General features: G+C 39.9%; 3 protein-coding genes across 3 annotated transcripts in view; 1 reads left to right on the forward strand and 2 right to left on the reverse strand.

Moving 5' to 3' along the window:
- Window positions 1-42,491: 42,491 nt before the first annotated feature.
- GALNT5 (polypeptide N-acetylgalactosaminyltransferase 5) lies at window positions 42,492-93,690 on the forward strand. The gene is made up of 10 exons (XM_070731544.1): window positions 42,492-44,359; window positions 59,353-59,519; window positions 61,392-61,511; window positions 64,609-64,744; window positions 66,189-66,308; window positions 66,812-66,929; window positions 67,893-68,216; window positions 83,311-83,391; window positions 85,279-85,440; window positions 92,545-93,690. Exons 1-10 carry the CDS (start codon window positions 42,966-42,968, stop codon window positions 92,683-92,685), a joined length of 2,763 nt encoding a protein of 920 aa, XP_070587645.1. The 5' UTR covers window positions 42,492-42,965; the 3' UTR covers window positions 92,686-93,690.
- An 11,140-nt stretch (window positions 93,691-104,830) lies between these two features.
- ERMN (ermin) lies at window positions 104,831-111,629 on the reverse strand. The gene is made up of 3 exons (XM_070737149.1): window positions 111,218-111,629; window positions 110,626-110,706; window positions 104,831-105,560 (listed from the first exon to the last, which is right to left on the reverse strand). Exons 1-3 carry the CDS (start codon window positions 111,450-111,452, stop codon window positions 105,094-105,096), a joined length of 783 nt encoding a protein of 260 aa, XP_070593250.1. The 5' UTR covers window positions 111,453-111,629; the 3' UTR covers window positions 104,831-105,093.
- A 30,527-nt stretch (window positions 111,630-142,156) lies between these two features.
- CYTIP (cytohesin 1 interacting protein) overlaps window positions 142,157-144,179 on the reverse strand; it is a 17,302-nt gene continuing 15,279 nt past the window's right edge. The window contains exon 8 of the mRNA XM_070737162.1: window positions 142,157-143,281. Within this exon, the coding sequence (XP_070593263.1) occupies window positions 142,806-143,281 (476 nt within the window). The 3' untranslated portion in view covers window positions 142,157-142,805. The remainder of the gene's footprint in view (window positions 143,282-144,179) is intronic.

Consider the following 144,179-nt stretch of genomic DNA (forward strand, 5'->3'; position numbering starts at 1 on the left):
CATATGATAATCTTTTGCAATCTTTTGACAAGCAAAGTCAATGGGGAAGCCAGATTACCTTAACAACCATGTTAACAGTCTTAACAACTGCAGTGATCCACTTAACAACTCTTGCAAGAAAGGTCATAAAATGGGCCAAAAAATTCACTTAACAAATGCATCACTTAACAGGAATTGACAACCTCATCTGGGGTCGTACGTTGAGGACTACCTGGAATACTGTAATAGTTCTCTAGGCACATCAAAACATAAAACAACAAAACATTTTTTAAAAGTAATAATCAGGAATAACCGTTCAAATAAAACATGTACTGAAATTCTGTGATTACTAAAATTATTAAAATAGCTAGGACTTCATCTAATATTGAAAGGGTATTGGTGTATTCACCAAGTGAGTTTTGTTTAGGAGCAACCTTGTCACTTTAGATAGTGAGATGGTTGGCTTATAAATTTTTTAAATAATTTTTCTACAAATATGGGAGAGAAGTGGAAAAGAATTTATTTGCTTTATTAGAACAGAAGAGAATAGAATAGAATAGAATAGAATTTTTATTGGCCAAGTGTGATTGGTGCATATGCTCTCAGTGTACACTAGTGCTTCTCAATTATTTTCTGTTATATTCCTTCTAGGAAGAAGTAAACATTTCATGCGCCCCCTCCAACACTCCGACCTAGGCCATGGGGTCACATGCGCTCCCCTTGGCATTGTTCCGTGCCCCCGGGCAGTGGGCACTATTTGAAAAGCACTGGTGTTCACAAAAGAAAAGATAAGTTCGTCAAGAATCATAAGGTAAAACACTTAATGACAGTCCAGGTGCAAATAAGCAATCCAATCATATTAGGAACCAGTCAATATATTTGGTGGAGAAACGTTTCAGAAATGTAGACAATGTAGCTATAAATTAACCCATAATTGAGTCTGTGATTTAGAACAGCTGTTTTAGTCTTTTGTGGCAACAAAAATATCTAATCTTAAAGCGTTTAGGCTACAGTTCACGAGATGTTAATTAAGTAGACTTAAAAGTGCCACAGAATTCTTTGCTATGTAACAATCTCCCTTCAGCTTGGGGAGAGACATTCTAACTGGTATTTTCAGGAATAATATGATGACAGCACGCACTGGCAGATAAGATAGGGAAACACATATCAAGCAATGTAAATCACATAAGACTTTCCAGTTTTCTCAGTAAGGCAGTACTTTATTGACATTTAGAAAGGATAAATGTTCGATTTAAATTAATCCAGCAGAGCTAGGTCCAGTTTGCAGAAGGTTGTTTTGACAAAGCAGCATAACTCCTGCAAAAAGTCACGCTGACAAGGCTGGGTTGTATTCTCATCTTCCAATTGCACAGGTTTAACAAATGCTGGTTAGTTTATTTCCGTATCTTTTGCCAGGACTGGAGATCATCAGAATGGGGCGGGGAGAATCCCTATAAAATAACTTTCTGTAATCCCACACTTTCATCCTGTGTTTACTTAATCAAAAATCACAATCCTATGCAAGTTTCACAACAGACTGGCCCATTCAGGATAGAAAATTTAGCGACCGTGTTGGCCATTTCTTGTCCAGACATTTCTGATTAGATTTTGCTGCATCAGCAAAGAAAAAAAAATCATGTCATATTCTTTCTCCGTTTCTATAATTTCCTGTGGGCGGAAAGGTGGGCTAGATATTGGGGGCTTACATAGCATGTCTTAAATACAAATACAGTAGTACCTAGTGATACGAACCCCTTGTCATACAAACTTTTCGAGATACGAACCTGGGGTTCGGAATTTTTTTGCCTCTTCTTACGAACTTTTTTCACCTTATGAACTCACCACCACGAACGCCGAACCCGGAAGTTCGGCAAAAGTTCGGGTTTGGGTTTGGGAGGCCGCCGAGAAGCGCTTCCCCCCAGCTGTCACCTTCTGAAACAGCCAGGGGGCTTCTCGGCGTTCTCCCGAACACCAAACCCGGAAGTTTGGCAAAAGTCCGGGTTCGGTGTTCAGGTTCGGGAGGCTGCCGAGAAGCGCCACCACCCAGCTGTCACCTTGCCAGAAGAGCCGTGGAGCTGTCGGCCGGTCGGGAAGCTCAAACGGAGGTGGGGAATCCCAATAGGGAATTCCAGGGGTGGAGCTTTGACATCACAGAGACGTCCTTCCTGGCCGGCCGAAACGTGGACTCCAGACTACTAAATGTTTTGAAAGTAGGCACCAACTGACCATTTCTATATTGCAGCCACCACATTGTTGAGTCCATATATGACACAGAGTCCATCTTAACTGGAGGAAGTCTTGACTTTTGAATGAAATGGCCATGTGGAATTGTAAACATAGAAGATTCCACTCCATTCCCAACCAACTGCACATATAAATGGGTCCAACAAGAAGTGTTAGCAGTTGTAACTCCTCTGCCAGCAAAGCTTCATTAGATTTGGAACCGTACATCTTGCGGCAATAACATTTTCGTGGATTTTTTTTTTCACAGTCACTTTTCCTTGGGCAAAAAATAAGAAGAAAAGTGGATAAAGCCCAATTGCTCAATAGTGATAGAGATGACTGTGTGCTATAATATCACTCAATAATAGTTTGGTATTCACCATGTTTGAACTTCAAGCCAAAGGTAAAACCTTTTCAATCCTTTTGTGTCATCATCATTGTAATCTAGCCATTAAACATGGCAAATACTCACACAATCCTAATTTTGCTTTTGGCATTCAGAAAATTGGCCTTTTATTTTCAGACTTCACCTTGCTTGGAAATCCTTACAACTGACAAAATAATGACCTTAAAAACAAAAGTATTGTTTACGGTGGATAACGAACTCAGAAATAAGAAAATCACAGATAATCCTGTCAGCAAATACCCATCACTCTCAGGTTCATTTGTTCTTCCATCCTTCATTTGTTTTGCTTCCCCTACCCTGACTTTCATTTTTGCAGTAGGCTTCCTTTCTATCCAGGAGTTTGAGCTTTTCCAATAATAATGTGATTTCTCTTATAGGAGTATTTATACCTTCATTCTCCTCTCTAGTAAAAAATAATAATAATTCTGTAAAATTCCACAAAATCAGTCACGGTGTTGTATTATTATGTCTTGTATTTATAGAAGTGTCTCTATACTTCAGCTTAATATATAGAGTATAGGCAATCCTCTACTTACAACAGTTCCCTTAGTGACCATTCAAAGCTACCAGGGCACTGGAAAAAGTGATTTTTCCATTTTTCACCCCTATGATTGTTACAGCTTCCCCATGATCACATGATTTACATTTGGACGCTTAACAATTGACTCACATTTATGATTGTTATTGAAAAGTCCGGAGGCAGCGGGGTAAACTGACGGTTCCTTTATTTAGCTCTAGTGAAAGTGACTTCAGCTGGAACGCGTCTCTGTTACAGAGGAGAGACGCTCCTTTTATACATTTTAGGCTCCCACCAAAACTGAACTGTCAGCGTCTTAGCCAATCAGGCGCGACTTCTATTTTTAACCAATTTTACATGGAGACAACTATTTACATAGAGACTCAACAGTTATAGTGTCCTGGGATCACGTGATCATTTTTTGCAACCTTCTGACAAACAAAGTCAATGTGGAAGCCAGATTCACTTAACAACCATGTTACTAATTTAACAACTAATTTAAGGGATTCACTTAACAAATGTGACAAGAAAAGTCATAAAATGGGGCAAAATTCACTTAACAAATTTCTCACTTAGCAATAAAAATTTGGGGCTCAATTATGGTCCTATGTTGAGGATGAACTGAGCTTCCTAATTTTTTATTTCATCCCTCCACCCAGCCCCATCTTATTCATAACTGAACCTTTGGCTTCTCAATATATCTGCATAGTCTTTCCTAGCGTTGATGTTCTTCAAATAAGTGGAATAACAAATCTCATAATTCTCAGTCAGCATAACTTGTTTATTAAATCATGAGAGTTGCAGACTCAAAAAATAATAATTATTATTTCTGTTCCATAGCTTCTGTGTGTTTATGTTGCTTTGATACAATAAATGCTAAACTTTCAAAATGACAACTTTTGAATTTTGAAATTGTTTGTTTAGTGACTATTTAAAGATACGACAGCACTGGGGGTAAAATGACTTACAACCACTTCTCATAGTTACAACCATGGGTGGGCAGCAGGCAGGATGGGGTGGAATGCAGTTCCACCGGTGGAAATGAAGCTGCATGCACAGCTCCAGCTGACCGGCAGCAGTAACTTCCTGGATTACTGGTCTCAGCTCAGCTCTCCTTTTTTTCCCCTGTTGCTGCTGCTGTGCACTCTTTGCTTTTTTCCTCTTTCCTCCTTTCTGGCCTCAGATGAGCTTCCCTCTCTCCTGCCTGGCTCCCCTCCAGCCTCATGTGGCCACCTCCCAAAGCCAGGAGAGCCACGCCGCACCAAAGCAGTCTGGGCTGTGGTCTTTTTCCCCTTGCGAAGCCCTCACTCTGCCTACAGCTAAGGTGAAAAGGCATCTTGCAGCAATAACAGTTCACTTGAACGATGATGATCGTTCAAGCCACTCCCACCTGATCACATGGTCGGCAAGCCACTCCTACCCAGTCACATGACCATCAAGCCACACCCACAAAATAAGCCACACCCACAGTGTGGCAGTAAAATTTTTGGCTGCCCATTAAGTTTAAGTTTAAGTTTAATCAGATTTGTATGCCGCCCCTCTCCGCAGACTCGGGGCGGCTCACAGCAATAACAATACAATGTAAAACAAATCTTATATTTAAGTTAATTTAAAAAACACCACAAATTAAAACCAATCATACATACTAGCGTACCATGCATAAATTTTATATGCCTACTGGTTACAACTGTTGCAAAATCTATATGGTCATGTGATTCTGATTCAGGCGCTTGCCAACCGGCATGTATTTATAAGGTTTGCAAAATCCCAGGGTCACCAGTAGGCGGGGGTTGCTACTTACCACCGCTACCAGTGTGATGTGCACACAGCTTTGTGTTGCCGGCGAGCACACGTGCATGCACAGAAGCAAAATCTTGCTGGGACATGCACGATCACATGTCAGAGATAGGAGCTGTGCGCACAGGTCCATTTTCACTACCAGTGTGCAGTGTGACACATACCGGGTAGCAACCCAATAGTGGTCACAAGACTGCAATTTGTGACCTTCCCAGCTGGTTTCTGACAATCAAAATCAACAGGAATCCGACTGCACAGTTTGCAAATTGCTATCACATGATTTCTTGCTCAATGACTGCCACAAAAGGGATTGTAAAATCAGGTGCAAATTTAAAAACCTCTTAGCAATGAATTTTCTTGTCTTGACTGTGATCTTAAGCCGAGGATTACCTGTATCAAATAAATTAATTATCAGGATACCAAAAAACCCTATTATTTCAAAAAAAATTTAAAAAAAAATATAGAGTTACAACAGTGCAATTGATATAATACAGTTCAATTGATTGTTCTGCAACCTAATAAGACTGACACAAGACTTCAGAGGATAATCAGAACTGCAGAAAAAAAACAATTGCTGCCAACCTGCCTTCCATTGAGGACCTGTACACTGCACAAGTCAAAAAGAGGGCGGGGAAAATATTTATTGACTCCTCACATCCTGGACACAAACTGTTTCAACTCCTACCCTCAAAACGTTGCTACAGAGCACTGCACACCAAGGCAACTAGACATAAGAACAGTTTTTCCCCAAACACCATCACTCTACTAAACAAATAATTCCCTCAACACTGACAAACCTTTTACTAAATCTGCACTTCTATTTCTACTAGTTTTTTCTCATCCTTCCTATCACCCATTTCCTCCCACTTAGGACTGTATGACTGTAACTTGTTGCTTGTATCCTAAGATTTTTATTAATATTGATTGTTTCTTCGTTGCTTATTTGACCCTTATGATGATCATTAAGTATTGTACCACATGATTCTTGACAAATGTATCTTTTTCTTTTATGTACGCTGAGAGCATATGCACCAAGACAAATTCCTTGTGTGTCCAATCACACTTGGCCAATAAAATTCTATTCTATTCTATACAATTTTTCATTGGGCCTCCTATTAAACAGATAGGTATAAACAATTTTGGAATATTTTTCATTTATAACCTATGATTATGCATGTGCAGTTCTATTAATTGTAACTGTATAGAAACTAAATTCTCCATTAGTTCTCATGTTCCAGAATTTTCAGTACTGCTATACCCAAAGCACAAATTCACTTTTTTCCCCTCTACTCTGTCTGCAAAACCCAAAGTGTGATATTGTCAAGACTTTGGCATTCTTTGGTGTGAAAAGCCTAAATCCCTGTCAAATATGTTCTAGGCCTTCCTCCTGCTCTGCCTGAATAAGCCAGCTTCTTCTGGCAGAAGAGACAAAACAGAATCTGAGATTTTGGCTCAGGAGGTGAAATTTAATGACTACTTCTCATAAATCAAACAAACTAGATAACAATATAGCAGAAAATTCAGGGGAACTGAGCCCAACACTGAGGAGAAATAGCCAACCATTTATTTCAATGTTCTTTGGATTCCAGCTTAACAAGGTGCCAGGATCAGAAACCAATAGAAAAATAAAAGTTTTTGAACTCTAAGGAGGGAAGTTCTAGGCTTCTGCTTCCTTGTCAGAATCTTGGGGTCTTATAGGAAAAAATGGATAAATTTTATTGTGTATGAGGAGCCTTTTGATTGCTAAGGGAAATGGCACTTTTTAGAGGCAACAGCAGCACTGGAAATAGCTGATGGGTTTTGTTAACCAGCTGAAGAACATGAATGAGGTTGGAGGCAGTTACTTTCTTGGGATGTTCCTGTTAGGTCTTAGTCAGTTACACTGGGGTTGTCTCTTGGCTACATTCGACCATTTTCTTTCTGCATTTGTTAATGGTGAGCCATACTTCTTTTCAGCAAGGAAAGGATTATGGGCTTTGTAGTGGCAAGTATAGTTCCTTTGGGTCTGACAGGATTTTGTAAAGCAGGGGACTGAACCTGCTCCCTGTCATGGTGGCAAGTGTCCTGAAAAGTGTCCCAGCATCTTTGCTTTCAATGACCACTCATTTTTGTTTTTGATTAATACCTCTTGAATATAAGCAGGGCTGGGGTAGACAATTGTTGAAAAGGGCAGAAGAAGTTTCATTTAATAATTCTGTTCTATTCTATTCCACTAAAAAATCAAGCCAGGTTTCCAGGTTATGGTTAAGGCGCTAACAACCACAGTCTAATCAATGTCAGGATTTGCATTAACACATTAAGCCAAATCGCAACATGAATTATCATGTCATACGAATCAGGTTTATATTATCTATGTGTTTTGGTTCTGTTCTTAGAAACATAGAAGATTGATGGCAGAAAAAGACCTCATGGTCCATCTAGCCTGCCCTTATATTATTTCCTTTTATTTTATCTTAGGATGGATATATGTTTATCCCAGGCATGTTTAAATTAATTGACTATGGATTTACCAACCACGTCTGCTGGAAGTTTGTTCCAAGCATCTACTACTCTTTCAGTAAAATAATATTTTCGCACGTTGCTTCTGATTTTGCCCCCAACTAACCTCAGATTGTGCCCCCTTATTCCTGTGTTCACTTTCCTATTAAAAACACTTCCCTCCTGAATCTTATTTAACCCTTTAACATATTTAAATGTTTCGATCATGTCCCCCCTTTCCCTTCTGTCCTCCAGACCATACAGTTTGAGTTCATTAAGTCTTAGCTGATAAGTTTTATGCTTAAGACCTTCCACCATTTTTGTAGCCCATCTTTGGACCCATTCAATTTTATCAATATATTTTTGTAGGTGAGGTCTCCAGAACTGAACACAGTATTCCAAATGTGGTCTCACCAACACTCTATACAGCGGGATCACAATCTCCCTCTTCTTGCTTGTTATACCTCTAGCTATGCAACCAAGCATTCTACTCGCTTTCCCTATTGCCTGAGCGCACTGTTCACCCATTTTGAAACTGCCAGAAATTACTACCCCAAATCCTACTCTTCTGAAGTTTTTGCTAACAAAGAACTACCAATATAATACTCAGATTGAGGATTCCTTTTCCCCAAGTGCATTATTTTACATTTGGAAACATTAAACTGCATTTTCCATTGCTTTGACTACTTATCTAGTAAAGCTAAATAATTTGCCATATTACAAATGCCTTCTTCTTGTTATGCCATATCTGTCATCGGACGTTAGCAATCATGTTGGCAATCCTATAGCCTCATGAAAAAGTGTTGCTGAGTTTTATCCATGGGCCCCAAACAATGCATTCGTTAACTGATGGCACTTCTCCATAGACAGCCTCCTTCTGCTGGAACTAAGGGGTGAGTAGAGATGTCTGAATATCATCCTTGCTATCTTTACTATTGCAATGGTTAGAGTACCTTTTTTTGCTGATCAACAAATGTTATCAGAAGCATGTTCAAATAAGATGCTGGATTGCATTAGCCTAATTCATTACAATAACAAAAGTACAATTCCAAATATTCTATATGTTAATATTTCTGCCAATTATAATTGGGAACTTTATTTATGCAGATGGTTCTCTTTTTGTAACTCTTCTAAAGGTTCTGGGATAAAAATAAATTGCTGAGAACTAGTAATAAATGGTTGAAATATAAAAGGAAGAACTGCTTTTCTTATACTAGGTGTGTGAATCTATTTGATTCAGTCTGTCAGTAAAGTAAAAAGTGAGCATATACCTAAGAGTCCATTAAGTAACTTTTCAGAAACATTAAGGATTTGTTGCTCAAATCAATTCAATAGTTAGATTCATTTCAAAGAACTTATTTCAGCCAATTGAAACAAAAATAATAAATGGTGATGTATGCTGCCCAGAGTCACTTGTGGAAATGGGTGGTTAGAGAACTCAAATAAATAAAATTAAAATTAAAACTTCATGTATCCTTACTTCTTAACTAGACACTAGCGATAGCAGCCCAAAGTTCATTTTTCTCCTTGTCATGGATCTTTATATTTTTAATTGTACTTTTGCCCATATAATTTAGTGTCTTGTGTCACAAAGGAGATAGGTTTGGAGATAATTCACATAGATTGAGATACATAATTACATTAAAATGCAGAACTATAGCTGAAGTCTGTTTAGATACTACAATTTCCAGTATGAATAGAAAGATAGAGTGTAAATCAAATAAATAAATAGTGTAAATACTATCACACTAGCTTTGAGTTCACCCAAAGTGATAGAGCTTGCAGTTTAAGCCTTATCGGTTATACAGTGGATTCATTAAGCATGAATTTTTTTCTGATTCTGTGTGATATGCAACACTTTTTTAAAGCCACACAAAACATACTAAAGCATAAGCTGGAGTAATAGGATAAACTTGAGCTTTTCCCCTTGCCTTTCAGCCAGTTTATTCACACCAAATGTCAGGAAGATGTGACATCACAATCTATCATGATTTAAAAACAAATGGCCCTTTGGGCAAAAAAAGGAAGGCTGTTATCATTTTTAAAAAATAATTTAATTGTAGTAGAAATAAAAATGAGCCCACTCCAATGCATTTATATTACAAAACATATTAGGCAATATGTAAGGGATCTTTTCAACACCCATCAAAAATAATCATTCAGATCTTGACTCTGGACAGTACACACAAAAAAGACTATTAACAAAATCACATCTTGCTGACGTTTGCCTAGTTGAAAGGGCATCACCTAATCTGGGACTGCCTAGAGGTTTCACAATAAATGAAGACATCGCTCTAAGAACATGGACAGCATCTTGCTTACTATTGAGTAACCAAACAGACAGATTTCCAGATATTAGAATAATGGTACACCCACACGTACATACACATACTGCATCAAGATCCTAGAGTGAACTTCATGCTGAAAGAAAATCAGGCATAACTGGAAGTGAGGGACCAAGTAAGGAAAATTGTAGCAGATTAGCAGATGGTCATAGCTTTTGAGCAGTGATTCGAGTAGGCGTGCTTCTTTCGGCTAATTGTTTTACAAGTAAAGTAAGATTACAACCATCTTAATAGTAACCAAATCCTTGGATACAAATACTGAGAACTGAACAAGGAATTCAAGAGTTCCAATCACTTTCTCTGAAACAGAAAGCAGCAAGGATGACTTATAACAAGGCAAGGGTAACTTCTCCAACCATGAAAATCAAGATGAGTGTGGGCATTCAAAGATATTAATGGATGGACAGCATCTCTATTATTTTCCATATTAAAAATGGTTCTTTTGCCCAGAATGTTACCAACTTCACTAGATTTGAAATGAAAAAAAAAAAACCAAGTATGAATGTTTTTATATGATGGGATTTCTTTTTCCCCACTCAATCGTGTTCCATTCTCCAGTTTTCTTAGCATGGTTTTTAACAGGTGGTTTGCCCTTGTCTGCTCCTTCCTAGGGCTGAGAGAGAGTGACTGCCATAAATTACCCAGCTGGCTCTGAGCCTAAGGTGAGACTAGAATTCACAGTCTCCTGGTTTCTAGACTGATGCCCTATCTAAAGTGGCTCTCATATGGTGCGTAGCATAGATGACCAAGAAAACAAATGATACAAAGAACAAACCAATATCAAATTCTTACTCTGGGCATAAATGACCAGGCTCAAATCATTTTCTGGATATAGTATACAAAAATTCAGATCCCTTGAGAAATATATTATGCTGGGAAAGATGGAAGAAAAGTGACTGGACACCTCCAGGGGTGGGCTGCTGCCTGGACAGGGTGGGGGGATGCAGTGGGGTAGCGAAAATGGAGCTCCACCCCAGAGCACCCAATTTGCACTGAAAGATGTTGAAAGAAAATGCAGGGCATCCTGCATAAGCCACACCCACAGTGTGGTAGTAACAATTTTCGTAGCCCTTCAGTGGATACCTCTTATGGACTTTTTGCTGAAAACAGAGAAAAAATGTGCTTGTGTTTTATGGGTTTGAAGATTAGGAACATTAGATAATGGAAAGAAGGAAATTATGTTGTAACCTTAAAGAAAGAGTGTAAAATATAGATTTAATTGTAATTGCTATTGAAAAGACTAGAAGCTACTTCTTTGTAACCTTCCCTTCCCTTTCCTTTTTCTTGTCTCTTTTTCCATTTCATATCTCGCTTTCAACTTTATTACTCAATTTTTTAAATTTTAACTCATTCTCCATATTTAAACAAATTCTAACTACGCTTCCATTCATTGGCTAATAACATTACCAACTTTCCAATATACAATAATAAAGAAAAAAGAACCCCGAATTATCTAAAATCTCTACAAATAATATAATTTTATATAAAGACCTTCAAAATAATAATTATACAGATCTTATTACAATTTCAATAATTAGCTAAATCCTTTTCAACATTAAATCAATTTTTAAGTATACAAATCTTATATAATGACCAACCGTATAAAGAAAAGTAGTAATTATTCAAATTGTATAACCTTCCAACAATTGACCTACTATAGTTTAATTTAATTCCCTTCTTTTCTTTATTCTTTTTTCCCTTTCATCATAAAAATGTAATTCCCACCATCATGTACCAATGTAATATAGAATTATTCACTTATTAAAAATATTTTAACAAGATAATTATAGTAATTAAATATACACAACTTATACACAACTAATAGTGTTGACATGGTTGAATGAAAAATAATAATTCTAAAACATTCCACCAACAATCTTATATAAAAACTTTATACCCTACTCAATTATATACAATTATCTAACCCAGGGGTCCTCAAACATTTTAAACAGGGGGCCAATTCATGATCCCTCAGACTGGGGGTGGCTGGATAGGTCATTTGACTAGGTGGGTATGGCCAATATAAACAATGCTGTTTTGCTCTGGAGGGTGGTGTTTGCTTTCGTTTGCACGTTGCTTTTTTGGTTGACTTTTCTTTTTACTATATCATTTTTTTTCAGAAAACTTAGTTTTGCAGCAATAAGCTTCAGAAATCCCCCCCCTCTGTTTCTCTCTTTTTTTTCTCTCTCTTTCTGTCTCTCCCTTCTTCCCTCCCTCCCTCTCTTTCTCCCTCTCTTTCTCTCTCTCTTCATCTCCCCTCTATTTTCTAGAAGCGGAGGAGGTGAAAAACAGGCTGTTTTCACCCAGTTTTTTGGCCTCCTCAGGCATCTGTATGTCTCATTTTTCACCTCCCCTATCTCCAGAATGTTTCTGCAGGGCAAAATTGTTGGTCTTACCTTTCAGTTCCAGCCCACGGGACTTACAAATTTAGGTCCTGTGCTCAGCCAATGGGTGTGTGGGATGATGTGGGCAGGGCAGCCTTGTGGTCCTGTGTGGATTGGATTAATGGCTTCAGTGGGCCACATGTAGCCACGAGCTGTAGTTTAAGAACCCATGATCTCACCCCTCTTCATTTCTATTAACATTCCCCTTTTTATCCATTCTCTTTTGGTCTCTCAAAATTCTGCTTCTTGTAGGTTTTTCTTTCCAACCCCTTCTCTTAACTTTTTCTTTCTTTTATTTTTATGCCAATAATTTCTTTTTTTACAAATTCTTTTTCTTCCTTTTGACTATATTATTTGTGTAAGTCTGTTCTCAATTCCTCCTAGTCTCTTCTCCCTATTACCCCCTTATTTTTAATTGCTTCTTCTGATGCCAATGCTCCCCTCTTATTCTTTTCTTAGCACTGTAAATCCCAGTGTAATCATCAATCTGTTTTTTATTTTCAGTCCCTTTTTCATCTATGTAATCTCCTTATTCTTAATTTTCTTAATTTTCATTTTCCATCATTGTAGATTCTAAATGTTCTTATGATCCAGCTTAATTTCTATTTTCCTTTCACCTCTGATTTCCAAAAGGTACATTTTTATATCTTCATAAGTGTATTTTAACATTTCAGCCAATTCTTCATAGATACTTATTTCCATATTATCGAGTTTACAATTCACAAAATTTACATTTTTTTACTTACAGATTAAGTCCGTATATTCTCTTGTATTTCAGTCCAATCCAATTCAAAATCCTCTATCTTCTTTCACCAAAACAGTGCACCACCAGACACAATAACACAACAGACACTGCTTTCAAATCCTTTAAAACTCTTAGTTATCTGCTTATGAGCAAGGTCAGTCTCCAGTTTTCAGCTAATTCAAGCTTTGCAGTCTATTGCAATATTTTCTTTAACCAGCAGATGGCATTGCTAGTTTTCCAATATAACAAAACATCTTTTACAAAAGTCTTCAAAGTATTTTCAACCCCCTTAGCACTTATAAGATATTTCCTTCAAATTCTTTAGTCTTTTTCAGACTCTTTAGCTTCCACCAAATCCAATTATAAAGACATCCTCAAATTTGGGTTTTTTAACTTGCTCCTTTAATTCTCTCTATGGTGTTTCCAATTGCTAGATAGCTGCTCATTCCATTTTAGAGTCTCTTTTGTCTCCTTTTACATTTTAAATTTCTTCTTTTTATCATAAAATCAGCCAAACACTCATCCAGCTTCTCTTTCACCTCTCTCTAGCACAAACGTTTAGATCTTGTCACCCAGGCAATCCACAATCTCTCCATTTCAATCATTCCAATTGTGGTCATCTCAGCTAATGGCGACAGAGTCATCTTCCACAGCTGCCAGCTGAGAGGTTGGTGCCTGCTCTCTGGGGGGGGGGGGGGGGTTTGCATGCCCTCCCCCCCGACCACTGAATGGTGGTTCTCTTCTTCAATGACTGTCCAGGGCAAATCTGATCTAGTTCCAATCCAGTTCCAGATCTCCAAACATCTGGGATTTGGAGTTCCCCATGGAGACACCTGTAGCACTGTTATGTTGGCCACACACTCCTCTCCACCTCTTCTAAACATAAGGCAGAATTCGATTTGAAAAGTGATTTCATTTGAGCACCTGTCAGTCAGTGTTCCCTCTAATTTTTTGGGGGTGGGTGGATGGAAAAGTATAGTGTCTGAGCGGCAGTCCCTTCGGGACTGGGCGGCACAAAAATAATAAACAAACAAACAAACAAACAAACAAACAAACAAATAAAAAAACCACCCTGTTTTGCCTCAGAGAATTTCAAAATAAAATACTGTACTGTGTGTCTATAACAGTGAGCTCATAATAGGGCAACTCTATCAATATCAAAATGCCACTTAAATAGTTGAGCTAGTTTCAAACTAGATTTTGATTTTCTTTCTCTCTTCCTTACTCCCATTCTTTTTCTTTCTCTTTTCCTTCCTCTCTTTTTTCTATCTGTTTCTCTCTCTTCCTCTCTTCCTCTCTTCCTCTCTCTCTCCTTCCCTCTCACTCTTTCCCTCTCGGCTTCTGGACAGGTTTGGAAAACTCTGAGTTGATGATATTTTTTAAGTGAGTGATTGCTCACTGCTCAGCTTAGAGGGAACTATGCTGTCAATGCTTTCTTAAATCAAATATATATTTTCCTGGGATTATAGATCAATCACTCAATCCAAGAAGTCACATTTTAAGGAGTTGTTTATATAGACTACATATATGTGCTGCACATGCACGCATACACGTACACACACACACACCCAAACACACACACATAGCCCCCCCTTTTTTTGAGGGAGGACCCAAAGTGCTCAAAGTCAATAAAACCATCAACATTGAAGTAAGATTCACTGCTAGTCAGAACAACCTTTATCCATGGAACAAGGCAAGAGAGGAAGGAGGTAGCGACAATTCTCCTTCAGGCAAACAAGTGTTTTGAACCTGCCAGTTCCCAGGAAAGAGTTTCAACCAGAAATCAGGGGACACAACTGCAATTCAGCCCTTAGACACAGATCGTTCATTGCTTACATAAAACAATAGAGTTGTTTTCCATTAAAATGCCCATTAAAACTAGCTAGGGCCTGAGGAAAAAAGCAGCCCTATCAGGAGCGATATTCATGAGGAGCATGCAATATCCCAGACCATATTTCTTGACAAAAGAAACCAAGCTTTTCCCTAATAGAACACAACTCCCAAAGGAGCACCTTTCCACATTGAGCATGCCATTTGGAACACTGACCTCCGTGATCCCTTCTGAAGCCAACCAAATCTGAGCAGGATAAGAACTAATTTGCTCCATCGTCTCGTACTAATACTTCCTTCCAGAGAGCAAACACAGAAGTGTTTTCTGATGCCTTGACGCAAATGCGGCGTGTCATCTATACCCTTTTGTTGAACAACACTTCCTGGTTTTGATTGTGGCAACACTGGTTGTTTTGGGTTTTTGTTTTTTAGAGATTTTCATTTAAAGCATTTTATCCCTATTGATCACAAACACATATTATATTCCTGCAACAAAAGAGAAAGAAATGAGAAATATTTCTCACATGGCTTAATGTCTAATAGCAGTGGAAACGGCAATATATCTTGTGTTGGCTCGAATTTAAATCAGTTTATCTGAAATGCATATTTGTATTTGTATTTTGTATTTGTATTTATTAGATTTGTATGCCGCCCCTCTCCGAAGACTCGGGGTGGCTAACAATAATAAAAAAGACAATGTAAACAAATCTAATATTAAAAATAATCTTAAAACCCCCAATTTAAAGAACCAATCATACATACAAGCATACCATGTATAAATTATATAAGCCTAGGGGGAAGGGAAAATTTCAATTCCCCCATGCCTGATGACAGAGATGGGTTTTAAGGAGCTTGCGAAAGGCAAGGAGGGTGGGGGCAACTCTGATATCTGGGGGGAGCTGGTTCCAGAGGGTCGGGGCCGCCACAGAGAAGGCTCTTCACCTGGGTCCCGCCAAATGACATTGTTTAACTTTCTACTGATATAGTTCATTTACAGAATGCTTATAGATTTGTGAATTGTTGCCTTAGTTTAATTCTTCCCTTATGCTGCTCTAGTTGGTAAACAGAATATACTGTATAAGCAGAGGGGTGGGCTACTGTCTGGATGTGGGGGAACGCAGTGGGTTAGCGAAAATGGAGCTCCACCCCAGAGCACCCAATTTGCACTGAAAGATGTTGAAAGAAAATGCAGGGCATCCTGCATAAGCCATGCCCACAGTGTGGTAGTAAAAATTTTCGTAGCCCTTGACTGTGTATAAGGCATGAGTGTCAAACTAGTGGTGTCACATTGCTGTCATGTGATGTTTCGTGATGTTTTTCCCATTCGTGGAACTAGGGTGGATGTGGCCTGCGCATGATGCACCTGGTCTGTAGGCCACCAGTTTGACACTCCTGGTATAAGGTAATATACAATTATAACTGGATATGTTCCCGATGACTCAGAAGTATTTAAACTTAAAAATTAAAGTTACCTACACGCAAGCACAGTTTTTTGGGGTATTTTTGCTTCTGCTCATGCGCAGAAGTGAAAAAAAAACCGGAAATGGGCAAACAAGTAAGTGCCTGCTTGCTGCTGCCCGCCGCCATTTGTCCCCCCACCGCCTGCTTGCCATGTTTGTCTCTCGCTCTTGGGGTGAACGACGGCATCACGGGTGGTGGTGGGAGCTGGCGCCAGAGGTGAGCAAGGCGCGAATGGCGGGGGAAGGCAGCACTCGTGGCAGGGCAGGGCGGGCATAGGTCCGGGGAAGCACTGGTGGCACGTGCACACCCGGCATTGCTACTGGTGCTAGGTTACCTGCTACTTGGCCATCACCGGAACTGCATTCCCCACCATTGAGGCTGGGGCCCACCACTGGTGTAGATAAATGGTCACCTTATCAGACTAATATAAAATATCTTTATCTAGTTCAAATTATTCTGAAATCCTGGGCTGGATTAAAGAATGGATTTGTGGTATGCGGTATAGTTTCATTCTACAACGAGATTTATTACATTTCATTTCATTTGATAACTTTCCAGGAGTTTCAGAAAAGCGCTATTGTTTACTCTCCTTAGATAAACCTCTGGCTATCCATCTGTAGCAAATAGTATCTATCATGATCTTTACTTCAGTAAATTTATATTTGGGAAGAGCAGAACGGAAAATCATATGGCTATCTGTGTAATACTGCACTGCAGAGCCTCATTGACTACTCTTTCTACTGCCCAAACAGTGGGCAATGAATGCTGTCAACTGATAGTGCTTTGATTCGTGTTAACTCAGAAGAAGCCTATTTGGTTATTTATTTATACTGTGTGGGAATTCACACACACACACACACACACACACAATCTTTTATGTTAAGGCTTCATTACAAAGTTGCAGTGTTGCTCATTAGAGTAATGGAACATCACACATGTATTCAACGCTAAATATGTTTTTAAAATTAGGTATCTTCTCCCCTCTGTTATATACGGAGTTATATTTCTGAGAAAGAGAACAAGAGAGCAAAAGCCCCACCTTGTGGTCAACGAATGCCGCATTTCTCCATGCTGCAAGATTTCTCTCCCTCCCCAAAGTTACAGGAATCTTTAAAAAGGTGTAGGATTTTGCCCTATTCTGTCGATACAGAGGTACCTAATTTGTATACAGTCCTATGTGGAAAGTCTGGTGAACCCAGAGCACTGTCCCCTAAGGAGCAGGGATTGCTGAATTTTCCTGTAGCAGTACCAAAATCAATATTGGATATCACCCAGGTTTTGGGCAAAGCCAGGAAAAATAAGCCATCTCCACACACTCCAAAATCTAGTTTCTGCAGGATTTGACAACATCATCTCTATTTCCAACCCCCATGTGTTACAGTTGGATAAAGAATGGATCCAGATTTTTGCTAGAAGTACAGTGGTCCCTCGTTTATCGCGGGTGTTATATTCCAGGACCACCAGTAATAAAGGAAAATCCAAGGACGCTATATTTATTTAAGTATTTATACACTATTTTAAGGTTTTATAAACCCTCCCCCACACTTTTACGCGGCATAAACCTTTCCCATTCCCTTAATAACCATTCCCACACTGTTCTGTGCATGTATTGTACTTTTACACTTAGTGTAAAATGTTTTGAATTCCTAAACCTACGCAATGAAATGATGCTCCACATGAAATGGCCGAGTGTAGGAGCATACTCAGAGATGGGGAAGCTGCGCACAGACAAAAAGTAAACAACACGCTACTCTACTGAGCCAATCAGGCTCTGAGATACAAAGCAGCACTCTCTGGTTGGTCAGAAAACCTGCAAAGTAGCGAAAATCCGTGATATATTTTTTCCATTAATAACCTGTGATACACCGAGTCCGCGAAAGGTGAACCGCGAAGTGCCGAGGGATCACTGTTTAAAGTTGGTATCAATTTTCCTATTCCCTCTTCTTGAACATTCTGCTCCCTATGCAGAGATTAGACTGTTTTAAGTATAGAGTAGGGTAGGGTAAAGTAAGGTAAAGTAAGGTAAGGTGGAATTGGATAGAGTAGGGTAAGGAAAGGTAGGGTGGAATCCGTAGTGGGTTCCAACCAGTTCCTATGGTTGACGCATCGCACCGGTAGCAAAAATGGAGCTGTGCATGCAACCCTGTGTATACAGCGTACGTGCGCACATGGTTGAGCGAGATTTGCAAAACTAAGGGCTGAAAAACTGAAGCAAAATCTCACTCAGATGTGAGTGTGCATGCCGGAGATGTGGAGATGCGCCCGCAGTGCACTGGTAGCAGTGGGGGCAGCAACCCACACCTGGGTGGAATGGAATGGAATAGAGTAGAGAAAGGTAAAGTAAAGTAAGGTAGGTTAGAATGGAATGCAATGGAATAGGGCAGGGTAAGGTGAGATAAGGTAAGGTAGGGTGGAATGGAATCGGGTAAGGTAAGGCAAGGTATTATTCATTTATTTTATTTTATTTTATTTTATTTTATTTTATTTTATTTTATTTTATTTTATTTTATTTTATTTTATTTTATTTTATTTTATTTTATTTTATTTTATTTTATTTTATTTTATTTTATTTTATTATTTTATTTTATTTTATCTTATCTTATCATTTTATTTTATTTTATTTTATTTTATTTTATTTTATATTATTTTATTTTATTTTATTTTTTTCTATGCTGCCAAGGCCTGAAGGACTCTGGGTGGCTTACAACAGGATATAAAATACATTTTAAAACCTCATAAAAGATTAAGAAAAAACTATTTTTTAAAAAATCACATACTGAGCAAACTCCTCAACTCTACCCTGCAGGGACTCCTCCATTCCTCCTACTTTAAGGAGGGAATGAGTTACCCTAAATAGGGTGGCTGGGTGCAAATCAGCGGATGCAATTAGTGTGGAAAAATGTGAGCATTTTGTCACCCATATCGCCACTAAATAAATCCTAATAAAGGCTCTTAAAAGTGTTTGGTCAGACTCAGAGTTACTGGTCCTCCAGTGTTGCTCTAGATGTCTCTTCTGGCGCTTCATCTCTCAGAGCTCCTCTGTAAACCAAGCTTTCCTGGATCTATCACTGTGGAGAGATCAGAAAGGCACAATCTGGTCCAGTGCCCCCAATGACACTGTATTCCAGGCAGCCATCAGGGGCTCGGCCAGATTGTGAACAAGGGAGTCCGGTATCACCCCAAGCTCCTTCTGGAACTCTTCAGGGTCCATTAGGCATCTGGGCTGTCTAATGGACTTAATCTGCTCCACCTCCCTGCAGTGGGGGAGTAACATACTGAAGTCTAACCTCAGTAGGAAATGATCTGACCATGACAAGGGAAAAGAATCTATACTACTTAATTCCAGATTTCCTCTCCAATGCCCAGAGAGGAACACCAGGTCAAGTGTGTGTGTCCCCCCCCCCATGAGTCAGACCTTGAACTATTTGGGTCAGGTCCATGGCTGTCATGGAAGCCATGGACTCTTCAGCCACATCTGAGGGATTGCCAAGTGATGGCAAATTGAAGTCCCCCAGCACCATAAGCCTGGGGAACTCCACCACCAACCTGGCTACTACCCCTAGCAGTGCAGGCAGGGCTGTTGCAATGCAGCTGGGAGGCGGGTATATTAACAACAAGCCCAAATGAACCCCTGAGTCCAGCCTCAAGAGGAGAGACTCACACCTAACTACCTCCGGGACAAGGATCCTATGAGGACAAAGACTTTTCTGGACAATGACTACCACTCCATTACCCCTTCCCTGTAGTCACGGCTGATGTAAAACTTGAAACCCATTTGGGCAGATCTCTGAGAGGGAAACACCCCCGGTCTTGGCCCAGCCGGGTTTCAGTTATGCATACCAGGTCAGCCCCCACTTCCAGAATTAAATCCTGAATGAGGGTGGCTTTGTTGACAATAGATCTGGAATTAAGCAACAGCAGCCTGAGGACAGGGTCCTAACATCCCAACTCACCAGGGATATGAGAGGGGCCGGAACAAGTAATCGGCAGATACTTTCCTCCCAGTTATCAAACCAAGTTCTTGTGACTCCCACGTTGTCTTCCCATCAAGACAGGGGAGAGGGCTCTTTCTTTCCAGCTTGTAAAAAAGCCAAGATGCCAGTTTAGGTGGTAGGGAAAGGTAAGGTAGGGTGGAATGGAATGGAATAGGATGGGATAGGTCAGCGTTCCAACTGATGCCCTAATTAAATCATGAGGCTTCAAAATAAATCCAGTCATTTATTTATTTATCCAGTTATTTACCAAATGAAGCCAACTCTGACCTCACTTAATTTACATCACAGCGCTGCCATGTTTCCCCCCCCCCCCAGGTGTATAATCAATCACAGTCACATTCTCCACTAAAGCAATTTCGCGGATTGTAGAGAGCACTCCTCTCCAGCCACAAAACGGAACAGAACAGAATAGCTTTATTTAGCCAAATGTGGTTATGTACACAAGAAACTTTTGTCTGGTATAGAAGCACTGAGCGTACTAATTAAATTAAATTAAATTAATTAAAATTCAAATTGTTTCAAGAGTTTGGGAAGTGAAGCTAGTGAGGGTGCTCAAGAGCATTCAAAAACTTTCAGCATGGACATTTTTGATTCCAGTAAATTAAAAGTTTCATTGTTGGAATCTACAGATAGTCGTCAACTTATAGTAGTACCTCTACCTAAGAACGCCTCTACTTATGAACTTTTCTAGATAAGAACCGGGTGTTCAAGATATTTTTGCCTCTTCTCAAGAACCATTTTCTACTTACAAACCCGAACCTCCGAAACTGTAACCGGAAAAGACAAGGAGAAGCCTCCGTGGGGCCTCTCTAGGAATCTCCTGGGAGGAAAGAGGGCCAGAAAAGGCAGGAAGAAGCCTCTGTGGGGCCTCTCTAGGAATCTCCTGGAAGGAAACAGGGCTGGAAAATGCGTGGAGAAGCCTCCATGGCAGTGGTTTTCAACCTAATGTCGTGACCCCGAAATAGAGTTCCCCATGTTGCATTTGTCTTGACCTATAAAGCCCTTCATGGCATCGGACCAGAATATCTCCGGGACCGCCTTCTACCGCATGAATCCCAGCGACCGATTAGGTCCCACAGAGTTGGCCTTCTCCAGGTCCCGTCGACTAAATAATGTCGTTTGGCAGGTCCCAGGGGAAGAGCCTTCTCTGTGGCGGCCCCGACCCTCTGGAACCAGCTCCCCCCTGAGATTAGAACTGCCCCCACCCTCCTTGCCTTCCGCAAACTCCTTAAAACCCACCTCTGCCATCAGGCATGGGGGAACTGAAATATCTTCCCCAGGGCTATACTGTTTATGTATGGTATATTGTGTGCATGTTTTTTTTTAAATTATGGGGTTTTAGCTTTCTAATTATTGAATTTGTATTATATATTGTTTTCTGTTGCTGTTGTGAGCCGCCCTGAGTCTGCGGAGAGGGGCGGCATACAAATTTAATAAATAAATAAATAAACAAATAAACAAACAAATAAATAAATAAATAAATAAATAAATAAATAAATAAATAAATCTCAGCTTATCAGACTATCTTTCAGGCTCACCCATGTATCAAGCATAGTTGATGAGAATTTTCATTCATTCATTCATTCATTCATTCATTCATTCATTCAGTTCCAGGTTGAATTTCTCCTTGGCCAGCTTCCATCCATCGCTCCTAATCTGGCCCTCTGATGTCCTGGAAAATAGTGTGACCCCCCCCCCCCACCTCCTCTCTGTGGCAGCCCCTCAAGTATCTGAAGACTGCTATCATGTCCCCCTTGGACTTCCTCTTCGCTAGACTATCCATGTTTTAATGATAATGATTTTTTTTCTAACAGGGATGATGGTTAGACCTTTCCTCTAGATAACATATAAATTCAGATGTGTGGGTTTCTACTCCAGTGTATATCTTGACTATGCATTTTGCTGATGTTGCTGACAAAATAGGACACCAAATAATTAGACCATACTTGACTTGCCAAAAAGTTCATCTCTACTGGTTCAAACGATATCCCTCTGTCAATGATAACTTTCACTCAAAAATATGCACACATGCATGCCATTCAATTTCAAAACATTCATTTCAGCAGTTGTGGCCTCCATATGCTGTGAAGTATGTGTTGTCAAATTACAATATTATCAAATTCACTTGCGGGATGCTGTTACATGCACATTACTATAAGCAGGGGAAATCATGCAGGGGAAATCATACACAGGCAGCTTTCTGTTAGCACTATGAACCGAACTGTAGCAATTAAACATAGAAACATAGAAAAATAGAAGACTGACGGCAGAAAAAGACTTCATGGTCCTGTATTTTCTCTTAGGATAGATATATGTTTATCCCAGGCATGTTTAAATTCAGTTACTGTGGATTTACCAACCACGTCTGCTAGAAGTTTGTTGCAAGGATCTACTACTCTTTCAGTAAAATAATATTTTCTCATGTTGCTTCAGATCTTTCCCCCAACTAACCTCAGATTGTGTCCCCTTGTTCTTGTGTTCACTTTCCTATTAAAAACACTTCCCTCCTGGACCTTATTTAATCCTTTAACATATTTAAATGTTTCGATCATGTCCCCCCTTTTCCTTCTGTCCTCCAGACTATACGGATTGAGTTCATTAAGTCTTTCCTGATACGTTTTATGCTTAAGACCTTCCACCGTTCTTGTAGCCCGTCTTTGGATCCGTTCAATTTTGTCAATATCTTTTTGTAGGTGAGGTCTCCAGAACTGAACAGTATTCCAAATGTGGCCTCACCAGCGCTCTGTATAGCGGGATCACAATTAAGATCAGCCTGGCTCCTAAAATGAGCTTGTAAAAGGGGCTATTGTATTCTTCCTCCAAAATTCTAGTACAGGAGCCGTCAAGAAATTATCTGTCTCCTTAAATAAAGAACTGGTATCCACTGGATCAGCTTACCATGTTTGTTGTGTACTGAAGGCCACAATTCTGTGAAGGTTTGTTTGTTTGTTTGTTTGTTTGTTTGCTTGCTTGCTTGATTGATTGTTTGCTTCCATCTCTGAGGTGTACTTCCTGCCATGCAATGAAAGAAGCCATTGCACATTAATGGAATACGGATCTTTCATTCAGCAGATCTCAATTAAAACTTCAGGATTGTGTATCACTCCATCTGCATTTTCTAATGTGACAATGCATTTTCTAATGTGATGTGATGTGTGTGTGTGTAATAAATACATTCACAAATTAAATTTAACCACCTACTTAATTCATTGAGGACATATATAAAGAAAAAAAATAAATTTACAAATTACATTTAGCCATCTACTTAATTCATTTGATTTGAATTTAATTACACATTTCATCAATTTAAGTTCTCACTTCCCCAGCCACTTCTTTTGGACTACAAACCAAATGTGACCCTTTTCGGTGGGGACGACGACTACTGCATATGTTGAAGATTATTCCGAGTTATATGGATTAATGACTTGATCTTGTATAAAACAGATTGCCACATTCAAGTTTCATCTTCCTTTGAATGCTGTTCAATCTCAGCTCTGGAACAATCTAGGACCTCCTTCCCAATCCCTCCAGTTCTCTGTCTCCCTTATATATTTATTTATTTATTTATTTATTTTATTCATTTGTCCAATACACAAATACATAGGAAGAGAAATAGACATGTAGTAATATATATAAGGGTAAAGTGAACTTAGAGGAGAGGATATATGAAAGACAACAGAGTGTTACCAACAACAGAGTATAACCAACGGCAGACATAGAAAAGTCCATCTCTGTCCTTCTGTATTTTCTTATGCAGCTCTAAAGCATAGGTTAATCACTATTTTCTTCACTGAAATTTGTTTGATTTTATTTATAAAGTTCAAGCTAAGCAATGTCAATGCATTTGTCAAAGCAAAGACGAGGAAGGAAAACAGATGTGCAAAGTTTCCCATATTTCTGTGATTCACATAACTGTTAAGTCTCTCACATGAATATTCATTTCTGTTTTGTAACTGATTCTTAGTTCTGCTTGCAACACTTGAGCCTCACATTCTGCCAAATAAGTTTCTCAGCAAGAACATTGGGGGAGTGAATCTACAAATGTTTCATGCATATATTTAAGCGTATAGGAAATTGGTTTTAAAGCCGTATAGTTTGCATGAAATGGGAGGCATTTGAAAATTCGGTCACACTTAAGTGAATCATGATTCTCATTTACTTCAAGAGGATTAAGGTATGATTATCTAGCCTGGATCCAAACCAAGGTGTTTTTGCAACATCCATTTTTCACTACAGCATAATATTGTATAGTATTCATGTATCACAAGGATTTTCACTGGCCTTTGGGTGTGTGTAATACATGTGGTTTATTTCAGAAATGGTATGACCTTATTGTTCAAACAGCTTTAAAAGAATATATCAAACCAATGTAAACTTGGGTTATATCTCATAAGCCTCCATTCCTTGGGATGCCTTATTGCCTGAGGTATGATCCCTCCTTTTCCTTCTAGCCTTCCAGGGCACACACTGTTGGCAGTAGTTGGTGGATTAACAGAAGATGCTGCAGCAATTGATCTTGCCTCTTGCTGCTTGTTTCTGTATTTAATGTTTTAATATTTCTACATTTATTTTATTTGTACATCATATAAAGTCACTTTGCAGGAGATAGGCAGCATATAAATTGAATACATAAATTTGTAATGGGAAATATTAAATATTATAAATTTTAAAACCATGAAACTAAATCCACGATATCTTTTAAGACTACATTCACAAAAGCATATGAAAATAGCTCACTCTTCACATGGCACCTAAATTCTTTTCCTATTTTTCTTATGAAATAAGGATTTCTCAGCATTTTATAGATGGGAAATAATAAGTAAACATAAATGGTTAACTGACCAAGGTATAGAAAAATTTTCTGATGGGGATTTTAAAGTGAAATCAAGAGAAACATAGAAACATAGAAGACTGACGGCAGAAAAAGACCTCATGGTCCATCTAGTCTGCCCTTATACTATTTCCTGTATTTTATCTTACAATGGATATATGTTTATCCCAGGCACGTTTAAATTCAGTTACTGTGGATTTACCAACCACATCTGCTGGAAGTTTGTTCCAAGGATCTACTACTCTTTCAGTGAAATAATATTTTCTCATGTTGCTTTTGATCTTTCCCCCAACTAACTTCAGATTGTGTCCCCTTGTTCTTGTGTTCACTTTCCTATTAAAACACTTCCCTCCTGAACCTTATTTAACCCTTTAACATATTTAAATGTTTCGATCATGTCATGAGAAAGTTTGATAACAGGATAATATTGTTAGAAATGTTTTTTTATTCACATTTAATAGAAAGGTTTAAAGTGGATAAAAGCTGTTATGATTTTGAATAAGATTGAATTTGAAATTGAATTATGTACTACTGATGAACATATTATTGCTAAGATGTATCAACTTTTATTGAAATATGAGACAGAAGAAAAAAAGTGAAATAATGTAACATAAAATAGACTAAAATGGCTGTTATAAAGACATGATTGAAAGGATTGAAATTTACATTATATTCCAGCCTTAAAGAGAATTTTTACAAAATGATATATCATTGATAAATGTCACCAGAAAAATTGTCCAGAAGGTATCATTGATATGTCACCAGAAAAATTATCTAGAATGTATTTTGAATCTTTGCTGGAAATGTGAACAACATGGATAAATTTTTTAATCATGTTTGATGGACAAGTAAAAAAGACAAAACATTTTGGATACAAATACATGCATTAATTCAGGAGATCTTAAAGGTTAAAGTACACCTAAAATGAGAGATTTTTCTTTTGGGTCTAGCAATGAGCAACTAAAAAAAATCACAAAATTTTGTTTTTACAGTTAGTCCTTGATTTATGATCACCATTGGGGTTAACTCCAGTCAAGACCACCAAGTGTTCCTTAAATAACTTCAGTAAAATAAATTCTTTGGCTTTCCAATAATTTTGTCATTGTAAAAATAACCATTGGAAAGTTTCCAATAGTTAGCCCAGCTGAAAGAGCTTTGAGTTAGCACGAAGAATGTATGCTTCTAAACTGCAGAGTATAAAACAATTCCCTTAAAATGACAGGTCAGGGAGTCTGACATGGAAGTGACTAATAAATGACAGAGACAGCCAATAATTTTAAAAGACATGATAGATTTACAGTATAATAGCCTGTGCTCTTTATTCTTCGTTAACTGCATCAAATACATTTGACATATTGACTCAAAACTTTCAATATCTGTTGGACCAAGGAGTCAGAAAATTGAATATGTTCATGACAAGCAAGAATGACTCTATCATGCAATTGTATGTTGTTGTTTCTAATATTACTTGGCTCCAATCTAATACTTCTTGTCTTCCTTTATTATCAACCTGGGCTTATTATCTTTCTCGCTATTTGGTCCCCCCAATATCTTCATTGTTTTCTGGACTGTAACATCAATGCCTCTTAGCCTAACAAAGGGCTCTAATGAGAATACTCCTCAAACTATTCTATCAGTATATTAGGATATATTGGAAAAGAGGGATAGGTGATGTCCCACAGGGTCAACATCACCTCAGAATAAGGCATCTTGGTAGATTGATGAAATAGCTGCAGCAAAAAAAAATAGTGACTGAGATATGAAATAAGTACTTTAAAATTATGCAGCATGGTACATACATTCAGTGAGTAGCTATCCTTATAAAAACTATACTATTATAACTATATCGAGGAGGTTTCAAATTAATGTTTTGATTCTTTCAAGCATTCGCTAAATGAAAGTATGGCAGTATGTTTCTGGGAATGCTAATAATATATGGAATTCTGCTATAGGTAAACATTTGGACTTATGGATATATATGGGAGAGAACATGACAAAATATGTATATATGCCCATATACATGTTAAATTTGTAATGTCATTTTTTGTACACAGATTCCTAGAATGGCACACAAAAAGAAGAAACCTAGAACTAAAAGTAGAAGATTCATGCAATACAATTCAAGAATAGTAGTAAAATAAATAAGTACTGGTGATAAGCCTTCAATTTTCCAGAAAGGTGTTGAGGATAATTCTCTCCCATGCAGAGGTAATGTTTGCTTCTCTTCACTTAGAGATTTATCAGAACATACAATTTGGCCAGAAAAGTGGAAGCTTGTGAATTTATTGATTGATTTATTGATTGATTTTGTCCAATACACAATGAGGGTTATAGTGGGTATACATATAGTAAACTACATAATGAAGATTATAGAGGATATACTCATAGTAAAATATATCTAAGAAAGAATAGAATAGAAGATATAGGAATAAAACATCAAATGAAATAATAGAAGAGATATAGGAATAGAAGAAAGGTATAGGAGATATAGGAGAGCAATGGGATAGGGGACGGAAGGTGCACTTGTACTCGCCCCTTACTGACCTCTTAAGAATCTGGATAGGTCAACCATAGATAATCTAAGGGTAAAGTGTTGGGGGTTTGGAGATGACACTATGGAGTCCGGTAATGAGTTCCATGCTTCTACAACTCGGTTACTGAAGTCATATTTTTTACAGTCAAGTTTGGAGAGGTTCGTATTAAGTTTGAATTTGTTGTGTGCTGTTGTGTTGTTGTGGTTGACGCTGAAGTAGTCGCCGACAGGCAGGACGTTGCAGCATATGATCTTGTGGGCAATACTTAGATCTTGTTTAAGGCGTCTTAGTTCTAAGCTTTCTAGGCCCAGGATTGAAAGTCTAGTCTCGTAGGGTATTCTATTTTGAGTGGAGGAGTGAAGGGCTCTTCTGGCGAAGTATCTTTGGACATTTTCAAGGGTGTTAATGTCTGAGATGCAATATGGGTTCCAAACAGATGAGCTGTATTTGAGGATGGGTGGGTGTGTTTCATTTACCTTTGCTCCCAGTTCGGGAATGGGAGCGCATGGGGAAAGGTGTGCACTTTGTATGTGCACAACACTTCTGCGCATGTGCAGAAGTTCAGTGATGATGTTCTGCTGGGTGGACAGAGCGCCTGCTGCCACTACTACCAGTTTACCTGAACAGGGCTAAACCGGTAGGAACCAACTATTGATGCAAATACATCATCAGCCTCACTCCTGTGTCATCTTTTTGATTATTTTACATTTTCTTTCACATGAGAATTGGCATCTAATTAAGATCCTGAGTTGAAAAAGGACAGATATTCACTGAATCATTTTCTAAAGGTGTACGGTATCTATGTATACAGTATCTATGTATAAAAATCCAGATGACCACTAGGAGGTAGCAAAAATTTGACTTTCTGTATTTTGGTGCTGATAGCAAGTGGTCATCCATACTTTTGCACTTCAAATATGATAGCCCTAGTCAATCCAAAAAGCAGCAGTCTAATATCTGATAAATGACTTCCAGAATTATATAGCAATAGCTATAGCACTTAGACTTACAGTATATCCATAGTTCTTTACAGGCTTCTCTGAGCTGTTTAAAATGTCAGCCTATTGGCCACAACCAATTGGGTCCTCATTTTACCGACCTCGGAAGGATGGAAGATTGAGTCAAGTTTGAGAGCCATTAGGATCAAACTGCAGCCTGTGGACAGTGTTTGCTTGCAATACAATTTGTTTATTTATTTGTTTGTTTGTTTGTTTTTTATATTTATTGATTGATTTGATTTGATTTGATTTGATTTGATTTGATTTGATTTGATTTGATTTGATTTGATTTGATTTGATTTGATTTGATTTGATTTGATTTGATTTGATTTGATTTGATTTGATTTGATTTGATTTGATTTGATTTGATTTGATTTGATTTGATTTGATTTGATTTGATTTGATTTGATTTGATTTGATTTGATTTGATTTGATTTGATTTGATTTGATTTTATTTTATTTTATTTTATTTTATTTTATTTTATTTTATTTTATTTTATTTTATTTTATTTTATTTTATTTTATTTTATTTTATTTTATTTTATTTTATTTTATTTTATTTTATTTTATTTTATTTTATTTTATTTTATTTTATTTTATTTTATTTTATTTTATTTTATTTTATTTTATTTTATTTTATTTGAATGCTTTCCCTCTCCGTAGACTCAGGGCGGCTCACAACACAACACAATAAAAACAAAAACTATGTTCTAACCACTGTACCACAAAGGCTCCAATGCCAGAAAGATTATGGACCTCTGCAGTTTGATGTTTTTAAATACTTAAATAAAAACAAAGAAAAGCTAATGGCAAAATTAATGAGTAAATCAATGAATATATACAACCGAATTTAACAGCTGTCTCCGAAAGCTGGAGTCCTCTGACATTTTCTAGGCTACTTCCCACTGGATCTTCTTTCTTATTATTTGTTATTCTCACTTACCAAGAAATACAGGCAAATATAAAAGTCAATATTATTTCTACTCTATAGTTAGTGTATTGATATGCATATAAGATAACAGTTAGCAGAAACACACATCATAAATTTCATTCCCAAGCACCCAGGTCTGCATTCTTAAACCATTAATCCAGTCAATGGGTAGAGGTATGAAATAAAACATTTAAATCATTCAACTGTGTTGTTGCATTATTTTGTAGATTTTACAAATCTCCGGCTCACTACTGTCAACTTCACAAATTTGGTTTAACTGTTTTGATGTAACAATATAATTAGGTAACAAGTTCAGCAGTGGATCATGTTTCATCAATTTCAACCATCTGCTTCAGCATTTGTTTGTTTGTGTACCAGATTTCCAGGCTTCCCTACTCTAATAGTAACTAATGGCAATGTTAATATGATACATGAATTATATGCAGCACTAATTCAACAAAGAATCATTTTATGAGACAGATTACTGTATATTTAGCAAGCATAGAAAATACCTCACGTTCTTCAACGTTGCTTTTTTCTAACTACTGTAGATGTTTTACTTTCCTCATAATGAAACCCCTAATTAATTTCACAAACACTTCGTGCATAATTTGTAATTTAAAAAGCATTTTCAGATCAGTTTTTACCGTTGTTTATTTAAACACATTGTCTGTCTTTAGAGGACACGTATTAGCCAAACACAACCCTTCTGCAAATCTGCAGTAGGCCTAATGTTCTCATTTTGAGTATTTGTGAATATATGAGGGTTATCCAGAAAGTAAGGTTACAGAGCACGTAGCTCTCGCGGGGAAAGTTCACAAGGGAAGTTGGTATTGCTATCATGTAACAGGAAGCCAGCGGAAGAGAACGAGCAGTGCCAGTGGTCAGTAGATCATCGTCTGTCATTGTGGTTAAGGTTAGAGATGAGCGTCCTCATTCCATTTCCCTCCAAGTGTGAAGTACGTGCTGTAATATGCTACCTGAATGCATAGTTCCCTCTAAGCTGAGCAGTGAGCAATCGCTCACTTAAAAATCATCATCAACTCAGAGTTTTCCAAACCTGCCCAGAAGCCGAGAGGGAAAGAGTGAGAGGGAAGAAGAGAGAGAGGAAGAGAGAGAAACAGATAAAAAAAAGAGAGGAAGGAAAAGAGAAAGAAAAAGAATGGGAATAAGGAAGAGAGAAAGAAAATCAAAATCTAGTTTGAAACTAGCTCAACTATTTAAGTGGCATTTTGATATTGATAGAGTTGCCCTATTATGAGCTCACTGTTATAGACACACAGTACAGTATTTTATTTTGAAATTCTCTGAGGCAAAACAGGGTGGGTTTTTTATTTGTTTGTTTGTTTGTTTGTTTGTTTGTTTGTTCGTTAATTCATTCATTCATTCATTCATTCATTTATTTATTTATTTATTTATTATTTCTGTGCCGCCCAGTCCCGAAGGCACTGCCGCTCAGACACTATACTTTTCCGCCCACCCCCCCAAAAAATTAGAGGGAACACTGCCTGAATGCCCCAGATGCTTACTGAATGCAAAAAGTGCCCAAGAATTTCTTGACCGTTTTGAGATTGAAGACGAGGCTTTTCTCAACTGTATAGTGACAGGAGATGAAACTTGGGCTTATCACCATACTCCAGAGAGCAAACGTCAATCAATGCAGTGGCGCCATATCCATTCGCCAAAAAATTCAAATCTCAGCAAATCATCGAGAAAAATCTTGGGCACCCATTGTGCACAAATCTTTGACCCACCCATCACAGCAGCGTTCATGCCCTTAGCAATTCAGGGATTGTTAAGTGGGCACAGTGGCCATTAAGCAGACACGGCATTTGTTAAGCAAAACTGTTTTATTTAATGGACTTTTTTTTTTTTTGCTAGAAACTTGAAGTAAATATCAGAAACTGGCAAAAAAAGTCAAAAATCGCTATCGCATGACCATAGAATGAAGCAAATGGCCATAAATGTGATCTGGATGGCAAGCATTAAAATGTGATCATGTGATCGCTGGGCAGGTGGCTATCGGAACTTCAGAACCAGATTTTAAGTAGCTCTAGGAAAGTCCATTGTAATGTTGACTGGCTAAGCAACCGCTTATTAAGCTAGGGTCCCTGTTTCTGTGAGTGCTAGTGCCAAATCTCAAATACTGTTGGCATTTATATTTTCACGCCTACTGTATATTATTTGTCCCTCCCAGTAACCTCTGGTATTTCATATGAATAGTACGTTTTTGCATCACACACACAAACACACACACAAACACAGTGATCAGGAAGTGTATTTCCTTTCTCTCTCCTGCCCTCTTTTTTTGCTTAAAACCCAGCTGTAAGAGAAAGCTTGGCTAGTTCTTGACGACCTTTTCATCTCTTATAATGAAGACATTATAAGAGGACAACTACTTTTGCGCTCTATTTTTTTCCCTACTCATTACTAGAAAAATGATTTTAAAAATTCGTAAGCATTAATCGAAGAGCCCACTGTTTCAGTACTCTAGTGGGATTTTGCAAGACCGGTCATATCATTAGACAGAATAAGGCAATGACCTCAGAAAGGCACCATGCAAAATGCAAAAATTATAGGCATGTAATGCGCCTTATAATAATTTCAACAATTTTGCTGGCCTTGGAGAGGTGCAGCAGAAGTTACTATCTTGTCACCAAAGCTGAAATAAAATTTCATGGTTAATTGAGTAGTCTGAGTTATCAATATCGTCTTGCAGGCAGTTCTTTGATGTGGTATTTAATAATATTTTCTGCCTGAAAGTAATACCGCCTGATAAAAGTACCTTTTTGTTGCCAATAAAGGAGGAACTACCAGAAGCAATCCTAAAATATTCTTATACGTGTGGAACAAATCCTTATTTTACTACTGTGCAGCAGCAGTTAAAAAATCAAATTCCATGCTTGGCATGATTAGGAAGGGAATTGAAAATAAGTCAGTAACTGTTGTATTGCCTCTGTACAAAGCGATGGTGAGACCACACTTGGAGTACTGTGTACAGTTCTGGCCACCGCACCTCAAGAAGGATATAATGGAACTGGATAAGTTGTGAAAAAGGGCAACAAGATCAAGAAAATGGAGCACCTTCCTTATGAAACCAAGTTGCAACACCTTGGTCTCTTCAGCCTTGAAAGACGGCGTTTAAGGGGTGACTTGATCGAAGTGTATAAAATCATGCATAGGATAGAAAAGGTGGATAGAGAAAATTCTTTTCTCTATCACACAATACTAGAACGAGGGGGCACTCCCTAAAGCTCATTGGTAAGAAAGTGAGGACAAATAAAGGGAAATATTTCTTCACCCAGAGGGTCATTGATTTATGGAATTCACTTCCAGAAGAGGTCATGACAACTTTCAGCCTTGATAGCTTCAAGGCAGGATTAGACAGATTCATGGATGCCAAGTGTATCGGTGGTTATTGAAACGGATGTCCATGTGCCAACTCTGTGTTGGTTGAGTACCATTTGTTGGGGGTTGAGGGAGGGTTTTGCCTTCTCTTTCTGCTCAAGATCCCCATGTTCAATTGGTGGGCCATTGTGTGACACAGAATGCTGGACTCTATGGGCTTTGGCCTGATTCAGCATGGCTCTTGTGTTCTTATGTTCCTTTGTACAGTTTTTCAGTGCTTATTTACTAATTAATTGTTTTAGGATGACTGTCTGAATGGAATTTTTTCCTAATAGTTTCCTAACTTACTATATTTAGTGAAAAAATATGGATATTTGTCCATCAGGCTGATATTGCCCTCCATCTGGATATCTTTCCAAATACCTTTCCTTCAATGTGTCTTTGGATGAGATAATCCAAATTGCTTCCAAGACTGGAATTTTAAAAGCTGCATAAATATTCAAGCTACCCAAAAACTGAACTATTGTTATTTGCTTTCCAAGGATTCCTCATCAGCAAGAAAGATGGAGCTTTTCTTATAATTAGCTGCTCTGTGTCACGGAACAAGTCTTTAGACATGCAAGAATGTGAACATCTAATTACCACTTATGTGATTGCTAACAAAACATTAGTAAAGTGGCAAATGTTGGCAAAGTGGTAAAGTGTGAAGTTGGAAAGTGACAAATTTTCCACATGACTAGTACACATCTAAGCTTCGAATTCAAAGTTCAATTAATAAATTGTGAGCATGAAATACTTAACAAAATTTGCACGGCTATTCAAAACAAACCTAATATTCATTGATGCATCAGTATATCCTTTGTCCAGAAGGCTTGTTTCTATAGCTTATTATCAAGGCAGTTATTTAATGACTCCAACAAGTGTAGCGTAAGAGGAAGACTACACTAGGAAAGAAAAACAATCTAAGGACTTGATATGGTAGCAGCTGAATTAATTTTAGAGTGGACTTAAGGCTCGGATGCTTTGGCTATTCCAAGGCATTTTTACCTGTAGATAAAGAAGGCTTAGCTCCTTTATAGTGTATAGTAGTAATCTGTAGAATGAAAAAAAAATATTTGCAAAGAATTATCCTCAAAAGTGATATGTATATAAATGTAAATCTGTAAGTAAAATAACAATCACATTCACTTATTTTACTTTAATTCATTTTATTACATTTCTATTCTAAATCTCAGGCCAAGTCGCAGAATTCCATAATCATATGAAGTTTTATTATTTCATTTTTCACTGGATTTCTGGGTAATTTTAAACAGGGGCAAAAGAAGATTGATATTCAGCATCTGTAGCCAAGGAATTCTGACTTCTACTACCTTAATGGAGTGAAGTTGCTTTTAGAAGAAAGGCTTCTAACATTGCCAGTTCTACACTTATTATATTTTTCTTCTTGCTGGTTGTAAGGTCTGAACAAGCAGTGATAAGCAGACTAGATGCCCACAATAGAAGATGACAATTTTTGGATTCACCATAAAATTCTGTGAAGCAAAATAATCCTGTGAGAAAACCTTTTCCTGGCCTCTGGATTCACATACACATATATTTAAATTGCTTTATGCTCATACATTAGTTCTTAGCTACAGGCACTTTTTATTTTGTAAAAAGTGAGAGTACAAATCAGTTGCATTGATCAAGTTTCTTTGCCAACTAGTACCAAAGTTGTACCTGAATCCACTTTTCTCTTCAACAAACCATAGGTGGGTTCCTCCCGGTTCACACCAGTTCACCCAAACCAGTAGCAAACAGCTGGTGATGTTACAATGACGTCACAGACCTGGTTTGGTTGGTGCCGGTCTGTGGAGACCGCCATCTTTAAAATATTTTTTTTTAAAAATCCACATTTTTGTTCTTCTGCACATGCGCAGAAGCTGAGTTTCCAGCACTGCATATGCATCGCCATCTTGTTTTTGGCTTTTTTTTGGAGGGGGGGATTTTTTTGGTTTTTGTCACTGAGCGTGCGCACATCTACAAAGTGACATGAGGAAGCGTACCAGTAGCAAGGTACGTTAGAACCCACCCGTGCAACAAACCTCTTTCTTTGTTCTTTCCTCCACTCACTTTTTAGATTCTTTTCTCCCCCTTCAACATTAATCAGTATTTGGTACTGGATTGTTTTATTTTAAAAAGGTTTTTAAAAGATCGCTTAAAGATGTATGTGCAAGGGCCATAAAGATATTAGTTGGGGTGTTATTCCAATGGACACAAAAGGCCTTCTTTCTTGATACCACAAGATGTCTTTGCTTACTCGAAGAGACCTGAAGCAAGCCAATTCTGTGGGTGTGCATATATAGTAGAAAGCAGGCTGGCTATAAAGGTAACAACTGGAATCTTAAATTAAAGCCTTGAAGCTAACTGGGTACCTCATACAGTCAGTTTGGTGTAGTGGTTAAGACACCAGGCTAGGAACCAGGAGAGTATGAATTCTAGTGCTGCCTTAGACATAAGGCAACATCGGTCAGAACGATCAACCAGTGGAACAATCTACCAGCGGACGTTGTGAACTCCAATACTCTGGACATTTTAAAGAGGAAATTGGACTGCCATTTGGCTGGGATGCTATAGGGTTCCTGCTCAGGCAGGGGGTTGGACTTGATGACCCGCATGGTCCCTTCCAACTCTAACAATAAATAAAATAAAAATAAAAAATAAAGCTACCTGGGTTTCTGTGGACAAGTCATTCTCCCTCAGCTGAGGAAGAAAGCAAGGGCAAATTTCTAAAAAATGTTGCCACAAACACTGCAGACACTTGTCCAGGCAATCGCCAGGAGTCAAGATGAGTCAAGCACAAGTGTGTGTGTGTGTGTGTGTGTGTGTGATATCTTCTGAGTGAGATGGTCAGAATATGCAGAGTCAATAAAGATAGGTCCTTGTTTAATCACCCCCACTGGGACTGGCAACCTGGTTATTAAGTGAAGCAATCATTAAGTTAAACCCTTACAGTGTTTATAATCTTATTTCAGTTTTCCTTTGCTTCACAGACCCATGAAAGCCATAAATATGAGGATTCTACTAATCTAAATGAAATGTTAACATATATTGCTAGTTGATGTAAGCTAAATAAATAAATACGAGGATTGGTCATAAAATTACCTTTTCATTACTGTCATAACTGTGAATATTTGCAGCATGAGATAATTGTTAAATGAGGACGACCTGTGCATAGTCACATGTAATCCCTGTCTAAGCAATGTATCAGAGGTGACATATTTCTCTGGCGATCAGATGCTGAAGCAGGCTGTTGCTGTCACATCCTGTCATAGGCCTCCTCAAGAGAAATGTTTTTTCTACTCTTAAAAACACAATAATAGATGATGGTGAATGGACCAATCCAGGAAGGATTTATCCTTTTTGCATAGTGCAATCAAAATGGTTAGAGATTTTCTAAATTGTATTCTAAATCATGATAAATCTAGAACATAACTTAGACAGATTAGATGAGATGTGCCACACTTTAAGAAGTTTTTACAGCCATGTTAGTTAGTTCTCTTACTTATATCTAATCACTGCCCAAAAATGTTCTACCAGTATCTGTTTCCTCTTTTATCTCAAAGGCATCTTCTTCTTCTCTCCAAACTATGACTGAGGCAGGTTTTAGTCACCATGATTCTGACATTAAACAAGGGAAACCTCTAGGTGCATGTAATCTGTCAGGCTATGTCACCCACTGTCTGGTAAGAGGGGGCAGTGACTGACAAAGACTGGGAACAGAGGCAATAAAAGGGGGACAGAGATCACAAAGGGGACAGCAAACTTCAAGCAGATTTAGTTTTCAGCTTGACTTCATCAATACAACTTAGGCTTGGCTTGGTTTTACAACTCTATAGAAATAAATGCTTCTCCAAGGGTTTTCTTTTTAAAAATCCAGTAAATATATATTTGTCCAAGTGCCAACGAAGCTTAATTTTCCTAACCACAGTTTTCAAGATTAACCAATACAATATCAGCTAGGTGCTATAAAACCAACATAGTAATTCCTAGGCTTCCTAGTCTGTTTAAAATTGTCTTGACTAGTCAGATTTTATAAAGCAGATTTTGAATGTTTTCTTAAATGTTACTAAATTTTATTCTGGCAACAATCTATGTAGTATTCTAGTTTACAGGAATACTGTTTGGGCGTAATTATATTGTTCAGATTACATACAGCTTCTGTGGAAACTTTACAAGAAAGCTTGTAGGTGATCTTTTATTCAAGTACATTGTATTTAAACTATTTTCTTTGTCTGGCTACGCTCTCCAATTTAATGTATGCTTCTTCAAAACGCATCTCCTTTAAAAAGAAAAAAAGTGGAATCCGTTGCTAGATTTTTAAAGAAAAAAAAAACCCACTATCATTTTTACTTTTGCGTTCATTAGGAAAGCATACTTCATGAATCCATGAAGATGTTTTTGCCCTTAACTTGACAGCTTTTAAAAAACAACCTATCACATCACCTAACTGCAGAGATCTCAGCATTTGTAACATATCAGTGCCTAGGGAAAAAAGCTACATCAGCTTTATTTAGATTATGAAAGCTCCCTTGCCTAATTATTGTCCTATTGCTCTATTATATTAGGGAACACCTTCAAAAGCTGCAGGAAGTTAGATAACCACTTTTTGATACTTCTTAAAGGGGTGAGCACAAAATTTTGTACCTAATTCTTTTTGCTTTAGGGGACGGGTTTTTGTTTAGAAGTAATATAGGCTTATCATAATTCCCTTGTGTAATACTTTATAAATTTGACAGTTTAGCAATAATTCTTACACAACATTTTGGCATTTGAACAATGAGGTGCAAATGGGGATTACAAACAATCAGAGACAAAGCTGTACAGTTTACCTTTGTTCTGTTTACAGTTTAATAAAAGTAAACCAAGATAGAAGATTGAATTAGCTCAGAAATTAAGTGTAATTGAAACAATGCTTCAATAACATTCATGGGGGGGGGGAAATCCACACCAAACACAAACTTCAGATATAACAAAAAAAGTTTCAAAAAAGGAATAGAAAGATTAAATTTTTAAAACTCCAGATGTACAATAAAACATTCACTTATAGTATGAAATCTTGATCAAGAATTGCAGGAGACTACTCATAATTATCCCTATTAGGACATACCTGTCTCCCAGGAATTAACATACGGTATGTACTGGAATAGTTTCTGATAGCAATTTATATATTACTTTTAAAAGATTCTTCAAAGAAACTAGCACATTAGAAATAAATAAAAAACCAGCAACATAAAATCAAATATTTAAGAACAATAAAAAATATATGACGCCGCCTCCCTGCTCCCTGACGCCGGCATGAGTTACCAGCCGCTGCCACGCTGCCCCCCACCCTGATGCCGGCATGAGCGATGGGAGCTGCCAGCTACGGTCATGCCATCTCCTGTCCCCTGATGCCGGCATGAGCAATGGCAGCTGCTGGCTCTCATCGGCCCGTCGCATTGCCAGCCACCGCCATGTCGCCCAGCCCCTGATGCCGGCACAAGCAGCCTGCCTGTTACACCATGCCACGGCTCTTCCCTTCGATCTCCTGGTCAATGAGCCATGGCGCTGGGAGCAGGCAGGGTGGCCCCGAACTCTGTGCTCTCCCATGTACACTGAGAGATGCCTGCGGCACAGGAGAGCAGAGAGCAGGTCACCTGGCTGGAGCTCGGGTGGGAGGCTGTTGTTTGTTGGTCCCAGGCTTGCTGCTCTAGGCGCCACAGCAAGATTTGCCTGCTGTGGCAGTGAGATTTGGGTAAAAATTGCAAAGAACTGGTAATTTTTACCGGAATCATGCCAGCTGTCCGTGCATGGCACGTGCACGCCCAGCGGCAAGAGAGCGGGCCTACATGCTCCGTTGCCGCTGCCGGAACAGGATTCCTGCCATTCCAGGTAGTAGCCCACCACTGCTCTAGGATGTTGAAGAATGAGAAAAAGTAGTTGCCGAGGGTCCCTGAGTTTTTTATATCCTCTGTTGGGGCTCCATCTCAGTTTCCTGTTCCTGTATAAGAAATGTACTCTGTTTGGTAGTCAGACTCCCAGGGGATGGGGGTCTTAGCTAACACTGTAGCCTTTTGTCTGTGTCCCAGGCTTGGCTGATGTAATCTTCGCAGGTGCCATTGCTGAGTTTCTGTTTGCTAGATGGATCTGCCTGAAGGGGTAGACCTTTGTTATGTAGAATATACTGGTCCAGGCTGTTAACCAAGGTGAGAGCTAATAAGAGTGAGTCTTTTTTCTGTCTAAAAGCACATTTCTCCATTTCTCAGCCAGGGATATTCTATATAATATTCTGCCTTTTTAATATTTCCTAAAATATTTTATTCCTCGAGGTGGGGGGGGGGGTGTAGGTGCTAATTTCCTACAGATCAGAGGAATCAAATCCCAGCTTTATTAGTAGTTCCTTCTCAGATTTAAAATGGTTAATAATTCCTTTAAAAAGTACCTTTAAGTATGTATTACCACTGCAATCTTCTTTGTGAAAGAAGGTGTTATACTCCAATATCCTGTAACACTATATCTTAAATATTTATTATAGATAGGTGAGGCCTGGCATGGTTTCTTCTACTAAGCACCAATCCCTGATCTCCATTTTTGAGTTTTGTGTATTTTTTCCAAAGAGAATGAAAAGAAGAAAAAACCTTTATTACATGTTCAATTTTCATGTCCATGTGAGGTTGACCCTCAATATTATTTTAATGTTAATGTTCTGGAGTAAATTAAAAGCTATTATCTTATGTTGAACAAGTCTATCCAAACAGAAACCACACATTTGTATTTGCTGAGTGGTAAAGCCACGTTGCAAAGTTTATGGTAGCACTATTTGATCATGCCATTTCCAGCTTTGAAATGTTTCATGATTCATAATGTACAAGCATAGTTTAAAAGTGAGGGCACACTCCTTCATTTATTTTCAATAATTCATTCACTGGGTGAAAGGGAGGAGAAACTGTTAAAAACACCCTATTTTATGATGTTCAACTATTCTTAGCATTTTTGGCTAGCTGATGGCATGAGAAGCTAATATTCAAATAGGGCATCACAGAGATGTTTGAACCCACAGCACGGCAGCTTTAAATTCATTTCCTTGTACCGTATCAAAGGAACAGCAACAATCTTTCATGTGGTCAGTTCTATGCTGGCTATATTCATATATACAGTACTGTCATGCCAAAAGGGCTTAACAGTATGTGTGAACAGTGTAACTGTAGGTCATACCATAAAGGCTGCTATCATTTACAGCAAGAGTAGGCAACCTACAGACCCTAATCCACTGTCTTGGATAGCTTCACTGAACCTTATGTTTTTATTTAATGTGCTGGAAAGAAGGCTCTTCCACATCTAAGATAACTGCTACATATGATTTTTCTACTTTTCTTTATCACTTTTTATACCACTTGAAACTTCTATGCTACGCAAAAAAGTTATTAACTTTTAAGACCAACAACATTTTTCTATACTTTGATATATGTTACGTGAATGAAACTACTTCCAAGCCAGATAAAATATACTGCTCAAAAAAATAAAGGGGACACTCAAATAACATATCCCAGATCTCAATAAATGAAATATTCTCACTGAATACTTTGTTCTGTACAAAGTCGAATGTGCACAACAGCATGTGAAATTGATTGTCAACCAGTGTTGCTTCCTAAGTGGACAGTTTGATTTCACAGAAGTTTGATTTATTTGGAGTTATATTGCGTTAAGTGTTCCCTTTATTTTCTTGAGCAGTGTAGATTCAGAATTGCAGCTTCAGATTACCTAAACCTGTGATGTAAGATTACAATGAAATCTTTCCTGAGCCATACCTCACTAACTACCAAGTATCTGCTTTCATGCACTTGGAGCCCATGTTGCATTCTTGTTTATGCACCATTCAGAGCATCCAAGTCAAATGAGTAAAAAAGAAGCAAAGGCCGCATCCAATAACTAGGCAGCTTTAAATTCAGTTCTACCAAGTAATGTTAGCTTTGGCTAACTTTTGGCTAGCTTGCAAGAACTTTTTATGATTTTCATTCACCTGTTTTCGCCATAGTGCCACGATATTGCTTTCATCACGCTGTAATCCATGACTGAGATATTTCCCCCCACTCCAATTTTCTGAATCTCTCCAAGAGCAGCTGAATTATGTTACAGTGACTTAGCAGAAGCAGGACTGGGGCCAGCAACAGACTGCAAATTCTATGCTGGTACGCTGTAATTTTTTGTAGCATAGACATAAGGAAGAACGCAGCACTTCAGCTGCGAGTAAGACCCATACAATCTCACTGGAAAAGGAACTTTTTCAGTGGGACATTATCTTTGCAGGACTCTATCAGGGGAGGGTCATTTGCACCTACCTTTAAAGATGGTCCCTCATGAGGGAATTGTATTTTAACTTTTAATTTCTAACCTATTTTATTATTGCACAAATACTTTTAGTCTAGTCCAGTGTTGGCAAATCTATGGCACGGGTACCACAGGTGGCACATGGAGCCATATCTGCTGTTGCCTTAACTCAGCTCCAACGTGCATGTGTGTGCCGGCCAGCTGATTTTTAGCTCGCACAGGGGCTCTGGGAGGATGCTTTGGACTTCCAGAGAGCCTCCAGGGGGATGGGGCAGGGTGTTTTTATCCTCCCTGGTTCTTTTGGAAGCCTTTGGAGCTTGTGGAGGGCAAAACACAAGCCTACTGGGCCCACCAGAAGTTGGGAAACAGGCCATTTCCAGCCTCCAGAGGACCTCCGGGGTGTGGGGGAAGCTGTTTTTGCCCATCCTAGACATTGAATTATGGGTATGGGCACTTGCACATGCATGATAGTGCATGCCCATGCTCTTTCGGCACCCAAGGAAAAAAAGGTTTGCCATCACTGATCTAGTCTCTCCTACGTCGAGATGGTTTGTTGTTAGTCTTCCCTACTTAAAAATAAACACAATTTGAAAACATTTTCATTGGTTGCTCCTATTCCAAATATCACAATGTAGGAAGAAACCGCTTTCATGCACTTTGTCCCCTTCCCTTCAACACCCCCCCTCGCCGCCTTTATCTCTTTGATCCATGGCCGCTAACCATTGGAGTAACATGCTGGGCTGAAATGCAGTCTGCTTACTCCTGGTTCAGCATGTTAGCTAAATCACCGAATTGTGATTGATGAACCTTGTGTGCCTTAGTGTAACCTCTGAACTGCTAGCTGTAGTTCAGCAGTTCAAATCCCACCACCAGCTCAAGGTTGACTCAGCCTTCCATCTTTCTGAGGTGGGTAAAATGAGAACCCGATTACTGGGGGCAATATGCTGATTGTGTAAACTGCTTAGAGAGGGCTATCAAAACACTATGAAGGGGTATATAAGTCTAAATGCTATTATCACGTATTCAATAAACTGCGATGAAACAAACCATGGCTTGCCAAAGAAGAGAAAGAAGGCGGGAGGTTAATGACTTTATACATAAGAACCATTCAAGAGCGTGTGAGGGATCTTCTTAAAAAGAGAATTTCCCCACGACTTCCCTCGTGAGCCACATACACACAAGACAGGGAGGCAGAAACCAGGCGCGATTTTCCAAAGTATCTGGGACCTCGAAAGCTGGTAGCAGAGGCCACGCCAAAGCCTTGGTAAGAAGTTTGCAGTTTGTTTTCTCTCCCAGGCGGTGTCGAATTACAGAGAAAGAAAACCAGCTTGGGTAGGGCCGGGGAGGGGGAGCGGCGCGGATGGCTGGGATCAGTTTCTCCAGCTGATCTGCAGCCGCCTGTTAATTTTTTTCCTTCCCCGGCAAGTAAGAATGGAGAAGAACCGCGCAGGCTGCCGAGAGCAAAAGGCAGGAGACTCCTCTTAAAAAAGAGGCTGCAATCTGCACCTCCGGCCGCGCGGGCCCTGATTGCAGGCTGACTGGCTGGCTGAGGACATGCGGCTGCAAAAGGCCCGCCACGCGAAGCTGAGGAGACGTGGATGCCGCGCTATAAATATGCCACGCAGGCAAAGCGCAACAGGCGACTTCTCCGAGCCGGAGATGCGGACGAACTCCGGGGCGACGGGGCTCCGCGTGGCGCTCCTGTTGCCGCCTCTGTAGATTAAAGGAGGCCCGGGGGGGCGGAGGGGGGGGCAGCCGGAGGAAAAGGCTTTTTTTTTTCCCCCTTTCAGAAGCGAGGCAAACTTTCTCCGAAAATGAATAAACTGCGGAAGGTTTGCCGAGGCAGCGGGCGAGCCCTGGCTTTGATCTTCGCAGCTTCGGTGGTTTGGCTGCTCTTTGACATGGCAGCCCTCAAGTTGTCCTTCGGCGAGAGCGGCACCAAAGAAGTGCTGCTGCGAGTGGAGACCGGCGGGAAGGAAAAAAGGGGGCCCGGGCGAGTTTGGCGCAACTCCGAGCGCGGCCCGGGGAGGTGGTCCCGAGAGGAGCCCGAAGCTTTTTCCCAACCGTTCCCGGGACAAGGCGGGCAGAAGCTTTCGAGGAACGGCGAAGAGGTCGGTCGGAGTCCCTCAGAAGAGGGAGGGCAGCGCTTATCAAAACCCGCCGCGACCCCCGCCAAAGCAGCGCCCGGGAAAAGACTCGGCCTGCGTGATATCTTCCCGCTCAAACGGCAGAGACCGCCCGCTCAAGCCTCGTCCCGTGCCCCGGAGAAGAAAACCAATGGGGCGGCTGCCACAAAGCCGGCTCTGGCCCGGCGGGAGCAGGAGCCCCGCTCGGTAGGGGCTGCAGGGCGAGCGCCTGTCAACCCAAACGGAGTCCCTCAGAAGAGCGCGGGAGCAACTGAGGTGTTAGTGCACGTGGGGTTGGCAGATAAAGGTGCTTTGGCAGGGTTCAAACGTGGGGTCCCCCCTGGAAGCATGCCTGAAGAATGGCAGGGCAATCCTGGTCATCTTCTGGAAGCCAATATGACTGGCGGGCTAGTAAAAAGGGTAGAGTTTCCTGAGGTCACGGGCAGGTGGGCTTTACCTGCGGGCAGGCTGAAGAATTCGACAGCAGAGAAGAAGGAAGTCTCCCTGAATAAAATAGCTTGGCAGGGAGACCTGCCAAGCTGGAAGAATGCAAAAATACCTCCTGCAGCCAAGGATACTCAACAGGCCTTCCTAACCAAGGAGCTGGTCCCTGTGGTTTCCCCAACAGTCCAGCATCTCCAAGCCAGCACCAAAGGATTGAAATGGATGGGAAGGTATGGACGGCTGCCAGGTGAGAAGAACCGCACTGAGGGCAAAGCCATCAACGCAAATCAGACAGATGGCCTCATTAAAGCCGTGTCCACGGAGGAGATCATCCTCACCAAAGGAGGAGCATTAGGGAAGGTTGGCAACGGCTACTTGGCGGGCAAAGAGCGGTTCCCCAAATCTAATTGGAGTCATGTGGATGTTGCAGGAAATACTAGGCTGCACAAAGTGTTAGCAATCGATCGGACACTGACCCCAAGGGATCCCAGAGCCCCTGGTCAATTTGGGCGCCCTGCGGAAGTCCCAGCTGAGAAGGAGGAAGAAGCCAAAATGAGATGGAATGAAGGGAATTTCAATGTCTACCTCAGCGACTTAATCCCAGTTGATCGTGCCATTGATGACACAAGGCCTGCTGGGTAAGCTTTAATGGCTTGTGCTGCACAGTACACATTTGGGCTAGTACAATTGCTGATTTAGAACAGGAATTCTTGGAGGCCTGAGGATAAATTTCATGGGGTCCATGAATTTGGATACATTATATAAATATTATTATACCATAGAGTTATTTTTTTTCAAACAGTATTTGATGACTGCATTGAGCATAATTGACTTGCTTTGTAATAACATTATATTTATTTATTTCTTATTTATTTATTTAGTCAAGATAACAAGTATAAATATAAACATGAATTTGAATACAGTAAATATGAGATACGAATAAATGGGGACAGTAGGGTAGGGATGGCAGAGCTGGTGCACTTATGCACACTCCTTATAGACTTCTTAGGAATTTATTTATTTATTGGATTAATATGCTGTCACTCTCTGAGGACTCTCTGAGAAATGGGGTGAGGTCCACAGTAGGCAGTCTAAGGTTGAAACTATGGGGGTTTCCTGAAGTAACAATGGAGTCAGGTAGAGCATTCCAGGCATTGACCGCTCTATTGTTGAAGTCATATTTTCTGCAATCGAGTTTGAAGCGGTTTGCCTTGAGTTTGTATCTATTATGTGCTCATGTATTATTTCAGTAGAAGTTGAAGTAGTCATTGACAGGTAGGATGTTCTAGCAGATAATTTTGTGCACTACGCTTAGGTCAGACCGTAGGTGGTATAGTTGTAGATTGTCCAAGCCCAAATTTCAAAGCCTGATGGCATAAGGTATTTTGTTGTGAGCAGAGGAGTGGGGTACACTTCTTGTGAAATACCTCTGGGTTTGCTCAATTGTATTAATGTCCAATGTACAGTGCGGATTCCAAGCAGACAAGCTCTATTCAAGAATTGGTCTAGCAAAGATTTTATATGCCCTGATTAGGAGTACAATATTACCAGAGAAGCTTTGGAAGATTAGGTTGACAACTCTTAATGCCCTTTTGGCAATGCTGTTACAGTGAGCTCTGGTGCTTAGATAGTTTGAGATGAGTACTCCAAGGTCCTTGACAGAGTGAGGGTTGTCTACAAGGTTGTATCCACCCAACTTGTATTTGGTATTCCGATTTTTTTTTTTGCTAGGGTGTAAGATAGAGAATTTATTGGTTGATATTTGGAGTTGCCAAATTTGTGTGTATGTGTATTTTAAATATGGAACATGCATTTAAGTATTACTTGCCACACAGTCATTTTGTGTGAGATGAGTGGAAAATACCCCTTTTTCCCCTCCGAAAAGATTTGTAGGCTTCATGGGACTCTCAAAGGAGTCTATGAAGCAAACAAACAAACAAATAAAAGCCACTTTGGTCGAGTGATTGTCAACAGATTAGAAACCAAAAATCTCTGGGTTCTAGTCCCTCCTGTTGGCTGGATGATTTGGGGCCACTCATTGTCTCTCAACCCAGCTCGCCTCACAGGGTGATTGTTGTGGGGAAAAGAGGAGGCGTATTAGGTATGTTCACAGCCTTGAATTATTTATAAAAAATAAAGACAGGATTAAAAACATCTAAAATAAAATAAAATAAAATAAAAGGGTAAAGTTCACTGGTTCAGATGTAGTCCTTCAGAAAGAGATACTATTTTAAATATATGATATTCACAAAAGTACTTAAACAATTGAATATATATTACTTAAACTTGTATCAGCAATTTGGTAAAAAGTATAATTAGCAATATATGGAGTCAAATTAACCTTTAAAGGTTTCCTCAGAGCCAACAAAAGCATTTATTTATCTATCTATCTATCTATCTATCTATCTATCTATCTATCTATCTATCTATCTATCTATTTATTAATTAATTAGATTTGTATGCCACCCCGCTCCGCAGACTCGCATGCTATTCGTGAGGGGGTGTAATATCCAAACAATGTGAGGCCACCTTATAGAAAAGGCCAATACTTTTTTTAATATATAGAATATCAGATACTAACCTTGAAGCAAGATCTCAAATTGTTTTAAGGACTTAGAGTCTACTATGAGTACTTTAAATTTGGTATTTTTTCATAGAAGTACATTGGACAAATAGAGTGCAATCCTTTCAAAGTTTGTTCAGAAATTAGCCGTAGGATATTTGCTTTGTCTAATTTCCTGATGAGTGTACATAATTTTGTGAAATGAGTGCATTTAAAATGATGTGTCACAGTTGAAACATAGCTATGGGTTTTTATATCTGGGATCTTGTTGGTGGAACTGTACAACTAGAATATTCATGCTGATACTCAGATGCGCATGGAAATTGGAAACTGTCCGATCAGATTAGGTATCATTACTCCCAAAAAAGTTAACACTGAGTGATGTACTGAATTGTGTAAACACACCCACACATACAAACTCTTTGTGTAGCCTTGAATATGGAACACAAGGATTTCCTTTCTGCTTATTTCAAAGAACAAAGTTGGCCCTTAGAGGAGCAATTTTCCTGCAAGAAGAACTTTGCTTTGGCAGCTATCACTTCAAACAGAAAACAGAATTTTGAAATCAGTCTCAGGAGTATCCATCACTGTCCCTGGTGCTAAACCGGTAAAAGGCCACAGACACCCAGTTACAGGAAATGCATAGTTTTCTGTAAACTGCCCAGAATCACTTTGAGTGAGACAGGCAGTATTTAAATTTTATTCGTTTTTGAGGGGTCCTTGATGCTCTCTAAACTTGATTGTTTTCTTGCAGATGTTTCATCACCCAAAATAGGTAACATCCTCAGTGCTAGTAAGGAGTGAAGTTTTCTGTCTGTTTATATTCTGGTGGCTTGCCAGTCTGTGTGGATGGGGACAGTCTTAGATATTTCTTAGATAGTCTTAGATAGTGATTTCTGACAGTCTCATAATGGAGTGAGCAGTGTGGTCGGGCGGTAGGAAAAGCAAGTAGGATGCTTGGCTGCATAGCTAGAGGTATAACAAGCAGGAAGAGGGAGATTGTGATCCCGCTATATAGAGTGCTGGTGAGACCACATTTGGAATACTGTGTTCAGTTCTGGAGACTTCACCTACAAAAAGATATTGACAAAATTGAACGGGTCCAAAGACGGGCTACAAGAATGGTGGAAGTCTTAAGTATAAAGCGTATCAGGAAAGACTTAATGAACTCAATCTGTATAGTCTGGAGGACAGAAGGAAAAATGGGGACATGATCGAAACATTTAAATATGTTAAAGGGTTAAATAGGGTTCAGGAGGGAAGTGTTTTTATAGGAAAGTGAACACAAGAACAAGGGGACACAATCTGAAGTTAGTTGGGGGAAAGATCAAAGGCAACATGAGAAAATATTATTTTACTGAAAGAGTAGTAGATCCTTGGAACAAACCTCCAGCAGACGTGGTTGGTAAATCCACAGTAACTGAATTTAAACATGCCTGGGATAAACATATATCCATTGTAAGATATTCTTTGGTTGGGCTGTTTACTGATGACTCTTTGGCAGTTTCTTGATTGGGTTTTTGTTTATTTGATTGTTGGTCTTAAGTTAACCTTAATTATCGGTAGTTTTCTCAAACTCTTGTTCCCAGACATGAATGCATTACATATTCGTCCAATCCTCATCCTGCTTCTGTATTTAGCATCCTTTCCCTTATTTAACACTCATTTTTCCCATTATAATTCTATTATTGTAAAAAAAAAAAAAGTACAATTAGGTTTTCTTATTCTGTTGTAGTGGGAAAGAGTTGTAATAATACTAAGCTGAAAGCTATACATTTACAAATCTTGGTGACTCAGTTCAGACAATATAAGCCACCACCCCCTCAAACCAGCATAACCGTAATACAGTATAGCTTCCTGCGATGTGTGAATTCAGCCACAGAATCAAATCAGTGGTGAACTGTCATTATTTCATTTTTAACACAGGCTTTCAGAGCCATGCAAAACAGTATTACCCATGCATGATAATCGGCTTATGGAGAGAAGTGCACTGATTTGGGAATTGCATATATTTAAAGCAGCATTTATGTGACTTAAATAGTTAGTTTCTGCTACCTAAGACAGAAAATATCCGGTGCTGTTTTAACCTATAAAGCACGCATGACTAAGTAACTGGTGAGTTGCAGAATCAATCTCCTTAAGAAGGCTGCTCACCCTACTTGAGTTTAAGGGGCTCTTGTAGACAGCATCTTCATTAGGGAACAATTGGGGCTCTGAGGTAGTGGTGGCCTTACTTGTGTTCATATGGCTATGGGAACCAATCTTTTCCATCAAGATTTTGGCCTGAACCTTTGGATTTGGCCTCCGGGAGCAATTTATTTGCATGGATCAGTGATGGGCTCCTACAAGTATGATCAGGTACACAGAACCAGTAGAAAAATTTTGGTCAGGTATGCAGAACTGGTGGGAAAATTTTGAATTTTTTTTTCTTTTTTTCCTTTCTGGGCTCTGGGTATGTTTTTTCCTATCACAGTAAATGACGTTGAATGTGTATTATTTTATAAGAGCTGTGCTTGCGTACGTATGTGTGTGTACATACACATACAGTTTGTATAGTAGTTAATGTATATTTTTGTGTGCCCGTGTGTAATATGTATGTACATATATGGCATATATACATAGTATATATGGTATATTTTAGATGTCAGTAATAGTAAACAGAAATTGTATCTCTTTCAGGCGGAAAGGCTAGGCATCCTAACGCTAATCCTAACCCTTGACATTAAGCCAGTCACATGACTATCAACCCACTCCCACCTGGTCACATGGCTTGCAAGCCCCACCCACAAAATAAGCCACGCCCACAGTGTGGTAGTAAAAAAAATTGCAGCCCTTCACTTGCATGGATGTTCACTTTTTAAAAACCGTAAAATGTTTGAACAGTACAAAAATATTGTGATAAATGCATGGATCCCCTCCATTAAAGCCATGCAAAACAGGTGAGTTTTCAGAGGCCTTTGAGGAAGGTAACTAGCCTTTCATTCTTGAGTTAAATTCTTCTACCTAAAAGCTGTTTCCCATTTCCCCTTTTGTCTGCTAGTCTAACTGAAAGTACTGGTAAGTAGGCCAACAAATGCTGTCTTTAACATCTGGAAGCACAGATAGACATTAATAAAAGCACCAGAGAGCCTTCAAATAATCTATCGTGGATGTTGCATAGATGTATCGCCTGCAGAAACTATAGTTTGGCATTCACTTTATAAATCAGTTTATTCATGCAATACACTGTTGCAGTATTGTGATTGGCACTTGATATCCTTGGGCTTGGGCAGAGGTAGTGGTGCATTATAGCAATATTTGGGCAGCCTCCAGGGGCACCTTAACAGAGTGAAGGCTCTCAAATGCAACAGGATTATCCGAATAAGACTACGCAACCCAGAATGGCAAAGGGCAGAGAATAATGTTTCCCGTAGACCAAGGTTCGACAAACCCAGGCGCCTGGTCGCCAGTGGCGCCTAGAAAATGTTGTCTGGCGCCTAGAAAATGTTGCCTGCTGTACTGTATGTCAGCGTTTCCCAACCGGTGTGCCGCCTGGGCAGGGCGCTGCGGTGCCTCTGACCTCTCCGCTCCTGCCCGATGCCGCGGTTTCTGGCGCTCTCCTGCTGGGTCCCAAAGAAGGCAGGCAGGAAGGAGAGCTCCATTCTTCGCGCCTTTTTCCCGCCTTCCTTCTTTGGGGCCCAGCAGGAGAGCGCCAGAAACCGCGGCATCGAGCAGGAACCGGGAGGTCGGAGGCACCGGCACGGCAGCGCCCGCCCAGCTGAAGGTTCCCTGTCGTCATCGGCAAGTGTCCTTTGGGGCCCGGCGGGAGGGCACTGGCGGTGGGAGCCGGGGGGGGGGGCGCGGCTGCAGCGGCACAGGCAGTCGCGGGGAGATGGCGGGGGGGAGCGGGGGGGGCGGCTAAAGCGGCCCCGGGCACCGTTCCCTGTACGCTTTTCCAGGGGCGCGCAGGGAGCCGCGGCCACCCGCCCGCCTACCGGATTTCCCTCCGCGCGGCTGGGGAGGTGGATTCGCCGCCCCCGCCAGCCCGATCTCCCTCCAGTGGCTGGTGACGTAGTTCTACCGCCCTCGCCAGCCTGATCTCCCTCCGTGGGGGGGTGGGGGGCGACGAACCGACGACCGGGGGCTGTCCGTCCGTGTTGGGTGGTGCAGGGCAGGCACAGGCAGCCCCAGGGGAGAACAAGGGAGGGAGAGAAAGGAAAGAGAGAGTAAGGGAGGGAGAGAAAATTGAATGAAGGAGGGAGAGAAAGAAAGAGTAAGAAGCAGAAAGGATAGAGAAAAAGGAAGAGAAAGGGAGGGGGAGAAAGGAAGAGGGAGGAAGGGGGGGGAGAGAAAATTGAATGCAGGAGGGAGAGAAAGAAAGAGTAAGAAGTAGAAAGGATAGAGATAAAGGAAGAGAAAGAGGGGGAGAAAGGAAAGAGGGAGGGAGGCGGGAGAGAAAATTGAATGAAGGAGGGAGAGAAAGAAAGAGTAAGAAGTAGAAAGGATAGAGAAAAAGGAAGAGAAAGGGAGGGAGAGAAAGGAAAGAGGGAGGAAGGGGGGGAGAGAAAATTGAATGAAGGAGGGAGAGAAAGAAAGAGTAAGAAGTAGAAAGGATAGAGAAAAAGGAAGAGAAAGGGAGGGAGAGAAAGGAAAGAGAGAGAAAGGGACGAGAAAGGGAGGGAGAGAAAATTGAATGAAGGAGGGAGAGAAAGAAAGAGTAAGAAGTAGAAAGGATAGAGAAAAAGGAAGAGAAAGGGAGGGGGAGAAAGGAAAGAGGGAGGAAGGGGGAGAGAAAGAAGATATGAAGGAGGAGAAAAAGAAAGAGAGATAGGAAGGAAAGAGGGAGAGAAAGGAATGAGAGAGAAAGGGAGGGAGAGAAAGGGAATGAAAGAGGGAGAAGGGGTGAGAGATAGAAAGGATAGACAGAAAGGGAGAGAAAGGAAAGAGAGAAAGGGAGGGAGAGGAAGGAAAGAGATGAGAGAGGAAGGAGGAGACAGAAAGAGAGGAAGGAAGGAAGAGAGAAAGAAAGAGGGATGGAGAGAGAAAGGAAGGAAGAGAGAGAAAGAGGGAGGGAGAGAGAAATAGAGCGAAAGGGAGGAAGAGAGATTTTTTTTGTCCAAACTTTTTTTAGCGCCCCCCCCCCCCCATGTTCCCCAGGATTTTGAAAATATGAAAAATGTGCCGCGGCTCCAAAAAGGTTGGGAAACACTGCTGTATGTGTATACAGTATATTTTTCCCGCCTTGTGTTTACGCCCAGAAATGGTACATCTTGGCTTCCGTAGCTCCGCCCATCAACCTCGCAGCGAGCTGCTTTCCCAGCGTCCCCTGCGCTTGCGTGCGTCTCTCCCTCCCCCCCTTGCCTCCATTCCGCCTCCTACTCGAACCCCTTCACTCCCCCCCACCGCACACAGACGCTCCGATCTTGGCCGCTCACCCGCCTTCGGAGAGAAGCGGAAGCCCCTCCCCTCCGGCGTGAGGTTTTGTTCATTCCTCCTCCGGCCGCGTGTGCGGTGACTTCCGACCAGTAACCCCTCCTCCCCCCTCCCCCCCCTCCCCCGCGTCCCCGGCCCGGTCTCCCTTTCCTTCTTCTCTGTTTCGGTTTCTGACTAACGGTCTCCCCTCGGATCCCGACGGGAGTACAGCCGAGCCGGCTCGGCGGAGCCAGGCCTGCGCCGGGGGGGAGGGGGTGAAAGCGATGTCAGGTGGAGACTCGGCAAAAAACCAAGTTTGCTTAAAAAAAATTCTGGCTCCTAAATTTTTTGGCTGGCTCCTAGATTCTGAACAACTTTGTCGACCCCTGCCGTAGACAGCTACTTGATCTGTGCTTTAATCAGATATGCCAGTCATTGAACTAAGAGCCTTGTCATGTAAAACAGGCATGCTGCCATTGAGCTACAATCCACTATTTTCCCAACAAAACAACCCAGAGCAACACATACAAAAAAGTTTTCTATCTAGGTTGGGAGGATAGGATCAACCACCCTATCAAACATTGGTGAAAAATGATCAGAGGAACGGATTCTCTGTGGGAGGAGTCCTTTGGTCGGTTGCCCTGGCCTTCTCAAGATCTGCTGGAAGATATATTAGCCTAAGGGGTAAAGATTCCCTTAAGGCATCCATCAAACCCTCCGCTGAATTGCAAATAGAAACCGAGAAAAATGCTTTCCCTTCAGCCTTTTGTTCATGCAGAGAAGACCTGACCAAAACCTTTGACTCTTCTTCTATTTTGCCCCCCCTAAACCAGCATGAGATGTAAAATGACAAATTCAATAAAATGAGAGAAATCTTTATCACCGGCTGCAGATCTACGGATTTTCTGCCATACTTCTTTGATAGGCTTAGTGGGTCACATTGAAACGTTGCTTGCTTTGAGGCTGTCAGTGTTGGCTGACTGTGTTGTGGGGGAGGGGGAAAGCTTTTATTTGGATAACATGACTGAAAAAAACAGTCTTGCAAGTAGATTCCCCCCTCCACCCTTCTTCTTATTTTTTTCTGAAGGGTGCCAATTCTCCAAACAATCAATTTAGTCTACTAAGCATATGCAAACAAAACACTTGTCTTGAACATCATGAACATTAGTAATACTGATACTCCTGGAAATTAAAGTCTTGTCTGGGTATAAGTGAATTTTGTTTTCTTTGACATTGCTGCATTTTATTTTGTTTTGCTATTTGAAGAGGGCATGGCATTGCCCTCTGGCATTTTTCTGGCATGGCATTGCCAGAAAAAACCTCAATATATATATATATATATATATATACACTGGAACACTTTAAATGCATTTTCCCAATGTTGAAAGCGTTTTTGGGAACAATGGTCTGACTCAGCATAAGGCAACTTGCTATGTTCCTTCACCTTTTTGCATGTATATATACATTTCAGGCAAGTCTACTCCCACCTCACTTCATCTGTGTTTATTCTTTAGAGACTGAGCACTTTAAAAAGACTGGCTCTAGGGATAGTAATGTGTTTACCACGGTTGTTTTTTATTTGTTGTATTTTTATAATGCATGGTTTAAATGTTTTTTCAATGTTTTTTATTGTGAGCAGCCTAGAATCTTTGGATACAAGATGGGCAGCCAATTAATATGAATGAATGAATGAATGAATGAATGAATGAATGAATGAATGAATGAATGAATGAATGAAGTGAATCATATCATTAAGCCAATCCATCTTCCACATTTGTTGGAAAGTAGGTAGGAAATTTACAAATCATTGTCATGTGATTTCTGGATGCTGCAATTGCTCATAAATGTGTACATAGCTGTGTATGTACACATATAGCATATGTACATAAAATTAAATAGTATATTCTGGATGTTCAGTAGTAGTAAATAGTCAGGGAAATTGTATCTCGTCAAGGCCTTTGAGGTGAGGAGAGGCCAGGTGCCCTAACGTTAACCCTTAACGTGAGTGATAGCAAGTTGGCCATGCCCACCCAGTCACACAACCACCCAACCAACCCCACCCAGTCACATGACTGCAAAGCTATTCCCACCTAGTCACATGACTGCCAAACTACACCCACCATCACATGACCATCAAGCCAATCCCACAAAATATGCCACACTCAGAGAGTGGCAGTAAAAAAAAATGGAACCCACCCCTGTAGGGTGGGATGGGATAGCCTTTACGGTGGGTAGGGTAGCCTTTTTACTAATGCTTTATATGAACATTGTGTCACATGACACTCAGATACTTACTGAGGCAGAATGTTTTAGGGGTTTGTCACTATTGCTAGAGCTTTATAAGTAAAACGTTATTGTTGTCTTCCTAACACACTTTCATACCATCTTCTGAGTAACAAAACTAATTAATTCTGAAATCTCACATTTCCAACCTGCAGCCACTAGAGTGCACTGGAAATCAAGTTTTTTCTCCCAGCTGGAATACTAAAACTAGGTTTGTTTGTATAAGAATTGTGTTAAGAATAAAAAACAATTTCCATAAACTCACATTGCAGTTTTATGCTAAGGAATTTTCAGTGATCAATGTATAGCAGTGTTGGCGATCCTTTTCAGCACCAAGTGCAGAAATGGGAACGCATGTGAGCATGTGGGGGAGCTCCAGAAACTGGAAGAGCAGCGCCCTGGCACACATGCGTGGGAATACCAGAAACAGGAAGAGCAGTTCCCGGCACATGTGTGCGCACCGGGAAGCTGAGCTTTCAATTTCTGCCGTGTGCATATGTGTTGGTCACCTGGTCTTCCGGATTTTGGTGTGCATGTGAAGACCAGCTGGCCAGCGTGCAAACACACAGTGGAAACCAGAAGCTTGGCTTCCTGGTGTGCGCATGAGCCGTTGCTCTCCCATGCTGTTGCGCCAGAATCCGGAAGAGCAGCAGCCAGTGGTTGGTGTGCTTGGAGAGATGGCTCTGTGGGTCACTTTCAGCGTGCATGCCACAGTTTTGCCTTCACTGATCTATAGTGTTAGGTAATTATAGTAGTAGTGGAGCACATTCATAGAGGGAGATTCCGGGATTTACTCTGCCCTTTACACTGAAGAGGCATTTCTTACTACAGCTTTTTCCAAGCTGATTCCCATTGTTGTAAAAAAAAATCCATATGGTTCAGTTCCAAGCCAGGAGAAAGGCACTGAAAATAAAATGGAGGCTGAAGACTGATTGGAAATAAAGATTCCTTTTATTGATGAAGCTGAATCGCCAACCACATGTGATTCAGGGACAGCTGAGAAAATGGAGTTGAGAGTGGATGGGATTTCATACCTTCTTTGGGCTTTGTATTTGAGCTTCCTGTTCCTGTGCAAGAACGTGTCCTTTAATATTCTATTGGCTGTTGTCAGATTCCTATGAAGGTCTTGACTAGGCAAAAGAGAAAATCCTAGGTACTTGACTGAGCTAATCCTCTAAACCAGCGGTTCTCAATCTGAGGGTCGCGACCCCTTTGGAGGTCGAACAACCCTTTCACAGGGATCGCCTAAGACATATTTCTGATAGTCTTAGGGACCAAGACACCACTCCTCTATCTGTCTCCAGGCGGGTCCATCCACATGCAAATAGACTATTGTATGTGTGTGTGTGTGTGTGTGATGATGATGGTGAATGTGATTTCACCGAAACGTCGCATAAACATGCAAAATATTACACAGGGCAAAACCCGAACTCAGAACAATCTACATATATATATATATATATTTATATATATATGTTTGTTTTCGTAGATTTTCACGGGTACAGGTATGATGGTCTTGGTATATTTGGGTTTCTTCCCGTGTATGATTTGGAAATTTCTGGCGACGTTTCGACGAGGTCCCACTCATCATCTTCAGGCTGCTCTTTCTGTCCTTGTTCTAGGGCGAACACAGCGAGACCTGAGCTGCCTTCCTTCTATAAATACTGGTGGCTCGGTGTGGTCAGCAATTGCCTGCTGTGTAGAAACTTACTGGTGAGTCAGTGGGGTAACACCTGGGGTCGTTGATGTAGCTGAGGTATGCTGATTAGTTAATGGTTGTAGATTAGGCATGATATCCTGAGTAGTTGGAGCTTGCAGGCTACTTGATTGTTTTGCAATGTGTGTTCTGAGTCTGGTTTCAGTTTCTATGGCTGGGATACGTTTGAGGGCTGGTTTCCAGATGTCTGGTAGGCGGGAGGTATCATCCCATTTGTTTATACTTTGGGGATGTTTTTCTATCTCGATGGCTTCCATGATTATTCTTTTGCTCTAGTGTTCATATATATATGTACCATGGGAACCTCTGAACATGCGCAGAAGCCAAAATTCCAGCACTGCACATGTGTCAGCATTTTGTTTTCGTCTTTCTTTCTTTTTTTGCATTTTTTTAAAAAAACCTGGCACTGTGCATGCGCCAATGAGGCATGGCCACACAGCACAGGAGGAAGCGAACTGGCAGCGAGGTAAGTTAGAACCCACCCCTGAGTTTCCTAATAATTTTATTATTTTATGGTTGGCGGTCACCACAACACAAGAAACTGTATTAAATGGTCATGGCATTAGTAAGGTTGAAAGCCACTGCTCTAAACCCTTTTGGGTTCCTGGTTGATTGTTTGGCGTTTCCTGTCTGACCCAGTCTTTCTGAATAGATTGCCAAATCTGCCTTTCTAAAAGCTGGCCTCCTCAGTTTCTGCTTGGGGATAGGGAACCTGATGCTGGTTTCTATTTCCCTTCAGATTTCCCCCCCATTTCTTCTTTAGGGGTAATATTCTATCCTGCCTTTTGAATATTTCTCAAAATATTTCATTCTTCTAAAAGAGGGGTAAGGACTTCTCACATCATGCTGGCTTGCCATTTTTGGAGTTGCAATGTGTTTCTCAATAAGTCCAAGTAAGACCCAATTCATAATATAGGTGGCCTTCAGGCTTTGGTTATTTCTTTGGTTATTTCTTTTTTCAATCAAAAGTTATTTTACTTTTGTTATGGCAACTTTGGGAAGGTTCAGCTTTGGTGCCAGCATGTTAGCATTTAGGCTCAAAAAAAATATATTGTATGTTCTTTTAAGCTTCTGGATTATATATTATGGAGTTTTCCGTAAAAACTTAACTGTACAATGATGCAGCTCTAGAACAGATGAGTGCAAGAAAAATTACATAAGCCATAGATGAACAAGTTACCTACCGTATATTTCTGAATAGAAGACACCGCCTAGATTTTAGAAGTGGGGAAAAAAGGAAAAAAGTATTCTGAACCAAATGGTGCAGTAATATATTATTTAATAAAATACCAGTGTAGCAGTATACTTTTTTTACAAACATGTATACTTTTTACAACTACAGTATGTACACTTGTGGACTTCAACTCTCAGAATTCCTCCTCCAGTCATGCTAGCTCAGGAATGGGAGTTGAAGTCCACAAGCCTTAAACTTGCCAAGTTTGAAGACCCTTGCATTCCTAAGCCCTAACCCATGGGTCTTCAATTTTGACAGCTTTAAGACTAGTGGACTTCAACTCCCAGAATTCCTCCTCCAATCATGCTACCTCAGAAATGGGAGTTGAAGTCCACAAGACTTAAACTTGCCAGGTTTGAAGACCCTTGCATTCCTAACCCCTAACCCAGAGGTCTTCAAATTTGACAGCTTTAAGACTAGTAGACTTCAACTCCCAGAATTCCTCCTCCAGTCATGTTAGATGAGATAATTAGAAGGCAAAACCACTTGTTTTTGCAAAAAATGGGCCATTTTTCACCCATTTTTTTTCACAAAAATTGGATGGGCAAAATGTCAGGGAAGCCTGCAGGGAGCTCCTGGTTGCTGGAGAATGGCAAAAAATGTCCCAGATTTTGCAAAAAATAGGCCATTTGTTGCCCATTTGTTTTTAAAAATTGGGGCATTTCTGCCTTTCCACATCCCCAGGAGCTCCCTGCAGGCTTCCCAGACCCTTTGCCCACCCCATTTTTGCAAAAAAAACAAACAACCCAGGCATAAATGGACCATTTTTCACAAAAACAGGGTCATTTGTGCCATCCTCCAGCACCCAGGAGCTCTCTGTAGGCTTCCCAGACCCTCTCTCCACTACATTTTTGCAAAAAATACAGGCCCTTTTTTTGCAAAAATGGGACATGGGGACTGAACTTTGGGATAGCAAAAAATGGCCGTATTTGGTGTATAAGACGCTCTGACATTTCCACCCTCTTTTGGGGGGTGGGGAAGGTGCATTTTATACTCCATAAAATATGATATTTTTCGGGCTTTTATAACTACAGTTAAATCAGGATTATAACTCGCAGGAGACCCGTGGCCATGTTGGCTGAGACTTCTGGAAGTTGTAATCTCTGGGCAGTTGGAAAACATTAGTCTAGGTATTAGCTGCTTCCAGTTTACACACTGTTTACATTTGCTTTACGTCTAGCTTCCTTGTATCACAAAATCCTCAGTGTTTGCTCTTCATAAATTATTTCATTTTTCTTGACTTGTGTTTCCTTATAACACATTGTGATTGCCAACCCTCGGGTATTTTTTAAACAAAGATTTTCCTCTGGAAAAATAATGTAGGTGCCTTTGGGATTTAAAGGCTATTTTGGCCACCCTGTTTGATCACAGGAGGCGGGTGCTATTTTAAACCAGAAACTGGCAAATAGAAATCCAGGCTGCAGCCTGGATCTTTTATTTTTATCATCCACCAGGGACTATTCTTTGCCAGCGACAAGGATGTATTAATACAAAGAGAAATTATATCAACAGTTAGTGCAACGTATGGGTTATTTCTCAATTAAATTTAACATAGAGTCTTTGTTGAATTTAACTCTTGTTCTGGAAAGCACTTAAGTTGGAAGTCCTTCACCATGATATTCATGGTCAAAGTAGTATTGAATGGCTGCATCAGCTTCTTTTCATTTACTCAATTGCTTTGGTTGACCTTGTCCAGCTTGGAATATTGTGACAAATTTATTTCCATACACATGTTTCTTCCTGCAATGTTAGGTGAGAAAAATGTTACATTTTATCTGGGTGTTAGGAAGAAATTTCCGGTTCGCAGCTGGCCTTTGTTGGCTAGATGAGTTTCACAAAGGGCCACAATACCAACACTAAATCAAGCAAGGTCTGCTTGGCTCTGCAGAAGAAGATATGATAGATATGTACCTGTCACCATCTGATCATGGAAGAAATAGTTTATGTTTGAAGTTGGAACAGTTTAACTTTAATTTTGAGATTTAAAAATTATCAGAAGAAAGAGTAAGAATCTTCAAATCCCCTAACTAGAGAGTACATGGACAACAAACTGAGCAGGCATAATAATTCACAATACTCCCCACTGTATTGAGATATATTATGGGATTATGTTATTACTATTTCTCAACTTCTATTAAACAGATGCCTAGCAATGCTTCACAGCTGATGTTGATAGCTTTATTGGATTCAGGTGCTCAAATGATAGCTTTCCTTTCTTCACATTCAGATTTCTTTCCCACAACTTTTAATTGAGGAAGTGTTTGCATTTTGAGAGGTATTGTTTAACTAGAATATATTTTTTAGTGCTCAACTCTTGTCCTCGGAAGAAAATATCCATAAAATAAGTTAATAATTAGAGAAGTTAATGTTCACTTCTGTCAAAAAGCTTGTACTAACTAGTGTTTGTTATATAATGCTATGCTGTCAATTTCTTTTACTCCAGATGTTCAGATCTTCTTGTCCACAATGACCTTCCCACCACTAGTATTATCATGTGCTTTGTTGATGAAGTATGGTCCACTCTCCTGCGTTCTGTCCATAGTATCCTCAACCGGTCCCCCTCTGAATTGATTAAAGAAGTTATTTTGGTGGATGACTTTAGCACAAGAGGTAAGTCAGTATCTTAACATCAACATGCCATTTGATAATTTGTTGTTTGAAAACAAAGCATATTTTTTCATCATGATATAAGTTGCTGAGGTTCCGCAATGCATCCCATACATTTCCCTGAAGTGTCAAAATGGCCTTAATTTGCTTCATGCGGGCCCCATATGTCAAGCATGAAAGATCATGTCCACCCACAAAGTTCCAATAAATTGATTTATGCAACTCATGCCTATGCATAGGGATCTCCTCAACTAATGATTGGCACTTGTTTAGATAAGAGTTAACAGCAGTTAGGTCTTTGGTGGCTACGTAGGGATTCTAGTCTGATCCCTCTTTTCACTCCACCTCCAGATTCTGCCATCCCGTTTCCTAAATTGTATCATATTTGCCCTACTCTTACAATTTAGAAACAAATGTACCATACATATACATTTTACTTAAAAGTGTGCAGAATATTTTGGAGTCATTGGATGCTTGTGTGCAAAGTATGGGAGTTCAGCTAAGTATACCCCTGAAGCCTGGTAGAAAGAATTCGCTTTTGGCCTATAGAGAGAAGAAAGTTGTGTAAACATGTTATGGCAAAAACACTTTTAAACTGTGAAATCCTTGTGTGTGTGGGGGGGGGGAGAGATTTGGCAGTACTTGGTCAGTTGTATATACTGCAAATAATTCTATTTTTCCTTTAATAATAATTTCCCAGAAAATACCATTGGGCCATTTTGTAAGGCAGAAGCAGCTGGTTGATGACAGGAACATTTTCATGACTGTTTCTAATGTTGGCAACCCAGGGTTTGTTTGTTTTTCTCTTCAGAAAAAGTGATTTTCTGTAGCCTCATAGGCCTCCTGATCCCAAAAGTGCTATTTTATTCCTTCCTTTTTGTGGGACATAAAGAATACTGCAAACCTGGCAATAGGTGTTAACCAAGTCCTTATTTCATTTAACAGTGGTTCTCAACCTGGGATTCGGGACCTCTTTGGGGGCCAAACGACCGTTTCACAGGGGTCGCCTAAGACCATGGGAAAAGACAAATTTCCCATGGCCTTAGGAACTAAAGCTTCTATTCTGGTGCCTTGGAACATATTTTTACAATCCAACCAATCAGACATTTACAGTGAGGGTGTCCCTCTGACCTTCCTGCCAATCTGCTTAAAGCTCTGTTGGGAGAATTGGTGCTAGAGTTAGGGTTGGGGGTCACCACACCATGAGAAAATGTATTAAGGGGTCACGGCGCTAGAAAGGTGGAGAAGCACTGATTTAGAGGATCCTTGGGTTTTATTATTTAAAACTATCAGCAATGACACTTTTAAGCAGCTTGACAGGTAGAAGGTGGTATGTTTATTTTTCCAGATTGCAAGAATATTGTAGTTCCAGAGGTGCTTTTCAAAGAGGCAACCGGACTATCTAGTTTTTCTTTGAAGACATTTTACTTCTAATCCAAGAAGTCTCTTTAACTCAAGAATATTGTAGATTTCTGGATAGACCAGTTGATATAAATAACAGGTTTTTTGTACATGTGCACCTTTGTGAACTGGATCAATTCTTCTTAGTAAGGGTGACATATAATATGTAATACCCTGCTTCCCCAAAATAAGACATCCCCTAATAATAAGCCCAGTTGGACTTTCGAGTGCATGGCAGTAAGGCCAAGTGCTTGTTTCAGGGTTCAAAAAAATATAAGAAAGGGTCTTATTTTTGGGGAGACATGGGTAGTAATAATACATTTTCTACCCCAATAACATACTTTTTGGTATTTTTCAATATCCTCTACAAGTATCAGAGACATTGTTTGGGGACTGATGACCCATTTTATTAGTTAAGTGGAAATAGATACAATCTGTAGTCCACATACTTGATTCTCCTTTGTTCTAATTTAGCTTATCTGAAGGACAAATTAGACAAATACATGGCACAGTTTCCAAAGGTCCGTATCCTTCATCTGAAAGAAAGGCATGGTTTAATACGAGCAAGACTAGCTGGAGCAGAGATTGCCAAAGGTAAGCAGAATGGCATTGATTGATTAATTTCGGTTACCCTACAAGGTACAAAAATAATTAGAACTATCTAATTTATTAAATGAAATTTGTTCATTTAAATTTCATTAGAAATAAGGGAACTAAGTAGTATGCTCCTTGCCTTGGTTAGCTGGCAGCAGGTGCTAACATGACCACATGTTAGCACCTGCTGCCAGCTAACCAAGGCAAGGAGCATACTACTTAGTTCCCTCAACTGAGTTCGCACCTTGTGTGAAGTCATAGCTTGTTTTATCCTCTCTCCTTATTCTAAGCAGTTTACAGTTTAAAAAAAAAACAAAATATAGGCAGTCTTCATTTAATGACAGTTGTGACAGTAGTAACCAAGTTGTACAAGCAAGTTGTAAATATATCTGAGTTGTACTTACAACTACAACTCGTACTTGCTTTTTATTTTATTTTTCCTATTTTGTGTTTTTACTGCTGGTAAGCAGTAAGTTGTTGTGAGCAGGTAGGTGACTTATAAATTTTCTAAAATAAATAAATAAATAAAATAAACTGGTCCTCAGAGTTCCATGTGACACAATTCCCCACGGTCACATGATTGTGATCTGAATGCTTAACAACTTGCCCGGATTGCCAGTTGTTGTCGTGTCTCACAGTCAGGTAGACATGATTTGCAGTCTTGGGTTCCCACAAGTAAAGTCAATGGGGAAGCTGATAGGAAATCAGAAGTTGCAATTATCTGAGGTCCTCGCTTAACAACCTGCACGGTCTTAGTTTAATGACAGTAACTGGGGACTGCCAGAAATACTATTGTTAAGTGGTGCAGTGACATGACATCACCACTTTCGGGTGCGGGTCCAGAACAGACATGTATTGATTCTGATAGACAATGTCATCACAAAAACGCATGTGAATCGGGAGGGTGGTACACACAGAGATAGAGGCTCTAGGCAGGTAGGTGGAGCTCAATGTTCTCTCAATGAGAGCAGAACATATCTCTAGGACAACAAACTTGCAGGCCGACTGGTTGAGCAAAACCACCTTCGATAAATCCAAGTGGCACCTGCGCCCGGACACATTTCAGAAAGTATGCAGGAGGTTCGGTACTCCACGGGTGGACCTCTTCACCCACCCATCCAATGCCCAAGATTATTTTCCACGTTCCCAGAACCAAGGGGGGGCAGAACAATCCCGCAGGGGCTTCTCTACGCCTCCCCTCCCTTTCATCCATATTTTTAAATATTTTTCTTGTTGATGTAGTATTTCAGGAATTTGATATTGCTTTATTTTCTATGCAGCACCTTGATGTTTTTAGCAGAAAGTGTTACACTTTCTAAAAAATGTTAAAACTTCCTGTCCACTAAATTTAGTAGCAAGGTAATATAACGGTTTTGCCAAGAACTGACCTTGAGGCCAGCTTTGCTCATATTCCAATGTGAAGATCTTATCTACTTTAATAGCTATTCCAACTATTTCCCTTAGCAATACTTCACCAATTTTCAGAATAATTATATATTTGGAATTGTTTTTCTTCTGAATGTTACTGTCATCAGCTCTGGGACATTTTATGAATAGGAATGGATAGGAAGATAAGCTTTTGCTTTGTTTTTTGGATTCAAAATAGTATTTTGAGATGTGTGATAGGAATACTTTCTGAACATTTCTTTTTTTTCTATTTTATATGAAAATAATAATCTGTGTTCCCCGAATTAAAGGATTACAGAGTCATAAAAAGGGTGCTCTATTTGGTATCCTTGTTGCATTTTTCTGTACATTCTATCACCGTATTTCCCTTCAGAATCCTGAATAATTTTGCCACACAAGCCTGGTCTATTGGAAATCGTATCATGAATAGGGTAATGTAAATAAATTAATAAAGTCTCCAAGTTTTGAAAGCTGATGACCATCAAAATGAAATGTGAATTAACCCAATGCTTCTTTAATGAGTTGGTTGGGTTAATTGTAGCCAGAGAAAATGAGGTAATTACATTACACAGTCAATAAGGTTTAATTATGCAGACTTGCTGAGGGAAAGTAAATTTTGAGAGAGGTGAATATATTCATAGGTAATACCAAAAATCATCAAAAGGAAGAGAAACTTTTTGACTTCCTTCTTTATCTTCCTTCCTTAAGATAATATATCTCAATTGGTTAGTGATTGATTTCCACATCTGGGAGTTCAGTAGCAATCCTTATATCTTTAAAAATAAATAAAAGTCTTGCAAATTTGTGGAGGCTAATCCTACCACTATGCACCCTAGTCATGTAACCACTAGACATATGTTTTATGACCATAAGGGGCTTATGTGCAAAGATCCCCTCCAGGCAAGAGAGAATCTATTACGCTGTAAAAGGCCTCAGTATTAGTATATTAGTATGCATATAACAACTCCATTTTGAGTTTGCCAGATATGCCGCAGTGATGGAGGCATTAGCGAGTGATAGGACCAGTTATTGCTCACATAGAGCTAATAAGCACCTTCAAGATTGTTCTGCATGAAATAAAATTTGTCCTTCCATAGGTATATTTTTTTTATTATTACACCACTGCCGTGTTTGCAAGTCTCTGTTAATAAAATGAAAAACTTTATTAACACGTTTTCAAACTCATATGTCATATATATTAATGAAGCTCTAAAGCACATCACAATTTCACTACTCTAGAGAAATTTCTAATTAGGTGAATATGGCGCTGACCAGCGAAGGCATTCTTATCAATTAGTGAAATGCCATAAAGGACATTTTTCCCAGTGGTATATAAAAATTGTGTGTTGGAAAGAATATATGGTACGATTAAGATACAGTTAAGAATTAGCATTTCCAAGTTACTTTTTAGTGCGGAATCTTTTTATGATTCTTGACAAAGTGAACAGTAAAAAAACAACATTATATCGTGGCAAGGTGGAAGTTTTTGAATAAATAATGAAGAGATATAATCTGAGAAAAAAATTGCTCAATGTCTCCTACGAACTTCCTTGTTATGTGTGGATTATACGTTAGATATCCATAATGGGAAACAAATATATATTTTTTTCAAGAGACCAACCAATACTGTAAAACTTTCCACGTTTTTACTGTCTCCTTATTATAATGGCAAATTTATTTGCTCCTCCAGGTGATGTCCTGACCTTCTTAGATTCTCATGTGGAATGCAACGTGGGGTGGTTGGAACCACTACTGGACAGAATTCATGTAAATAGAAAAAAAGTTGCATGCCCTGTCATTGAAGTGATCAGTGACAAAGATATGAGGTGAGTTTTATTCTTCCATGTTTCCCTTGAAGCTATGGGGAGGGGGCGGAAATCCATGACAGTAGTGGGTTCTAAAACCCTTTACTACTGTGCATGTGACACTTCTGCGCATGTGGGTGGGGCCTCTTACCGCCAACGCTACCAGTTCTTAGAACCGTGATCCACCCACTGCTGATCCATGGGCAGAGAGGAAATTTAACATGGCTTTTTCTAGGACTGTAGCCTGACAAGGTTTTCCAAGAGGAAACAAACCAATAACTGAATTGGTCTCACCTTCATGATCTTATGTACTCTGACCTCTGTCCTTTTGATATTCAGCTTTTTTATCTTGATGGGCATGATCCAGCAAGCTCTTCTAGGCATGTTCCTTCAAAACACTTTAAAAACATTTATAAAATATGAGTGACAATAGGAGAAGCCTTGGGACTCTAACACAGATTACTGCCCTCCTTTGGGTCAAACACAGTTCTAGCTCAATAGAACATCTTTCTTTGAGATCTTTTATTGTTTGTTAAAAAGTTTAATTTTAAAAAAGAAAGAAAACACAAACATATCATAACGTTAATCAGTTAATAATTTTGCAAGCTATTGTTTTAGTCTAGTTTTGTTAATCCTAAACCTCAAATATGTTTATTGTAGCTTCTGATTCAGTATATATAAAAAAACCCTAGACACACATACAGCCTGGGAGAAACCCCGCTTAGCAGTAGTGACTGCGAAAGAGGTCTTGGTGGATAATCAACTAAACATGAGCCAGCAATGTGCAGCAGCGGCCAAAAAAGCCAACACTACCCTAAGCTGCATCAACGGGGATACACTCCAAGACCAGGGAAGTATTAATACCACTCCACTACGGCCTGGTCAGACCACATCTGGAGTACTGCATCCAGTTCTGGTCACCACAATTCAAAAGAGATATTGAAACTCTGGAGAAGGTGCAGAAAAGAGCAACCGAAATGATTAGGGGACTTGAAACCAAGACTTACGAAGAGAGATTGCGGGAACTGGTCATGGATAGCCTAGAGAAAAGGAGGGCCAGAGGGGACATGATAGCTGTATATAGGTATATGAGGGGTTGCCACAGAGAGGAGGGGGCCACTCTATTCTCCAGAGCACCAGAGGGCCGGATAAGGAACAACGGCTGGAAGCTGACCAAGGAGAGATTCAACCTAGAAGTAAGGAAGAACTTCCTGACGGTCAGAGCGATCAACCAGTGGAACAACATGCCTGCGGAGGTTGTGAACTCCCCAACTCTGGACACTTTCAAGAGGAGATTGGACTGCCATTTGGCTGGGGTGCTTTAGGATTCCTGCTCAGGCAAGGGGTTGGACTTGATGACCTGCATGGTCCCTTTCAACTCTAACAATAAATAAATAAATAAAAATAAATAAATAAAAAAAATATGCTTGTTAAATTAATTCTTTGCATGTCGTCCATCATTTAGTTACATGACCGTGGATAGTTTTCAACGCGGTGTTTTTACATGGCCAATGAATTTTGGGTGGAAGCCAATTCCTTCAGATGTCATTAAAAAAAATAAGATTAAGGAAACGGATATAATTAGGTAAGTATATGAAGTTAAAGTATTGTGAACAGAATTGCTTTTTATGTAATAAATGTTTGACATGGTAGAATGATACATAGTTTATGATTTGCAAATTTCTTCTTTCTGTATGGAAACTAATAGGATGTTAAACATGACCTATTTATTCAACTAAAGATGTTACTTTAAAGCAGAGCAAAGAACTTGATTTTCTAGATATTACTAAATTATCTTTGCCCGTTCTGGTGCATGGAACTTATAACTTGGCAATAAGTAGCCACAAGTTCCCTGATTCTACTTTAAATTATTATCTAATATAAATCAAGAGAATTTAAAAGATTTGGGGGGAAAACAACCATTGAACTATTGCCAAACTAATTTTCCAGTGTTGTGAACTTTCAGCTATGTTTGCATTTAATATAACAATTGTCATTTGTGTGCAAAAGGACATGTCTCAAAATAGCAAAATCTTCATTTGCCCTCCCAAACTACAATCTGCATATAATGTCTGTTTCAATTATTAGGTGTCCTGTGATGGCAGGTGGGCTGTTTTCTATTGATAAGAAGTATTTTTTTGAGCTTGGGGCATATGATCCTGGCCTTGATGTTTGGGGAGGTGAAAATATGGAAATATCATTCAAGGTATGTTAAACATATTCTCATTTGTTTCCGATTCGTATTTGATTGTCAAATGAATGCTCTCTTGTCAGTAGCTAAATCATACATATTCATTCATTTCCAAATCTCTTAACTATGGATGATTAGAAATAACTGTATTAAAATAAACAGTATGTCATTATGATATGATTATTTGTATCTATGGAAGGGGATATCCCTAATACCCAATGTCTGGTAAATCAAAAGTATGTTATTATGGTTGCATAGATGATGCAAATCACTAAGCAAGATAGTCAGCAGACAAATGTAATAAAATAACATTTGTTATTTGTTTCTATTGAGTGCAAAGTCAGTGCACCAAAGCAAGAAAACTGAATTTCCCCTGCATATAGAGTATTATTTATAATTCTATGATATTATCTAATTATAGCTTACATTATAAAATCCTAAGCTTCCCTTTTAGCAAGACATAAAATTTCCAATAGTGACCAATCCCTCAATATCTACACTTCTATTTAAAAATTATTAGAATGCAATGATCAGTGAAGTTTTAATACATTTCAGCATGATGTTTCAGTCACTAAATGATAGACTGAAGCCTCACCACTGAATCTAACTAATTTTTTTTAAAGTGTGCAAACTAATATTTGTGCTCATTATAAGCGGTATAATGTCTGAATTGCTAAACAACCATTATGGCCATTGTTTTACTTCTGAAAGTTTCGACAAATTCTGAGTTGTAGAAATTAGAAAAGGTGTTCTATCAACCATGACTTATCCAAGAAATTGAAACCCCCAAGCCATTATTTGTGCTGTAAATACATGGTTGATGTAAATTATAATTTTACATATTCTCAACTTAGTTGATATGGAATTTATCATTAAAAAAAAAGACATATGCAGACATTAAGACATCTACACACTGCAGATTGTGGTATAAAATCTATAGAAATTGTATCTATTGTTGGCCTGATTTTATTTCATCAGGTTTGGATGTGTGGAGGAGAAATTGAGATTATCCCGTGTTCCCGAGTAGGTCATATTTTTAGGAATGATAACCCCTACTCCTTCCCTAAAGATCGCCTAACTACAGTAGAGCGGAATTTGGCCCGGGTGGCAGAGGTTTGGCTGGATGAATACACAGATCTTTTCTATGGACATGGTTATCACCTCATTCAAAAAAACTTGGACATTGGAGATTTGACTCAACAGAAGAAAATGAGGGAGCAGCTTCAATGCAAGAACTTCAAGTGGTATTTGGAAAATGTATATCCTGATTTGGAGGCCCCTCTCATTAAAGCTGATGGACTGGTATGTTCATTTTACCAATTTGGATATGTGCTATGTGCTTACATTAATTGTGGTTTTAGCTTAATTTCTTTTCTTCTTATGCACTATAAAAATAATGCGTTAGCAGCAGCAAAATGTATTGCGTTACATTAGATGAATTTTCCATCAAGTTCTAAAGAGGTGGGGTGGGTGAATTGGTTGCTTATTATGTCACCTTGTTCCATAACACAGTTTTATTCTTCATAGTAATTTAAAAACTTCATTATGGACTTCTGTATGTATAGTATACTGAATCACTATCTTGAGGCTAACACCCACAATATAAAAAACCAAAGACATTGCTACTGGGTTTTTCTTACTGTCAAATCCACAAATGTACTGTATCTTGAGATTCTAATGTCAGTATGCTTTATTTAAAGTAAAACATAGAAAAACATAAGAGTTCCTCATTAGCCTCTGAAGGCCCCAAGACTCTCAGATGACAAAGAGGTGCAGTTCTACTTTGTCATTTGTTGATATCACATAGTTGCCAACATACATACAGAGCACAGCTAGTCTGTGATAGTCTTTTCCATTGTTACAGCATTGGGTAAGCCACAGATATTGCTCTTGTTTTTTTGTTCAAGTTCGGCTTTTTTAAAAGCATAGCTGAAAAAAATTGGATTCAGTTGGTTTCAGGTAAAAGAAATCAACATTGAGAGTAAAATTATTGAAAGGATCTTGATGACCAGTTAATATTGAAGTGTTCCAGTGAGACCATTAGGATTAATAGAATTGTGAAATTTTACTTATTTATGAAATTTATATGTCACATCAATCCAACTGGACTCTAGAGAACTGGTTCTCAACCTGTGATCCACAGATCCCTGGGGGCCTATAGTGTCATCACAGGGAGTCTGTGAAGCCTTGAACAAATGTTTTGATTTAAATCTTGAGGTAAATCTTGTTGGTCTGAGGCCATGGTTCATGACCACAAAAGATATTTAAAGGGCAGGTTTTCCATGTTGAAGAAAAAGGTTGAGAATAGAATATAATTCTTTATTGGCCAAGTGTGATTGGACACACAAGAAATTTGTCTTTGGAGAGAATTAGTTTCACTGAAAACATCTGTGAGTGGTGGATATTTCTGGTATCTCCATGTTACAGATAAATTAATTGAATGCAATTCATTTGAAAGCATCCTGTATGAAAACTAATTTTGGAGAGATTGGGGATTACATAAAAGGTGGAATTGCAGCAATTTTCAACTTCAAATTAAGGATCTCTTTACTTCAGATTGTGATATTGAGTTATAGTGTTCCCCTGTGGATAGTTGCCCTGGGCTCCATAAATTCTTTGCATAGTCTTTTGCAGATGGATATTTTGAGATAGATTAATATAATGAATTAAGGCTGCTGATATTTGGAGTTGTTACCAAAACTCCGATTTGTATTCTGTTTACATAAAAAATAGTAACTTTCCTTTACCTTATCGGCTTTTCCTTTTTAAGAGTGACTGTGTAGCATACTCTGGTTCTCCGTACTGAAGGAGCGGGTCCAGCAGTCACATGGGTTGCTCATGTCCAATCCGGTGGAACTGAGCCTAGTATTAAAAAAGCTTGCCGGATCCGCCCCTTCCCCAGAATTCGCTCAGTTCGCATATCCTGCGGTTGTATTGTGATAGCTCGTTCAACATTCGTTCAACATTCTAACACCTTCCCTTCGATCTTTTCCTTCAAAAGTAGTAAGACTGTTTATCCTTATTTGTTTTACTTGCACTATTAGCGCCAGCCGTTTGAGGCTCGGCTTTTTTTTCTTGGGAGAAGTTGCGGTTTCGTTTTCCCCCGGCGGTTTTGCCGTTTACGATTCCCGCTGCCGCTTGTGGATTCCTTTAATCCCTTGGCCTGGAGGTCTTGGTGCAAGTATTGATTCATTGATAATATATAAAATCATTATTGTATTATTGTTAAAGGGCTTAAGAAATACCTCCTGCGGAGTGAGACGCTTGTTCTAGTCTCCTGGACTTAGTCGATCGCTTCCCCTTTAAGAATTCTATTCGGAGCGATTTTCGGCGCGAAGGCCTTCGCGCCCTTTTTAAAAGTTAGGCCTCTCGTGTTGGCCTCCTGCCAGCCGCGTAGGCCTCAGTCCACCGCGTGGATCCCGGAGTGGGCTTTGGGACGCTCAGGCTTAATTCTCCACCGGCTAAGCCTCCAACCAGAGTGCCTTGGTTTACTTTAATTTAAGTTTAGGGGGGCTGGCCACGCTGGATTTGGGGACACGAACTCTGGGTTTGCCCAGATTGCCCTCAAGTCTCAGCAGCTCCGAGGCCTCGGAGCAGGATCCATTCCTCTTGGGAAGGCTTTGAAATTCTTCTCCCTAATTATTCAGTTTTTTGGCTCAGCCTGGTCTTCTGTTAATTGTCAGACTATGGCTACTTTTCCCAAGAGAGGCACAACTAAAGGTCCCAGAGAGGCCAGGCCTACAGGCGATGAGATTACTAGTATCCCCCAGGCCTCGACCTCCTCTTCTTCTGGGGCCCGCCCCTCGACCAAGGTCACCAGGGCTGAGAAGAGAAGGGACCTAGCCCTACAAAGAATCCATGACAAATCAGCAAAGCGTTTGAAAGTACAGGCCCAAGTACTCAGTAGTCAAGACCCCCCAGAGGCTTCTAGTCTGCCTCCTTCTGGGGTCCCTGTGTTATCTCTGGATGAGCCAAACCTAGACAGACCCCAGCCTAACCTATGGGGAATAGGTCCAGAGGAACCAGATATTATTGAAGATTCCCCCCAGCCAGGATCCTCCCAGGCCTTCAGGGATTCTTCTGCCATTCCTGCTGATATTTCTAGTTTACCTCCTGAATTCCAATCTATTTTTTCTGTGTTGTCCAAGGCCATTGATGCTAAACTCTCCACCATCAATGAGCTTCCCGTACCTCCTCCTCCTCCTCGTCCCTCCCGCCCCTTGGGTTCTTCCCCAGCGGTTAGAGCTCCTATTCAGGATGATTCTGATTCCTCTCAGGACGAATATGAGGATATGGAGGAGGATGAGGATCCCTTTCAAGGCCTCTCAGATGATGAGGAATCCCAAATAAAGGTTCCTTCTCCAATTACTATTTTTCCTTCTCAATTGTTCAAATCTCTCCTTCTCAAAGCTAGAATTTCTACGGGATTGGCGGCCCAGGAGAAACAGGCCTCCACATCCACTGATCCCCCGGAGGAAAATTTACCTTACTTCACAGAGGAACAGGAGGATAACGAGGTAATTCCTATGCCTAAATTGTTTAAAGATGCCTTACTTAAGCAGTGGGATTTCCCAGCTTCTGGGCTTAATCCCTCAACCAAGGACAGAAAATTGTACAAACTTTCCTCTTCATATGAAGAGCTCCTATCCTTTCCTAAACCGGATGAACCTGTCAAGATCCTTCACTCGGCGGCTGCTGTGCCAGGCGAAGCAGAGGAAGTCCTCCGCCCAGAGGACAAGCGGATTGAACAAATGCTCAAAAGAGGATTCACCGCAGATTCCTGGGCCATTAAAAGCTCGGCAGCGGCTTCCTTCTTCTCCAGAGCCATGCTTCTGTGGCTTCGCCAACTGCAACAGCATATTCCCCCCGATGACTTGAGAGGTCAACAAGACTTCAATAAGGTCTTTGCAGCTGCCCAGTACGTGGCTGATGCCACTTTACAATCTACTAGATTTTCTGCTAAGTCTATTGCAGCCTCTACAACGGCAAGAAGACTCCTATGGATTCGCCCTTGGCAAGCGGGAGTACGCCAGAAGTGGCAGTTATCCCTGGGACCCTTAAAGCGCGACCTTCTTTTCGGTGATCTTCTGGATCCACTCCTCACGGAAACCACGGACAAGAAGAAAGTTTTGGGTCCAACCACCAAAAAGGCTGCCAAACCGCAGTCCTTTCGTCGCCCAGGGCGTCAGCAAGACCAAGCGGCGTCCTATCAGAGATCTCCAGGTCAGTATTCCCCCCGCTTTCGTTCCCAAGGTAGGAACTCCAGGGGCAGAGGTTTTCGCTTCCAAAGGGGAGCGTCCTCTAACAGGGCTTCAAAGAAACCTAGATGGTAATTTTTCCTCAATTCCCATAGGTGGTCGTCTAGCCCATTTCGCCTCTAATTGGCGTCTCACCTCCAAGGACCCCTGGGTCATTGACACTGTTCAAACAGGTCTTCTTTTAGAATTTATTTCTCCCCCCCCAAAACGTTTTATTTCCTGCCCTTCTCCCAGGTCCTCCTCAGATTGTAACCGTATGAAGGAGGCCATTTCTCACTTATTGTCCATCAGAGCCATTCAACCGGTTCCCTCCGGTCAGAAGGGTCTAGGGTTTTATTCCATCCTATTTATGGTTCCTAAATCCTCCGGAGGTTGGAGAGCTATTTTGGATTTAAAGAAGCTGAACCTATTCATCAAATATAGGAAGTTTAAGATGCACTCCTTATCCTCTATTTTGGCCGCCATGCACACAGGAGATTTCATGGTCTCTTTAGACCTCACTGAAGCCTACCTCCACATTCCTATAGCCAAATGCCACAGAAAATTTTTACGTTTCTCCTTTCAGGGCAGGCATTTCCAGTATAGGGCGATGCCATTTGGCCTTTCCTCGGCCCCTCGGGTCTTTACAAAGCTCTTGGGGTCCCTGGCGGCCTATATCCGGGCGTCCCCAATTCACATTTTATGTTATCTTGATGATATTTTGATTCATGGGAACTCCCTAGTGAAAGTGAAATCAGACCTTTCTATCACCATGTCAGTCCTTCAGGACCATGGATTTTCCATCAACTTTGATAAAAGTCATCTCCAACCTTCCACATCCATCCTTCACCTGGGTTCCATTATTAATGCAGAATCCTCCCAGGTTTTTCTCTCTCCTGAGAGAAAATTCAGTATAGGGGAGTTAATTTCTTCCATTTTATCTAAACCTTCAGTATCCATAGTATCCCTATCTTCCCTTTTGGGGAAGATGGTGTCATGCATAGGCATCATTCCCTGGGCTCGCCTTCATGCTAGGGAACTTCAGTGGCTCCTATTACCCTTTCAGAGATCGGGGCACAGCAACTCAAATCGTCGCATTGTCATCCCACCAAGGGTTCGCAGATCCTTCAAGTGGTGGAAGTCTCCGGCCATGGACAAAGGATCCCCGTTCAGGTGCCCGGATCAATTTGTCATCACCACAGACGCCAGTCTATCGGGATGGGGCGCCCACGCCCAGGGGATGATAGCCCAGGGCACGTGGTCCCCGGAGGAAGCTTCCAAGCCAATCAATTGGCTAGAGTTAAGAGCCGTCTCCCTGGCTCTGAAGCAATTCTCTCCTCGCATCCCCAACCGGCACGTTCTCATTCTCACCGACAACATTGCCACGAAAAGCCATATCTGCAGACAGGGGGGCACGAGATCCAAGGCCCTCATGAGGGAGGCCCTCAAGTTAGGCCTTTGGGCGGAAAAACATCTTCGGTCGCTCCTTGCCGACCACATCTCGGGGAGCCTCAACGTCCAGGCGGATTGGCTATCTCGAGCAACGATAGACCCAGGAGAGTGAAATCTCCATCAAGACCTGTTCCATCAAATCAGCCTCAGATTCGGCCTACCAATTCTGGATCTCTTCGTGACCAATGCGAACGCCCAGCTCCCTCGCTTCTTTTCCAGATTTCCATCCCTGGGAGCGGAAGCAATCAATGCCCTCCGGAGCCCATGGCCTCCAGGCCTACTTTACGCATTCCCTCCAATTCCAATTCTCCCGGACGTGATTCACAAGGTCCTCACCGAGAGGGCCCGGGTAATCTTAATCGCCCCCCATTGGCCCCGCCGGCCCTGGTTCGCGGATCTCCAACAGTTATCCGTCCAGGACCCCTGGCGACTCCCCGTTTCGGGGGATATGCTGCGACAGGGGGCCTCATTCCATCCAGACCCGGAGTGGTTCCACCTCACTGCCTGGCTGTTATCAGGAGAGACTTAGAACTGCGTGGTCACGACTCCGATACAGTGGAGGTCATTTTAAAGGCCAGAAGGGGTTCGACCAATCGAATCTACGACCACACGTGGTCCAAGTTTCACCAGTGGTGCCTACAGGAAGGCCTATCTCCCCTGTGCATTCCCATTCACAGAATCATTTCCTTCCTTATGCAAGGCTTCCACAAAGGTCTTTCCACCAGCACCCTCCGGCGTCATCTGGCTGCCATTTCATCTGTCCTAGGGGGCCCTCGCAGACAGCCTCTCCGATCCTTCCCAGAAGTTCAGGAATTCCTTAAGGGCATAGCCAACCTCAGACCTTCTAAGGTCCACAGGTATCCATCCTGGGATTTGCCACGGGTTCTCCATTCCCTCACGCAGGCACCATACGAACCCCTAAAATCGGCATCCCTCAGGTACCTATCCTTTAAGGTAGCATTCCTGGTGGCTATTACCTCTGCCCGACGCATTTCGGAGCTGGCTGCCCTCTCAATCAGGCAGGACCTTTGTCAATTTCATCAGGACAAGGTAGTCTTGCGACTGGACCCCACCTTCTTACCCAAGGTCAGTTCCATGTTCCACAGAACTCAGGATATTGTTCTACCTTCCTTCTGCCTCCAACGAGACCATCCCTTGGCAATTAGATGGCACACCCTGGATCTCATTAGAGCGCTGAGAATCTATATCCAACGCACGGGACCCTTTCGGAGGTCAGAAGCACTTTTTATAGCCTATCACCCCAGAGTCATGGGTGCCAAAGTGTCTTCTACAGTGATAGGCCGTTGGATCAGAGGGACTATATCAAAAGCCTATGAGTCGGCCTCCCTCTCAGTTCCAAGGAACATCACAGCGCATTCCACCAGGAGCGCAGCCACCTCGGCCGCTTGGGCGACTCAAGCCCCGTTGGAGGAGGTCTGCAAAGCAGCCACTTGGGCCTCGCCAAATTCCTTCATTAGGCACTACAAGATTGATTCTTACGCTTCAGTGGACGCTGCCTTCGGCAGAAGGGTACTCCAATCCGTTATCTCCCACGATAGCAATTTAATCCCACCCTAGGGACCATCTATTGGGTATGTCCCATGTGACTGCTGGACCCGCTCCTTCAGTACGGAGAATAGGCGTTGATTGCTTACCTGAACGCCTCTTCTCGTACGGTGAGCGGGTACAGCAGTCACTTCCCGCCCTTGTATGTGTCTTCTTTATCTTCCTATAACCTTTCTTTCTCTAACAATAAGAGTTGAACACTACAGAGCTTCACAGCTGAGCCTAGTCTATGGATTCGCGAATTCTGGGGAAGGGGCGGATCCGGCAAGCTTTTTTAATACTAGGCTCAGTTCCACCGGATTGGACATGAGCAACCCATGTGACTGCTGTACCCGCTCACCGTACGAGAAGAGGCGTTCAGGTAAGCAATCAACGCCTATTCTCCAACAATTAGCTTTTGAAGGTGTATTGCCTCAAAAGATAGAGGAAGTTAATTTAACTGTCAGGCCAAAGAGAAAAATCTTTCCTAGTTGAAGTTGACATCAATAAGGTAGAAGGTGGTCTAGGAAAAGATAAAGCGGAGCAAAGTTATTGGGAATGGTTTATCTATATAAATAATTGAATCTACACATTGTGCTATAGTCTAGTTTAATTAATTATAATTAAAAAATATATGAAAGCTTAGATTATCTAACTAAAACCTGAACATGCAATGGAGGTCAATATATGTAGGTCCATCTGGTGATAATTATGACAAAAAGATTAGAACTTGGAATGGAGATGGAGTAAATGGTAAAGACAAAGATTTTATAGAATATAATGGGCATGCTTGGAGTAAACATAAGTTTTGGTTAGCCTTGTAGCAGGTTGGCCAAAATGTGCCCAAAATGATTACCACTTTCTGTGCCATACCATTGGCATTAAATGCTTCTGGAACAGATATGACTAATGACTTAGTTAACTCAGTTAACCAAAGCCATAATAGATGATAAGAATAGGAGAGCCATGACATAGGGAAGATTAAATGCATAATGTAACAAAAAATATTAAACAGGAATTAATAAAAGTAATTTATTAATTGATAAAAGTAAGAATAAGTTGAAGGATATAATAAATCTGAATGATGGTAGTCTACATCTACAGTTCTGTGGAAAAGTGAAGGGATAATAACAAAAAGGTAAAATGTATGTAAGAAGATATTGTATGTGCATAAAATTAGGAATTCAAAATTGGCAATAATTAGAATACACTTTTCTAAGTTTGAATTGACTGATTGCTAATAAGGAAAGTTGGCAATATTGAAGTAAAATAAATAGAATGATTAGCCGCCCCGAGTCCGCGGAGAGGGGCGGCATACAAATCTAAATAATAAATAAATAAATAAATAAATAAATAAATAAATAAATAAATAAATAAATAAATAAATAAATAAATAAATGGTTCAGGACTAACCTAATGTGATATTTTCTGAGTTGTTTAATATATTTATGGATACATATCAAACTACTTATTAGAGGGGGGTTTTGGATGACAATTTAAATATGTGTGTATTCATGTCCTCATGATAACGGTTGAGTATCTGAATAATATTGAGTGAATGTATAATGATTGTAGGATGTAGAAAGGATATGACATATGAATAAAATTAATGTATCAAAGATCAAGCAATTATATTTGACTAAGAAAGTTGAATTAATAGTTGCAAGTTATACATGAATGATGAAGAGGTGTAACATGTAGATGAATTTTTCTATATTTGTAGAATATTTACTAAAAATAGAAACAAAGGTAGCAAAATTTCAAGACCTACAAAGGCTAGTAAAAGGGTAGAAGGTGATATGTTGTAAGGCTCAAAAGAAACAAAAATGTCTGTCTGCAAGTAGGTGTTTCTGTTCTCTGACATAATAATGGTGAATTCTAAAGAGAAATAAAAAAGTAAAATGCAGTGGGAATAAGTTCAGAAATCTGTATTAAGAGGAAGTGCAAGGGACAAGATCAAATGAATAAAGGTGGATTGAAAATGAAAGTGTGTGACCAGTTCAAAAAAGTATATTGCAATAGTTTGGTCATACAGTATAGAGAAAGTGAATGAGGATTGAATTTCAAAATACAATGATATTTCATCTTACGAACTTAATTGGTTCCGGGACGAGGTTTGTAAGGTGAAAAATTTGTAAGACGAAACAGTGTCTTCAGAGAGGGGCGGCATACAAATCTAATAAATTATTATTATTATTATTATAATGTTTCCCATAGGAATCAATGGAAAAGCGATTAATGCGTGCAAGCCCAAAACTCACCCATTTTGCCAGCCGAAGCGCCCGTTTTTTTGCTGCTGGGATTCCCCTGAGGCTGCCCTCCATGGGAAACCCCACCTCCAGACTTCCATGTTTTTGTGATGCTGCAGGGGAATCGGGTGCTTCGCTGGCAACGGAAGTCCGGAGGTGGGGTTTCCCAGCGAGGGGAGCCTCAGTGAAATTGCAGTATCGCAAAAACATGGAAGTCCTCGAAACCCCACCTCCGGACTTCCATTGCCAGCGAAGCGCCCGTTTTTGCGCTGCTGGGATTCCCCTGCAGCATCGCAAAAACACGGAAGTCCAGAGGTGGTGTTTCCCATGGAGGGAAGCCTCAGGGGAATCCTAGCAGCACAAAAACGGGCGCTTCGCTGGCAACAGAAGTCTGGAGGCAGGGCATTCCAGTGGTGGTGGGTTGGGTTTGTAAGGTGAAAATAGTTTGGAAGAAGAGGCAAAAAAAACCCTTAAACCCCAGGTTTGTATCTTAAAAAGTTTGTATGACAAGGGGTTTGTAAGACGAGGTATCACTGTAAATCTCTCTATAAAAAAACAATGTATTGACAGGACGGGAAAGTACCAAAAATTATATATGGATAGCATTTATGAGATCTTAGAAAGACGTAGCTGAGAAAAACAAACCCAATGAATGTATAAATAAATATGTGGATTTGATAGAAACATGGATTGTTTGCAAATATATAGTCTTCTGATAGTTTGCAAAATGTGGAAAGATATAGTGAATTGTGATCATATAAACTAGACATAATTGTTTTTTAAATCTCATTTCATGTGTATCCATTTTTAATGTCTTTTGTTTCTTGTTTCTTTATGGTTTAGATTAATGAGTGAACCTGACCTGTAGATATGTATTTGTGTTACACAATGTCTAGAAGCACGACCTATTGGTGATATGTTCCCTATACAAATTTAGCTGAAGTCTTGGAAGTAGATGCTGCAGAATTTATGCGTTTTTCTCCAAATCTATATTTTTTTAAGCATTGCTTTTTCTATTATTATTACTACTACTCCTGGATATTTATGTATTACAGTGCAACATTTCTGACTTGAAATCAGTTAACTGTACCGAAAGGATAGTAGTTTTGTCAATGGAAAGTTATGCATTACAAGCAGTACATTGGGATCCAGAAGAGACAAAAGCAGGATGTTTTATAATTTCTTTCCCCAGAATTATCTGGCAGAAGTTTATATAGGAAACTGATATAGATCTTAGAAAAATATTTATAAATTACAAAATGGGAAAATGTTTAAAATTCGTAAGCCCTAAACACTGATCCTCCTTCAATAAACATAAAGCTTTGCTATTCTTACCTTCCACAATCTATATAATTTGTTACCGTTTATTTATTTAACAAATGAGATGTGTTGATACCAAGCAGATGCTTCAGGCATTCAACCTAGTTGTAGAACTGTTCTCTTCAAAGCCTTAAGGATTTCACATTTTCAATTTGCCACCACTAGAGGGCACTAGAAATCCATTTTATTCCTTTCTGGAATAAAATAGGAATTGTTTCTGTAAGGTCCCAAAGCCAAGACCTCCTATAAAACTATATTATAGTGCATCTTAAGGAGCTTTTAATACCCATTCTCCAGTTCCAAAGATAATTTAGCAGCTGTAAATGATAGTCATTGTAACACAAAAAGTATTATGAGTTCCTCTGGAATAGCGTTCTCAGGAACTACAAAGTGGAGCCATAAAGCTTTTTATGAGCTATGGGAGATGAGAGGAAGTTGTTTGGCTTCCTTTTTTTTACGACTGCTTCTTCTGATAATTTTAACATACTTCTTATTTCTGCCGTTTTAACACCCTGAATCCTTGGAATAATAAGGCAACATACAGTTCTTGCAGGACATAAGGCATAAAATTTTAAAAAAATCAATATCAGCAATCCTGTATGTCAACCTGAAGGTACATTTCTCACGGCTCTTCTTCGTATTAAGAGCTGGGGTGGTGCAGTATTTAGAATGCAGCATTTCAGGCAAACTCTGCTCACTGCCAGGAGTTCAATTGTGACTGCTCAAAGTTGACTCGGCCTTCCATACTTCCAAGGTCCATAAAATGTTGATCCAGATTGTTGGGAACAATATGCTGACTCTGTAAACCACTTAGAAAAGTCTGTAAAGCATTATGAAGCAGTATATAAATCTAAGTGATATTGCTACTTGGAATGCTACTCAAGTGATTTGCCTGAAAGGAGCTCCTCTGTGGTATACAGATGGTCCTCACTCAGTGATTCCCCTCATTTAATAGCCAATCACAGTTAAGACAGCAATTAAAAATAACTTTGTAGCTAATGCTTACATCTAGGACCTTTACAGCGCCTTTCTGTATAATGTGTTCAGTATTACAGTCCATATATATTGGCCCATGTAATGTCCTAAGCCACAGATGCACTAAGGGTTTTTCACTTAGCAAACACATCACCAAGACCAAGTTATCAGACCCAAGTTACAAGGACTACCTCTAAAAGCACTCTATTTACCCTGGACTGCATTCACAACTCTGAATAGCTTGCAAAGTGTACGTATTGGGATTAAAGTCTTAGGACAAAGGAAGTACTGTAAATAACAATAAAACTGCTAAATCCCATGTTAGAAAAACAGAATTAATTATTATGATCAAATATAGCTCAACAAAGAGGATCATAGGCTACCTTGCCTTGCATGCTGAAAAACCTGCATCATGAAAGCACAAGACCAGGGCCTTGTGGAAACCCTATTTTTTTTCCCACCAGACCTTCTGTTGTACATATCCATTAACGTTTTCCTACTAGTCTCCGAGTCTTCGGAGAGGGGCGGCATACAATAATAATAATAATAATAATAATAATAATAATAATAATAATAATAATAATAATAATCCTTGCATATATTTCATGGTAAATTATAATGGTATGAAAAAAACTGATCTTGCTCTTGATAATGTTCATCTTGACAAATTTTGCAGAACAAGTTGAAATGCGACCTGATCAAACAATTTGGAGCTCTTGCATTATAATAGTTGTCTAAATAGCAATAGCACTTAGACTTATATATTGCTTCACAGTGCTTTACAGCCTTCCCTAAATGGTTTACATAGTCAGCATACTGCTCCCAACAATCTGGGTCCTCATTTTACTGATCTCTGAATGATGGAAGGCTGAGTCAACCTTGAGCCTGGTGAGAATCAAACTGCCAAACTGCTGGCAACAGAAGTAGCATTCTAACCACTGTACCACCTCAGCTCATAAAAAAGGGAATTCTGGGATAGTTGGTATAAGTACATTTACCGAGATTCCATTTTTCAACACAATTATTAATTCATATAGGAGCCCTTCTTCTTCTAAATCTCCTTATTCTAAGGGCAAGGGATGGGTTAGAGTCTGTCCTATTATCCATGAACTCAAGATCACAAAAAAATTGGATATTATGAAGTGGGGGAAGAATGGATTCTTGATATTATAAGCCTTATATCTCAGCACTGGGGGGAGGAAGTTATATATAACCAGTCATTCATCTTCCAAATGCATTAGCAAGCTGAGATCTTATAACAGCAGGAGGTCTTACCCACTTATTTATATTTATTTTTTTGACCTTTAAAATAACAAATTACAGCTCACTTCATTAATCTGGAAGAGTTTGTTTAAAACTATGAATTAGTCTTGGTTAGACCAACTAATTTTAAGATAGAAGATTGCTGTTTCAATGGGTTGGGCAACCAAATTAACTGCAAAAGGTCAGCTGTGGATAATTCCATTTTTACCTGTCCCTGCTTAGGTTGCTGATAGATGCAGCAACAAATAGAAATAACTCTTGGAGATTCCCTTCTGAAAAACTGAACAATAGCATCTGAAGTAGGAAAGTTAAGTTTGGACTGCCAAGGATTAAGGAGTGTTGACAAGAATCAGAAAGTGCATTCAGAAATTAAAGTGCTTTTGGTGTGTTCACCTAAAACTGGAGATAGGAATAAAGAGTCATGATGCAAACTGTGCCTTTTGTGCCAGTAGCACATAGCAAAACTTTTATAATATGAGCAGGGATGAGGGAAACGAAGCACAGGAAAAGATGCCTTGAGTGAGAGGTAGACAGTTGTAGAGGTGACTGAACACTGGTTAGGTTCAAGTCTATAAGGTGATGATTGAGATAGTGTCATTTTTGTATGTGTGTGCTTATCTCAGCTTTATATTTCCACATAGAAAGATTGCAGAATCATTTTTGCAAGAGTGGAGTTAGAGATTAATTGCATAATGTAATAAGACCTGATTATAGCAATAGCACTTAGACTTATACACTGCTTCACAGTGATTTACAGCCCTCTCTAAACAGTTTACAGAGTCGGCTTATTACTTCCAACAATCTGGGTCCCCATTTTACCCATCTTGGAAGGATGGAAGGTTGAGTCAACCCTGAGCCTAGCAAGATTTGAACGGCCAAATTGTAGACAGCTGGCAGGCAGCAGAAGTAGCTTGCAGTACTGCACTCTAACCATTGTGCCACCGCAGCTCATCATGTTTGAAGTAAAACTTGTGAGAAAACTTGGAATGCTTGGGGAATTCTTCAGCATTGAACATAGAATAAGGCAGGGTGTGAAACATTTCCATAGTTGTTTATTTGTGGGAAACATGTAACAAGTGCTTATGCTAGCATTGTGGTTTCTTGTCTAGGGACATAAGTGTTTTTGAGTGCTGGTGGTGCCATGTTATTGGCTGGGAACACAATATTTGAGGTGAATGTCAGGTAGATTGCAAGATGCAGTGTGGAACATGTAGGAGTTTATAGAAAATTGACATATATCATTTAATATATCAAAGATAAACCAATCTTTGCCATGTTTAATGGGGAAAATGGAATGAACCATTGCAAGTTGTAAATAAATTTTATAAAGAACTAGAGGAAATAAGTGAACAGCTCCAGAAAATGTTTCCCAGAGATGGAAAAGTGGATAGAGAATTTTAAAATGAACTGATTGCTGATAGAATGATCTCCTTTTGTGACCTTTTGACAAGTAGAGTCAATGGGGAAGCCAGATTCACTTAACCACAGTGTTGCAGAATAGAGTGGAGTGGAGTGGAGTGGAATGGAATGGAATGGAATGGAATGGAATAGAATAGAATAGAATAGAATTTTTAATTGGCCAAGTGTGATTGGACACACAAGGAATTTGTCTTGGTGCATATGCTCTCAAACTTATCTTGTTATAAAATATCACATGTTTTATAGGTAAGATTAGGCTGATTCACAGTGGTGAACAATAACAAGATATCTCAAAACATAAGTTTGTCAAGAATCATAAGGCACAACATTTAATAATTGTCCGGGTATAAATAAACAATCCAATCTTAGTAGAAATCAGTCAATATTAATTGTAAAGATACAAGCAACAAAGTTAAATTAGCAGTTGCAGTGATTCACTCAACAACTGTGGCAAGGCCATAAAATGGGGCAAAAAGTCACTTAACAAATTGCTCACTTGGCAACATAAATTTCAGGCTCAAATAGTGGTCATAAGTCAAGGACTACCCATATATACTATCAGCAATCAGTTTGTTTTGAAATTTTCCATCCACTTTTCTATATCTAGTGAACATTTTCTGGGGCTGTTCACTCATTTCTTCTAGTTCTTTTATAAACTTTATTTACGATCCTTTCAGATTTCTTTTCATTTCATCCTTCTGGTAATACTTTTTCTGTCCTGGGAGAATCAGGCATACAAATGCATTTCGCTGGTAATAAATTGGCATTTTTGGTGCATAATATTATTCTTCCACAAATAAAATACAATCAGATGCAGATTACAGATGCTAAATAGTGATTATAAATTGTAATTGCTTCAACATTTTCAGTCAACCATTGTCTTTTTTGATATAATTTTTTTTCTGAATATGTGTTTCAATCATTTATTTGTTCTAGATTATTAATGTAGCATTGGATAAGTGCATCACTGTGAAACATTCTAATGTTACCTTTGAAACATGTGATATTAATAACAAGGTAAGACTGGAATTATTTTTTATTATTCTTAGAGGCTAAGCCCTTTAAAATGTCTTCAAAATACTGGATATCTTTTAATCCTATATATGCTATTAAGTTCTCTGCCCAGCTGTGATGCTTGTATTATTTTTAGTTTTAAAGTATCTATAACTGCCCTGCAGTCAAAAGAAATACAGTCCTGTCTGGATAAACCAATTGTCATCTTATCCAAGCATAAGGTATAGAGCAGTGTTTGTCAACCCTGGCAACTTTAAGATATGTGGACTTCAATTCCCAGGATTGCTCAGCCAACCTGGCTAGGGAATTGTGGGAGTTGACGTCCATGTATCTTAAAATTGCCGAAGTTGAGAAACCTGGATATAAAGGGAAAGGCAGATGATCTTGATAGAGTGTCCTGCAAGAATCTTTACATAGGCAAAAGGGGCTGAAGCAATTTTTAAGTGCAAAACAAGGTAACATTTAGAAGCTACTCAGGCAGACATTCCGCTAATTCACTGAACTATAAAGAATAGGAGGAGGAAGTACATCACAATTAGACTTGGAAGATTCTGTTATTGCCAGTCCCAATTATAATATTCTTAGCCTTCCTGTGGAGTTGATTTCCTGGTCAGACCTACCCAGAAGGGGATTACAATGTGACAGTGATTCATCTGGCTTGCATGCCCAAAATGGAATGGTGGCCAGAATTCCTTCTTCAGGCAGGGGGCTGAAGATCGTATCTATGCTATAGGATCTTTTGATGGCCTCTTTGAACACTCTGGCCCTTTCCCTACAAGAAACAGAAGGGGTGCAACAGTGAGGCTGATCAGAGAAAACTGAGCACAGGCTTTCAGAGGAACTTTAATAGGAGTAAGGTGAGACTAGACAACAGCGCCCTGATCCTGGCTGTGTGGCCTTGCATCCAGACAAAGCAGGGTTGTGCCCGCTCTCAAGTTTTCTCATGCTTCCTAGCTTTCTTCATTCATCAAACAAAATGAATACCCTATTGGTTCTTCTAGGGATATAGACACGATGGCCCACAAGGGGGAAAAAAAGGGAAAAATTGAAGGTGGGGGGGATGTAGTTGCAATGTCACAGAGAAGAGTTTTAAGAAGCTTTTTTAAATGTATTTGCCCCAAGAAATTTTTGAAAATGGATTATGAATTATTTTCTAATGTTTTGTTAAAGGGGGAGTAGTTGCATATTGTCTCAGCATAGGCAAACGTCGAATAAAATTAAAAGATTAGAAATGCTGAGAACAGTAGTATCTCTCATGCAGAAAATAAATTGATCAGATCATTTTTCATGTAACAATATGTGTATTTTGAATCTTATTGTCCACTTTCAACATTTTCCCCTGAAAATGAATCTTCTTTATATCTGTTCTGAATATGCAACTTCCTTTGTGTTGGGTGAATTAACAGTTGCTTATGTTTTCAATAATAATTTTATTAAAGGAAGGGACAAATGAAGCAGCTTATTAAGTTCATCCATAGTAAAAAAATTAACATTTTAAAGTGAATTTTAAAAAATAAATGTGCACTTAGTTTGAATAACCTACATTTTCAATTTAATACACCAAACATAGTTTTAATGCATTTTTAAAGTAACAAAAAGGTAAGTACCGTATGTACAGAGGGGGAAGGGGACAATAAAAATGTCAGTCTAACAGGGTGCCTTTTATTTAATGGATTACAAGTTTTGAAAATATATCTCATGTGCGCCTTTAGCACTGGTCTAACTGAGAAAGGAAATTGTATTATTTATAGTGAACCTTTGGTCAGTATTTGAGTAACCCCTGGAAAGAGCATCTTAGAGTTATCCAGGGCATAGTCAAAGAGAATCAGCTCTGTAATTGAGAAAACCCTGATTGAATCTTTATCTTTGCCAATTCTTTTCTATGTGCAGAACCAAAAGTTCAACTACACTTGGCTGAGGCTAATCCAACATGAAGACTCCTGCCTGGCACTTACTGATGCTGAAGGGACCCTGGGTCTGCACCCTTGCGATAAAAGAAACAATAGCCAGAAATGGTTGCATAAATCACTGGTAGCTTTTCACCCAGAACTCGTAAGTGCAGCTGTTTAGCAAATAACAACCCCTCTCCACTGTGGCTAAAGTGGAACCTGTTCAAAACAGACAGCTTGCTACATCATTTCCCTTTGTATGCCAATGACAGACAGGCAGACATTTGTTATTCAAGTAAGGAAAGGACTTATGCAAGGTTTACTCTTAGCTTTTTTTTTTGTAGGTAGAGAAGTAACACCAGTGACTATTTAATCTATCAACAGCTACCTCCGAGTGGTTCAGTGCAGCACATATCATTCTCATTGCACTTAACTCTTTACAACATCCCTGATCTGAACTTTAGACTGAAAATGTCTATGGAGATTCTCAAAGATGTCCCAAAGAGGCTTTTTCAAAAAAAAAAAAAAAGGTGTCTCTTGAAAAAGCATATTTTGAAAAAAAGGATTAGACTGAAGATTATGTTTGTTCAGTGTCACCCAATAATTAGCTTAATGGTTTAGCCAGGATTTGAACATGGGTCACTTTATTGCTAGCTTCACACTTTATTTATTTATTTGTTTGCTTGTTTGCTTGTTTGTTTGTTTGTTTATTTATTTATTAATCTCTCCGCAGACTCGGGGCTGCTAACAACAATAAAAAGACAATGTAAACAAATCTAATATTAAAAATAATCTAAAAACCCCCAATTTAAAGAACCGATCATACATACAAACATACCATGTATAAATTCTATAAGCCTAGGGGGAAGGGAAAATTTAAATTTCCCCATGCCTGACAACAGAGGTGAGTTTTGAGGAGCTTACAAAAGGCAAGGAGGGTGGGGGCAGTTCTAATCTCCGGGGGGAGTTGGTTCCAGAGGGTCGGGGCCACCACAGAGAAGGCTCTTCCCCTGGGTCCCGCCAGACGAAATTGTTTAGTCGACGGGGCCCGGAGAAGGCCAACTCTGTGGGACCTAACTGGTCACTGGGATTTGTGCGGCAGAAGCTGTCCCGGACTCCAGTATTACAAGTAGAAAGTCTGATTAAAAGGACATCCAAGTGAGTACCAAATTTTGTAAAATCAAACCTCTGTCAAAAAAAAAAGGGGGGGGGTGTTGGAGCTACATCTGACATATTTTAAGTTCTAAATTTTATTATCTACCAGTCATGGAATTTCTCTCCATGCTCCATTTTTAAGTGAAAAGTATAGTAGCAAAAGTAAATTTGGGACCATTTAATGCTGTTTAATGATGTCACTTCACATTTATTCCAGCAGGGACAAGTTCCTTGGGATATCCAAATTGGATCATTGTCATTACAAAACAAAATTGCCGAACAAAGATTTACATTCCACAATCACTAAAAAAGCTAATAGGCAACTGTCAAATCTATACCCAAATCTAATGCAGAAATAACTCATAGGAGGTTCACACTAAATACAAATAAGAAAGACTTATGCATTTTGAAACACACACACACACCTTCTCCCAAGTAAGATTTCTTTCATAACTTGATGACTTTAAGGACAGCTTTCTTGTCAACAATAGGTAAACAATTTGTAATTTCCTTCTTTTTAAATTCCAAAGCTAGGTAGGGGATTGTGGGGTTTGGTGAGCGATAACAAGCTGCACCTTTTTCCCCCACATAAGTTATGAAGTTACAGACATCTACAAAAGGGGTGGAGCTTGTGTTTTGTGGAGCAACACTGCTTTCATCATTCTGAATGATTCATCCTTCTAATGAAAGCATTGGAACGGTGGGCACATTTGTCAAGTTCCTTGCAATTTTCTCAGTAACCTACACAGATTTTTTTTTTAACATTGGACAAATTTAGCTAGGACTTGCTATAAATTACTCTGTTTCTTTAAATAAATGAGACAAGGGTGTGGTGAAAAACACTGAAGCAGGAAGAAAAAAAACACACAAAATAATGTCTATAATATCCAAAATATGGATTGATACAAAGGGCACCAAAAGAGCAGCCTTACAAATTAATGTGAAACAATATTTGTTGCATTGGATATGTTCCAAAGTCAGAACTTGTAATTTTTTTTAAAAAATATCTCATGCTGTAACAAGATTTTTTTTAATTTTGTCCAATACACAATGAGGGTTTTAATGGGTATATATCTATACACATAGTAAAATACATGATGAAGGTTATAGAGGAGATACTCATAGTAAAATATATCTAAGAAATAATAGAAAAGAAGATATAGTAATAGAACATATCAATGAAAGAATAGAAGAAGAGATATAGGAATAGAAGAAAGGTATAGGAGATATAGGAGAGCAATAGGACAGGGGACAGAAGGCACTCTAGTGCACTTGTACTCGCCCCTTACTGACCTCTTAGGAATCTGGATAGGTCAAACGTAGATAATGTAAGGGTAAAGTGTTGGGGGTTTGGGGATGACACTATGGAGTCCGGTAATGAGTTCCACGCTTCGACAACTCGGTTACTGAAGTCATATTTTTTTACAGTCAAGTTTGGAGCGGTTAATATTAAGTTTAAATCTGTTGTGTGCTCTTGTGTTGTTGTGGTTGAAGCTGAAGTAGTCGCCGACAGGCAGGATGTTGCAGCATATGATATTGTGGGCAATACTTGGATCTTGTTTAAGGCGTCTTAGTTCTAAACTTTATAGTCCCAGGATTGAAAGTCTAGTCTCGTAGGGTATTCTGTTTCGAGTGGAGGAGTGAAGGGCTCTTCTGGTGAAGTATCTTTGGACATTTTCAAGGGTGTTAATGTCTGAGATGCGATATGGGTTCCAAACAGATGAGCTGTATTCGAGGATGGGTCTGGCAAAAGTTTTGTAAGCACTGGTAAGTAGTGTGAGATTGCCAGAGCAGAAGCTATTTAGGATTAGGTTTACAACTCTTGAAGCCTTCATGGCTATACTGTTGCAGTGGGCTTTAACCCAAGGTAATACCAAGGTCTTTAACCAAGTGGGGATTATCTGTGATAATCTCTATAAGATGGAGAAACTCTTCCCATTATGATAAAACAACATTGGTTAGATGAAACACAAAAATTGCTCCTTATACTATAGAGATAGATGTCAGTTTGCATAGAAGCTAAAGTAATGAGTTGAACAAGAAGAGCTGGGTGCCCATTCCCCACTTGATCATGGACCAATCACATGTTCTCAGTCCATCCCACCTCAAAGGACTGGTGTTGTGTGTGAGAGAAAGATTAGGGAGAACCTCATGTAATCTGCTTTCAGCTATTAATAGGAAATGCAGGATATAAATGTAAATGGGGGGAGGAAGAGTATAAAACAAGAGCAGTGTGAATAGCTTACTTGTTCCAGTTGAAATACATGCATCCAATTTTGTATTAGGCTGTGCTAGAAAGTATTTTAAAGAGTCAATGTTTTATTGACATTATCTCATTCAGTTTCCTGTTGCTTTGGTACAAATTTGTCAAAGCTACAGTTTCAAACTTTCAGATTTATTTACCTTAGATGACAGCATAAACTGCTCACTTAGGATCCAAAAATTGTCTTTACCAAGCTGTTCTGATCCGAAAAAATGAACATATTTAGAAAAAGAAAAAATAAATTCTATTTTACCCTCCTTAGCTATAGGACCTAGAAACTGATATTAATGCTAAGAAAATGCCAAAGTAAATTAGAATGATTTCTCTGCATCCAAAATTGAAATAGATTTCGAGTATGTCAGTAGAGTCCTTTGAATTTTTTAGTGGAGAAAGTCAATTACAGCAATTAAAATATCTCACCATTAATCATATACCCAGTCTTGGTTATAGAGATGCCTTCCATTTATTCTTCCATCACATAGAAGCAAAAGTTATTGTCTTGAGTTAAAAGGCTTCCTAAAAATTTAAGAAAAAAAATTCATCCATTTATGTTGTCTTCATATGGAAGATATGGATACTTGCATGGTTGTTTTTATTGTTTGCTTTTCCTGTTTATTTATGTATTTAGGTAGCTAGCTAGACCGTAAAAACTAATTGGACACAATTGGGCACATAATTTCACCCATACAATTAACATTAGACTGAGGCCTACACCTTTATCAGTTGAGGTAAAATATTAAATTAGCTTTAATGGGAATTTTGGATGTTAAAGGAACACAGTATAAGGCTTATGAGAGAAATGCTGCCTAAAGATATCTCTGTCACAGGAAACCAAAGTATGGATTTTTTTTTCATATACAAAAGTAATAGCTGTTATTTACAAGACCCTTTTATGATTGTTTCTGTTGAAAATGAAGAAAAATCAGTGAAGCAGACTGTTCTTTGGGGGTAGTCATGACAAAAATTTTCTTCATTTTTCTTTGTATGGAAGGACAAAGAGGAAGAATTTATTTATCAAATGTGCATTCTGCCCCTCTTGCCAAAGATAAGTCAGTAGGCAGCTTCCAGATATTAAAAAGATACCCGCTTCCATCTTTCTGGATGTAGTAGAGGGAGTCTTTTACTTAGAAACGTAATTGACATGAAAATTTCCAGCTGTCAAGTGTAGTTGTGCCCTATTTTATGACTTCTTTGCCGCAGTTGTTAAATGAATCACTGCCGTTGTTAAGCAAATCATGCATTTGTTAAATGAATCTGGCTTCCCCCATTGACTTTGCTTGTCAGAAGCCAGATAGGAAGGTTACAAATGGTGATCACATGACCCTGGGACTCTGAAGCTGTCATAAATACATGCCAGTTGCCCAGCATCTGGAATTGGATCATAAATGTGAAAACAAGTTACAAGTCACTTCTTTCAATGCCGTTATAGCTTCAAAGAGTCACTAAGCGAACCTCTAGTATCAATATTATGCCTACATCTATGGTCATACACATGCAACTTGACATAGAGAGGAACACTGCCGGACATCAAATCCAATGGGGGAGAGACAAGTGGGATGCAACAATGATTATTTCTTTATTTGTAAAATTTATTGACTGCCTGTCTTACCTCAGGGTAACTCTGGGTGATTTCTTTCCATGCTTTTACAGATTTAGTGTACAGGTAGACCTTGACGATTCACATAGTAACCATTCAAAGTTACAACATCACTGAAAAAGTGATTTGTGACTATTTTCATATGGCCTTCACAGCATTTCCATGCTCACACGATCAAAATTCAGACCCTTGGCAACTGATTCATATTTATGACAGTTGCCATGTGCCAGTGTCATGTGATTCTCCTTCTGATAAGCAAAGTTAATGGGAAATCTGGATTCCCTTAACAACCATGTTACTAATTTATCCACTGCAGTGATTTGCTGAATAACTGTGGCAAGGAAAGTCGTAAAATGGGGCAAAACTCACTTAACAAGTGTTTCACTTAGCAACAGAAATTTTGGGCTCAATTTTGATTATAAATTGAGGATCTGCAATTAGCAAGAAATGAGTGAAATGCTAATGATCTCTTTTTTTAATTGCTAATACTGTACCTTGTATGTTGAAAATCCCTTCTTTATAGTTTATAGTTTATTAGATTTGTATGCCGCCCCTCTCCGAAGACTCGGGGCGGCTCACAACATAATAGTGATACAATACATTACAAATCCAATAGTAGAAAGTTAAATCAATTTAAAAACATTAATACATAGTAAAATCCCTAACTATACAATCATACACATTCAACCTAATCCATCATACAATAAGGCCAAAAACATAATAAAAAGGGGGAGAAGATCGTAATTATCCCCACGCCTGGCGACAAAGGTGGGTCTTCAGCATTTTACGGAAGGCGAGGAGGGTGGGGCTGTTCGAATCTCTGGAGGGAGTTGATTCCAGAGGGCCGGGGCCGCCACAGAGAAGGCTCTTCCCCTGGGTCCCACCAGCCGACATTGTTTGGCCGATAGGACCCGGAGAAGGCCAACTCTGTGGGACCTAATTGGTCACTGGGATTCGTGCGGCATAAGGCGGTGTCAGAGATATTCTGGTCCGATGCCATGTAGGGCTTTATAGGTCATAACCAACGCTTTGAATTGTGACCGGAAACTGCAGCCAGTGCAGGCCACGGAGTGTTGGCAAAACGTGGGCAGATCTTGGAAGCCCCGTAATAGCTCTCGTGGCTACGTTTTGCACGATCTGAAGTTTCCAAACACTTTTCAAAGGAAGCCCCATGTAGAGAGGGTTGCAGTAGTCGAACCTCGAGGTGATGAGGGCATGAGTGACTGTGAGCAGTGACTCCCAGTCCAAATAGGGCCGCAACTGGTGCACCAGGCGAACCTGGGCAAACGCGCTCCTCGCCACAGCTGACCCTCACAGCCTCCAGGCACCAGCACATCACTTCCACTGCTTCACCAACTGGACATGGGGTGGAGATGTATAACTGGGTATCATCCACATACTGATGATACATCACCCCATGCCCTTGGATGATTTCACCCAGTGGTTTCATGTAGATATTAAATAGCAGGGGGGAGAGGACCAATCCCTGAGGCACCCTACAAGGGCGATGATGATCAGTGTTTAACTTACATTGTGAATCTCAAAATTTTGAATATTTTTAGCAGGGGTTTTTTTCATTTCCTTACCCTTTTCAGCTTTTCAATATCTATTTTTATCAAAGGTTCTTCAAACTCATTTTTTAAGTAAGCTGTTTGAGAATAGCTGTGTTACGTATTAGGAAGCCTACTTAGAGTTAGTTGAATCTGAGAATATGATTCTTGCTCATTCAAAACTTTTCAGGAATTTATAATTTGATTTTGACAATTAAAAAATTATTTATTTATTTATTTATTTATATTTATTTATTTATGATTTGATTTGATTTGATTTGTATGCCGCCCCTCTCCGTAGACTCGGGGCGGCTATCCGATCCTCTTTTCATTGTGATATGTCCCCTATTATATCAGCTGAGTAATATTGCAATCTGAAGGGCAGAATCCCCTGCCCTTAAATTACTCATTATTGCAAAGCCCATATGGTATAATTTCCTTTACATAACAATTGTCTTTTAATTTTCATAGAATTTGCAAGCTGTGCCACATAGAGACTCTATTCCAAGAACACTGAGTGACAACACAGTGTTGTACACTTCTTGTCTAGAAGAAATTTTGTATACTTCCTGTTCTCTTATAAATGATGTATGTCGGGAAACATGACAAGAGTTACTTTGCCAAGATTTTTTTCTGGCACAAAAGCAATGGCATACTTTTCAGCATACAACCCATTGTCGCCATCTTCTCTCTTCTCTTTAGATGGATCACATTGTTTTAGAACACCTATCAAGAGCCACATGTTTGGAAATTGATCAGTCGCAGAAAATCCTGAGGGCTAACATTTGTTTTTCAAGCAATATGCATCAGAAGTGGCAATTTGAAAATTACCATGCTGAGTGAAACAGCAGCCAAGCAAGCTATGTGTCGGAGCTGCTAAGTCCAAGAATGACAACTCTAGAAACGGGAAGTACAAAATCAGCAATGTTTCTCAAAAACCACAATTTAAAAGCAGTGTATGGGGAGACCAACAGATGAAGAAAGAGCACAGCTGGTTTTACTGGTGTCATTCCAACCAGGCCTGTTACCTCAAAGGAGGCTGGGTAGAAATCAGGCCAGGGCGGGGGAAAGTTCAACAAAAAGGAAGTACGATACTTTGAGTATCTTTTTCCATGACAAAAAGTAAACTTAACAACAGAATGTTATGCCATGTTATTATGGGAGCCGTTATGAATATTTCATTAGTGTTGTCTCCCTCTTTTTCTCTCCCCCATCCCTCCCTTTCTCTCTTACTCAGTAAACTCTTTGGCAAACTTTGTAGTCTTAAATTTCTAAAACCTTCATTTCAAAAACATGTTAAGAAGGTTAAAAATGTCTTCCAACTCTAGCAGAAAAAGTCTTTATTTGCTGACATCTCCAAGAAAATGTGGTACAATCTCAGGCTGAAATCACTTGGCGGTAGAGATCAGAAGTAATTTTTTTTGGACGACCCTTTCTCTTAGAATTACAGCCACTTCAACACCTTTCAGATCATCCAAGATGGGAAGGAGAAAAAAGAGTCTCGTAGCTATATTGGAAACGGGATCACAGCCCTTTAAAAAATGATATATCTTTGAAATTTCTTTTTGGATAACTTTATGCTTTGGCTGGATATTCTATGCGTGTTTGTCTCTTGTGACAAGAATTCGTATTTTTTGTTTTGGAAACTGGACATAATGATGTGATCCCTTCAGAGGGATGACAAGCAAGCATTCCGCAGGAGGAGAGGGCAAATGATAGAACTGATGAAGTAGAAATATTGTATAAATTGAAACAGGATTCCTTCAGAATGTAAAGCAGCGTCTTATATGTCAATGATGTGATTCATCTCACTAGGCACGGAAAATTAAAAGACCACATATATACACATTGGGTAGTTCCTCCAGCACTTTGTATTGCTATCATAAGGCACCCTTGGATCGAAGAATCAGCCAGGCATTTACTATTTGCTAGCCAATTTGGAACTTAAGTGTAACTATCCTGACAGCATGAAGAGCCAGATGCTTGTAGCATCCAAACACACAGGGATTCAAGCATTGCCACATGCATGCAACTCTTTGGGTCAGAGAAACATTTTTCAGAAGATTGCGTGTTTTGTACTTTGGAACTGGCTACCTCATAGGTTAATATTCTATTAGATTTTAGGAGTTTTCCCAATCTACAAGATCATAGGAGTGGGATGTTCCTGATGTAAAATTCAAAGTGAACATCTCTAAAAAAAAAAAGATGCTCCTTAAGAATGGACCTCATTGAATACTTCCACTTTCAGCTCAGTCCCCTCTAAAGCAGACAATTAGCATTTACGAAAAAATAATCTTGAATGTTTCCGAAAGCAAAGTCAAATTTTACACACACCACACTATCTTGAAATAGTTTGTTATCTTCTAAAAAGACACACTTGTGTTTTTCATACGTAACTTGGCCAATACGTGAACTTACATTTTTTGATATTGGGAGAAACACCATTGAGTTATCCACCTATTATCTGAAGTCATATTGCCCAATAGTATAATGAAATTATTTCTACACTGTGCAGTTGTACACTATAAATATATTTTTCCATGTACACTATTTAGCACATGTGGGCTTAGCACCATGTATTTAGCACAAGGGGACTATGCCAGAGGTGGGTTTTAGCAGGTTCTGCCCAGTTCTGAAGAACCGGTAGTGGAAACTTTGAGTAACTTTGAGAACTGGTAAATACCATCTCTGGTTGGCCCTGCCCCCATCTATTCTCTGCCTCCAAAATCCCAGCTGATCGGGAGGAAATGGGGATTTTGCAGTAACCTTCTTCTAGAGAGGGGAAGAAATGGAGATTTTAATTGTATCCTTCCACTGTCATGCCCACCAAGCCACACCACGGCCACCATGCCATGCCTATAGAACCAGTAGTAAAAAAAAAATCAATCCCACCACTGGACTATGCCCTGGTTTCCAACCACAACTATCCCTAGGTATTTGTATGTGAAAAGAAACTCCTAATTAAGGACCTACAGCCAGTTTGGTTTAGCAGTTAAGGAACAAAGTTAGAAAGCAGGAGACCGTGAGTTCAAGTCCTACCTTCGCCATGAAAGCCAATTGGGTGATTTGGGCCAGTCACTCCCTAGTAGATGGATGCCTGACATTACAGCACATTAAACATTATCAAAAATGTGTGTTTCTCAGGAATTGGGGGTCTTGAGTAATTCTGGTCCTGCTTCCCTACATTCTCTTGGGTGGTTGTGGCTTGAGAGTGGTGCCCATTGTTAAGTTAAGCTGTTATTTGACAGGACTAAAATATTTAACAGTAATCTTCAAGGTATGTTTAAGAATGATGTACACTGGTAACTCTGGAATTAATTTGCTGAAACAGCTCATCAGCATAAACATTCTTATGCTTGTGAATTGCTCTGGAACAAAAGACTTAAAATTCACATCTTGTGTCTCAGAACATTGTGCTGACATTATTGTAATACAAGCTTAGAAGCCATCCAGGCTTTCATCAGTCATCATATTTACATCCGGTTATGAGATTCTTTGGTTTCTTAAGAGACACCATATAATATCACATAATGCTGACAACGCTTGGCAAAGCAAAGTTGCCAAAATATTGATTTGTCTAAGAGACATCCCAGTTTCATTTCCAAGTGTCTTTCTGATTTCCTTTGCATATCATTTAGTATTGCTACCCTGCAGACACTATCAAAAGAATTACACAGATGATGTATGTGATCTCATGATTTATCAAAAACATTAATTTCATTACGTTTTGTGTGCTGATATTCTATCATTCTTCATTTAGCCAACATAAAGAGGCCATACATAACAGTCACGTTGTATTTCACATCAGTCCCAGTGCATTTTCACTCTTCGTTTTCCGAAATGTCCGTTTCAGTAATGGTTTTGCTTAGGCTTTAAAAATAATTTGGTATTCTCTTTGTAGCGTGGGGAACATAGCAACATTATATTCATTTTTGTTTCAGGAAAGAGTTATCTTGGGCTCAACATCCGAATAAAAATTTGAATGAGCACCTATGATATTCCCTTCACTCCAAAGCACAGTATCTGATAAAATTAATATTTACATTTTTAAAAAATATGGCACAAATATCCCTTTACAATCAATCGTGATTTTTATTTTCATTCTTTTAACAAGCAGTCACATTAACATATTTCCCCTACATTTTCCAACTGTATGTTGTCTTTTTTGCTTGCTGATGAAAATTACAAAAATTCATTCCAAAAACGAATCAGGCTCAGAAATTTGAGGCCATGTATTTGGAAAGGATGCCAAATCCAACAGCTGTCCCTGCCAATCAGTGTAGAAGAGGAGAGAAAGAACCTTTCCTGATTCTCCAATCCCAATTCCTGGATTGTTAATATGGAAATAAAAACGAATAATCCCCCATCCTTACTTTAGCTCTGAGTTGAGTTGGTATTTACTCTGCCTGATTGGCTCCTGTGTTCTGCAGCATTTTGTGTAATTGTTTTCAGAATCAAGCCAAGATATAAATGTTCTCTAGGATTTGGCTCAGCCAATGCTTTTAATCTACCTGCTTGGGTCTCTTGTGCAAAAAGATTCGAACATAGTTGACTTGTTTGCTGCTGTGTTGATATTTGTGTTAATATAGTTGACTATATTCTTTTTTACTGTTTGAACCTATCCAATCCAATCTCAGCTCTTTAAAAAAAATTGCATATGATGCAATTTTGATGTTTCTTAACCCCCCCCCCCCCTTACAAAATAGTTCAATGAACAAATACCAGACTCTGGGATCCAGCCATCCATCTGGTATGGCAAGTTGCCTCACATTCATCATATTTTAAAAACTTGGCACTGAACATCTAAAAATATCTATAGATGCCAATACATTGTTAATACATTGTGAATGCAGCCTGCCATCACATTTCCCTTTCTTTAAGAGCTCAAAGAAACTGAATTGTGTTTGTGATAATTTTGCATTTATAAATGTCATGCCCAATAAAATAGATAGAATTCTTTATTGGCCAAGTGTGATTGGACACACAAGGAATTGGTCTTGGTGCATATGCTCTCAGAAAGGTAGAAAACAGCAGAAAAAGAACTAGTGGTCCATCCAGTTTGCATGGATAACCCCTGTATTTGGCCCAGCATAACAACAGCAAACCCCTGATCTGTACAATATGTGACAAACTTGGGCATCTTTAATATCTCTCCAAGATAGGTGTCAACTCTGAAATATGAATAATCTCAAATTGCACCTATAAACCTACCCTTAAATTGAGCTTCACTGAAACTGCAGATTCTCTGCAGTTAATTTCCCTTGTTACCTACAGGTATAGACAGAGGCAGATATTTCTCTCTCAGCAAAATGAGTAAATATCAGCTGCAAACTCTGCATTGGCAAAGTAAGAGCATCCAGCCAGTAAACACTCCACTCCATTCAATTTCCCTGACAAGGGATTGCAGGCTCATTAAAGGATTTTTAAAAAATAATCTACAGGTTATTGCTCGATTTACAACAGGTCATTTAGCGACCCTTCAAAGTTACGACAGCACTGAAAAAGTGACTTAGGACCATTGTTCATACTTACCATCGTTGCAGTAATGGTCATGTGATTTACATTTAGATGCTTGACAACTGACTCATCTTTATGACAGTTGCAGGGTCCCAGAGTATTCTGATCCCCTTTTTGCAACCTACTAATAAGCAAAATCAATGGGGAAACTGTGTTACTAATTTAAGAATGCCGTGACTTATTTAACATATGGCGAGAAAATTCGTAAAATGGGGCAAAACTCATTTAACAAATTTCTCACTTAGCAATATAAATTTTGGCTCAGTTATGGTCTACTTTGAGGGCTAGCTCTACTTAAAGCACAATCTTGGTTTTACCTAAGAACAACAACAACAACAACAAAAATCCTAGTGCATGGAAAATTAGTTTATAGAGCTACCATCAATACCTGAACAGCATCTATTTGTGCAATAAGATAGCATGTTGCATTACTGAATTTTAATGTATTAGTGTATTACTAAGCCTCAGATCAAAAGGTCATTGAAAATATGAGCCATTCTGTTAAAGTTTATTACTCATGATAACAAAGGTACTGATACTGATGCAATTGTTCTCTTTTTCACTGATCCGAGGTACTCAAAATGAACCCTAATAACTTTTCAGGGAGCCTTCAATATTAATATGTTGGCTTCATACCTCACACTAATCTGAATAATATATTGTTTGTTTCATCTTCATATGTAGGTCTGTATGCACCTAGCAATTGTTACTTCTTTAGTAAAATGTTTTAAACAGACTTCCGTGTTTTGTTTAACAGATCTTTGTCTGAAAAGCAGAAAGTTATCATCTCAATGTATGGGATTAATACATTGTGATCAATGTATGAACTCTGTCATTATTTTTGAATGAAATATAATTTGTTCTGGTTGTATATTATGCTCTTGGTGTTAATATTGTTTTGGTTAATAGATGCTCCTTGTTTGTTCTGTTTTGTTTTAGCTGAATTCCAAAGAAGAGATATTTTTTTCCTTTGGTGAATTTGGATACAAATTTGTACACATAACTATGACTAGTACAATGGGGCTTTTCATCACTGGGTGTGCCTTAAATTCCATTCAGGACATCCTCTGAAGTAGTTTTGAATGGTGTGTTGATGGATACAACTATTCTGCTAGCCAGGCTCCTCCCATCCTAGTTTCATTACTGGATTTGATTCTTAATCGTGCTTAGGTAGATTTATTCAAATCAATAGGATTTGTAAATCCTTGTAAATAAATCAGTGATTTATATATCTGAACTAACAAGATGTGCCTTAATGTGCAGTCCCCTATGACTTACATTGGAATAAATTTCACTAACCCCCTCCCCCAAAAAATTATTGTGGAATACAGTAGATACATATAAGAGATTAAATTTTCAAACTTGAGCACATATCATTTATATAAAACATTCCTTCCTTGATGGAGTTTGTTGATAATGTTTGACATGAAGTTTTAATTTTGAAAACTAGTATTAAATACAAAAATTGTTGCAATATAAAAATGGTTTGTGTGTTTTAATAAATTCTTACTGTCTCCCCATCTTAATTTTGCAGCACCCTGGATATTTAGTTGTTTCTCAGTTGTAACTCAGCATCTGAACTGCAGTATTTTTCTCACGAGTGATTTATTTTATTTTATTTTGTCAAGCGCATATAAAATTACAGAAAAAGTATAAGCATGATTGTGAATACATAAAACTTATAAATATGGTTATGTATACATGAGATGGTTATGAATACATGGGGACATTAGGACCATGAGGTAGGCACATTGGTATGCTTATGCCCACCCCTTACAGACCTCTTAGAAAAGAAGTGAGGTCAACGGTAGACAGTCTAAGGTTAAAGTTTTGAGGGATTGGGAAAGAAACCACAGAATCAGGTAGTCCATTCCAGGCATTGACAATGTTAAATCACTACACCGGAGACTGCTTCTGGATTAACACATTTATTTCAGAAGACGTAACGTAGACTAGTTCTCTCCAACAATCAACTCCCAACAAGGGCAACGACTAATCCGTTGCCCTATTTATACCTTTTCTTAACGCGGGAACTTTTTCTGACAACCGTTTATTTTTGGCGGCAATCTAAACCTAGCCGCGTCTTAACCAATCAGTGATTTTCCCTTTATTTCTTTTAAACGAACATAACAGACAACTCTGTTACTGAAGTCGTATTTTCTGCAATCGATTTTGGAGCAGTTTACGTTAAGTTTGTATCTATTGTGTGCTTGTGTATTGTAGTTGAAGCTGAAGTAGTTATTGACAGGTAGGGCATTGTAGCAGATAAGTTCATGTGCTACACTTAGGTCAGACCAAAGGCGACGTACAGTAGTAATACATTGTCTAAGCCCAAGATTTCAAGTCTAGTTGCATATGGTATTCTGATGCGAACAGAGGAGTGGAGGAGTTCTCATAAAATATCTCTGGAGATTCTCAGTTGTATTCATGTCCATGACTGAGAGTTTGAAACCTCTGTGTCAAATAGGGTTTCTTGAATGCTATACACCTTTGCAATGTTTGGTTCCCTAAAAGTTTGGGGCAAAGGATGAATTAAAATATTTTGCATGTTATTTGAAGCACACTGCTGGCTCATACTTAAGTGGTGGTCCAGTAAGACTCCTAGATATTTCACACAATTGCAGTTGTTGAGCCACTTTTCAGTGCCTGTGTACTTGATTCCTTGCCTCTTTTCTGCTTTCTTCTCTAGTAAAATACAGAACTCACAATAAAACCATGACCACTAATTGTATATAAAGTGACCCTTCTTTTGGATCTGGTTCTCTATAACACTACCAACCTTGTGTGTGCAATCCACAGGGTCAGCTACTGAAGCATCTTAAAGCTGATTTTACGAGATTATTAATTAATAAACCCAGATTGTTGATTTCTTCAACTCGGCTGCAGTTGAAAGCAAATTTCCTGTTTATTGAAGCCAAAGCATACCAAAGCTGATGAAGTCTATAGGCTTATTTGAGACTAAAATATTTGCACTAGAATACATGGAAAGTAACCAGGTAGACTGATGCTCCATGTTTAGCTTATTAGAATTTCATTTCAGGCTTAGAGGATGGGGACAGCTTTCCAGAGTTCAGAAAGAAAAGGTATTTGTACCAATCTTGATCATTTTATACGCTATTCTTGGAAGGGAACTCTCTTCAACAAAATTCAGATTTTAAGAACCTTGCTCTGTGCTGCTGCTGTGTGTATGTGTTTCTGTGTGTGTGTAGGGGGGTTGTATGCATGTAACAATGCATATATATGTTCATCTTTTTCATTATGCAACAAATAGTAAGTATGCCTGCTGAATATAGTTGGGACAAAGAGTGGAATATATTTACTTCACTAATTTGGAGAGCAAAGTAGACTCTTCATTCAGTTTACTTCTTCCCAAATATTAATGTCAATAAACCTGTCCATGCACATATGCATTTTTATTTCACACATAGTAATAAGTGTGTGTTCCCAGAATGAAGATGAAATGCTGATTGAATTCTTAGCATTTGTCTGGAGACAAGGATCATAAACAGAAGCCTACTATTTGCAAATATATCCTCTGGGGTCATACAGACTAATGGGGCGAATAAACAACTTGCCTTGGTACAATGAGGTTAGTGTTTAGTTTGTACAATATTGTCATTTTATTCATTTAAACAATAAAGAAGTGATTTGTACGATGAAGAGAAATACATTCCAAAACATGAAAAATAAACCCAAAGCATTATTTCATTTCTAAACTTCAGTGGCATTGTAACAGCTCCATCCCTGCACCATTTCACTTTTGTTGATTTATTTTTATTACCCTTGATGTTCAGTTAAGTGCAAAAGAAATTTAATAAAAATGATAAAGACCCCACTGGGCAGAGGCAGCTACTGAGCAGCAGCGCCCTCAGCAATATCAAAACAGAAGCCTCAACTCAGGCAATCGAAGACCCCATTTTGCAGACAATGGATGCAAAGCATGTTATAAAGGAATGGGGCTTCAATTGTCCAGATATCCCTGATGCTGTGCTTCATCATTAGTGAGATCTGCAAATGTAATAAAGTATTAAATGTATTAAATGTAATATATGCACACCCCTATCTATATCAGGGGTGTCAAATGCAAAGCCCACAGGCCAGATTCAGCCCACAGAGTGCTTAGATCTGATCTGTGGGCTCGCCCTGGGAACAATGAAGGACTGGCCTGCAGTGCCTCTGCCAGTGAAAAAAGAGCTCAGGAGGGCTGTGTGTGGTCTCCCCGTGCTCTGTTTGCACTAGCAGAGAGCTGCAGGAGGCTGTTGCGGCTGAAAACAGAGCCTTGATTGAAGAGTCAGGCACCAGTCAGTCGGAATCAACTCTTTATTTAACACCAGTAAGGACCCGAGAATACATCAACAACAATTCCTTATATATCGGCAGCTTACTGAGGTAAGGACCAATCAGATTACCCTAAAACTTCCCGCTCCCGGCTGTCACACCCCGCTGGACATAACCAATAGGAGGGAGCCGTTCTCTCCCGTTCCGGCTTGTCTCCAGGCACTTCCTTGTGTGGGCGGATACGTAACATTGATGGCTGAAATCAAGCTGGCCACATTCACCCTGGCTACAGATACCCGTCCCACCATGGTCAAACAACCGTGATAGGGGTCTCAATGAAATCGAGTTTGACACCTCTGATTTATATGATAGATTCAGGATGGGAAGCCAATATGTGCAACCCCATTGTGGATCATGTACATAACACCAAAAAGAAACAAGCCTAATGCTGATCAACAGATTTGAATGCATGTGATTCATCCAATTGCAAATTTAGATATAATTTAACATTTAACAAATTTAGATATAATTTCAACAATTCATCACAGAATCAAAGGTTGCGTCCAGATTTGTGTTAGCTGCCCATTCTACTAACAGCACCCTTCTTAAGTTGGACTTTGAGCATCTTTTTCTGTGGAAAATGAGTTGGTGTAAACCAGGGTGTCAAACTCAAGGCCTCTGAGCCAGATCTGTACTGTGGGGTGTTTAGATCTGGCCCAGGGGCCACCCTGGGAACAGTGACATATTGGCCTGCAGTGCCTCTGCCGGTGAAAATGGTCTCATACCCACCCAACTCTGAGCTCTGTTTTTTGCTGGCAGAGGGCTGCAGGAGGCTGTTGCAGCCGAAAACGGAGCTTGGTGGGGCTCAAAGCAGAGAGCTGAACTAGGCCATCAAGTGACATTGAGCTGGCCATGCTCACCTGGCCCTCCAAGGTCAAACAGCACCCTGATGCAGTGCTCAATGAAATCAACTAGCATAGATTGTTGTCCTTTGATTGTGCTTTAAATGACTAAGGAAACTTTCAGTCTGTAAGCAGAACAAAACATGTTGAAAAGAATTCCGGGAACAGAAAGTTGCAGTTTGTTGAATCTCACAAAGTAAGCAGGACCTTGGCAGCTGAAAGCTATGAACAGTAGTGCTGTTGCTCAGCTATGCCCAGTCTTCTATCTGCGACCCTTTCTGGAGTGTGAAGTCCTAGTCACTTTCAATCATTTTGAGATCGAATAGCTGCAACATGGTGTACACAAATAAGGTGAGAGCCATGGTAATGCAGTGATTAGAAGGCAATATTTCAGGCTGACTGCCCACTTCCAACAGTTTGATTATATTCAGAGACCTACTATCAAAGTGTTGGAATATTTTGTTTACAATAATAAACAAAATATATAATAAGAATATATAATGATAATATATATTACAATAAGAAACTGCACATAAGGGGTCTTTCCTTGCTAAGAAATCTTAATTGATTGGCCAATGCCTTGTACTGTCATTGTTAATTATTGGCCTAAACTTTTGAATTAGAAATGTATAGGAGATATGGGGAGCAATGGCGAACTCATCTTTGTATACTTGTGGATTGCAGCTCTATTTTAATAAACAATTTCCTGATCTGCTCACAAGTGTCTTCCTGCCTTTATTGTAGCCCAGCATGGGAACAAACGTCTTAATTTTGCTCACACAACTACAGGATCACTGCAACAGCCATAACTTTGAAGACTGATCATAGTTACTATTTGTTCATGGTCATAGGCCTGAACTGTCAGATGGGTGGCAAACCAACAAACAAATAATTAAATTTGATTGATAGATAGACAGATTCACTAAACAAACTGTTGTTGGTAAGCAAGGATTATCTGAATAACTATATGTTGCCATCTAGTGGTCGTCTGGGTTTTTGCACACTAGATTTGGTAGCTTCATTGTACCAATTTATAAAAAGAGTCACTAAAGTAACATGTCCTACTAAAAACTTTATAAAACAACCAACACAATAACTGCACAATACTTTCCCCATTCCTTCCACCATGACTGTGTAAATGTTAAGAAATCAGTTCACAGATCACATTAAATCATGATATTTTAATCCTTGGGAATTGAATGAGAGATACATCCATTTTGCTAAATCAAAAACTAACCATATGGTGGCTTATGATCTGTTAACTCAGTCAATCTGTTGAATACCTTCAGAAGATAAACATGAAAACTAGCATTCATAATTTCCCTTCATTTCTCAGGCGGTGGGAATAGAGACATAGCTGTTATGCACATATACTTGCTTGGTTATCTTAGTAAAGCCATTTCATGGTCATCTGTATTTACCATGTAAGGTGCTCCAAGTTCTTCAAATATGATTTCATGGTTGTTTCTCTCCTTGATTAGTTTACATCCATTGCCTCTTGTCCTGCCCTCAAAACCATTGTACTTGATGGTACATGTGTATAGATCTGGAGTTGATAGAACCCCGATGAGTTATATTTTGAAAGCAGCTGCCAAATAAGTGTGAAGTGGGTCACTCTCTTAGAAAGATGCTACTGGGCTGAGTTAGTATATGTGATTTATTAAGACTGACATGAAATGCTGATGAGAACGTATGCAGGATAGAGCTATAAAAAAACCAGCAAAAAATATACCCCTTGTTAAAACAAAACAAATTATAATGATGTACCAAAATGGACAGAACCATTTTGTTTGAAATGTATCTTTAAAATCAAATTAGAGTAAATTGATCACACTATTGACTTAAACCCTAAAACTGTCATTTTAAAATAGAAGTAGTTACATTGTTTAAATCTATAATCAAACAATGCATACTGGGCCCCGATCCAGCTACAATCAGTTGCATCTAAGTCCACTGAAATCAGTAGGCCTGAAATTAGACCACAAGCTCGTTGCAAGATGTGTAGATACATACAGTAGTACCTCTAGATACGAGTTTAATTCATTCCAGAAGGGAGCTTGTATGTCGAACAAATGACTTTAGACTTTGTTTTTCCCCTCCGAGATAACCAGAAGCAAGGATTCTTGCGCCACCTAGTGGACACTCGGCTCGTATCCCGAATTTGAGCTCGGGTCTGGAACAGAAATTTCTCCCCTCGTGGCTCGTAACTTGGAATACTCGCATGTGGAGCAGCTCGTATCTAGAGGTACTACTGTACTTGTCATCGTAAGTTACATTACATTGAGTAGCACTTCTTCCAGTTAAGTGTGTGTAGGATTGCAATTATGCATCCTGATCTTACGCATACGGTATATTTATTTAGAAGTAAACCATCATATGGTCAATGTGGCTAGGGAACATCATGTTACACCATTAGTCAGGACTACTACATTTAGTTGGATTGAAGCCACCAAAGACTTTACAATAACTTGATATTGTAGATGGAAAAACATCTGGAGTGGATATAGACGGAAGGGAAGAATCCTAGCAAACCTATTTGATTCTCTGCCTCAGTTTAAGAATGCATCATGGACTCAAATTCATCAATTCTCTGTTTAGTGTTTCCTTTCCGGATCTTTCGATAAGATATTGTGTTATAACGAGAATAACTGTGCCGAGAGATATCATTTTTTTTCAGGGGCCCTGGTTGGTCATCATATTCCTCAGTCTGAGAGACACAGCTGGGACTGGTAGGAAGGCCTTGGATGTTATTGTTTTCTTGTCCTTTTTTATGGGAAGCCACACTGTTTTCCTGTTGAAATTCATCGTCTTCGCCTTCCAAGTCTTCTTCCATTAGGCTCTCGTTGTCTTTTAATGGTGTTTCTTCTTTAATTTGATCTCTGGTCTCGTTCAACTGTATCTTTCCTTGCTCCTCCTTTCTTTCTGCAGAGTTATGGATGTTTTCATCCTGAAGCTTGGATGGGACATTTTCTTCCCCCTGACATTCTTTAGTACTTAAAGTAGCAGTTTCCTTGTGGACTCCTGTAACAAATAACAACACTCATAATATAGCAGTATTTATTTATTTATTTCATTTATTTATTGGATTTGTATGCCGCCCCTCTCCGTAGACTCGGGGCGGCTAACAACAGTGATAAAAACAGCATGTACCAATCCAATATTAAAACAGTTAAAAACCCTTGTTATAAAACCAATCATACATACAGACATACCATGCATAAATTGTAGAAGCCTAGGGGGAAAGAATATCTCAGTTCCCCCGTGCCTGACGGCAGAGGTGGGTTTTAAGGAGCTTACGAAAGGCAAGGAGGGTGGGGGCTATTCTAATCTCTGGGGAGAGTTGGTTCCAGAGGGTTGGGGCCTCCACAGAGAAGGCTCTTCCCCTGGGCCCCGTCAAACGACATTGTTTAGTCGACGGGACCTGGAGAAGGCCCACTGTGGGACCCAACTGGTCACTGGGATTCGTGCGGTAGAAGGCGGTCCCGGAGATAATCTGGCCCGGTGCCATGAAGGGCTTTATAGGTCATAACCAACACTTTGAATTGTGACCGGAAACTGATCCGCAACCAATGCAGACTGCGGAGTGTTGGTGTGACATGGGCATATTTAGGGAAGCCCATGATTGCTCTCGCAGCTGCATTCTGCACGATCTGAAGTTTCTGAACACTTTTCAAAGTATGCTAACAAGCAAGGCAGTTTAAGCTTGCCTGCCTCAACCCATAAGTTTACTAAGGCTCCCTCCTAGTAAGGGATTTCAGGATCACCATTTACTCATATTATTAAGTTTTGGTGTAGCTTTAAAAAAAACCTCTTCAGTAGACTTCGACTGGACAAGTCCATGTGGTTATCTAGGCAGCATTTTCAGAAGGGGCTCACCCTTGTCTTCTTCCTAGGACTGAGAAGGAATGATTGGCCAAGGATCACCCATCTGACTTTCATCCCTAAGGCTGAACTAGAACATGGTTTCTCCAATCTTAATCCAGCATCTTAATCGACACACTAAAACTGGCTCTACTGTACTGTACTACTGAATTGCTGGACTAGCCTTACGTTTCCCAACATCTGTTGGAGACAATCCGATCCTTGATTAATTTTACGTCTTGCATCTCCGCTAAAGTTTTGTCTTTTAGATTAGTCATTGTTTGTGGATTCTATACGGGTAGTCCTTGACTTACAACAGTTCATTTAGTGACTGTTCAAAGATACAATGGTACTGAAAAAGAAGTGACTTATGACCGTTTTTCAGAGTTATGACCTTTGCTGTATCCCCGTGGCCATGTGATCAAAATTCAGATGCTTGGCAACTGGTCCATACTTATGACCGTTGCAGTGTCCCAGGGTCATGTGATCCCTTTTGGCAACCTTCTGACAAGCAAAGAAAGTGGGAAAGCCAGGTTCACCTAACAACCAGGTTACTAATTTAACAAGTACAGCGATTCACTTAACAACTGTGGCAAGAAAGGTCATAAAATGAGACAAAACTCACTTAACAAATTCTCACTTAACAGCATAAATTTGGGGACTAATTGTATTAGAGTTCATATCTAACAGCCCATTCAGGGATTCCTTTCCTTCCTTAATGATGGCATCTCTGAATTAGAGACATGCTTCTTTCTCAAACTATTTGCCTTGCCCTTTGGACATAATGTGACAATCTCTTTTCTACCTATGCTTTAAAGCATTGTGCTAATCTGCCTCTGTCTGCCTTACGCTATCACCAAGGCAGCAGTATTCCAAATCTTTCTCTTATTATTTTCAAATAGTTTCATTGTAATACATGGTGGATTTGGGAACCTTTCCTCAACCTGATGTCCTCTAGATGTCCTAGACTCAACTTCCATTATTTCTAACAAATATAATTAGTATTAATGTCAGTGGGGATGATGAGAACCTAAATTTAATACTTCTGAAGGTCTCCTAATTAAGTCTGGTTAGTTTCAAACCAGGTTAGGAATGGACAAATTCCATAGTTGTAAACATGTATCTCTAAAATTGGAGCCAATGTCCTGCGCTATGCCTTTGGGTTCATCTGTGTTTATAATCTAGAACAGAGATATCAAACTCCTTGCCCACGGCCACACCTGGTTTAACAAAGGGGGGGAAAGGTCCCAATACGTCATGTGATGCCACCATGACAATGTGAGTTTGACACCTGTGAGCTAGAGACAACCAGCAGCCATCATTGCCATCAGTCAGAGGTGGGCTGTTCCTGGTTCGAACTGTTTCTTTAGAACTGGAAGCGGGAATTTCCACCCACTCGCCAAACTGGGAGCAATCGTCGGTTGGACACACCCTCAAACTGGCTCTAATGGTGCCATAGGCAGCGCCATTTTGTTTTTGGCTTCTGCACACGGCAGAAGTTGTTTGTTGCATCCTCACATATGCAGAAGCTTGGTTTCCGGTACTGCGCATGCTCGCACAGAGATGTGGCGTGGGAGGAAGCGAACTGATGGTGAGTTAAGTTAGAACCCACCCCGCCATCAATCTATTCAGAAATGTTAATTCTCAAAGACTCGGAGGAAGGGGACTTTTAACACCAAAGAAATATTAAGAAACATACCTAAAAAACTAAGTGGGCCATAATAAGGACAATGATTTCTCAGAGGTAATTAAGGACATCTATTATGGTATAATCGGTACTTTATCAGTAACATAAATTGATCTCATTTTCTCAACCACCCTGTCAAATTTTCCAAGCAACATGGAAAAACTTTAACATTGTAGTCATGTAGCTTTGTGTGTACTGTATTTAAAAGTGGGCCTCATAATTGGGGGTGGCTGGGTTTGATAGCTTGTACATATAATTGATCAGTCAATATAAAATGCTACATAAATATCTATATCTTTTTGTCCTGGCATTATTCAGAGTATTTAGAGATTCATGCAGTTACCTAAGCTTTTTATCTCCACTTTCTCATTATTTTTTGTTTGATTCTTTTGTACGAGTGAAGTGAAGAGGAAGGAAATCAATAGGAGATTTTCTTAGAAATCTGAAAAAAGTTTCATGTTTTATTCCCTGATTCCCAAACCAGAAAGCACTAACATTTTGTGTGATTCCCACAAAAATATAAGTCTGAAGATAAATAAGTGGAAACTTTTTCTAGGGGTGTTCACCCAAAGCCACTTCGTAAAGGTTTGATGTATATATGCCAGCACTGCAAGACAGTCTTCTTGTGCCCCTTTGGGACGCTGGATAAGTATGGCTTCTGACAGGCAGTTAAAGTGGCTCTAAATGATTGGAATGGTTTGCCAAGCTTAGTCATGTGAAAGGTGAATCATGGGCACTGATGCAGTGTGAAGGCTGTGAGATCAGACACTTAGCAAGCCCCGTGCAAGCCAAAGCCTTCGCTGAACAAAGTTAATTCAACCTGATTTGCAAAATGGGATTTGCACTAGCCTTGTGCTTTAAAACCCATGGGGAAGAATTAGCATGAAACATTTCTATTCAGTAGAAGATATGCCAGGAGTTAGCATACACCTGATAATTTTGAAAATCTCCATGTTTAGAAAGAACTATTTGTTTGTTTGTTTGTTTGTTTGTTCGTTCGTTCGTTCGTTCGTTCGTTCGTTCATTCATTCATTCATTCATTCATTCATTCATTTATTTATTTATTTATTGGATTTGTATGCTGCCCCTCTCCGTAGATTCGGGGCGGCTAACAACAGTAATAAAAAACAGCATGGAAATCCAATACTAAAACAACTAAAAAACCCTTATTGTAAAATCAACTGCAATCACTTTGGGATAAACAGAACAGGGAAGATACTTAATGCCAGTATCCCGCTAGTTTCAGCTTTGTATTTGATGTGGCTATCTTCCCTTAACAGAGAGATTATAAAGAGCTTGAAAATAAACCAGGACTATCTCTAGACATAAACCATCAATAGATGGCAGAGTTGGTTAGTGGAATATTTAATAAAAGGCAGCTCAGGTTGCAGAAAACACACAGAAAGAAAAGAGCTGAACTTTCAAAGAGATTCCATCTTCGTGATCTCACATTATAATCCATGAGGGTTGGAGAGTCCTATCACAATTTCCAAAATTTTATACTCTCAGCTCGTAAGTCTTCCATTAAAATGTATCGTCAAAGTCTGTATGATTTTTACTTCCTTGCCTTCCTCTAATGGGCTTGATCCTTACTTTAAGCCAAATAAAAATGCATAGAGATCAATGGGGGGGGGGGAGATGTACCAATCTGCAGAGTTATCAAGACAGACCTTGGATTTGTACATAATGCTACCCCGGAAAGTGATGGGTTTGGCTTGGCCTCTTGCTTCTTGCCATTGCTGCCTTATAGTGAGTCAGCTCAAAAATGCTGTCGCAAGCTAGCTAGAATTTTCCAGCCAACATTTATTGGTTCATTTGGGACTGGATAGAAGTTGATAAAATAAACGGAGCTCTCCTGTTTCCTATTCTTTGGTGTATTCCTTTCTGTATAAATGAACCAAATATTCCTTAAATTCAGGAAAGCAATGGGCATGGGCTTCAATAAACAAGTGGTCAATCATCTGGTTTTTAACTATTTCATCTTCAACGCTCTCCTGATAAGCATTTTCTCATTCAAGATATTCCCTTCCAAGGTTAATCATGGCTTTTGCAGATCACCTTAACCAAAACTGCAACAACAGGCAAGAATTAACTGTTCCCATGACTGTTTGATTCTGCCACTCTCTCATATCTCTATGGCAGCTATTTCCACTAAGTCCATGACTGGCCCCTAACCAAGGAGAGAAAAAATGTAGACTACTAATCTATTTCTGTAAGAAGCCTTTCTCAACCTGGATCCATTCAAATGTGTTGAATTACTAACCCCATATATTCAGTTCTGCTTGGCCACTGAAAAGAGCCCTTGAAATAATATTGGCTTTAGAGATGCTGTTAGACAGCAAAATTAAGACTATAGTAAAGTCCTCATACTTTGATGGAGCATAGTTATAATTAATTTAAATCTGAAGCATGGTAAACATGTTAAGTAACCTATTAAAATAAATTTGAACCCACTGTCTAAAACTCAAATTAGATCATGATGCAAGTCACAATATCCATAACGTTTCTTTACTTCCAAAAACTAAGTGTACTTCTCACCATCTCTGGATTTTTCTTCACAGACTCTAGATTCCTGGTAAATGAGACAATTTTTTTCTTCACTTTTTCCTTCTGGCTTTCCTTGAAAAGATATAAAGTATAAAAGTGATATTTCCCTAAAAACAAAGCTTGATGATTATAACTTGCAGTTATGAATCCCTCACCATACAATTCAGCTGGGACTCTAAGTAAACTGAATTTGCAATTAAGTAAAGTCAATTAAAATTATCAGCCTGGGGCAAAATTCAGCCAAAATACAACTCTTTTACATCAGGCTACTTTCAACAAGAACATGTAGTACAGAAGATTACATTTCTTCAATTTGAAATAAATAAGAATTAAAAGTACGTAATTTTATCTAGATCTTATTTAAAATCAGGAATGTATTTGTTTATTTACATTCTTTTTAAAAGCTCAGAAGATTTTTTTAATATCCTTTGAAACCTTGGGTTATTATTTTTTCAAATCTTAAAAAATTTAACATTTGTTAAAAATTATGCTACTGAAATGTGATGCAATAAAACAAAAGACAAATTCATCCCCCCCCCCTCTAAAGCTACTAGAAAGAACAATTTTGCCAATGTCACTTTACCTTGAAGTTCTTTTGTAGCATTTGAAATCTGGTGTGCCGTATTCTCTGCCAAATGTTTGGCACCTTCTTGATTTTCTTCTATAAAGGGAGAGCCGGGATTAATCTCTGTAATTTCATACTGACGTATCTCAGAAGAATTAGCTAGTTGATCAATAATATCAATGACCTGGAGCTGAGGTTTTTCAGAAGACATGTTTCCATTAATACTGGTCGGCGCTTGGATATCTTCTGTCATGATTACAGTAATGTCCAGTTGCTTTCTTGCAGGTTTGTATCCAATGACAATTAAAAATCCTGTAATTATTGCAATATTCAAACAAATTGTTCTGTATAGGTTTGTGTGTGTTTATTGAATAAAGAATTGTTGAAGAATCAGCAAGCTTCCCTTCCCTTCAAGTTGTTGTTGTAACCAAATTAGGGAATAGATTTGTCTTGGGTTTGTCCGAGCGTTCCTTACAAAAAAGCCAGCCAATCAGTAGCTCTCCTGTCACTTAGCCTTTCTCTTGCATAATAAATGCACTATTTTCAATTTACATAAACAAACAATCTACAAGCAACAAAGCTTTTTGTGCTGGTATGTAAAGCTGAGCTTTCCCCCTATCAGCCCCGTTGAAATAAGCAGAGATTTTTGTCCATCTACCATAAAGCTTCTTTGTCCGCTCGCCTTGAAACAAGAGTGTGATTGTCCCAACCTTTTAATCTGCACCAAGTGACCACCTTGAGACACAGTACTGCAGTATAAACAGATTAACATTCCCCAATAGGTTCCGGTTAAACCTTGATACCCTCCTGGGTCAGACAAAGAATTCATTTGACATTTGTGAAGGAATAAAGGTGGGCACTGGGTAATCTTGCATGTGATTGCATCACTTTTTTCAAGATGTGTTAATCCAAGTACAGTGTATTCTTCTCTCTTTCCCTCTGCCCCATTTTCAACCTGGTAATAAAAAAGTTAAAATAAAGTCTTACATATGGTAATAATACCCTTGGGGGGGGGGGGGGGAAGGGGGAATGAATGTATTGAAAAAAGTAGCCACAAAGTAAAGTTCTGTTGTTGATGATGTCAAAGGAGACACTTTTAGGATTGTTGAGTCAAGGCAGCAAAAGGAAGATTACCAATTAGTGACACAACCAAGCATGGGCTGTTGGGGGTTCATATTCCTGGCTGGCCCTGCCCACCCCACTCTGCCCCTCCCAGGAGTCCCTATGTGGCCTGTTTTGGATGCAGGTAAGTGCAGGGTATGCGTGGAGGCTGATGAGAGTAGAAAATGGGTCTACTGAAAATTTCCAGCCTCCAGAGGGCTTCTGGAGCCTGGGGAAGCCATTTTCACCCTCCCGGAGGTTCAAAGAAAGCCTCTGGAGCCAACACCGAACTCCTTGCTGAAATTTTTGCATCCAACCCCTGAACATAACTGTTAAGTAGGTCTTGAAGATCTGTCTTCAATTCTATTTCTCCATTTTCTTAAATGTTTTAATGAGTTGTTTGAACACAGAGATCAAGGAGGCCACCAAAGTGTTCTGTCTGAGTTCCCCCAGATGCCAACACCAACTAAAAAGAGTAACCAGACACGCTGATAAAAAGCAAAGTCATATTATATCTTTGAAAACAAACACAGATAACAAAAACTGTTCTTACAAACTGGAATGCTATGAAGCTTCACAGAAGAGTCACGACAGCCAGACAATACAACAGGCTTCTTGCTGGCACACACACCACTGTAGATAATAAAACCCACGCCTCCCCCAAGTTTTCAGCCTTCGAGGCCACAAGCCAGAATCAGAGATGCCAAGGATCGAAGCAAGGTCACAGGACTCCCAAAAGATAACTCTCCACAATACAGGAAGGGCGGGTCTGTCTTTTCAACCTTTCTGAGGAGAACCACACCCAAACCCAGCTGTTGCCTATTAGGGATGGAAATACCTGGCTAATTGTCCCCTTCGTTGTGCTGCCCTTCTCTGCCTCATATCTATGATGGCTTGTGCGTTCTCATCTAATGATTCCAGGCTACTCACTGGGGAGAGCTCCCCCCTGGGGGTCTCAGGCTGTTCTCCCTCCTCCTCGTCCTGATATTCCTCTTCCCCGTCTGCCTGGTCCTCCTCCTCGTCCTGTTCCTCGTCCTCCCCCTCTGAGCATGGAGCCGGCAGAGTTCCAGCTGTTCCCTGAGGAGCCTCAGACTGAATCACAACACAAAGTGTCTTTCTTCCATCCCAGGGCCTAGTTGATAATATCAAAAGACTGATTTACAGCATTGCTACACCACAAAGCCTCAAATGGGTCTTTTAACACACTGTCATGGGACAAACTGGCCATTTATTTATATATCAAGTTTGAAGGTCACCCATCTTATTCATAGAATAACTCTGGGCAATGTACAATTAAACATATGGGTCAACATAGGTGTATTGCACAGGACAGAACAACATTGTTCAAGAGAATAATTTGGGAGTCTTCAGCATCTACTTCTTGAAATGATTGCCTTATTCTGCCTAAGATTACAGCTCTCCCTGTCTTCAAGCCATGATCTTTCTTTGGTACTGAAACAGATACAAGATTTGTTAGCAGGGAAATTGGTGTATACATAAATATAGGATAAGTGGATAATTTTCTCTAGACATTGGAGTGAATTAGTTAAGTAATGGTCCATTAAGTCTACCTTGATTCCTGTTAACCACAGGGATAAGTCTATGCAGTTTTCGAGACATAAATTGCTAAAGCCTTCTTTTTAAATGCAATGATTTGCTGAAAATCAACAAGCAAGGCAAGACTAAAAAGTCTCCTGGTTTCTAAGAAAACTGTTTATTACTAGAAACTTAACCCAGAAAGGACTTTACTTTATTATCATACCATTTTCCCCTGAAGTATTATATAGGTTTTTTGTTTGTTTGTTTGTTTGTTTGTTCGTTCGTTCGTTCGTTCGTTCATTCATTCATTCATTCATTTTGCTTACAACATGTTAGCAATAGCACTTTTTAACAGAGCCAGCATATTGCCCCCACAATCTGGATCCTCATTTTACCCACTTCAAAAGGATGGAAGGCTGAGTCAACCTTGAGCCGGTGATGAGATTTGAACGGCTGACCTGCAGATCTAGCAGTCAGCTTTAGTGGCCTGCAGTACTACACTCTACCCACTGTGCCACCCCGGCTCATATCATCATTAACTTCAGACCGTATAGTGGTGATGTTTAATTTTTAGATTACATGAATAAATGAGATTTGAACCGTTGACCTGCAGATCTAGCAGTCAGCTTTAGTGTCCTGCAGTACAACTCTCTATCTGCTGTGCCACCCCGGCTCATTGGATCCATTGGATCCAGGCTTAGAATATTATCAAAGCAACTTCTTGAGGCTACAGATCAGGTATCTATTTGTAGCCCTCAATTCACTACTCAGCCAAAACGATGGATGGCATCTCCTACATGAAGTATGAAAATAAGTGCTTTTAAGAGATAAACTCTGGAATAGTGAAAACATATCCTTGTAGAAACACATTAAGTAAGAAGCGGCAAATTTATTTAAGTTGCAAATACAAAGAGATAGGAAATTAAGGAATAATGAATATTTTAATTTAAAAAGTAAGCATTTCTAGGTTTTCTAGGTCTGTGTTGCAACAACACTGTTCTATTTGTCTTTTGTTTCAAAGATCTAAAATTTAAATGATATTACGGAAGCTAAGGGAATATTTCTGATAGCCATTAAAGGTCTATTTTCTCCAACAGTCTGATTTCTTTTCTGGATAGCTCTGCTGTTAGCAGCAGCACCTGCTAGTGAAAACAATGCACATTTTTTCCACTGATGCAACAGATGGCAGCAGTTAGCTGATGTTAGCTGATATCAAAAAGCTAATCAGAGTTAGATTTGAAGGGGAATCCCAGGACTGTAGATTAGACAGGGAAGTCACCACCAAGGTAGGAAGAAAACACTGTCAACCAGAGTTCATACTGTAGCCAAGAAAGCTATAAGGACTATATGGAATCACTTGGGGCAAGTCTGATTCAAGTGAGATTTTATTTGGAAAAAACAAAACAGAATGACTGAGTTGTCTTCTAAACAAGTACTGTAGAACAAAGCAAATCTACAAAGCATGTCTATATTGAATATTCTGATGTTCCTGCCATTCTAGGATCATCCATTAAGACCCAGATTTCATCACTGATTAATAAGACAAACAGACAAATTATTGAACATCAATGATTGATCAAAACACCTTTGCAACAATTCACAGGCCATGCTCAAATATATGTCTTTCAACAGCAGCGGATTCCTACAGCTGCCTTCTTTATTCAGCGATCAAACAGGAGAAGAAAAAGTCCTGCTTTCCAGGGCATTAAGAAAACCTAGCCTCAGGGGAAGGAAAGGTCAGTTTGCTTGTGAAAATCTACCAGTAGATGACAAAATGAATAGTGGGGTTGTTGTTTTTCTTCACCTAGCATCCTTATGGATTGGTGTTTCTTCAGAGTACCACTGAAGAGCAAGCATCTGGGAAGACAAATGAAAAAAATTGAAAGAAACTACTTCCTCACCTCCTAAATCAGTCAAAAAGAATTCATTGGAACTCTAACTTAGAGGTAATGTTTAATATACAAAGACCTTTGGTTATTTTATCATTAATAATTGTGCATGTACCCTGTTTCCTCCAAAATAAGACATACCCTGATAATAAGCATGGCAATCAATAAGGACAAGTGCTTTTGAGTGCATGGCAATAAGGCTAAGTGCTTATTTCAAGGTTCAAAAAAATATAAGACAGAATCTTATTTTCAGAGAAACATGGTAATATCACAGAACAGCTGGAAATAGCAATAGCAATATTTGTTTGTTAATTAGTTAGTTAGTTAGTTAGTTAGTTAGTTAGTTAGGTAGTTAGTTAGGTAGTTAGTTAGTTTGTTTTGTCAAGTACGTATTGGTAGTATCAGTGAAGGGCTACCAAAATTTTTACTACCACACTGTGGGCATGGCTTATGCAGGACGCCCTGCATTTTCCTTCAACATCTTTCAGTGCAAATTGGGGGCTTTGGGCTGGAACTTCATTTTTACTACCCCTCTGCATTCCCCCCTGTCCGGGGAGCAGTCCACCCCTGGGTAGTATACAAAGATATAACAGTGTTTATATAAATGATACTAGTAAGAGAGAAACATTAGGACAGGAAATGGAAGGCACACTGGTGCACTTATGTTTTGGGGATTAGGTGATGATACAACCGAGTCTGGTAATGAATTCCATGCATTAACTACTCGGTTACTAAAGTCGTATTTCATGCAGTCAAGTTTGGAGCAGTTTGTGTGCTTGTGTGTTGTTGTGGTCGAAGCTGAAATAGTCATTGACAGGAAGGACATTGTAGCAGATGATTTTATGGGCTATGTTTAGGTCGTGTTTAAGGCGATGTAGCACTTAGACTGCTTCGTTATGCTTTACACCCCTCTCGGAGCCGTTTCTGAGTAGAATCAGCATATTGCCCCCAACAATCTGGGTCCTCACTTTACCCATCTCAGAAGAATTGAAAGCCAAGTCAAACTTGAACCAGCCAGGGACAAACTGCTGGCAGTGAGCAGAGTCAGTCTGCAATACTGCATTTTAACCACTGTGCCACCACAACTATCTAATACTGAAGATAATTAAAACTACCTTGAACTAAAATGGGGCTCTTTTTTTTAAAAAAAATCTTCAGAATATCCTCCCTTTTCTGTCCTATTCCAATTTATATATCATTGATATGCTGCTTGGAAGGACATAGGGGTTTTTTGGGGAGGGGGGCAGACTGAAGGGAACTAAACCGTGATCTACTCTCCAAATCCTGTGGCATGCCATTGATTAATTGCAGTGTGCCATATGGAAATGTACATAAATACCCTGTTCAGCTTGTCTACCAATTAATCATGCAGTTCAGCAAACGGCTTCTTATCATGTGGTAACCAGTGTTCCACATGCTAGAAGAATGCATCTCCGCTTAAAATTAATGTGTGTGTATATATTGCTTTCAGTGATGTTTTACTCAGTCAGATCCTGTGCTTTCAGCACCACTTATTCCCCATCAATCTCCTTCCTGCAACAAAGAAAACACGTGGGTGGGTCATAAAGCTCTTGCTGGTCAGCAGTGGAGCCGAAGGATTGTGGTTTCCACTCAACACCAACTGAAGTGCTGTTCATTGTATCTGGTCTCCCTCTCTGATTTTAGGAAGGGTATCGAGAAGCATCTCTTTCATTTGGGTTTTCAGGTAGATTTGGAGACAGTTTTTAGTTTGTATAAAGGTTTCATGTTCTATTTTTGCTACAATTTCACTGTGCTTTTTATTATTAATGTGCATTTATATAGCGTTGGCTTACAGGTTGTTGTATGGCAATAGCCATACAACAGTCTGCGGAGAGGGGCGGCATACAAATCTAATAAATAATAATAATAATAATAATAATAATAATTATTATTATTATTATTAATTAGATTTGTATGTAGATTTGTAAATATTATTATTATTAATAGCACCAGTGGTTCTCAACCTTTCTAATGCCGTGACCCCTTAATAAAGTTCCTCATGTTGTGGTCATCCCCAACCATATCTCTAGCGCCAATTCTTCTAACAGAGCTTTAAGCTGATTGGCAGGAAGGTCAGAGGGACACCCCCACTGTAAATGCCTGATTGGTTGGATTGTAAAAATAGGTTCCAAGAATAGAAGCTTTAGTTCCTAATACCATGGAAAATTTGTCTTTTCCCAGGGTCTTAGGCGACCCCTGTGAAACGATCATTCAACCTCCCACGAAGGGGTCCCGACTTCCAGGTTGAGAACTACTGAATTAGAGTTATATACAACTTCACGGTGCTTTTACAGCCCTCTCTAAGCAGTTTACAGAGTCAGCATAAGGCCTCCAACAATCTAGCTCCTCATTTTATGAATGGAAGACAGAGTCGACCCTGAGCCAGTGAGAATTGAACTACCAAACTGCTGGCAGCTGGCAGTCAGCAGGATTAGCCTGCAATACTATACTACATTCTAACTACCATGGCTTTATGGTGGAAAGGTGAGATTTAATAAATATGGTTATCAATTACAAATGTACAAATTAAACTTTTTTTTCCAGTGAACACATTCCTGTTAATGTTAGAAATTGAACCTCAGCTGAGCTTTAACCTATCAATAGTGTTGGGCAAACCGAACTTGCATAGTTCGGGTTCGTACCGAACTTTGTGGTGTTCTGCATGCCGAACCTGAACCTATTTTTTAAAAAATTCGTGTTCCGTTTTGGCGTTTGTGCTGAGCACTGTGAAGCGCCGCCGCCTGGCTGTCATCTGCTGAGAAGAGGAGGAGGAGCCGGGCGCCAGTGGCGGCGGAGGAAGGCAAACACTGGGAAGCTGTCAGTCGGTCAGGAGGCTGGGAGGGAGGCACAAAAGGAGCTGGGGAATCCTACGAAGGGATTCCAGGGGTGGAGCTTTGACATCACATATACTGGCAGGTTGCTAAGTACGCCAAGGTGATCACTTCCTGGATTCTGGTGGCGGCACTAGAATAATGGAGGGAGAATGGAATCCAGGAAGTGATCACCTTGGTGTGCTTAGCAACCTGCCAGTATACGTGACGTCAAAGCTCCACCCCTGGAATCCCTTCGTGGGATTCCCCAGCTCCTTTTGCTTGCGGTGCGGCTGGGGCATCCTTTCACGTAAATATAATTTTTTTTATTTTTATGTGAAAGGACCTCCCTTTGCTTGTGGCACCACTGCGGCGTCCTTTTTCATAAAAATAAAAATAAATAAAAATAAAAAATACGTAAAAATAAAAAACGATGGGATTCTGGGGGTGGAGCTTTGATGTCACGGAGTGTTTGGAGTTCGGGTTTGGATTCGCCTGAACTTTGCGTGAAGTTCGCCCGAAATCTCCAAACCTGAACACCGTTGGGTTCACCCATCACTACCTATCAATCCAGGGTTCTTTGGCTTCAAGTCACTTCACTTTCTGGATTTTAGATCCTGGGAGATGCTTCATGATGAGAACATCTTTTATGTTTTGATTTATGTTGATTTGATTTATGTTGCAAAAAAAAAATATGTTTGGCATCAGATCAAATTAAGACAAATTAAACATCAGAATGCAACCACTGAAATCCTCAGCAAGGAAGTAAAGTTAGTGATGTAGGGCAGTGTTTCCCAACCTTGGCAACTTGAAGATATCAGCCAGCGAATGCTGGCTGGGGGATTCTGGTAGTTGAAATCCAGATATCTTCAAGTTGTCAAGGTTGGGAAACATTGATGTAGGATAATAGCTTTCCAGAGTCACTTGAGAGTGAGATGGACAGCAAACAAATAAGTTTAGATTTCATACGCTTCTGTGCATTTCTTTATACAAATAAGTTTAAATTGCTGCTCACTTGTGGTTCCCCTTTGGTTTTCTCTCATTTTCCCAATACAGTATATGCATAATTACTTTCAGTCTTGCTTCTTTCTCAAAGAGTGAAACCGTATGAATATAATGGAAGAATGAATCTCATGAAGAATGAAACCTATGAAAGAGAAGATAGGTCTTTCCTAAGCAAAACTCTTTTGCCTAATAAATGACCCAATAGGTAGAGTCATTTCATTTCACTCATCTACCATGCTTTCTTTCTTCTCAGAAAAGCTCCAGATGAATAAAAAGTCCCCGAGTCTGCTGAGAGGGGCGGCATGCAAATCTAAATAATAAATAAATAAATAAATAAATAAATAAATAAACAGACAGACAGACAGACAGACAGACAGACAGACAGACAGACAGAATGAATGAATGAATGAATGAATGAATGAATGAATGAATAAATAAATAAATAAATAAATAAATAAATAAATAAATAAATAAATAAATAAATAAATAAATAAATAAATAAATAAATAAATAAATAAATAAATAAATAAATAAATAAATAAATAAATAAATAAATAAATAAATAAATAAATAAATAAATAAATAAATAAATAAATAAATAAATAAATAAATAAATATGGCTTTGATGTTAGTTATGTTCCAGAGTTGCAACTAGGGTGTATTCATATGTGATGTACAGGCAGGAGTGGGCTACTGCATGGATGGGGGTGAATGCAGTGGGGTAGCAAAAATGGAGCTCCACCCCGTAGTACCAGATTTGCACTGAAAGATGTTGAAAGAAAATGCAGGGTGTCCTGCATAAGCCACGCCCACAGGGTGGCAGTAAAAATTTTGGTAGACCTTCACTGTGAACAGGCATGTGTGTTAATCATGTTTGGCTTGCAAAATGTCTGATGACCAGTAGATGGCAGCAAAGAGTCTTCTCTGTCACTTTTCTCCTATCTAACTTTAGTTGTCCTACTTGATTTTTTTATAGCCCAGATATGCAAACTGGTAGAAATCTGTTTCAGTGAACAATAGGGAAAAAAGAGTGACGCCCCCTCTAATGCATAATTGTGATACTAGCCTTTTCAGAAATTTATTTATCTTAATTAATTAATTAGGAGAGGGAAAAGTCAATACCTTATCCAAATGAGGATGGAGAACAATGCTACCGAATGTGACCCTAATTGACAAACAGCAGGAAAAAGAGCCAATGCTTCATACTACAGTAGTACCTCTAGATACGAGTTTAATTCGTTCCAGAAGGGAGCTTGTATGTCGAACAACTTGTATCTGGAACAAATGGCTTTAGACTTTGTTTTTCCCCTCCGAGATAACCAGAAGCAAGGATTCTTGCGCCACCTAGTGGACGCTCGACTTGTATCCCGAATTTGAGCTCGGGTCTGGAACAGAAATTTCTCTCCCCTCGTGGCTCGTATCTTGGAATACTCGCATGTGGAGCAGCTCGTATCTAGAGGTACTACTGTATATGGAAGAATGACTAAACTACCAAAGCTGCTAATGCTTTGGGAGATAATGCAGACAAAGAATTTAGTTTATATACTTAAAATAAGCCTCAAAGCAAAAAAGTCTCAAGAAAATAACAATACCATTTGATACAAGAACTGTGGAATAAGAGCAAGAACTATGGCAATGCAGCTTCAATTCTTGGATTGATCTCTTAATGCTTTCCAGAAAACTTGGGGCTTCTGGAGGAGAGGAAACCATTCCTGCTGCTTCAAAGGAAGGGAGAGAAAACCATTCCTGCTACCACTGAAACCTCTAAATAGAAACCCTTGGCTCCATCGGTTGAGAAAGGTATGGTTTTATTAGAAGTCAAGTGCATTGCGTTACTGCAAAGCCAGAACTGAGAATCGCGTGTCAAAATCACTAAGTTCAACTGTTCCCTTCCTTAGCTGTTTCTCATTGCCCACCTGCATGTAACCAATCAGGTTCAGGCAAGATGGTCAGTCCAAGTGGTAGTTTGGTATGCAGCTCCCTCTTTCTTCCAGTTCACTTGAGACAAGCACTTACTTTCATTTCCCCAAGCATTCACCCTTTCGTTCCCCTCAGGGATGGGTTCTACTTCAATGCAATTCAATTCAATTCAATTTATTCAATTTTTATGCCGCCCTCCTCCTTAGACTCAGGGCGGCTTACAACATGTTAGCAATAGCACTTTTGTAACAGAGCTAGGCTATTGCCCCCACAATCCAGGTCCTCATTTTACCCACCTCGGAAGGATGGAAGGCTGAGTCAACCTTGAGCCGGTGATGAGATTTGAACCACTGACCTTCAGATCTACAAGTCAGCTTCAGTGGCCTGCAGTACAGCACTCTACCTGCTGCGCCACCCTGGCTCATACTTACCTTCCCCACTGGTTCACATCATGATGGAAGTGCGCATTTTGCACATACACGCACATGCCACTTTCATGCATGCGTATCCCCATGCAATTTTATTTCAGCACATGCTCAATAGCTTAAAATCAGTCCAACACACAGCTGAGGAGCTGATCAGCTGGGCTTCAGAAGGAATGAAGGCCAGTATAAAGGCCAGGAGTAGGAGGGAGGGCCTTCTTTGAAGTGGCAGAACAGTGACATCACCAGTGGTTCGCTACCAGTTTGGGTGAATTGGTCAAAACCTGGAGAAACCCACCCTTGGTTCCCCTTCTCTCCAGTTCATGGCAGTCTGTCACTGCATTGCAGCAAAGCATAAGCAAGCATAAGGTGGCAACCGACAGAAGCACACACACACCAAGAACGGCTATCTCTATGCGCCTTCTCAACATATAGTAGCTTCAGCATTTGGGATAGTCAATGCAACTCTCCGGGACCGCCTTCTGCCACACAAATCCCAGCGACCAGTTAGGTCCCACAGAGTTGGCCTTCTCCAGGTCCCGTTGACTAAACAATGTCATTTGGTGGGACCCAGGAGAAGAGCCTTCTCTGTGGTGGCCCCGACCCTCTGGAACCAGCTCCCCCCGGAGATTAGAACCGCCCCCACCCTCCTTGCCTTTCGTAAAGTTCTTAAGACCCATCTCTGCCATCAGGCATGGGGAAATTGAGACATCTCCCCTTGCCCATACAGTTTATACGTTTGTGTGTATGTTTGCTTTTAATAATGGGTTTTTTAGTGTTTTTTAAATTATTAGATTTGTTCTTATATTGTCTTTGTTATTGTTGTGAGCCGCCCCAAGTCTAGGGAGACGGGTGGTATACAAATCAAATCAAATCAAATCAAATCAAATCAAATCAAATCAAATCAAATCAAATCAAATCAAATCAAATCAATACATACATACATACATACATACATACATACATACATAAAATAAACTCCCATAACAACCGTGCTGTCAAATTGCAATATTGAGTGTCCTGCAAGTACCTGATCAGCTGCCCTTTGTACCAGCAGTAATGCCTGTTTGGTCCTCAAGGGCAGCTCCCAGACAGAGTAAATTGTCACCGTCCCATACAAATAAAGTAACTTACTCTTTAACAAAGAATCCCAGGCCAATTTATAAAGCCGAATCAGGATGAGGATGGGAGTTCCCCATCTCTCGGCTCATTATTGCCATCTACAGGTCAGAATAATAGCTTTGAGACAATCACAAATTCCACTTAACCTTTGTGTTCTGCTCAAAAACACATCCTAAAGTTCTGTTCCCGGGTCTATTTGACCCAGACCGCAAATTGTTCATTTAAGGGACTTATATTTGGTCTTTTTGAAAGCTTTTTTTTCACTTGGGAACAGGTTTGAACATTTCTGCACACAATGAAATGAAAATTGAAAGGAAAAAATTAATGCTTATTGGTTTATTTTGCTGATAAAATGCCCCCCCCCCCGTTTTTGTGAAATTCTTTTCAATTTATAGATAGTTTTGCCTGCAAAATGCATTCTATTTTACTAAAGTTGGTGTGGGATTGGTAGCTTGAACATTTCTGAACATAATGAAATGAAAATTGAACTGAAAACATTGATGCTTATTTGTTTATTTTGTACATAAAAGTCCCCCCTGCTGTGTTTAATTATTTCAATTTATATAAAAATTATGCTGTTAATTTCAAAATTACATACTTGTTTTTAGTAAAATGGATGTCTTTCATAAAATAAGTTGTCTGGATATCATGTGCTTGCTTTTCAAAAGGATATTCCCAATATTTCTAGCCAAATCTATATAAAAAGTGAAAATAATGGCACACAGCAAGGCCAAGGGGGTGGCCCATTTGTGAGCAAAATAAACAAATAAGCATCATTTTTTTCAGGTCATTTATATTTTTCCTATGATCAGGAATGTTCAATTTAGTTTATCAAAACTTTTTGGGGGAAATTCCTTGGAGATTTGTAGCCTAAAAAAACATAAACTGACACAAAATGCTTTAAAAATAGAGAGGTTTTTTTTAATCAAAGTACACCAATAAGCATCAATTTTTTCAGTTCCATTTTCATATCATGTTCAGAAATGTTCAAACTATAAATTCAATGCAAAAAGTTTTCAAAAAAGTTGCAACTGGCAGGCTAAAAAATGTAAATTGAAAATGTAAATTGAAAATGAATGCACAAGGCCAGGGTGAGGGATTGAAAAAATAATAAACCAATAACCATCAATTTTTTTCAGTTCAATTTTCATATCATGTTCAGGAATGTTCAAACTACTAAATCAATGCAAAATGTTTTCAAAAAAGTTGCAACTGGCAGGCTAAAAAAAAATTAAATTGAAAATGATTGCACATGGCCTGGGGGGGAGGGAGGCCTTATTTCTGATTTAAAAAAAACTTATTAGCATTTTTCCCCCAGTTCATTTACATTTTTCTTATGTTCAGATATGTTCAAAGTACCAGCTCCATACCAACGTTAGTAAAATTGATGCATTGTGCAGGCTAAACTATCTATAAATTGGAAAAAAAGTTCACAAAAAAGGGGGGGCTGCTTTTTATGAGCAAAATAAACCAATAAGCATTCATTCTTTCAGTTCAATTTTCATATCATTGTGTGCAGAAATGTTCAGACTACTTTCCAAGTGAAAAACATTTTCAAATTGACCAAACATAAGCACTTCAAATGAAGAATTTTCGGTCCGGATCAGGGTGACCCGGGAACAGAACTTTAGGGACTTTTTTTTCAGCAAGAAAGAAGCCCCCCACCCCCACCCCCAAAAAATTCTCATAGAGAGAACCCATGAAATGATGCAAAGTCATGAAATTTCAAGTTTCAGATATGCAGGGAAAATTTTTTACAGGGTGTCAAACTTTGATTTCGGGTCTCACAGACCCAAACAGAACAGCAAGTTAATCAAAAAGCTCCAGAAAGTCAGACATTTGTAAAGATTCATGATGAGGACCGGTTTCAGTGAAGGAATTTTATCTGAATAAATAAATTAAAAATTGGATTTATTCCATGAGGGCAGCAGAGAAGCTCTTTCATACCATAATGCAGAACAGACTTGTGGACCTTGCCAGCCATTTCTTCCATATCCCAGATGTGACCTGAGCCAGCTGTTCCAATTTTAGATAAACATCCCTGAAATATTATGACTGCTTTGACCAGAGTATTAAAATACTAACTGGTTCTGTTCAATTTTGTTAGGCATAAATCAGGAAGGGGCAGTGGTCAAATCCATTTTTTTTACTATTGGTTCTATGAGCATGCCTTGATGGGCATGGTGTGGCTTGGTGGGTTTGGGTGTCGCTTGGGCATGGCTTGATGGGTGTAGCAGGGCAAGAATACTGCAAAAATCTCCATTTCCTCCCCATTCCAGGGGAAGGCTACTGCAAAATCCCCATTCCCTCCTCACCTCTGGGGTAGGATATAGCAAAATCTCCATTCCCACCTCACTCTTGAGCCAGTCAGAGGTGGTATTTGCTGGTTCTCCCACTCAAAATTTCTGCTACCAGTTCTTCAGAAGTTGTCAAAACCTGTTCTGTCCCAGTGACAGCCCCCACAAGAAATAGGCCCAAATGCACTGATTTTACAAGATTTAGCATGTAATTCTAATAATTTGGGAGCAGGAAGTTTTGGATTTAGAAATTCAGCAATAAAGCAAGAAATAAGTCTGTTTGGTACGAGCTGCTAGTTAGAGTCCAAAACAGAAATCCAACTCACATATATTTTCTTTAATCACACAGTTCTCATTAACTGACTCACTCTGAGCTGGTAGGAAGCCTGGAGATAAGGATCCCAACTCCCCAGTTCATAATTCATTGTTGAAATAATAATATCCCAAGAGAGAAATCCGAGCAGACATCTGGAACATAACAAACATTGACTTCCACACTGAAGCGTCACATGGTTCAACCTTAAATAGCCTAAGGGTGTGGCATATTGTTCTAAAGATCTACTCATGCAGAGACCTCCTCATGTTTAGCCACTCGTGCCTTCCTGCAACTCTGCGTACCCTAGCATCAAGAAGAGGCTTTTCCTCTTCTCTTGAGTCACTCATGTGTACTTCAGGAGGTGCAGAAGGCCCTAGTTGGTTTTTGGTCTCTGACATCACATCCTCTCTGACCTCCTTGCTTTCAGCCGCAGGTACCAGGTACATGGGTCTAGGGTACCAGCCCACATTCATCTCTTGATTCTTGGGATCCATGACCAGCTGTGTGGGATGCGGACAGGCCACAACAGAACCTGCTGAATTTCATCCCTGGGAAGAAAGCAAGCAAGCACTAAAGTCTTCTTTCAGCAATTCCCATCTTCCACTGCTTTTGTTATTGACCCCTAACTTCCCACTTTATCTGGCATTTGAACAGACAAGGATGTCAGTGGCAGCCCTTCCTCTGGCCGTGTCTTCCTTCCTTTCTAAGCTCTCACAAGGCAATGTCTGGCAATGTCTGGCAGAACTAAGTCCAAAGGGCTACAGAATTTAATAATTTCCTCTTGCGTTCATTCAACCACATTTGTTTCTCATTGCACACTACTTCCCATATTTTCACTGCAGACAGACAACATGTCTAGTAATGAGCTTGAGAACATTATTGTAATATCCTCTACCAGGGAAAAGCCACCAGAATTAACTTACGTAATATACAGGTGAAACTCAGAAAATTAGAATATCTTGCAAAAGTTCATTTAATTCAGTAGTGCAATTTAAAAGGTGAAATGTAATATATAATATATAATGTCTCCCAATATGTGCAAAGATGCATACAATTTAACATGGGTCAGGGAGGGTACCTAAATATTTACCACTGTCCTGAGTAACTTTGTAGATAACCTTCATATTGTGGTTAAACTTGATATCAAGTGAGACAGCCCCCCATGTTCACTCCAGTAGCCACTTCCTGTTTGTGTTATTGAGCACGTCAGAAAGCTCTGAATATCTTGATTTACAAGTCATGCTATGATGTGAGAAGAATGAAATCTAATTTCCTTGCCAACACTAACTCTGTTTGATGCAGAACATATATTCTGGACAGGAATAGACTGGCAGATCAAGCCAAACATCATTTACTTTGTTCTTTCCACCCCCAGCCTATGAACTTTGTATTAAATTAAGTTCAAATGTCTTTTTTTCAGTATATGTGTTGTCCTAAATTTGGCATTTACTTTTCAAACACATCCAATATATAATCCCTATGGTTCTTTGTTTGCTTTTTTATTTGTTTTTGTTTTTTTAAAAAAAGAGGAACAAAACTTTGAAAATCAAAAAACTGAAATTAAAAAAAAAATTAAGCAAAAATCAAAACTACATAACAGCAAATATTTTTAAAAAGAAAAACTTTGGAGTAAGCATTAGTACATGTGTAAACATAAGGAGAAATACAAAATCCTAAATATCTGTATTCAAGTTTTCTATTTAAAAAATAATTATTATTTGTTGAGATATAGGTAAGTAACTCAGGCAGGAAACAGTGTTCCATCTAATTTTTTTGGGGGGTGAGCGGAAAAGTATAGTGTCTGAGCGGCAGTCCCTTTGGAACTGGGCGGCATATAAGTATAAATAAATAAACAAACAAACAAACAAACAAATAAATATAGAAAGAAAGAAAAAGAAAGTGTGGGCGTACGCTATCACACATGAGCGAGTTCTTGCATCCATAATTCTATCCTTTCTATGTCTCCCTCCTTCTTTCCTCCCTCCCTCTTTCCTTTCTATCTCTCCCTCCCTCTTTCCTCCCTCCTGCTTTCCTTTCTATCTCTCCCTGCCTCTTTCCTTTGTATCTCTCCCTCCCTCTTTCCTTTCTATCTTTCTCTCCCCCTGCCTTTCTCCAAGCCCTTCCTTTTCCCTCTCCCTATCTAACTACCACCTCTCCCTCCTTTCTATCTCTCCCTCCCCCTTTCTCTCTCTCCCCCTTCCTTCATCTTTCTTTCCCTCTCTCCATCCCTCTTCCTTTCTTTCTTCCTTCCTTCCTTCCTCTCTTTTTTGCTCTTTCTCTCTCCCTCCTTCCCTCCCTCTATGTCTTTCCCGCTCCCTCCTTCCCCCTCTCTTTCTCTCTCTCTTGCTTTCTTTCCCTCTCTTTCTCTCTTGCTTTCTTTCTCTCTCATTCTCTCCCCCCTCCTTTCTCTCTCTCTCTCTCTCTCTCTCGTTCAGCACGCCGGCAACAGAGAGAAAAAGAGAGAGAGAGAGACGGAGAGAGAGTGGAGGGCACCGTTGTCTTCGCCTCCGCCCGGCTCTGCAGCTAAGAGGCAGCAACGGCTCCGGCAGCAGGGAAAAGTCGGCCGGGCTTCGGGAACGCCTGCCCTGCCTCGACTGCAGCCCCCTTGCTGGAAGTCTGGGACGAAAGCGCTCCCAGCGAAGGGGCTGCGAGAGGGGCAGGGCGGGCATTCCTGAAACGGACAGAGAAAGCCCTCTCTCGCAGCGAAAGCGCTCCCAGCCAGGGGGCTGTGAGAGAGGGCTTTCTCTGTCCATTTCGGGAATGCCTGCCCCGCCCCTCTTGCAGCCCCCTGGCTGGGAGCGCTTTCATCCCAAGGAACTGAAGCCGCCGCAAGAGAACTCGCACCCCAAGGCAGGGGGCGGCGGAGGAGGAGAGAGGGCGGGGGGAGGCAGGGCCGAGAGGCCAGGAGCGCGAGGGGGCCAGAGGCACCATGGAGAGGCAGGGACGGCCGCGGCTCCCTTCTACTGCCTGTGCCTCCCCCCCTGCCCCCCCTGCGCGCGACCGAGGAAAAGGGTGCGCGCGGCGGTATTTTGGAGCGTGCGTGCTCTCACGCACGCAGTTTACGGGGAGCGGTGGCAGGAAATACTTTGTCAATATAGCTAAAAAGAGATCAAATGTAATTAAAATAGTATCATAGCACAGGGCTTGGTTATCTAAGAAAGAACTTTTGTTTGCCCAACCTGCAATATTGGGCAGATTAAGCATGCACCAACTCCAGTGCTTGAAACATTTTCATCTAACAACGAAGGATATTTTATCATGTGTGGTAGATAAATTTAAAAAAGGAGGGGGGACGAATGCATACAGATCAATACACTATTTCAGAACATTTTAAAGACGAATGTAGAATTGAAACCAGAGACTTGTCTTTTGGGATTAATGGACAGATAGCTAGAAACCCCCCTTTCCCCCCATCTTTTATATATTTGACAACTGCAGGCAGATTACTAAGTGTTCAAAAGTGGAAAGATTCAACACTAAACCACAGAAAAATGGTTGGTGATGAATTTTCAGATGGCTTAACTGGCTTCCTCGATTAGAGAAAAGATAGTATCTACATTTGTGGCTGACTGGAAATCACTCACAGGTTTTTTGCATGAAACAACAAAAAATGCAGTTATAACTTGTGGATGGATGATTAGGGGCAGTGGTTGGCTTCAAAAATTTTAGCAAAGGGTTCTATGCCCGGCTGCTGGATGGCAGTATTGGGTTGCTACTGGTACAGATAAGCACAGCGCACCAGTAGCGAAAGTTGCACTGTGCACGCAGCTTCTGTTCTCCTGTGTGAGTGCACGCGTGTCCCAGCATGTTTTTGCTCCTGTGCATATGTAGGAAGCAAAATTTTGCAAGGGGAAATGTCCGTGCATGAGATTTTGGCAACCCTTTGCACAGAAGCAAAACAAAATAACTGAAATCTCATGTGCGCATCCCCCCAGGAGATTTCGATTTATTTACTTACTTACTTACTTACTTACTTACTTACTTACTTACTTACTTACTTACTTACTTACTTACTTACTTACTTATTAGATTTGTATGCCACCCCTTTCTGTAGACTTGGGGCGGCTCACATCATAATAAAACAATTCATAACAAATCTAATAATTTACATTTTAAAATTTAAAGTAGTTAAAACACCCCATTTTTAAGCAGACATACCTATAAACATACCATACATAAATTATATAGGCCCGGGGGAGATATCTCAATTCCCCCATGCCTGACGACAAAGGTGGGTTTTGAGGAGTTTACGAAAGGCAAGGTGGGTAGGGGCAGTTCTAATCTCTGGGGGGAGCTGATTCCAGAGAGTCGGGGCCGCCACAGAGAAGGCTCTTCCCCTGGGGCCCGTCAACCGACATTGTTTAGTTGACGGGACCCAGAGAAGGCCGACTCTGTGGGACCTAATCAGTCGCTGGGATTCGTGCAGCAGATGGCGGTCTCGGAAATATTCTGGTCCGATGCCATGAAGGGCTTTATAGGTCATAACCAATACTTTGAATTGTGACCGGAAATTGATCAGCAACCAATGCAGACTGCGGAGTGTTGGTGTAACATGGGCATTTTTGGGAAAGCCCATGACTGCTCATGCGCTGAAGCAAAACCACACTGGGATGTGCATGCAAAGACACCCAAAGCTACACATGCAGTGCACCTGTAGCAGCAGTAGCAGCAACCCGCGCCTGCTGGAGGATGTAGTTATGGGGGGCGTGGCCTAGTCAGCCCCCTGCACTAGGTGTGGGGGACATTTTTGCCCTCCTTGGGCTCTCGAAGCTTTCCTTGAGCCTCTGGGAGGGCAAAAACAGCCTCCTCGGGCTCTGGATGTTCTTCCCAAGCTTTTAGTAGGCCTGTTTTTCACCTTCCCTGAGCCTCCTTGGAGGAGAGGGGAGAAGAGGAGAGGAGTGAGATTTGGGCATTTTCTATACTGCACAAAATCTTAGAGGTTCTCCCAAACCCCTGTGAACCCCCAGCAGCCCACCCCTGATGGGGGGGGGGTAGATAAAGCAAGCTTTTTTAAATAGCCATAGCATAAGAGATATCTTTGTGATCACGCTTATATTTGCTGCAAAGGAAATTAGAAGTTGCTTCTATTTCTTTCTTTTTCTTTTTAAGTTCTGAAGTTTTTCCTTTTTTTTCTTTTCTTTTTGTCTTTCTTTTTTTAAAAAAAAAAAATCTGTATTGAAATAAACCCACCAAAATTGCAGTACTGAATTGCTACTTAGCCAAGATAGTCCCAGGTGTACATTGTGAAAACGTCAGAGTTTAAAAAGAGAAAATTGATGAGAATTATAGGCCAATTGAGAATATACAATCATAATGTAAGATCAATGCCAGGGATTATAGATCAAAGGCATTGTGAAAATGAAAGCAGAAAAAACATGCTTCTAAAATTTCAAAGAAAATAGATTCAAGAGGCTTTCAGAATAAGCTAATATGATAGTCAGAGAAACATGGAGGATAAAACTTATGCCAAAAGACAACAATAAAGATAAACTAAACTCAGATTTCTTTTTTTTTTTCAAGCAAGGAAACTCAGGGAAAAAAAGATCTGAGTCAAGAGTATTAACTAATAAACTCTATGAATACAAAAAAGAAATGGGTGATGTTTTTAAGAAGATCAGAGAAATTACTGGGTCATTAAGTAGGCATATTTAAGAAAAGGAATGTGCAAAATTCATCAAACCAGGAACAGAATGTTCCAGAGAACCTCAAAATGCCCCATTTCTTCCAGGTCATGTCAAATTGGTTCCCAAACTGATTTGAGGGAAATGGGGAATTTAGAAATAGGAAAAACCAACCAACCAACAAATAAATAATCACTGGGGATGGGGCAATTTGGTGCTTTTTAAAAAAATATTATTTATTTATCTATCTATCTATCTATCTATCTATCTATCTATCTATCTATCTATCTATCTATCTATCTATCTATCTATCTATCTATTTATTTAATTTTTATGCCGCCCTTCTCCTTTATTTGTTTATTTGTTTGTTTGTTTATTTATTTATTTTATTTTTATGCCGCCCTTCTTATTTATTTATTTATTTATTTATTTATTTATTTATTTATTTGATTTTTATGCCGCCCTTCTCCTTTATTTGTTTATTTATTTATTTATTTATTTGTTTGTTTGTTTATTTGTTTAATTTTTATGCCGCCCTTCTCCTTTATTTGTTTATTTATTTGTTTGTTTGTTTGTTTGTTTGTTTGTTTGTTTAATTTTTATGCCGCCCTTCTCCTTTATTTATTTATTTATTCATTCATTCATTCATTCCTTCATTTATTTATTTATTTATTTATTTGATTTTTATGCCGCCCTTTTCCTTTATTTGTTTATTTGTTTGTTTGTTTGTTTGTTTGTTTATTTATTTATTTATTTGATTTTTATGCCGCCCTTCTCCTTTATTTGTTTATTTATTTATTTATTTGTTTGTTTGTTTATTTGTTTATTTATTTATTTATTTATTTATTTAATTTTTATGCCGCCCTTCTCCTTTATTTATTTATTTATTTATTTATTATTTATTTGTTTATTTGTTTGTTTATTTGTTTATTTATTTGATTTTTATGCCGCCCTTCTCCTTTATTTGTTTATTTGTTTGTTTGTTTGTTTATTTATTTATTTGTTTGTTTGTTTGTTTATTTGATTTTTATGCCGCCCTTCTCCTTAGACTCGGGGCGGCTTACAACATGTTAGCAATAGCACTTTAAGAGAGCCAGCATATTGCCCCCACAATCCGGGTCCTCATTTTACCCATCTCGCAAGGATGGAAGGCTGAGTCAACCTTGAGCCAGTGATGAGATTTGAACCGCTGACCTTCAGATCTACAAGTCAGTTTCAGTGGCCTGCAGTACAGCACTCTACCTGCTGCACCACCCCGGCTCATTTTTAATAAATCCTCCAAATCAGAAGAGGTTTGAGCCAACTTGGTAATGTCTCACTTCGCTTTATACATATTTGGGTATCCCTTCTCAAAATAACCATATAAAGGATCTAACAGTGGCAAATAAAGTTAATGATAAAGACAAAGACATTGTTGAATCTGTTTACAAATAGGAGCATGAAATAACATTTGCTAAATAGAATAGCAATAGCGCTTAGACCTATACAGTGAACCCTCGAGTTTCGCGTGTTCAAGTATCGCGAAAGGGCTATTTCGCGAGTTTTCAACCAGGAAGTAAACTCCACCATCTGCGCATGCGTGCCCTTCCACGCATGCATAGATGGTGGAGTTTCCCCGCCGGGCAGAGGCTTCCCTGGGTCTTCCCCCTCTTGCCCCCGTAAGACCCCAGCGGCGGCGCGAGCAACGGCGTGGGCGGGCGGGCGGCACGCGCTTGGGGACATCCCAGCTCCACTCCCCAGCTGGGGAAAGCGCGCGCGTTTGGGGACTCCCTAGATCCGCTCCCCAGCTGGGGAGCGGATCTAGGGAGTCCCCAAACGCGCGCGCTTTCCCCAGCAACGCGCGCGCGTTTGGGGACTCCCTAGATCCGCTCCCCAGCTGGGGAGCGGATCTAGGGAGTCCCCAAACGCGCGCGCTTTCCCCAGCAACGCGCGCGGGGTGGGGACTCCCTAGATCCGCTCCCCAGCTGGGGAGCGGATCTAGGGAGTCCCCAAATGCGCGCGCTTTCCCCAGCAACGCGCGCGCTTTCCCCAGCAACGCGCGCGCGGTGGGGACTCCCTAGATCCGCTCCCCAGCTGGGGAGCGGATCTAGGGAGTCCCCAAACGCGCGCGCACCCCAGGCGCGAGCAACGGGGTGGGCGGGCGAAGGGCGGGCGGCAGTGGAAGCAAAAACACCATCTGCGCACGCGCAGATGGTGTTTTTACTTCCGCACCGCTACTTCGCTAAAAATCGATCATCGCGTGGGGTCCTGGAACGGAACCCTCGCGATGATCGAGGGTTCACTGTATACCCAAGGGTGGGCTGCTGCCCCGATGGTGGGCAACGCAGTGGTGTAGCAAGAGCACTCAGAGCACCCAATTTGCACTGAAAGATGTTGAAAGAAAATGCAGGGCATCATGTATAAGCAGTGATGGGCTCCTACAGGTACGGTCAGGTACACAATACTATTAGCAAAATTTTGGTCAGGTATACAGTACTGGTAGCAAAATTTTGAATTTTTTCTTTTTTTGCCGTCTGGGCTCTGGGTATGTTTTTCCTATCACAGTAAATGAGGTTGAATGTGTATAATTTTAGAAGAGCTGTGTATGCGTGTGAGTGTGTACATACACATACAGTTTATATAGTAGATAATGTATATTTTTGTGTGCCTGTGTGTAATATGTATGTACACATATGGCATGTATACATCCTCACCTCAAAGAGATACAATTTCCCTATGTATTTACTATTACTGAACATCCAAAATATACTATTTAATTCTTTAAATAGTATGTTTTGGATGTTCAGTAATAGTAAATACATAGGGAAATTGTATCTCTTTGAGGTGAGGAGAGGCCAGGCACCCTAGCCCAAACCTACATGACCTTTAAGCCACCCGTAGTCACATGATCATCAAGCTACTCCCACCTGGTTACATGGCCAGCAAGCCACACCCACAAAATAAGCCACACCACAGTCTGGTAGTAAAAATTTTTTGTAGCTCTTCACTGTGCATAAGCCACGCCCACAGTATGGTAGTAAAAAATTTGGTAGCCCTTCACTGTATATACCACTCCATAGCTCTCAATCCATCAGTGAGCCTAGATAATGAATGGTCCTTCCTACATGAAATATGAAAAGAAGTGCTTTTGGGAGGTAAAAGGAGGTACTCAATATTGCTATTGAATAGTAATAACACTTAGACTTATATAGCACTTCGTAGTACTTTGCAGCCCTCTCCAAGAGATTTACAGAGTCAGCATATTTCCCCCAATAATCTGGGTCCTCATTTCACGAACTTTGAAAGGATGGAAAGCTGAGTCAACCTTGAACAATCCAAGATGAAACTCCTAGCTATGGGCACAGTTTGCCTGCAAAACTGCATTCTTCTAACCATTGCTCTATCCTGGCTCTTAATATGTATTTAGGGATATATATTTTTTTACCATGCTCCAATTTATTGTGATTTTGTGTAGCCTACAAGGTGGGACAAGAAAAGCAACCACAAAACTCTTAAAAAGAAAAACAACATTCAACAACTTTGGTTAACTAGGCCAAACCACCATAAAGGGGTCCATCAACCACTCTAAACTCAATCAGGATTTTGATGGCATCTCCACTCTGTCCTTAGATAGCCATTAATGTTGGTGAAGATATCATGTCTCAAACCAATAGATGATTCCTATAGTGGCTTCAGGTAGATAATAAGCAGCAGGGGGAGGACTTTGCAGAATCCACAAAGGAGTAGCTACCATTGTCTGCTACACAAAACTGTAACTGCCACTTAAAAGGAAATGAAATTATTAAGTTGCATATTGTTCAGAAGTCTACCACAGTCAATTTTTTCTGAGGTCCCAAACAGTTCTAAAAGTTACCAATAAACATTTATAGCTTGGGGTTGAAATGATGGGTCCTTGGTGCTAGTGACTAGCACTGATGATGTTATCTAGTTTGGGTAATGAAAACATCTGCATGAAAATAACCCTGGCCAGAGAGTACCAAGGACCCTTGACTTTCAAAAACAGTTGAAGACAAACCACTAAGGCTATCAAGGCCAAATGTCATGTCTCTGAAGCTAAATAAGGTTGGGCATGGTTAGTATTTCAGTCTATAGCTATAAACAAAGAAGTAAAATAACACGCCAGACTAAGAAAAATAGTTTTTGCTAAGAAAACACCATGAACATGTTCAGAAAGCCACCAGAAGCCAAGCATGCTGCTAATACATAACAAATAACTTACACCAGTGATGGCGAATCTATGGTACGGGTGCCACAGGTGGCATGCAGAGCCATATCTGAGGGCACAGGCGGCGTTGTCCTATGTCAACCCCAGTGCATCTGTGCGTACTGTCAGCTGATTTTTGGCCTCATTTTGGCCATTTTCACTCTCCCCAGGCCTCAGGAAAGCCTCCTGAACCCTGGGGACAACGAAAAACAATCTATCAGGCCTTCCAGGAGTCCAGAGACTTCAGTGAAGCCTGTGCACATGCTCAGGGAGCAGTGCAGGGGGTTGTGCACATGAACAGGAGACTGTGCAGGGGTTGTGCTCATGTGGGGGGGAGGGCATTGCATTATGGGTGTGAGCATGCACATGCATGCATGTGCACGTTATCGCGTGCACACAGACACTCCTTGGCACCTCTGTTCCCTCTAAGCTGCGTGAGTCTGCGCTCGCGCACCCCAAAACATCCCCCTGCGCACCCTTTCCCAAGGGCGCACAAGGAGCCGTGGTCACCCCCGCCCCCTGTGCCTCCGGCCCCCTCGCGCTCCTGGTTTCTCACCGCTGCCCCCTGTCCACCCACCCGATCCGCCTCTCTTTCTCCTCCTCCACTTCCCACTCCTCCCGCAGCAGGAACGCCCACCCCTCTCACAGTCCCTTCGCTGAGAGCGCTTTCGTCCCGGGCTGTCAGCGAGGGGACTGCAGGATAGGCAGGGCAGGCGTTCTTACAGCGGAGACCGGCGAAGGTGATTTTCAATGACGGGCGCATGGGTGCGCACGCTCCCCATCCCCCTGCCAGCCCACTCGGAACATTCAAAATAAGAAAAACCTTCGCTGGTGAAGGTTTTTATTATTTTGAAGGTTCCAGGCAGAAAGAACAGAAAGAGAACGAGAGAGAGTGAGAGCAACAGACAGAGCAAGATAGAGAGAAAGAGAGAGAGAGAGAAAGAGGGGGGAGAGAAATAGATAGCAAGAGAGAGAGAACAAGAGAGAGAAAGAGTGAGAGAAAGAAAACAAGAGAGAAAGAGTGAGTGAGAGAGAAAGAAAACAAGAGAGAAAGTGAGAAAAAGAGGGAGAGAGAGCAAGAGGGGGAGAGAGAGAGAAAGAGAGAGAGAGAGAAAGAAAGAGACAGATAGATGAGAGAGGAATGAAGAGAGTGAGAGAGAGGAAGAAAGCAAGAGAGAGAGAGAAGAGTGGAAGGAAGAGAGAGAGAGAGAAATGATAGAAAAAAGGGGAGAAAAAAAGAAATGAGAAAATGATTGAGGCAGAGAATGACAGGAAAGAGAGAGAAACAGAGAGAGAAGTGACTCTTGATTTAAAGCATATGGTAAAAGCACTTAAATAATAACAGAAAAAAAACCCCAGCCCTCACCTGTTTTTATTAATAGTTATGTTTTTGGTTTTGCTGGTTGTTTTAGTTTTAATAGTAATGGATTTTGGTTTTTTTAAATTATTAATTTCTTTTAATAAAAAAGAAGGGATTTTTTCTTATTTATTTATTTATTTATTCATTCATTCATTCATTCATTCATTATTTCTATGCTGCCCAGTCCCTATAGTTTTCTGCCCACACCGAAAAAAATTAGAGGGAACATTGCTTGGCACCGAAGCCAAAAAAGGTTCCCCATCACTGACTTACACGATTTGGTTTGTGGCAATGCTTAAGCTTTGAGCGCTAGTATGGTATTGTGGCTAGGAGCAGGAAGAGATGGGTTCTAGTTCATCCTCAGCCACAGATGCTTCCTAGATCATTTTAAGCCAGCTGCTCTCTTTCTCTATGGACTACAAAGTGGCCCATAAAAATCTGTTTCATTAGGACCTTCCTCCTGCAAAACCTTGTCTTAAGCATGCTGGAGGGATGCTGATAGGTGTCTAAAGTGGCTGGAGCAAGTGATGGATCAAAGCTTTGCTTTCTATAATTGCAGAGATGGGTCCAATGCAGTAGTGGGTTGCAACCGGTACGTCTGGGATTGGAGTTCCGGTGGTGGAAATGGAGATGCACATGCATCTCTGCGCCCCCAATGCGTGCACACATGTGATTTCACTTCTGTGCATACGCAGCAAGTGAAATATCATGCAAGGATGCTCTCACGAGTGAGATTTCGCTGGGTTTTTTGGCGTTTTTTTGCATCTGTGCATGTGTGGAAGCAAAGAAACCACCGAAAATCAACAAAATCTTATGCGCAACAGCATCCTCACTTGCTGCACAAATTCTTGTGCCATGGGTGCACACAGGGCACACAGGCACCCACGTCAATCCCACAGGGCGTACCGGTAGCAGCCGGTAAGTGGAATCCTCACCTGCTCTAATGTCTGGCTATGGCTTGCCAGATACTGACACAGGAGAGATATTAAATGCTGCACATCCCTAAAGTGCTTTTTCGAGAGGCAACTGAACTTTCTGGTTTTCTCCTTTGAAGATGTTTTGCTTCTCATCCAAGAAGCTTCAGCTGATGAGAAGCAAAATATCTTCAAAAGACAAACCAGAAAGTCCAGTTGCCTCTCGAAAAAGCACCTTTGGGACAACCGTGGCCTGGATGACTGAGAATCTCCATAGACATTAAATGCTGCACTTTCTTAGTATTGTCTCAGAACATTTCTAGGACTTGGAGGAGCATCAGCTGGAGGCTTGTTTTCCTTCCGGGTTTCTCTCTTCCTAGGTCCAGCTGATGCTTACGATCTTTCCTGTTGCATTTCAGTACAGTATATGTAACTGCCAATTGCTTGTAAGCCAGTAATGGGCAGCCACAATTTTTACTGCCACACTGTGGGTTTGGCTTATTTTGCGGGTGTGGCTTAATGGTCATGTAACTGGGTAGGAGTGGCTTGCCACCCATGTGATCAGGTGGGAGTGGCTTGAATGATCATCATCATTCAAGTGAACTGTTAAGTCCTTGACTTACAACCTTACCAGTGTTGCTCGCTGGGGTGACAATTTGCTTCGCATTTCCCGCACTCTCCTTGGGTAGCTAGGTGAACGGGTGCTGCCAGAAGCATAAATGCTGCCAGCGCCCCTTCCACCCACACCTTCTGCTTGCACCTCAGGCAGGAGGTGGCCACGTGAGGCTGGAGGGGAGGCGGGCAGGAGAGAGGGAAGCTTGTCCGAGGCCAGGAAGGAAGAAAGAGGAAAAAAGCAAGGAGCGCAGATGCAGTAGCAGCAGGGGAAAAAAGGAGAGCCGAGCCGAGACCAGTAATACAGGAAGTGACAGCCGCCGATCAGCTGGAGCTGTGCACTCATGTCCATTTCCACTGGTGGAACTGTGTTCCATGCCGTCCTGCCTGCTGCCCACCCCTGATGCCCAAGCCCATCAGGCTGTGAAGTATCATCTTCCTTTTTACCCCACATATTGCTCAGAGACTTGGTGGCACAGTGGTTAGAGTGCAGAACTGCAAGCTGCTTCTGCTGACTGCTGGCTGGAGTTCACCAGTTCAAATCTCACCCGGCTCAAGGTTGACTCAGCCTTCCATCTTTCCGAGCACCCAGATTGTTGGGGGCGATATGCTGACTCTGTAAACTGCTTAGAGAGGGCTGTAAAGCACTGTGAAGCAGTATATAAGTCTAAGTTCTAAATTGCTAAGAGAAAATAAATCAGGACACCAAAGGCTTAAGTAATTGGGAGAGAGGGGTAAATTTTCAGGAAAGGGTGGTCCTACTGTCCTTCTCCAACTTGTATCACTGATAAGATGGAAGCTATACAAGTAGCACGGGTCTTTCTTTATTCAAGAACTTTTTTTCAGAAAGAACATCTGGCAGTTGAAAGTGTCTGCGTCATCAGCGTGAAGACTGCAAAGCTGAAGTTACTGTGGCAATGGCTGGTGTATAACAATATCATAGATAACCACTTCCTCTCCCCCCGGCTATGCAGAGAAACAGAAAATATACCCACCTGAGTAATGTTAACATTGTAAACAAGCAGGGCCTGCAGATCAACTTCAGATTCCTGTTGCGAGGGTGGACTGTGCTTGAGAACTGTTTCACATGTCTCAACCGCAGGATAAAAATATTACAACTTCTAGAGCTCTGAACTCATGGGTGTGAAGAGACAGAACCACTCCCCAACACTCGCTTGCTCTCCTATATACCGCTTCTTAGTACTTCTATAGCCCTCTCTAACCAGTTTACAGAATCAGCATATTTTCCCCAACAATCTGGATCCTCAGTTTACCCACCTCGGAAGGATGGAAGGTTGAGTCAACCCTGACCCAGTGAGATTTGAACTGCAGCTTGCAGTCAGCTGGTGTAACCTGCAGGGCTGCGTTCTAAACACTGTGCCACCTCGGCTCCCTTATGGAGGTTTGCCTAGTGCGGTGCCTTCCCTCTTTTTAAAAGTACACAAATTCAAATGTTACATATTTTGTTTGATTTGGGGTTTTTTTTAATTTGTTTCCATGTTGGACATTGATATTTGACATTTTATTTTTCAGTCTGCTTGACCTGTTCTTTTTCTGTTGTTGTTTCAGCCTTGGATGAGAAATCTCCATTTTTGGAGAGTATTTCCATTTTGGAAGAGTTCACTGGAATTTTGGCATCCCATATTAAGTTGAGCTGTCAAGCAACTCAAAAACAAAGCAGTGGGCAATAAATACGAAGTTTGAATGTTTGAAAGATTTAAATAGAATAGAATAGAGTAGAGTAGAGTAAAATAGAATAGAATAGAGTAGAGTAAAATAGAATAAAGTAGAGTAGAGTGGAGTAAAATAGAATAGAATAGAGTAAAATAGAATAGAATAGAGTAGAGTGGAGTAAAATAGAATAGAATAGAGTAGAGTAAAATAGAATAAAGTAGAGTAGAGTGGAGTAAAATAGAATAGAATAGAGTAAAATAGAATAGAATAGAGTAGAGTGGAGTAAAATAGAATAGAATAGAGTAGAGTGGAGTAAAATAGAATAGAATAGAATAGAGTAAAATAGAATAGAGTAGAGTAGAGTAGAGTGGAGTAAAATAGAATAGAGTAGAGTAGAGTGGAGTGGAGTAAAATAGAATAGAATAGAGTAGAGTGGAGTAAAATAGAATAGAATAGAATAGAGTAAAATAGAATAGAGTAGAGTTGAGTAGAGTGGATTAAAATTGAAGAGTAGAGTAGAGTAGAGTAAAATAGAATAGAATAGAGTAAAATAGAATAGAATAGAGTAGAGTAGAGTAGAGTGGAGTGGAGTAAAATAGAATAGAGTAGAGTAGAGTAGAGTAAAATAGAATAGAATAGAGTAGAGTAGAGTAGAGTAGAATAGAATAGAGTAGAGTAGAATAGAATAGAATTCGTTATTGGCTCAGTGTGATTGGACACACAAGAAATTTGTTGTTGATGCATATGCTCTCAGTGTACATAAAAGAAAAAATTAACCCATGGGTTAAATTATTATTCAGACTACTATTAGTCATATTTACAAAGAAGAAGAGGAAGAGGAAGAGGAGGAGAAGTAGGACGAGGAAAAACCTTTGTACTAAAACGCTTTCCTCTTTCAGTGCTTTCAGTGCTGAGTTCTTCTGTAACAAGCCAGGTAAATCACAGAACAGGAAATATCAGTATATAATAATCTAAAAGCAATAGCTATTAATTCAGTATGCTAACATGCTTTCCTTTAGACCTACTCCAGCTTTGGTTCTTCTGCAAGAAGTAAGATAGATGAGTATAGTAGCCTGTTTTAATACTTACCCTTATCGCAATTGGCTTTGTGGTGTTTATATTCTTCCACAATGTTCCAATCATAAAAATCATAGCATTTCTCTGAACATAACTCACACAGATTTCTGGTTCACATACAGCTTCTTCCATGTGATCATAATTTCAAATAGATCAATTGATTACAATATTTTTTTTTTTTTAAAAAAAATCCTTCTCGCCCCTATGGGTAGATTGTGTCTTCCTCGGTCTTGGGCCTGGGAATTTGAGGGAGCTTGGCTGCTCCTACCATTGCCTTCTTCTGGACAGAGAGCTCTGAGGCTGTTCTTGGAATGTGTTGGGACCTCTCTCCCTACTTAGAGTCAAAGCCCCCAGTGCTCGTATCACTACTGGGATTGTCCTCTACTTTCTACATCCCCTTTAGCGCCTCCTACAGGCCCTGGTACTTCTCCAGCTTCTCATCATCCTTTTTCCTAATGTTGCTGGACAGTGGTTAGAATGTCACTTTCTGGGAGGCTGGGTTCAAATCCCAATTGGGTTCAAATCCTAATTTGTACTTATGCATAGTCCTCCACTTACAACGGTTAGTTTAGTGACTGTTCAAAGTTACAACGGCACTGAAAAAAAGTGACTTATGACTATTTTTCAGTTACGGTCTTTGAAGCCTCTCCTTGATCATGTGATCAAAATTCAAATGCTTGGCAACTGATTCATAATTATGACTGTTGCTGTGTACGAAGGCCACACGATCAGCTTTTGCAAACTTCTGACAAGCAAAGTCAATGGGGAAGTCACATACACTTTACAGCCGGGTTACTAACTTATCAACTTTCAGTTATTCACTGAATGACTGAAGCAAGAAAGGCTGTAAAATGGACCAAAATTCATTTTAAAATGTTTCACTTAAAGACAGAAATGCTGGACTCAATTGTGCTGGGAAGTCAAGGACTCCCTTTATTTTGCCAATATGGGTTTTTAGGCAAAGATCTCTAACACTTCACTAAAACTTTAGACTGACAAAAAATGAGGGAATCATCACCCAGATTTACAAGATGTGAGTCAGATGTTGGATAACCAGAACAATATATATTTTAATTTTTTTAAAAAACCACTTGTGTTGCTAGCAATTGAACACTTAACTACTACACTTAACTACTACAAATTGCTGCCTTTTCATTGTTTCAGGACTATATTGTAGGATTACTAGGCAACGACTCTAGTCACCATCTTTCCTGCTTCCCACCAAAAATCCACAAATAACAACTGTTAGATATTTGCCTGGGTGACCTACCCAGACAGGGTAAAAGTCAAAAGTTCAGATTTGTTTATTGCATGTTGATTGGTTGCCTTCTTTTGGTGCTTAATATGTATCTTTGTAAAACTGCCCTGTTGCTGGGCTGGATTGTATAAATAGGAGAACTGTCATTGTATATAGCTCTCAATACTCCATTGCTTCTTGACTGAATTGACTTCCTTGTCCTGTTAGCGAAATAAACCTTGCTTGATTCAACCTTGCTTTGAGAGTTGGTGGGAAGCAGGAAAGATGGTGACTAGAGTCAAATTCAATTGTCTTGAAACTTTATCAGAACCCCCTCGCCCCTTCCCCAAGCCATCAGTCCAGGCTATTTATTTTACTTCCATTCATTTACCGATTGAGAATATGAAATGCAGGCCTGATTTGATTTCAAGAACACAAATTGCAGTCCAAGGTTTCCATGTCATTCTATCCTTGTTGCCAGATATGACTTTCATCCTTTTCCACAGCTCGGTGAAGGCCAGGAATGAAATTTAAGAGTTTCTTTTGAATACTTCCCTTTCTGCTTTTCCGCGGGAGAGTCCCAAAGATCTTTGAGAAGTTATCTCCATTCTTTGAAGGAGATCTACAGACATTGCTAGTCACGCTGATACTCCGATGCCTCCTCAGGGATGTCTTCTTCACTTCGTTACTACCAATTGGAAGAAAGCAGTCGTCTTCTGTGCTTGACTGTCGGCTAAAAATTTCTTTAGCGGGGTCTTCAAAAACACTGGATTGGTCAAAACTGTCCTCACTATCCATAGTCATTGAGCTAAGGTGGCTTAGGCACCTGCTTTCACGGGAAAATCGGGGCTTACTGTCCAATGGGGATTCTAATCCAGCATAATCACTGAAGATATTAGGTCCTTCTAATCCTGCAGAATCTGGTGGCGAGCAAACATCTCCTAAAGAGCAAATGGAAGAAAACAAGCATTATATTCTCAGAAATGTTTGTTTGAACCAGAAGAATACCAAAAATAGAAACATAGAAACATAGAAACATAGAAGTCTGACGGCAGAAAAAGACCTCATGGTCCATCTAGTCTGCCCTTATACTATTTTCTGTATTTTATCTTAGGATGGATATATGTTTATCCCAGGCATGTTTAAATTCAGTTACTGTGGATTTATCTACCACATCTGCTGGAAGTTTGTTCCAAGGATCTACTACTCTTTCAGTAAAATAATATTTTCTCATGTTGCTTTTGATCTTTCCCCCAACTAACTTCAGATTGTGTCCCCTTGTTCTTGTGTTCACTTTCCTATTAAAAACACTTCCCTCCTGGACCTTATTTAACCCTTTAATATATTTAAATGTTTCGATCATGTCCCCCCTTTTCCTTCTGTCCTCCAGACTATACAGATTGAGTTCATTAAGTCTTTCCTGATACATTTTATGCTTAAGACCTTCCACCATTCTTGTAGCCCGTCTTTTATTATAAAAGTAGAAAATAAAACATGTCCCGGTGGACAAAACAACAAATACGTCTTACATGATGGTAGATAGGAATAAGAATAGAGATTTTAGAATGAAGAAGAAGGAAGTAGTTTTAGATGTGGCAGGATATTACATCACAATAGGAGGAACTTAATAAAGCACACACATTTAACTATTTAATTACTAAATGTCTCTGGGGCTGTCAATATTCAGCGTGACAGGTGCTGACTGGGGAATTCTGGGAGTTGAGGTTCATACACCTTCAAGTGCCCAAAGTTGAGAAACACTGGCCTAAACAATGCTTGGTTGACTCTAAAAGAGGCCATAAATTGCTAGTCAATGGAGTCAATGTCAATGGAGGAAAA

Source organism: Erythrolamprus reginae, chromosome 1 (assembly GCF_031021105.1).
Source record: "Erythrolamprus reginae isolate rEryReg1 chromosome 1, rEryReg1.hap1, whole genome shotgun sequence".
In the NCBI taxonomy this organism is placed as follows: Eukaryota; Metazoa; Chordata; class Lepidosauria; order Squamata; family Dipsadidae; genus Erythrolamprus; species Erythrolamprus reginae.

Bases quoted from the DNA above. Each gene is read 5' to 3' on its own strand.
- ERMN (XM_070737149.1), bottom strand. From the start codon at position 111,452: ATGACAGAAGATATCCAAGCGCCGACCAGTATTAATGGAAACATGTCT. The intron at 110,707-111,217 runs GTAAAGTGACAT...TATCTTTTCAAG, and splicing joins TGCTACAAAAGAACTTCAAG to GAAAGCCAGAAGGAAAAAGT. The intron at 105,561-110,625 runs GTGAGAAGTACA...TATTTGTTACAG, and splicing joins TGAAGAAAAATCCAGAGATG to GAGTCCACAAGGAAACTGCT.
- GALNT5 (XM_070731544.1), top strand. From the start codon at position 42,966: ATGAATAAACTGCGGAAGGTTTGCCGAGGCAGCGGGCGAGCCCTGGCT. The intron at 64,745-66,188 runs GTGAGTTTTATT...TCCATCATTTAG, and splicing joins ATCAGTGACAAAGATATGAG to TTACATGACCGTGGATAGTT. The intron at 85,441-92,544 runs GTAAGTGCAGCT...TCTTCTCTTTAG, and splicing joins TAGCTTTTCACCCAGAACTC to ATGGATCACATTGTTTTAGA.